General features: G+C 41.8%; 3 protein-coding genes across 8 annotated transcripts; 1 reads left to right on the forward strand and 2 right to left on the reverse strand.

The window, feature by feature from the left end:
- Nucleotides 1-13,115: 13,115 nt before the first annotated feature.
- LOC148335513 (alpha-parvin) lies at nucleotides 13,116-33,519 on the reverse strand. The gene is made up of 13 exons (XM_088299394.1): nucleotides 33,170-33,519; nucleotides 20,892-20,981; nucleotides 20,319-20,389; nucleotides 19,852-19,954; nucleotides 19,574-19,714; nucleotides 17,603-17,718; nucleotides 17,402-17,460; nucleotides 15,691-15,710; nucleotides 15,524-15,585; nucleotides 15,063-15,131; nucleotides 14,806-14,907; nucleotides 13,810-13,882; nucleotides 13,116-13,493 (listed from the first exon to the last, which is right to left on the reverse strand). Exons 1-13 carry the CDS (start codon nucleotides 33,306-33,308, stop codon nucleotides 13,417-13,419), a joined length of 1,122 nt encoding a protein of 373 aa, XP_088155520.1. The 5' UTR covers nucleotides 33,309-33,519; the 3' UTR covers nucleotides 13,116-13,416.
- A 2,271-nt stretch (nucleotides 33,520-35,790) lies between these two features.
- On the reverse strand, nucleotides 35,791-96,931 carry LOC148335514 (F-actin-monooxygenase mical2b-like). Of its 6 annotated transcripts, XM_088297892.1 has the most exons (38): nucleotides 96,725-96,931; nucleotides 91,338-91,465; nucleotides 74,128-74,483; nucleotides 70,449-70,656; nucleotides 69,739-69,855; nucleotides 69,405-69,506; nucleotides 63,740-63,895; nucleotides 63,009-63,109; nucleotides 61,691-61,948; nucleotides 61,459-61,574; nucleotides 56,758-56,884; nucleotides 55,737-55,818; nucleotides 54,138-54,285; nucleotides 52,545-52,744; nucleotides 51,996-52,075; nucleotides 51,596-51,664; nucleotides 51,338-51,463; nucleotides 50,886-51,056; nucleotides 50,544-50,765; nucleotides 50,261-50,395; nucleotides 49,240-49,659; nucleotides 48,989-49,090; nucleotides 48,759-48,851; nucleotides 47,396-47,582; nucleotides 47,215-47,279; nucleotides 47,035-47,116; nucleotides 43,286-43,432; nucleotides 42,868-42,918; nucleotides 42,484-42,605; nucleotides 42,152-42,370; nucleotides 41,829-42,007; nucleotides 41,306-41,637; nucleotides 38,249-38,316; nucleotides 38,057-38,146; nucleotides 37,832-37,925; nucleotides 37,415-37,517; nucleotides 37,235-37,308; nucleotides 35,791-37,147 (listed from the first exon to the last, which is right to left on the reverse strand). In XM_088297892.1, the coding sequence occupies exons 3-38, from the start codon at nucleotides 74,389-74,391 to the stop codon at nucleotides 36,912-36,914; spliced, it is 5,346 nt and encodes a 1,781-aa protein (XP_088154018.1). In that variant the 5' UTR covers nucleotides 74,392-74,483; nucleotides 91,338-91,465; nucleotides 96,725-96,931; the 3' UTR covers nucleotides 35,791-36,911. The 6 variants fall into 6 exon arrangements, with proteins under 6 accessions (XP_088154018.1, XP_088154019.1, XP_088154017.1 ...); XM_088297893.1 differs by lacking the exon at nucleotides 91,338-91,465 and having other exon boundaries at nucleotides 74,128-74,477; XM_088297891.1 differs by lacking the exon at nucleotides 91,338-91,465.
- A 3,108-nt stretch (nucleotides 96,932-100,039) lies between these two features.
- LOC148335515 (dual specificity tyrosine-phosphorylation-regulated kinase 4-like) lies at nucleotides 100,040-118,493 on the forward strand. The gene is made up of 13 exons (XM_088298699.1): nucleotides 100,040-100,183; nucleotides 100,953-101,126; nucleotides 101,216-101,279; nucleotides 101,364-101,527; nucleotides 106,721-106,857; nucleotides 107,567-107,707; nucleotides 107,798-107,936; nucleotides 108,835-108,914; nucleotides 110,479-110,647; nucleotides 110,732-110,792; nucleotides 112,997-113,099; nucleotides 113,191-113,291; nucleotides 118,411-118,493. Exons 1-13 carry the CDS (start codon nucleotides 100,052-100,054, stop codon nucleotides 118,479-118,481), a joined length of 1,536 nt encoding a protein of 511 aa, XP_088154825.1. The 5' UTR covers nucleotides 100,040-100,051; the 3' UTR covers nucleotides 118,482-118,493.
- Nucleotides 118,494-144,179: the final 25,686 nt, after the last annotated feature.

Below are 144,179 nucleotides of genomic sequence, written 5' to 3' on the forward strand. Positions count from 1 at the left end.
CCCTTTTGCAATAACTTTTGATTTGGTTAATTGGCGGTGCAGCATTTGAAGGATCTGGCCACGGCATGAAAGAAAGCTTACAGTTGAACAAAATGGAGGAGATGCAAACAGATCATCCTGGTTTGTGTCAATCACGTTACCTTCAACCGCTTTCGCTCAAAGAGGTTGCATTCAAAGACTTGACATTTTATAGCGAAATTGGATCGACTGACTTACTGATACAAACAATAATGGGGTGCTCCACGATTGCAGGGCATTTTATGTCCCGCCATTAATTAATTTTAAACTTTTAAAGAAATTAATTTTGGAATTGGAACCTATCACCCAGGAATAGTAAGCTGTAATGACATTTTATGTATTTTAATTTGCTGTTTAGATGCTTTTGCTAAGATGTTTCCTAAACCTTAAGAATGTCAGTAAACCGTATTATTTTGTCTCTGTTGATGCTTGTTGGAAATTGAAAATCTTGCAAATAAATTACATTTTTAAAAAAAACAAAGCTACTTTTTTCTTCTTATGCTACACTAATACACAGCCTGTCAATTATACAAGTGAATGCTTTTATTTCACATTTTGAAGCTCTTCCAGAAATAAAATGGGCACTTATTTTGTTGTGGCTTAATGAAACGTGGCCCCCCCACTAAAAGGACTGCGCAGCTCTTAGACAGCCACTGCCCGAACCAGAAAATCTTCTGTCTCTTTCACTCTGTCAGATCTGTGAATGCACCAAGCAGCCGCCTCATAAAGGAGTTGTTGTTTATTACTAAGCTCTGCCTATCTCAGGTTTCATCCCCTCAGGCGAAGCTGGACTGTCATCTCCCTACAGGGAGGGGCTGTGACATAAAACAAACAGAGATATGCCAGGGTCACCGCCTGGAACACCTACTGAAACCCTACACCATAGAGCAGAGCGTTAGCAGCCACGCTACTGCATTCCACTCTGCAGCGTGTTTAGAGGAAATATTCACGCATACACACATGCCCGTACACAGCTGAGCCACACGTGCGCCATGCACACACTGTCTGTGTGACATACATATGTGTCGCAACACGTGCCACTCCTTCCCCTTGCTCACAGCCTCACAAAGCAAGAGGCTCAAATATTCAGCCTGACCTCAAACATGACCTCACCTGGTTTCCTGATGTTCTATTAACACAATCGCTGCCTGGCGGCCTAAAAGCATGGCAAAAAGAGCAGGGGTCTGCAACCCACGGCTCCAGAGCCACATGTGGCTCTTTCACCCTTCGGCAGTGGCTTTCTGTGACTTTGGAACATAATGAGTCGGACATCGTTTAAATTCTTACTGCAGTACTTTGTTGCTTTTCTCAATGGATTTGTAAATGTGAAGATTATGGTGCTAAAACGTATTTAATGTTTTTTTTGTTGCTGAAAATAATCGCCAATGTGTAACACCTGATGCCAAAGAGAGAGTTTGTAAAGAAAACAGAATGATTAATGCGCACGCTACGTGAACTCTACTAAAAACAAACATCGCTCACATGACCTCACAGATGATAGCTTGCTATCATGTGCTAAAATGAAGTTGACACCTTAATGTGCCGACGCTACGTGCTGAGGTAAAGGAGCATTTTACAGTTGGAAAACGATCTTTGCTGAGCAAAGGTGCCGAATTTTTCATTACATAGAAATAAAACAAAATCAAAACTATTCGGAAATAATGATCTACTTCAAAGGATGGATTTCAATTATTTTTACACTAAAGTCATCACCACATCATTGTTCGCAGAACCAATGCCGGTAAACAAACAATGAAACAGTGTAAAAAGAGCACCGTAGAGGTCTGTGAGCTGATGCATGGTTGTCATTAATGCTACAGGGCTTTTATCAATGCTCCTATACACACTGCTGCGGCTCACGAATAAATGAGAAATAAAAGTTGCGTGCAAACCAGTGGGGCACTCATTATGCGAACCAAACTGTTGAAATGAGTTTCAAAAACCCTTCCGCCTTTTTGTGTGCGCATGTGTGAATGCCAGTTCACAAAACCGTGAGCAGACTGACAAAAGAGAATGTTGTCGATGTTCATATGAAAACAAATCATTTATCAAGTCGGAAAAAACAATTGTGTCCATTTTCCTCATCGAGCCATAAGTCAATATATTATTGTGACAGGCCTGTGGGCCCATAAATGACGTGATGTGAAAAAGTAAGTGCAAGAGCCCTTCTGTGATGGTGTAGTGGTACACTCGCCTGACGGGTGCGAGCAGTGTGGGATCAGTTCACACTCAGTGACGGTGCGTTCCCTGTGACTCGCCGGCGACCAGTCCATGGTGTAGTCCGCCTTTAGACACCAGCACCCTCCCACAATCCTGTAGGACAGGGGTTGGCAAACTTTTTGATTGGCGGGCCACAATGGGTTCTAAAATTTGACAGAGGGGCCGGACCAGGAGCAGATGGATGCAGTGTTTTGGTAACCTCACCTCATCAGAAAAAAAAAAAAAACATTTAATTTTAAATGAAAGTGAACAATATATATGTCTTTGAAAAACCACAGTACAAGGTTTATTCATTTTTTTTTTTTTCAAGTTCGGCAGGCCAGATTAAAGCGCATGTGGCCCCCGGGCCGTAGTTTGCCCACACCTTCTGTAGGAGAAGCGCTGTTGAAGATGACACAAGAGCCCTCTTGTGGTTGGTCACAATGGATCAACTGATAAAAAAAAGTGAGGTTGGAAAAAAGAGTGAGTTCGGCAAATACATTCAAATAAAGTAATTGTGAACTAAGCGTCTATTGTACATGGAACAGTATGACTGCTGTGGATGTCATGTTTATGTGCATTTCAGGACTTGATAAAGTAAGAATATCAACCATTACGCCGTTCAAACTATAGGTGGTTGTTGTAACTTGCTGCTTGTCCTGCCGAGAGTCATCACAGCATGATTTGTTTGGCACAGTTTTTGCAGAGCATGCCCGTCTTCACACGATCCACCAATCTTTTTTATCGAGCCTGGGACGGACAGCGCCTGGGCATAATATAATTGTAGTTAATAAAAAAAAAAAACATTTTCAGTAAAATTGGCTAATTTCCTTCTGCATCTCCCGAGGATCTGGCACCCAGGTTGGTCATCACTGCTTTTGACAACAAACTAACAATCCATCCAATCTTTTACTCCACTTCTCCTCATTTGGGCCTCAGGTGGACTCTAAAAAATGCTGGGTTGTTTTAGCTGCCGAGGTTTTGGGTTATTTTTGAGCTGGGTCAAAAGACCTCAATCCATGATGGGTTAGTTGATCTACCCAACTGCTGGGTTAAGAAATGTTTTACCCTCTATGGGTTATTGATATCTGACAACGATTCAGCAGATCTGCGATTGGCTGGCAACCATTCAGGGTTTACCCCGCCTACTGCACAAAGACGGCTGGGATAGGCTCCAGCACCCCCGCGACCCTCGAGAGCAGAAGCGGATCAGACAACGGATGGATGCGTTGTTTTTCTTCCAATCACGTCGACAGACGTACAGCCGCCTAATCAATTTAGAGTAAAATCTCCACATCTGGCCAGGCCATGCTCCTTGAGGGCACCGATTACCATTAGGAGACCTTAACCTCTTGTCTTTGTATTTATTTTATTTTTTGAAAGTATACAGGGACAGTGCATATTAATCAAACAGTTTCCCGTAAATATGCCAGATTATAGCCAATGGCTAATTTGCAACCGTCATGTAAATGAATGATTCACATTGTCTATGTCGCATTACCTATTAAAATACTATCTTACTGTTAAGATTACTTTGTAAATTTGACTAACAACGTAGCTGGCCATTTAGCTGTTATCGTTGCATCTCACTAAGACAGTTTTAGTGTAATTTTTTTTCTTGGTCATTCACTGAATCAGTTAATGAAATTTGTCGCCAATGACTGTGTTTATATTTATTTTGAGCTTGCCAGCTTGTTAGGTCATTTGGAATGATAGCTTACCAGCTAATTTGTCAGCCAGTAAGTTTGCTAATTAGCCAGGAAATTTGCCACTTTAAGGAGAATTTTGGGCACATGATTAACTAATATAAAGTTAGCGGGATTTACATGTATATGTAATGGATACAAGCTCGCATAATGCTGATTGGTTGATTGATTGAATATTACACGCATAACAAGGAAAGAAAGAAAATCATCACTAGATGTCATATTTCAACTTGTTTAAAGAGAGTAGGAAGAAGTACAACACTTATCTAGTTGCACCCCTTTGCTTACATGTTAAATAATTATATTATTACACTGGTAGGTAATTTATATAAAAAAAGAATTATGCCATAGTATAAATATACTTCTGTACCAGGTCCATATAATAACTAAATGTATAAATGTTTATACTTGATTTAAATAATTTGGTTGCGCTATATTTTGTGTGCAAATGTATCTTAGTAAAACCACACTTAAGGTATGGTAGTTCTCAAATAAATATAAGTGTTTCAAATAAATTTGTTTCGCCCACCACAAATAGATGTTGATGCCATCGGTGTGCTCGTGCGGTGGCTTTTAGGTTATATTTGAGTTGGATACAGAATGGCAACATCGCAGGTATGCCATTCCATAAGGGCTTGATGACTTATTCTTTCTACAGATAAAGTTGAGGAACTCACGCTGAGACAAGTGCCTTGTTGCCACTTAAAGTCTATAAAGTTGGACGCAAAACAAATAAGACAAACTGTTCCGCAAAAAGCATGGAGATGCTCCAGCACACATTAGGGTGACTTGAGTCATTTTTATTCAAATATAGGCTATACCAGCTGTTATTCCTTGTCATAAGAATGTTTGCATCCAGGTTTGTTTTGCTACTATATATTTGTATTTTGCCCTGATTTACATGAGGTTGACTCAGAAGTCTAGAAAATCTACAAAATATTTTCAGCTCACCTACCCAACCTCCTAACCTAAGTGCCTTAGCCAGAAAGGAGATGGTGAGACAGGTGGGCCACATGCACATTTTGTTTGCAGCATGTTTATTGTAAGGACAAACCGTGATTTGTTTTGCTTTCTTTCTTTGTTTCTTTTTCAACCTGTTATGTATTTTGCAGAGATACTATCACTTATTAATTGCAATGACCGCAATTGGCTCTTGCAAATCCATCATCAGAAATGAAGTTACCGCAATCCTTGTGCCAGGTAATAAGCTTCAAAATCCTAAAAGTTTGGGTGCAAGCACTTCAACTGTACTGTTTTGTTGATCTGATTGATCGGTTACCTGTGACACATGCATTCAATGTCAAGCATATACAATAACATAATAAATAATATTGTGCAACATGCTCAAAATTCTTCCACACACAAAAAAGGGGACTCATCTCTTGCATCTTTAATATACCAGAGCACCAATATTGTTGCATTGTTGTGCCAAAAGGATGTTTTGCTCACAAGTCAGTCAAATGTAAAAATTGAGCTTGTTAAAAGGTCACCAATAAAAGGAAGTCTTTGCTTTTCAAGCCGCGTCAATTTGGCCAAGCTGCCTTAAATACAAGCGCACAAACTCATTGCAAATGTAAACAACGATATGACTTTCTCTTTGCCGATACTTCAAGATGAATAAATCTGCTAATGAAGTAAGTAATTAAAATAACACTTGAGGAAAAAAATTAGTCAAACCTTTATTAAATGGAATGTGTTGTGTTGTAAATTCAAAACTCTGAGAAAAAAAGGCAAGTATGGCATTCGTGAATCCTTTTGCGTCTGCCAAACCTTGAGCTGTACAGCCCTTTTTCAACCAATCAAGGAGAGTTTTATTATGTACAGTACGTTTTTTAACCTTCGCTGAAGCACCGGCATGTGTGTGTTCGTGTATTTTATACAAAGTCGAAATCATTTTTTTTTGTCTTTATGCAGTTTGGATCCCATAGGTAATGAAACATTCTTTTTTATACTCATGTAGTTATTTTCTGAAAAAAATGTCATCACTTGCATCAGATTGCTCGTCAAATCTTGGATCGATTATCGTCAATGATTACCTGAACAGGTAAACATTTGTGCATCAAAAACTTAACAAGCTAAATTTTTAATGGTGGCTTATGGATTATGGTAAAGGAAAGAATATTGGTAAAAAAATGCAAATGCAAATGTGTGTGTCTGTGTGTGTGTGGGGGGGGGGGGGGCTGCGGGGGGTGTATTAATATTAATATGATACAGATTGATGTTTTGGCATGATTTGAACTCCATAGTTTAGCATGAGACCAATGATGTTGGCAAATATTTCACAAATTAAATAAATAAATACCTATTATTCACACATAAATACTGAATGTTTTTATTTTATTTGTCACCTGCTGCAGGAATTATGAACAGCACTGTTTACATACCTGGAGTAATAACAAGCTGATACCAAAGCGAAGGCTCTAACTTGCCTGCGCAACAAAATTCTACTCACCACCTACATAGACCCAAGTAGAGTACTCATAAAGACAGAGAATTTATCCATGAAATAGAGTCGTCTATATTATTGGTAATCATAGTAATAATAATAGAATTATACTTATACTACAATTCTATTATCAATTGATAATAATTTAATATCTCTCTGGAAATAAAAAAGTGAACAAGGGACCTAGGATTCAATCACAAAAATGGAAATCGCACGCCAGGAGTTCACTAGGGCAGAAATTGATGTGTGGCCAGACAAACGCTCCTCCAAGTTGTGGACAATGCCGAGTTGGCCCTCGGAACTGAGAAATTCAGCCCAGCTTCTGGCTGTGTTTGTTTGTGTTTGTCTCAACTTCCCCAAATAAAAAGCCGTACTGTACTATTTGTTCTTTTTTTCCCTTTCTTTTTTAACCTGCCATGCAAACATTTACAAACAGCAAATACTTCACACTGGTGTCTTTCATATACACATATATATATATATATATATATATATATACAGTGAAACCCCGCTACTTCGCGGTTCACCTTTCGCGGGTTCAGTACTTCGCGGGTCTAAAAAATATTCGGGGGCATAGTAGTTTCGCCGAGCGGCACGAGGGGGCGCTGGAGCGGTTAGACGGCCGGCGTGCGCCGAAGAGGAGAGTGGACGAAGAAGAGAGTGGACGAAGAAGAGCAAGTTCCCCCGGGCACGATTTGGGGGCGACATTTCGCGCGGTTCGGACCGTACCAGAGCTCCGGCCGGCGTGCGTGGCAGTTAAGCCGTAGAGGAGCGCCTTCCCCGGGCACGGGCGGTGTCAAGCGGCCCCTAAGTTTAACCGAATGGAAGCTCTGGGGGAGGAGGGCGGGCGTGTGTCACAGTTAAGCCGAATAGGAGCACCTCTTCCGCCCGGGCACGAGCGGAGCGTGAGGCTGTCAGTTATGAATGAATAAATAAATAAATGAAGAATGCCACCTTTCATTTCACTGTCATGATCCGTGCCTGTCATGCCGCGTGTGTTTTTGTTTTTTCAGCTGTGTGGGCGTTCCTCCAGCGATCGTCTCGCGCCATGCCGTCAGCTGCTGCGAGACGCGCTGATTACACTGACTATATTGTGATTATAATAAATATCTTTGTATCACCACCTTTTTTCCCGTGTCTGCGTTTGGAGAGTCCTGCTCAATCCTCCAGCTCTGCTGGAGGATCATAACATTCACAGGGCACACCGGACGGCGTACCAGCAGGTAAAAGTCGAAGTAATTAAATAAATACAAAAAGAAGTAATTGAATAAATACGAAAATAATGGCTGGGGAATAAAAAAATAAGTTTTAATAATAATTTGGTTTTTTTTTTGTTATAAGATGAATTTCACTCTCTCTACCCATACATATATATATATATATATATATATATATATATATATATATATTTTTTTTTTTTTTTTTTTTTAAGCATTTTTGAAGGTGCGCCGCTACTTCGCGGATTTTCAGTTTTCGCGGGTGGTCTCGGTCCCCATTAACCGCGATAACCGGGGGTTTACTGTATATATATATATATATATATATATATATATATATATATATAAGCTTGAGCTTTTTTTCCAATACTCCACCCGTTGAAAGAAAATACGTTTTGATTTTGTTGGTCTATAGTTGTCCACAAAGTACATCAAGTTTCCTCTTGCTTTTGTGCTCAGAACTGCTGCTGCTTTCCAGCCAGTTGAGAGCTGCATCGCCTGCCTCAGATTCCTGACATTCATTGGATGATAGAGCACCATGCAGATGTGAAAGATAGCATTTACAGGATTGGCCTTACGGGTTTATTTTCATGATGGGTATTGATCAAACTGCTCAGAGGAATGAATGAACTTGTCAGAAGAGGTCAGAACCTCCGTCACTCTTGTGCTGCATCTCAGAGCGGAGCCTGCTGATCTAATCAGTGTTACCTTTCATGTCTTTATGTTCATGACTGGTGATCTGGGGACACATTTGAAAGAGGGATCACACTGCACAGGGGCGTTTCTAGAACCCCTGGGGGCGCCAGGCAAGACGGGCCATGGAACCCATAATTTTTTTTTTTAAATGTAAAAAAATAAAATGTGAAAGTGCCATCAGGTCATGATTATATTTTCAAGGTCTTGCTCGTGACTTAATTTTAAGTGTTAAAGTGAGAGGAAACCAGAGTACCCGGAGAAAACCCACGCAGGCACGGGGAGAACCTGCAAACTCCACACAGGAAGGCCAGAATCAAACTCACGACCTCTGCACTGTGAGGCCATCGTGCTAACCAGTCGTTCATCGTGCCGCCCAGACCAGTAAATTAAATAATACTTTATATGATATATTTACATTTCAAACATGCTAATCATTTGGACAAACGAAGCTCAGAGCAGAATTGAGATTGGTATAATTTTTTTACAAATGCATTATTTTGTGAATAAGAGAAATCTTCATTTGCACTAGAGGGTAAGGACTTGACTAACTTTTTGCAACATGACTAACAATGATACAAATTCAAGCAGACATATATTTTTTTCAACTTTCTAATAAGCAGTAGGCTACATGTTTCTGATCATTACTTGGTAGTACTCAGGCATCACTTCTTGTCTCATCTGATACACATGCATTTGCACGTATATTTATCTTTCTTCCTTATTAATCTTCATTTTGCCATGTATAAACAATTTATTTGAGGTTCTGGCCTTTCCATGAATACAATGTGCTTTCCATAATCAGTATTTATTTATTTATTTATTTATGTTGGGGGCAAGAGTATCCATTTTTTCTTATCAATTTAACTCAACAGGTAATAAGTTGTACTTGGTGTACTGATGGTAAAAATTCACTTGGTATGTTGTTGTATGGAGCCTTAACATTTATTTGACATTCGGTACAAAGTATCTATATTCATATAGAGCTAATAGCTACCTAGTTACAATACAATATGGTGAAATGCTAGGACAGGTCTTGATTGAGTGACCTGAGAATATGAACCAAAGCCAAACCAACCAACCCAATTTTTTTTTTAACATCCTGCAAATTATTATTCTGTTTTGACTGCTGTTAACTCCTCAAGCGCTGACATATTTGAAGAAATTTGACTTTGATTTAGTTTTTACTTAATCAACCACTTAGCTACAGTATTTATTATTATATTATTATATTATTTTGTATAAAATAGACTATTGACTTAGATATAAATCATTGTATAAATAAACTCTCAAACAACGCTCCGTCTGTTTGAAAAATTACGCTGAAATCAGAAGTGATTCTATAAAATGATCAAATTAATTCACCAACAACTTTGTGAGCAGCTGAGCAAAAACAAGCAGCATGAAAGTCAGACAAAAGCAAATCAATGTATTTCTCTCTTAAAAATTACAACTGAAGTAAATTGGGTAAAGTGTGGCAACAGATACAGTTCGCATATTCCTGCCATTGAAGAGAAAGGCAATAATTCATTGCCACATTACGATGTCCTCTCAGGTTGAAATATTTAGCTCACAGTCCCCAAAGAGCACTAATGTTACAATAATGTAATAGAATTAACCTAACAAAGTCCAAACTAGCACTGTGGAACCGTCCCCTTGGGCGACGGAGCACCGAGGAAATGATGGTCACGTGGTTTTCGGATCCCTCAGGATTGGTTGCATTTGACATGGAAGCATCTGAGAAAGCTTTAAGCAGCAGATACGGTTACTCGGGCAAAGCGCTTCTCGGTTGCAGGCATCTGGTTGACACACACGTAAGTCACACACTGTCCACATGCCATCCCACCATTTTCTACACCGCTGGTCTGAATTAGTGTCAAAGATGAGTTGGGTGAGAGGGTGGCTACACATAAGACTGTCCGCCAAGCAATCTCAGAGCACATAAAGACAAACAACCATTCAGACGACAGCCAATTTAGAGTCTCCAATTGACATAACATACATGTTGTCATGTTGCTGTAATGGAGGAAGCTGGAGAGTCAAACTCCAAAACTGTGTGGCAGGCAGGCTACCATGTCCACATACTAGTCAGTATAATTTGACAAACTCTGCTTATTATCTCAGTAGGCAAATGTCTCTCTATCCTGTTTTTTATTGCTGCTGAGATGTTTTTTTTAGGAAAAAAAACTGCTTGATTCAGATAATGGGCTATTTATTAAATGAATTAAATTAAACCGAAATGAACACTAGCGGTAGCAGAATTGATGAGGAAGATTTTTTGCTCAACAAAAATGTCATCTATAGTAAGATTTTGTCAGTTATTTTCTAAACCAACTCTTATTTTTGTACTTTAATTTCAAACTTTTTAAAAGTTTTAGATGAATGTGTTTGTTTTCACTTCTTTAACATGTACTAACATGTACTGCGAAGTGCTGAAGAGGATTCACGTGTAAAGATCAAAGATCTCCGTCTGTATGCAAGATCCAGTTCATCATAGGTCGTACTGTCTATTTTGGGGAAGATTTGGGACTTTAATGTGCGCCTTATGGTCGTGAAAATTTGGTAAACAAAAACAGACATATTGGGGAAAGCTTCTTTGCAATGAGAAAAGGCCCATGGATAAGAGTGCTGGTTGATATGGGAAAAAAAATCCATCACAATATAGGCCAGTTTATATCACGATAGCGATGTACCTAATACCACGAGTTATTCTACCAAAAATTAGACAAAAAATTATGACTGCTTACCTTTTCTTACTTTTTGAAGTGACATAAAACAGACATAAAATGAGAATTGCATCCAGTAGTGCTGCTATAAAATTATGAAATGTATAAAGACACAAAGTAACATACATATTTCTGCACAAATATTCATACCAATACAAATAAGAGAGATAATGTTTCTGACAGGAATGGATAAGAACAAAATAAAATGATGAGCTCTACTGGAATGTAATTTTGAGAATATTTGTTGTGCAGATTTCAAAAGTCAAAATGAAAACTCTGAACTGTATTGTGAAAAATTATCCATTCTCTAATCATTTGTAATATCATACGCATTCAGTATATGCCTCTATTTTCTTAATTGCTTATCCACAATACTAATTCTAAACTTTGAGGCCACCCTCCAGGTTGTCGTATGGGACGCCGTAACACTTGCGTAGCATTATTTTGTATTAATTTATAAATGTAATCTCTCATTATTTTCATTAACAAACAATTTTCATTGAATGTTAATTTAAATTTTACATAGCATGTTTGTAATGGCGGCATGAAAGCCTTTTACAGTGCAGAGGTTGTGGGTTCAATTCCGGCTCCGGCCTGCCTGTGTGGAGTTTGCATGTTCTCCCCGTGCCTGCGTGGGTTTTCTCCGGGTTCTCCGGTATCCCCCCACATTCCAAAAACATGCATGGCAGGTCGATTGGAGACATGTGAGTGAGGATTATTTTTCATCTTTGCGTGACCTGCGATTGGCTCGCAACCAGTTGAGGGTGTACCCCGCCGACTGCCCGGGGACGACTGGAATAGGCTCCAGCACGCCCGCAACCCTTGTGAGGAGAAGCGGAACAGATAATGGATGGATGTTTGTAATGTGGGACTATGTACTGCATTTTACTTACTTCCCTATATTGTTGTTCAGTCTGCCACCTGGTGGCAGCTGTGTAGCATAAGATGGATACGTAAAAGCTCAGACCTTAATACAGAGGTGTCAAAAATCATTTTTGTGAACGGGCCACATCGTGGTTCTGGTTTCCCTCAGAGGGCCGTTATGACTGCGAACTCATATATATCATCTTACATTATCACTTACACACAACACATTGATACAAAGCTAGTTTTGAAAGCAAAAGCCAGTCATAAATGGCAATATCTCATATCTCAATGTTGTTAAAAGTGAAGAAAATGTGCTAGAAGCAGCAAGTTGAAGCACATGATTTTCCCTTCGCGGGCCACATAAAATGAGGTTGCGGGCCACATCTGGCCCCCGGGCCTTGAGTTTGACACGTGCCTTAATACATGCAGCTTGCTGTAGATGGCAAACAACGATGGATGGAATCCACCTACTGGAGTTCTTATGTAGATATTTGTTCTACAGCATTTTAGACTTTAATGCCAGTCATCAGGCATTTCCACTTCAATTACAACCACTGCTTGATTATTTTTAACTGGTATTGTGAACAAACTGCACCAAATGGGAACATGGACCGGATTAAGGCTGCTCTTTGACTTCTGGATATGGTTCGGTCCAATTTTGCAGCCGGGTGTGGACCAAAACAAAAAACCCGCAGGTGGATCTGTGTGGCGGGATCATAATCCCTCCTCAGAGTGACAGACAGCCAATTCAGCATGTCTGAGCTCAACGGCTTCTTAGTTATTTTCACACCAAGATGCAATTCAGTTCACAACCTGTGGTCAGTTGCACTGTTGAAAAACAAGAAAATATATATATTTTTTCTTAGTTTTGAGCTGTATCTGCATAAGCAGGAGGATAGCGATCCATTGAGCACATCAGCCACTAAAAGTTCGTTATTACTTGATTGTGCACACAGTTGCAAGTGAAAGCTGATCCACAAAAAGGATGCAGCCATGATGCATTGTGGATGAAGCACAGCACAGGACAACGCATAAAATGAACTGCGCTGCAATTTCCCAGTTAGTTGATCCATTTTCACATCTGTGCAAAGACAAGTTTGTGCCGGTTTTTTCAATGGCAAAACCTTTAGAAAATCAGAGCCTACGTCTACAACAATATAGCCTGCATCATATAAGAGCTAAGTAACATTGGAAGCAACAATTTATTTTCTTAAGACATCTGGGACATGGAGTAGTCAGCCTGTTATCAAGTAGTGGAAGTTTATTCAAAGGCACTTAAAGAGGAGTCGAAAAAAGCTGAATTAGTGTATTAAATTTACAATAAATACAATGAAGACGTTTCACTAGAAATGTGAAACATTTGAACAAATGTGTCCAAAGGTGTCACACAAAGACATGCTGCAAGGATTAACACGAGTGGTCATTTGTAAAATAGTACATGTGGATTCAAATAAAAGCATGTTTCAATATCAAATTGATGGCTTTATAAGATATAGTATGTGGTCCATTGATAGAAAAAGTCTCCTTCTCTGTTGCTTGGGTCCTCAGTCGACATTCCTGTACCTGGTGAAGAGGTTGTAGAGGACACGGAGGGTTGACTTAAGGTCACAGTTCACTATATCTAAAAAGAGAAAAAGAAAAGGCATCATAAGAGAATCTTGTGGCCTTTTTAACAGTGTTAACAATCAGTGTTATCCAGGTAACTGAGTTGCCATAGGGTGGATTTTCACTTAAAAAAAATAAATCTAATAAATATGAACAACAATGTGCAAAAACAGAATACACAAGTGTTACAGACTTTACCTCTAGTAGAGAAAATATGCATTTGACTAAACAAAATCACAAAATTCTAAACCTTATTCTTATATTATTAAACAGATAAAAGTTTTATGAATGTGTCCCTCTGCCAACGAGATCATTGTGTAACAATATGGTACCCTCTGGCCTCGGCTTTGGTCGCTCCAGACCTCCATCCTGCATCAGCTCGAATGAGAAGGACACGTTATGCACCTATGGCGAGAGTGAGCATCCATTTCACATTACTCAATCTGGTCACCACTTTGCAACTAAATGAAAATCTAATGCCACAATGCACCTTGTGTTGATTCAATGTCGTGACCACCACACACAATATACCTCTGATCTCACACACAACTTTATCCTTATGCAGCTGCAGAAACAAATTGCTTCATTAGTTATTAATATAGTACATTTTTACTTCTTTTGTCATTGTAGACTTCAGCAGTACATGAAAAATGTAAAAATAATAAGACAATATACATTAACCAAGCCAACTATAGAAGAAAATCATGATCTAGGTTAAGCTGCAGCTACTTACTACTACTAGAAGTGAAGGGATTTAAATATGTTCCATTGTGGGTGGCAGTCTCGTGCAGTAAAATAAGATGAGCTAAGTAAAAAATGAGCAGGTGCTCTGCACACACACACACACACACACACACAAACACAAAACAGAGCCCCTAAGCCATCACTCCAGTCTTTCCCTGCGTAGAAGAGATTACAGATGCTATGGGCTCCTGCCGGTTCTACCAGGCCAGAAGTGTGTGTGTGTCTGTGTGCGTGTGTGTGTGCGCTTGGAGTCATGCACATTGTATCAGGGATTGCCATTCTGCTTCACAGCTTGGCAGGGGTGGCTGGCCAAGACTGTTACAAAAGGCTACTGTGGTGTCTCCGTAGATTGCCTGTTTAGAATACCGTGGAATGAGAGAGGCCAATCGAGAGAAGAGATGGCTGAGCACTGAATGGGCTCGGAGGGAAACAGATGGTATGAAACCGAGCTTTTGAGGGCAGACTCTGGCTATGCGTGCCTGATGCTCCTCAGAAAAATGGAGGATCAACTTAAAAGCATTTCTCTAACGATGCCACAGCGTCAAAGATTATTTCCAAATGATTAGAAAATCAGCACACTCAACCTTTTGGTCAAAATTTTCTGGCGTGAGGAAGAAGTTGTAGAGTGGCACAAAGTATCCCTCCAGCAGACCCATCAGCAACACCAGGTAAACACCATCTGCAAACTGACACACGGCACGGGCAGCTAAATACAGCAGCTGTCTCGAAGAAGACAATGTAGACATTATGGTGGCATCATGGTTTAGGAAAAAAGAAACAAGTAATGCAAAATAAACCGCAAGATTTATATACATATGTGTCATGTGTGAGAGTGTCATACCTGCGTTTCCAATTCAGACACCTCTAAGTTGAGCTTGTTCAGGTGTTTATTCACAAATGTAATCAGTGTCTGAGAAAACACAAAGTCATTCATTGATTAGGAGACAAATGTAGAATACTAAATAATATTTAAGGAATTGTGCTTGGACAACGGTGGGCTGTACTGTACTGTACCGCCCCTAGTGGTGCCTCTCAAAGCACCCGCTCGTGCAGACCCGGTCAATGTTTGCTTCATTTGGAACCAGACTCAAGTCGCTCATGATAATTTGCTTCAAAGAGTTTAGCCTATGGTGTTGAATGTGTGTTTGATGCAAAGTCTGGGATTTGTGTACTTTGAAGGAGTTCATTTAAAAAATGTATTCAATGTTGACGTATTTACTTGTGGTTAAATGCCTGCTTAAGTGATTTAAGAGTTTGTTTTGCAGACACAGGGTCCCAAATACATGAATCCGCAGTGCCTACCTTTTTGACAACATTTAATTTATCGGGAGCATGGTCGAACAGGGTGTCAAAAGCATCACGCTCTGTGGGAAAACAAGGAATAAATGATTAAACACAAACAGAAAATCAAGATATGGACATAACTGGAAAAAGACAGAATATTGGTTGATCCCTTCCCAACAACATACCATGTCTTCCAGAGAATGCCCTGTTAAAATTAGAACGAGGGGAAAAAATAAATCATGTCAAAAAATAAATAAATAAATCACAGGTCATTTCATATTATTCACAATTTCACACTTGAATCTCTATAGAAAATAAGAGAATAAAAGCCAAATGCTTCCAATTCAATCACTGAGGAATGTGGCGAATGGGGGGATTAGAAATGGATCAACAATAGACGTAGCTATGGCATCATAATTAGATTAAGGAGAAACACAGGTACATTTGGGGTATTGAAAGAAACTGGGCATCAGTGAGGGGTCCACAGTGACAGCATCTACTCAACAGCAAAACAACAATGCGGGGTATTGATACAAATGACTGACGTTATATAGCTTGTCTATGTATCATCGATCATCATCATGTTTGGAGAACATCATTTCTTGTTGGTGAAGAACAATGACTGCAGTTCAAATGAGGAGGAGCCACCAAAGCAGGGCAGGTCAGAAAGAAATCACACATTTCATAGCACATACATACGTTAAGTGTGTGATCAAGGGAAGGCAAGTCTGGGCAATCTTCCAGCTGCTGTGCTAATAAGCATAGTTTCACTGTGACCATGAGTGCTCGTGAGCCTTTGTCCGTTTGCTGTTATCTGTTATTGCTGCTCTCAGGTTGTAGTCTCCTGCTCCACAGAAACCCAGACGTCCGACTTACACGTGACTATGTGTGTGTGTGAGACATTGAGGCACTTTTGTTGTTACACGACATCACTTCCTCTCTTCCAATACTTGACTGATTTACACAGTACAAATATTTCTGTCGATTGATCATTTCATTAAACGTACACAGTAAAGGGATGACAGAAAACCATACAAATCCACAGCCAGCAGCTATCAAACTTCTGAACACTACCACAGAGAGGCAATGAAAGGTTGTAGTGTTAATCGGTCAAATTACATGTAAAAGGAAACCAAGGCATCCTTTGATGTGTGACATGGCATTGATTTATGGTTTTCTGTTTATGTATTTTGGCAAAAAAATAAATAAACTAACCAAAAGTAATATACTGGTTATATCGGATATATGTATTAGTGAATCACAGGTCAAGAACTCTGTTTTACCTAACTTGCCTTGGTGTGGAGACAATGTTTGAATTTAAGAACCAATAGTTTTGTTTTCTATTTGACTCCATGTCACAACCAAATCTTGCATCCTGTCATTCCTGCAATGGCAGAAAAACAGAGTGACCCTTGAAGTCTTGGAGTCTCAAACTTCCCATCTTAAGTAGCAGACAAAGCTCAGTCTCTAGCACTTGTGGTAACCACCTGGATGAAATCGATAGTAATCCTTAAAAAAAGTCTATATTTAGCCAAATAAATGTTTTTTATTTACACTATGAAATGGTCATCTGATGCTTCGAATTAATAATCGCAACACATTGGGAAAAATAATTTCAATGAACACAACCCTGTTTTACGTGCAACGCTTTTGTGACCATCAGCTAAATCGCTTCAATTTGGGCAGTCACTGTGGCTCACTCTTAACGGGTCTCGTGTTCTCCTTCTCAAAACATAGGGTCATCTGTGAAACGCCTTTTTGCTCCGCATGCATATTTTCTGTGTGGGAAGCCAAGGCTGAAAGGATATTTCCTTGGTGGGGATGCAACATTTGGAGGACTTATCCACATTTGGATGGACATAAATAGTCTCTAATTTGTTCAGTTCTATTACTTACTCAGTGTTACCAGTGATTTCTTCTTGAATTTGTCTGGATTGGAGGATGCCTTCTCTTTTCTGAAAGCCAGAGAAAATCAACATCAGTCTGACTGGAAAATGGTGCAGAATGTTTGCAAAAAAAAGAAAAAGAAAGAACAAAGACACATACAACAAAAAAATAGTACAAAAATGCAAACACGAGCAGAGTGTTGACACTCACCTGGACCACAACCACTTGAATAGAAACATGGTCTGGCAATCTGATTGGTGCTCTGAAGTGTTGTGACAGTGCTACCAGCAGATGAAGGATGGCAACTACACTCTTTGCGTGAACCGCTTTATGTTGTAAAAGACAGAGAAGTTGTACAGTATTAGGAATTCATCAAATCAATATTTGTCTGGCATAATGTGAATTAGCACTAGCTAGCAGCTACAGCTGTTAATATGTGTCTTTGTTATTCTTAATTAAAACAAATATTCAATTTCACGCCTATAAATGTGTTTCCGGCTTTTATTACATTTAGGAATTTTTTAGTTTTGTGCAGCATTTTTTTTAAAGGGAAAGTCAACCCAAAACATCTCTTAACAAGAATATATTCTATGCAGGCCTACTAGTCGAAACATTCTGAGTAATTGTGAGTTTGCGGAATGAGTTAAGGAGTAAAATCCACTCATTTTTGTCAAGCTCATGGGGCGGCCATTTTGTTACTTGCTGTTGACTAAAAATGACATTGTAGTCGCTCAGGACTCAGGTAATGATCAATCATGGCTCAGTTTAAAAAAATAGGTTAGCCATGATTGGTTGTTACCTGAGCCCTGAGTAACTATGATGTCATCTACAGTGGACAGAAAGTGACATAATGGCCACGTTTTGACTAGTGTAGTCAAACAACATATTATTGCAAAGTATTTATTGGGATTGACTTCCCCTTTACTATTTTAATGGAGAAATAATACTAATGAAACAATGAAAAAAAAACTGGAAATTATATTTTGAAGAAAACGAAAAAAAAACACAAAAACAAAAACAAAGAACAAACAAAAATGGTATGAAGTTCATTAAAACTTTACAATCGTTTTTGCAAAGGAATTTCTTGGCACAATTTATATTCAAACTAAGAAAAAAAATCAATGTTGCTCTGAAGAAGACACAATAATCTGACATTTTCCACAACAAAATTGAAGTAACTAAGGGTGCAATTCTCAGATTCCGTCATGTTTCTTCGGACAAATGTTATTGGTTGTAAAAAGGATCACTTTTATGAAAATTATCTGGAGCGATCATGTGTCCAACGGTTGAAACAGTTGTAGGTCAGACTTGATGGCCCAAGAATGGATTAAGCCGACAAAGATGCAGATTCCCAAAATGGCTTCAAAACAGGGGCTTCAAGCAAGTGAGGATGACAAGTAAAAGTGAGAATTGATTAAAATAAAAGTCAACATAAAAGGGACAGCAGAATCAATTGGCTTTGTTGGTATTCATTCACGTGTTTGTGATTTTTTTATTTGATTTTTTTCAAGAAATCTTTTTCACACCTCCAAGGACAACATTTTCATCACTAGTTTGGCTTCCCAAAAGCTACATTGCCTCTATTACGCCTTATCTATATATCCACATGCACACAAGATAAAATGACGCTTCATTCCAACAACAATAAGAGAAGCGTACAGAGGAGTGAGGGTGTCGTGACACATGACTGCTATTATTGTTAAACTCGTTGGTTCATTCATCTCAGACAGTTTTTTTAGGTTGTTATTTACATCAGCTGTTGGGCTCTCTGAGCAGAAAAGAATGCAGGGTTTGAAATCAGATAGGTATATGGTTATATACGCTCTAGTCCAGGTCAGCTGAGAAAAAGTAACAGTTCCTTTTCAGATTATGAGGTATGAAAGAAATTATAAATTGACAAGATTACGGTGCCACAAACATTTTTCTAAAGTTGACAATTCTGGTTGAAATCACCTGTAAGTTTTCCGTTCATGAGCATCACGGTTTTAACCATGTGGCGCTCTAATTCCAATTACAAACCAAATGACATTGAAAGATGGATTTGTAAATTGTTGGGGAAAAGACGGAATCATTCCTTTACTTCTGCATTACTTTACCTAATAATGCTGATGTTGATGACAAAATTGTATGAAATTGTGAGGGCAACTGAATAGGTTGTATTAAAATTAAAGTATCACTTACAGTCAACATTCCAGCGAATGTTCCTGGTGGAGAGTTTGAGGGAATCGTTGATTCGTTCTAAAACAGTCTGCAGCTTCTGCTTCTGTGCAATCTCTGATTGCGTCACTTCTGCCACATTGAGTTTCTCACCTTCCAGCTTTTCTGAAACCCATCACAAGCGTGAGAAATAACCCCCACAAGCAATTCCATCTGAGATACAGTGATACTACTGCTTCAGATTTTTGTGTAAATGTTTCAAACTTTCATAGCCTATGAAAATGTTTAAATCATGAGCTCACCAAATAGTTTCTGCAGGACCTGTCCATCATAGAGATCTTCAGCCAGATCCTTCACAATGATTCTTTCGCCAACAAGCACATCATTTATCCAGTCGATCAACACCTATGTGAGCACATGACAAAATGCGTTCCGTGTAATGATGTGCTGCCTGCTGAACACTTGCAAGTTGTTTCTTGCTCTTCATTTTTTTTTTCTGTCTACATAGTGATGTCTTCATTAATCTCTTTAATTTTTGTATTCTAAATGTTCCAAGGACTCTTTCTTTATGTTTCCGCTTCTTTATGTTTTTTATTTTTTTTAATCAGCAAACAATTATATCACGCTACTACTGCTGGAGAAAATTTGTGATTCTATTTTATTGCGATTCTTGCACCTCGTGTTTCACTTTTACTTCCAGCTTCTCTCGTCATACGTTAGACGGACACTCAAGTAAGATGTCGGAATGCTTGTTCCAGGCACCACTGACCTTCATAAGTTCTTGCAGTTTGCGGTCGTTCTTGGAGTTTGGATCCACCATGGTACGCACCTCGTTCTCCTCTGGAAGATGAACATGATGTCAGCTACGATCCAAATTTTCTCAAGGCAGGCCATCAGTGCGGACGATAACATTGTCTAGTTATATTCATTGGTGAGCTGATTGACTTGTCAGCCCAACAAGTGACTGACACACGTTGGGCAATACGGTGAATGGCATGGGTTTAGTTACTATCCTTCATTTGTGCTCGAGAAAAAAAAAATGAGCTTCACATCATACTGAATCGAATTGCACTTCCCAGTGGAAATGGGGGTCAATTTCCTGCTTCGATATTTTCCCCACTTGGAGGCAAGCGTGAGATTTACGCATGTCAAAACCAAACAAAAGTTCATATTTGCATATTCTTCAGGGCACCCCAAATCATTTAGTGTGTGCGCAGCATAATAGTTCAAAACCTTTTATGTAATCTTAGTTAAACCTGTGTTATTGTGATGATACATTTGTCAAACAGTCTATAAGTACTAAAGCTCTTCATGTGCATTTGAGGGACTGTGTTGCAAATACCGAGCATGGTGTCCTCGGGGTCAAGCTCATAGTGGGTGGGGCTGAGAGGAAGGTTGATGGCATTTATCCCTTCTTCTTGAAGCTCAGACACTGGAGTGATGAAAAAACAGATAAGCATTACATACAACAATACCATTTTGATGTCAATGATAAACTGGGTAATTCAAACACTTCTATTTATGTGCAACATGTATTGTGCAGAAGATTTTCTTTTCACAACCGACGCACATAAATTTGCCAGGCCAGCATTGCAAATAGGAATATGTTGTCAATTACCTTACCTGTATCAATAAAGTTTTTAAAAAAATGAAGAATAGATCCACAGAATGCAGGCAAGTGGCCAATGAACTAGAGGGCTCAGGAGACAGACAGTCTAGATTTCCATTTTTGCCCTTATCGAAGAGTCTTGGAGCAACACCAGCCCATGCCCAAGTTAAAACTTTCCAGGCTGAGTGAATGCCATCCCAATTCAAAATATGACTTCTTGCAAACAATATGGTCAGTGTGCTATAGATCTGTTTTCACTGCTGCCATGTTAAGTTCCATAAACAAACTACATACACATTAGATATACAACACTATAGATGGTATGCTGAAGTGAGCACAGAACCAGAATTGAAAGTTCACAACTACAGGAAATGAAAGAAATGGCCAAGTAATGGATCAAGTTTACTGTACCATTACTATGCCCTATTGACTCCAGCAAAACAGAACCATGGCCATGCTAAGAATCCAATCAACAGTATTGCAGCAAAAAAAAAAAACACCTCCGTTCTCCAGTGACTTCATTAATTACCAGAAAAGCTCTTGTGAACACACTAAATGCTATTATTATTTTTTTTTAATCAATAAGAGATGAATGGTGAAGGCCATTGCAGGCCTGGTTTCAGAAAGGTTTTGTTGAGAGTCAGGGTGAGCAAAAATTCAAGCAGTGATGCTTCCTGCTTCTCAACAGGCCTCCCCGCATGCCCAGCATGCCTTTCTTCTCAATTTGTCAGATAGCTCAGGAGGCTCATCATGTGTTGGGAGCATGGAGCGAACATCCTGTGAATTTCTTTGCCTTCACTGGAATGGCATCTGCATAATCAACACCATCCGCAAACATCCCATGCATCAGTAACACACTGACACACACCTTGTTAAAAAAAACCAGCAATTAAAACTAAACTTGAATAAATGTTTTCTGTTCTTTTACTTTTTTTTTTTTTTTAACTCTATGGGCCTGATTTACGAAGATCCGCCATAATGCGGGACTATTGCATGTATTCGCGTTTAAAACAGGGGACAGCACACCAGCAAACTGCTCTGACAGAAACAACCCAGACAAAAGGAAAGGCAGTTGAAAGGAGTACGGCAGAGTATTACGCCTTTGCAATTACTTAAGTAACTTTTTGCATAAATTGTACAAAGCACTCGTCAGAGTTGTTTCAATGCAACATACTTTTTGCTTTGACTCACTAGTTAGTTAATCAGAACTTGAATATTTATTTTCACGATGTACCTACTCAAGTAATTATTTGGAAGATTAATTTTTAATGTTGCTTAAGTTATATTGTTCCAAAGTAACAGTGCTCTTGCTTGTATACAATATGGCTACTGAACACACTTCCGGTCATACGTTAAGGCATGACTCCTTCTTGTGACTGGCTTTAAGTCAGCCCTTTGATTAGGTGACATGAGCGGTCCACTGTCAGTTTCCTATCGAGTTAAATCATTGCTGATCATTTTGTCATTAATTGCAAGTCAATTAGACAAGCAATGTCTCCACAAAGATTGAAATCTTTAATGAATGACAAGAACATATAATTGAAGGAATATAGGAAAATGTGTTATTTCAGGTGTGCTGGTAGCAATTTGTGATAACCAGTTGCTCTCAATTTCAAAAGGTTTGGCGAACCCTGCCTTACAAACTTCCAGAACATGCAAAATTGCATTGTTGAATCAACCAAATTTTTGTGTCCTATAATTTCAAAACTGTTTCCACAAGCGAAAAAGATCCGTTCACCCCGTCACATCTTATTTTGCCTGCACCTTTGAGTCATGGTTACGCCAGCCTTTCAGACACAGTACTAACAGTATTAATGCACTCCAGGATGCGCTTGGTGAAAAGATCAGCATCAACATTTTGTGTGAGAAAGCAAGTTTACATGATTTTCGACATACTAGCCTTTAGCAATGTAGGCCCATTGGCAAATTTGATTAAAGCGGTAAAACCAATAAGGCTCCAAATGGAAACACTTTCAGGCTTTTTCATATCAAGCATAAATCGGTGAAAATCAAGTGGCAACAGTGCCTTGTGCAAAGGCACCTCAGTGCACAAGAATCAGACTAGCATCCCAGCCTGTGTTGTATTCTGGCCTGCTGATTTTGTTTTAAAACGAGAACAGGGAGAACATATCTGGTTCTCTTTTCTTGTGTGCCATTGCGCTGTAATGCAATTGCAGCAGTGAATGAATTGATGAAGAGGACTATGACCGAATGACCACTGCATTGATCCCGAAACCTGTTTATACTGCATTTTCATGTCTGCTATGAAATGTGTGTCTGGCTCCTGGCAACAATAAACATTTGTGCTGCTTTAGGAATACCGTTTACAGTACACGCCCAGCCCAAATTTGATTTGCTGCCTGAGCAAGTGAACCAGAATCTCACATGTCATCAGTGCCCACATTGTAGTTCGTCAAGCACATCACTTCCCTCCCCTTTTGTGTCAGCCTTGTAAAAGCAGAAATGCATTTATGGTCAAGTAATAACATCAGTGAATATGCATCACATGCATCAGAATTAGACTTCTCTATGTGAGGACGTATTTTAATCGCCTACCTGGTGGACAAAGCGCTCCATAGCCCATGTCTGTAATCCTTCCCTGGGCTAGCAGGACAAGCGCCCTCCCTTCGACTCCATCCTCTTAAAGCTGAGCTAACTCAAACTCTAAAAAAACTCGGCCACAGGACGCATTTGTTCTAGTTTCCCTCAGCATGTAACAGTTGTGTATTGCTTTGCCCCGTCTTCTGTTCAATACTGTCTCCATCATGCACAGTTGAGATCTGTCTATATACAGAAAACATCCTTACTCATGTTGTCTATTACACCTTCTGACCCTCTCCTCTATCTATTTGATTCATCCCATCCTGTCCCAATTACTATAGCACTTTAATGCCCTCATCCTGTCTTTGCTTTAGATCCATCTGGCTATTACTCCACTTTACTATGGCAACTGCCATGGCGACTGACCATAAGCGTCACAGTGACTTGAAATTGAATCAATGATGGGCAAAAAAAAAGCCAGTCGCCAAGGCCTTCCATCAAATCATAAAACACACACAAACCCACGCACGCTGTGAGCGTGTGTGTGTGTGCACGTCTCTCGTTCAGCCAGCATGAATTTGATGCGATTTCATACAACAGCAGAAAATGAGGCTCAGCTGTGGAACAGTAAACCGAGCAGCACCAAGTAATCGTCCATTTAAAAGGAGACCTTCCTACATTAATGTAAAAACACTTGACTATCATGCTCACAGAGGAAAGGATGATTAGATGACGCTATACAATGATCCCATTATCGATTGCCAGTTGATGACCTCACCAATGACAATCATGTCTAATATGTTGCTGTTAAGGACATATTCACTTATACTGAATGACTTATATTTTCCGGTTTGATTGTGTTGTGAACGTTGCAAAAATGTCAATGCTGAAAAATGCTATTATGACCTAAAGCGGTGCATATGAATATTGAGATGCCATTGCAAAGCTCACATGTCAAAGAATTTAAACACTGTATATGAAAAATAAAAAATAAAAATTGGAGGAAACTGTAATCCACTGTAATTTGTGCACAGTTTGAACAATAACACTGAAATTAATACATGTATTTCTGTAGTGGCCTTCCGTTGTCTCAAAATAAGCCACTCGTGCGGGGTTAAAGACGCAGTCACAATTGAACGAGTGGCGATCCAAGTTGTCAATTTACTGTAAACAAGATTAACGTGCATTTGTTTGTCACGTGCGCTTGACTCAAAATTATTCGTCCTCGTCCTCCATTCCAAACTACAAAGAAATTAATCAGTATAATAGTTTGTTTTAGTTGTGACCTGGTCAAACACTGTTCCGCTGTCCTCCAAGCCCCACACTTCCCCCCCACAGGTGCAATAATCATGAAACTTAAAGGTTCACAGGTCACACCACCATCCCTCGTCTACAGAGGGCACCCTCCATACTGCGGTGCCCCGTAAGGCAACAGTGGTGTCAAATAATATATTCATTCTGGCCTCAACATTCCGGCCCCTAATTGGTGATGCCATAGCAAATCAATTACCAGAATTAATAATTCAAGGGGCCAACAATTGATAGTTTCTGCAAAGAATCAAACACAAAACAATAATTTACAGCGTGAATATATCCATTTCAAATTCATTACTCGTCTTTGGGTATTAGTCCATGAAGTTCAGAGTTCATGAAAGGAACGTGCGTAGTCTATGATTTGTTAAATAAACGTGCTTAGTCCATAATTCATGAAGCAAATGTTTGCAGTTCGTGCTTATTTGTGTGTATCAAGTGTGTCCAGCAGCCCGTGTTATCTTTCGGTCAGTCCTAGGTGTATATAATATGTAAAATGTGTATATGTGCATGCATGTGTCGAGGCTGTCGACGAGGCTGCAAGCGCAGTCCGCTGCTGGCAAAAGAAGACAGAGCTTGTCCACCGGTCTCTGTAGAGTGCTGGTCTTGGTTCTCACGAGTACACTTCGAACAAGCCCCTTCGATCCAGGAAAGGTCTTCACCACACGGCCCATGAGCCATGAATTCCTTGGTGCTGTGTCATCCACGATGACAACTAGATCGTCTGGACTGAGGTTTTGTTTTGGATGATTCCACTTGCTTCTTGGTTGCATGAGGGGCACATATTCTCTTATCCACCTCTTCCAGAAAAGGTCCGCAACATACTGTACCCCATCATCAAGAGGTCAAGTTCTTGTCCAAAGTGTTGTCTCTGTTCAAATTGGATAATGGCCTTTTCGGCCTCTTTTATATCCTCTGCTGCCAGACAATTTTCTTCTTGTGTCAATCCTGGATTGGCCCTCGCGAGGTCCTTTCTCCTCTCACCAAGCACAAGAAGCCGTGTTTTCAACTTTAAAAGCCAGGCCACAGCCCTCTTTAGACGATCCCAAGAGGAGTAATACTCCACTAGTCTGGTTACTGGATTTTTTTCTTTTACATGTGTGATGTTCAGAGTGATGTCATTTTTCACCTCCTGGTCATCAGAGGCGATTTGCCCCAGGTCATCTGGGATCTTCGGCCAATCTGTGTCCCTTTTCTTCAGGAATTCCGGCCCCATTAGCCACCTTGATGATTTTAGGAATGCATTTACATGCAGCCCACGTGAAGCATCATCTGCCGGGTTGGCTTGCGAGCTTACATGTCGCCACTGCTTCTCTTGAGAAAGATCACGAATAATTGCCACTCTGTTGGCTATGTACGTGTGGAATCTCTTGGTTTGGTTACGAATATATTTCAGTACAGATGTACTATCTGTCCAGAAATTAGAGTCCGTGAGTGCAAGCTGTAGCTCCTTCTTCAGCATTCTGTCCACCCTCACGGCAAGTGTAGCAGCTGTCAACTCCAGCCTGGGAATAGTCATCTGTTTTAGTGGTGCTACTCTTGACTTTCCCAGGACAAATGCCACGTTTTCCCATGCTATCAGTATATCTTAAGTAGCTCGCAGTGCCATAACCCAACACACTAGCATCACAAAAGTGGTGTAGTTCCACATCTATTACCTCCCCAAAGTATTTTGGCTTCATACATCGGTCAACTTGAAATGAACCCAGACTCTCCAATTCAGTGACCCATCTCTGCCATGCCTTGGAGAAGTCCACTGGGATGGCTTCGTCCCAGCCCAGTTTTGCTCTACAGAGCTCTTGGAGGATTTGTTTGGCTTTCAGGATGAATGGGCAAAGGAATCCAAATGGGTCATAGACCGAGCTAACCGCAGAGAGGATACCTCTCCGAGTGGGCGGTCTGGTTCTGGTGGTGGTTTTGAAGGTGAATACATCACTTTCGATGTTCCATTGGATTTGAGTCTTTCGTCCTCTAGCCTTCAGTTGGTTCATTAGGTTCTCCGTGCAGAACGTTGCTGTGCTGCCGGGATCGAGGAATGCGTAGGTGGTGACGAACTCATTTCCCTTCACCATCTTAACTCTAACTGGCACTATTGCCAGAGCATAATCCTTTCCGATTGCACCTCCAGTTGCAACAAGATTGGCACTAATCACAGAAGTCTCCTCCGCCTCTTCTGTTTCTCTTTTATCCTTTTTATCCGCGGTTGTGGTCTTTGGTTGAAATTGCTCAGTTTCCACAACAGTATTCTTGTCACTCAATATATGAAGAAGTGTTGGATGCCTCTTTTGACATTTCTCACATGTCATCTTACGTCTACAGTCACGGCTCAAATGTCCTTTGGTTAGGCATCCAAAGCAGAGACGGTTTTCCTTTAGAAAGTTCACTTTTGACATATGCGTTTGCGACTTAAACCTTCTGCAGTCATTAAGTCCATGTTTTCCTTGACAGAATCCACATGTGACAATGCTTGCCAGCTTGGTTGGTTGGCCTGTAGCTTTTGCCTCCACCACTGCTGTTACAAAGCTACTTCCTTTATGCCTTTTTTGGCTAGGGAGCAAATCATTTAAATCCCCAAACAACGGATCCAACAAGATATCAGCTTGTTTCTCTATAAATTCCACGAGATGCTGAAATCGAGCTCGCCTGTTCGTTCTTTGAAAGGTTTCATAAGCTGCTCCCCTCCATTTTTCACGCAGCTTGTATGGAAGCTTAGCCACAAAGATCCTGAGATTGGAGGGAACATCAAGCTCATCCATATCTAAATCTTGCATGGCGTTATGGCATCCTCTTAGATATAGTCCATAGGCTTGCAGTCCTTTTCCATCATCCCCTTTGATAGGTGTCCATTTCAGTGCCTTCTCGAGGTATGCGCTAGTGACTTTAACTTCATTTCCAAATTGCTTCTCCAATAGTCGCTTGGCTTCAGCATAACCTCGTTGTGCATCCATGTGCAGGCAACTGCGTACAAGATCCCTGGCTTGCCCAGAGGTGTATTGCTCAAGAAAGTAGAGCCTGTCTACGCTGCTACTAGTCTTGTCCTCAATTAAATATTCAAATGCATGGATGAAAGAATGATATGCCAATGGATCACCATTATACACAGTGACCTCCCTGGCTGGTAGTGAGGCCAGCTTATGTTGCATTAAGATCAGGTCAGTGATATCGCCGCCCGCTCCAGTAGTGACACCACCACCACACGCCCCAGTAGTGACACCACCACCGCTACTGCTAGAATGAGCATGGATTTGATTTAGAGGAGGTGTGTGAGCTCTGGATTGACCTCGCCCACTGGATCGGCTTTGAGGCGTGGTTTGACTGTGCGCTCTTTGGGGGCTATGGGCTCTAGGCTGAGTGGAAACACTAGTCTGTCTAGCTGCCCTGGATTCACTTATCCCATTTTCCTGTCCATTCGGCTGAGGGTGTTGAATTTCCAAGATCCTCTGCAATGGCGTTTTAGGCAAATTCCTTATCTCATTAAACTCCACTTCTGGACTTGGATTGAAACATTGTTTGGAGGCCTCATCATCAAGATAGGCATTCATGCCATCCGTAGGTTCCACCATCTCATCAGGTTCAAAACATTTTTCTTCCTCAAAACTTTGAAGGACTCTTATTTTGGCATATGAAGCCGCAATATCCGTTTCCAACTCCATCTTTTCCATTTCCATCTTAAGTTTCGTCTCCTCAAGTTTCAGAGCCTGCATCCTTTTCAATGCAGCAGCACGGGCCTGAAGAGCTGCCTTCTCAGCCTCTGCCTTCCTGCATGCAGAAGAAACTGATGAGGAGGTCGATATGGTGGATATGGAGTCCAGTGGTTTCATCAGGTCCGGTGCCGTGTCCTGTAGCTGTTTGCGTAGTGTATGAGCTACCTTTTGGTGCTGTAACCTTTTGTCCTGTGTCCATGCATTGACTTCCTTCAAGAAGTAATTAAGATTTGTCATTCTGGGCTCATACCATTCACTTAGGTCGGACTCCTGTTCCCCCTCTGTTAGGAGATCATGCACAGATTGATGCACCTCCTTGAATTCCTGTATGACAATCCTATAAGATTCTAGGTCCTGTTCAAATCTCTCCATATCGAAATCATCATTAGAAATATTCATCCATTCCTTTAAGCAATTCATTTTGCGAGTACAAAATCCCATTTTTGCTTTACGGGAGGCAATTCTTGACTGAAGCAGTTTTTCAGTTTCTGAGGCGCTCATGGTAAAGTTAGGTATGACAGTTATTGCTTCTCAATTGGAACCACTCTGTCTTCTTGCACACTGCAATTTGTTTTAAATGTTGATTATTTCAATTAATCTGGTGCTCACGTGGCTCCTTAGCTTGTCCTTTAATTACGGTGCTATTTTAAATCCTTTAATCCATCCTTTCCATCCTCGATTTAATTCATTTAATTCATATATTTAGTCCTTAAATTGACAGCTATCTAAATATATTTAAATGATCCAATTTTGATGCGCACCGTAATTATTTCAACCTTCAATCAGTTGATCTTTGTTTTGAATCAAAAGTCATCCATCCACAGAGTGAAAGAGTGCAGCGCAGCCGTCACAGAGTGAGAGAGAGTACAGCGCCGCTTTTCCAAAGTGCAATTCAGCGACCTTGCTAGGCTCTTGCAACAGTTGCGACCTTGATCCAATTGTTTAACGTGTGTCGCATTCCGTTCACATTTCAATCATCGGAGCGTCAGATGGCCAATATTTCAAAGCGTTTCCAAATGCGATCAACACAACATCAGCAGTCCATTCATTAATTATTTTTTTGTGATTTTTTTATGAATTAGTAATTAACCCAAAAGTGATGTTTTTATTTATTTTTTTATTTATTTATATTTATTTTTTTATTTTTAATTCCAGCGATCTTTTCAAAATAAACATATTTTAAGTTTTTTTCCCGTGATTTTTGTACCGAAAATGAAACGAACCAAAGCCTCCAAGAACCTTACCAACATATGATTTTAACGTGCCGTTACACCCTAGTATCAGAAATATTTGGTCAAGCTCTTCCAGCAACATGTGGTGGGTTCATGGTCAGATTTACATTAGTGCTGTCACAACTGAATATTTTTAGAATCAATTATTATATTTTTTATTTTTTATTGTTTTAAAAATTATTTGGATTAAAATAAATTGCAAAATCATTTATTACATTTTCCATGACAGTAGTTAGTATTGTTTAATGATGAAACAAAACCAAATAATTAAGTGCTATCACATGAGAAGGATAGAGGTTGATTCTTGGATGCTGATAAATGCGTAGGGCTACTGGTTTGAATACACTTCAGTGGTTACGTCTAGTTTTATTACATGCCATTCACAGGTTATTCATAATATGACTTTAAATTATTTTTGGAATCGACTTAACTGACTTTTTCGAAATTTTAGCATGCACACTGAGCAGACAAAAGATGTGCATTCTTTTTCTTTTATAGATTAAGCATTCTGATGTGTTTTTAAGAGTGAACTAGATTAAAATAATAATTGCTTTAAATAAAAGAAAACTATATTAATAATATGTTTTTATGAGACAAAACCCCCTGGAAACCACTGACCAGAAGAAGCCTGCGTTTGCCTAATGTTAACTCCACCTTTGTGAATCACAATACTGTCTGGTACACCTTGCACACGTTTTACGTATTTTATGCGATCAGCAAAATTAAATATTTAACACACAAACTTGAAATAAATGTGTCATTTTGTAAAATTAGAGTGCATATAAAAAGTGACTTCAAATATGATGAGACATGAAGGGACGGAAACAGGCAATCACCAATGGCTGCTCACTACCGCACTTTAAGTCTGGCGCACGTACGTGAATGGGAAATATGCAAATCCAGATATTTTGAAGAAATCACTATTAGATTAAAAAATAAAATTATTTTAGGGAGAAGAGTGAACTAAATTTGAAAATAATTTGATTTAATCATTTTTCTCTACAATGCAGGGGACGCTGCTTTGATGATCTAGTTTTAAGGTTTAATCTCCTAGCTAATCCACTTTTTTTTTACAGGTCAAGTTTCACCAGGTAGTCTATTGAGAAATGCCGATCAGACAAACAGCTGCTGAATGGTCCGTCGCTCGATTGAGGTGGCCACTCATCGCGCCGCTTTCCCGAATAAGATAGTCGGGCATCCCACTGGCTGTTTGAGAAAGTCCATGTGCGTTTAGTCTGCTGGGGTGGTATGTGGGTGGCTCCGGTCCTCACTTTGTGACACAGAAAATTGAGGACACGGTAATTTTCATGCTCCAAGATAGGTGTATGGAGGAAAGCACCACCTTGGGGATATTTTTGGTTGAATTTGTACTATAATTTGGCTAAAAACTCAAAATAGTTTATTTAGCATGATTTATTTTCTGTTCCATCGCTTGATATTTTCCTTCTTCTGTTTATGTCTTTGTGGAGAAACTATGCAACATGCTTAATGTGGGCCGATTAGTTGTTTACATGCAGCAAAATCTTGACTTATAATTGTATTAACCAGCTGTGTTTGCTCAAATAAGGTGTTTACCTGGACCATAAAAGTCCTCTTCAAGTCAGACTAATCAAATTATTTCAGACCTGAAACAAATATGCTGCACCATGATCTTCTGACAGAAATAGCTACTAGTAATAACGAACACATTTTATTACTCAGAAGTTCCTATAGACACACGTTTTACTTACATTGTTCATAATTATTTTATTTTAAGAATATCTTGCCGCTATTTCCATATTGCACTACCTATTGCTAAAATAGCGATATTGCTGCTCATCGTTTGTCACTGCTTTTAAACAATATATTATTTTATCTTTTTCTTTGTTTCACTACCGTTCATTTAGAATGTACACTCACGCTGGACTTAAAGATAAAGATGTCTTTTATTAGTCCCACAATGGGGAAATTTGAGCAGCAAAGATATAGATCACACAGAGTCGGCGGCGTAATGTAGCCATTAATGTATAACATTAGCAGCAGACATTCATAAAAAGCATGCAAATATCCACAGTATAAATGTATCTAAGTGTAAGGAAACACTCCTAATGCCTGTCCATTATACAGAGGGGGAAACGCTGTAAAGGTAAAAATTAAATAAAACAGGGTAAAGGGAAAAAAAAACACACAAAAAAGGCTCAATAGTGAGCCACGCTGCTGTAAACAGGCAGCCACTCGCGCGGCGCCGGAACCGGAAAGGAAAGGATTTGCGGCTCTCTTTGCACTTTTGATTCGATGCTAAACTGCATTTTGTTTACTCAATACTGGACTTGTACTATGTGCAGGGTTAACATTGAATTTGAACTACTGTACAGTACATCTGACTAGTCCTGTGGTGATACAATTCTGAAACCGACCCCAATTTTTGGGAGAAATGCAGTGTACCTGTAAAGTCGCACCGAAACATTATCGTGCATGGGGTCATACAAGACTCCTCATAAGGCTTTAGAGGGTCGGCTTATCCTGAGAACTCAGTTCAGTGAGCACTTACGTTTTAACTCTGGCCATGTGAAAAGGTAAGAACATACACATCAGTTATGTGATGCCATCGAAGCATTAAGATTCTTAGTTCAGCGTTCTTATGTTTCAAAGTGATATGCATGAGCCACTTCAAAATTACACCATCATTCGTTTTAAGAGCTACTGTTTTGTGTTGTGTTTTCATGACAGTTGATTACAGTTACAGGGTGATTGTGGAATGTACAATTTTTGTAAATGATTGTATGGCAATTTATGACATAACGATATTGTTGTAATTATGAATACCTAATGGGGAAGTATTTCCACATGAGAACATAAACAGAGGGTAAGCAGATTCTTTCTTTTTCTCTCTGATTGTGGAAAATCAGAGTTAGTGTTTAAAGTGGGGGGGGGGGCTTGTCAGAGAAACCAGAGGACGTCACAAGTGAATTCTTTACCTTACATGGATAAAGACTCGGAACTCGTTCACACAATAGACACGGCGTTTGCTCGCTATTGTAACTACATTTAAAGAAACAATACCGATGCGTCAGAGTCAAAAGTATTGTCATTAACGTTCGTAATGCTTTTTGGATTTGACCTAGATTGCTCTCATTAGGACTGTCCATGTTCAAACTAGACTTCGCATTTCGTCCCAATTTCCAACACTAGTCACTATAAAACACATGCCGATTCACGGCACACGACTTCGCGAGTTGTTTACCTTCTTTCGCTTTCTTCCTCCTCGCCAGAGTGCCACCAAGTTTTCCAAGGAAAGAGTCGTCTTTCTTTCGAGAAGAAGGAGATTTCGGCGTTGTCGGCGATTTAGGGGAGGACGGCGACTTCTGAGGAGACGAAGCCATTGTCGGAACAATATTTGAGTCACACGTTGATTCGGTGTTGACGTAAAAATTTAAATTTGTTGGAAGGGTGGAGTAGTGAGGGGGGAAAAATCCCGGTCGACTCCCAAAAGCGGAAATGGAATTCCACACTTTTCGTCCCCAAGTTGGCTGGAGTGAGAGGACGAGGCCCCGCCTCTCCGGAGGAACATCAGGGGAGGAAGAAGCGACTGAACGAACTGCAGGAGGTTGACGTTCCATCAGAACCTCAAACATGTATTTTAATTATTTAATTGTTATTTTTTTTGTAGATGAATCACTCGCTCATTCAGGGGAATGTGACGTTTGCAGTGCAGCTCTGTAAATTATATCAGTGCCCGATTTGTCCCAAAGTCAAACTTGCTCGTCTCCCTAAATTTCTTCGGCACCTGCAAGTACACATTAAAAATGCAATTACGTTTCAAGGTAATGCCTGTTTGTGTGCTAAAATGCATCCATGATATATGTGACCCCTTTTCAAGATTTCTCACTTTCCCCAGGTGAGTTTTGGTTGTTGTTTTTCCTTGCACTCCTTGAGGTTAAAATAAGGGGGTGTTGTTGTGGACTTCGAGACTTTTTTGAATTATTAAATTTGGCTTGACTAAATATTTTGAGTGTCTTTTTGAACACGGGGTTGAGTACAAACATAATTCAGTCTTTGCAATAATTAATCATGGCGAATGATGATGGCCTTCTCAGGTAAAGTATCAAAGACAAAAACATATCTTAAATGACTGTGTCGCGAATTTCTTTAAAAAGCAGGTCGTCTCCGCATTCTTCCGGTGGGGCCGCCAAGCAAGACTGGATTGGTGATGGAAATCAACTTCTTTGACACAGCCATTTGGTTAGATAAAGATTTCATTCTGGTACATGATGAAGAAATATCTCAAATTGCAGCACGTGTGCCCTCCTCTCTGGTGTGTTTATTTGTTCCAGATGCATTACCTTCACCTAAAACATCTTAGTCTTTTAATCTCCTCCAAAACCCTTACGATGGGAGTCCGTGTCACCTGTTTTTGAGAGCCAACTGGTGACCTCTGAATACAATAAATTCCCCCTCCTTTTCCGAGAATAATCTGATCACAATGAGAGGGATCCCAAGTTATTGACAGTACTCATTTGAATGTTTGCTATCTTACAAAGACCTACAGACACCATGATTTGATCAAAGCCTACTCCTTACACTACAGTTAAGTAAAGAGAACTAACGCAAAATCAAAATTAGTCGAAAATATACCTCAACTGTGGCCGTCTCACCTTTCATATTCAGTCATTTAATACCCATCATTATTTTGGAAGGTTGTTGGAATTAGTCGTAAAATAGATGCAAATTACTAGGTAATAAATCCTTAGTTAACTAAATGTACTCAATGCGTGTTTGTTTTTTTATATTCAAGAAAGAAGATGTCAAATAAAGACTCAACAACTGATCCAAATTTGGGTCCGATAGTTTCTTAAATTCAACGGAAATGTAGGTTGAAATCGGTCGTCCTCGCTCCCTCCCACGGCACGGGGTCACGTCCAAGGGGAGGTCCTCTCCAGGTTGGTTATCGCCTGGAAGGTTTATTCCCGTCTGGTTCCCAAAACTGACCTTCCACGGCTGGACTTCTCCGGCGGGCAGTGTCTCCTGCTGGCATTCTCCCATAATCTTGTCTGTGTGTGCTCCGAAATCAAATTGTTATGTCTTTTGGAATGTGTTTTTTGCAATAGCGTCCCTGTGACCCCTCCAGTGACCAATTTGGTATGTTTTTATCTCTACGGCCTATGTGGAAAATGTGCTGTCCATGAAGTGCTGATTGGTTTGTAATCAGTTTGTAATGTGCAGACTGAATGTTTGCTGTGAATGTGAGTGTATGTCATGAAAATACTGTGCGTGTTACCAGTTTAAGGTTTAGGACTGAAAATGACACCAGAGTTCAGACATTTAAACTAGGTCATATAAATTTAGCATATTAGAATAATATGATAATCAGAAAACAATAACTACAATTCCAGTCATTACATAACATTATTTGATAAATGTTCCTTGTCTAATCAATGCTTAACATTTTCAGTAAATATGAACCTGCTTAATTTAATAATTGACATTTTGTCCCATAAGTGTTTAAAATAATGCCACTAATCGTAATACAATCCTTCAAGGTACCACCTGATATTTTCTTTTCCTGATATGCAACTACAGCATGCAGTTGCGCACGGAATGATTTTGCAGTTTTTATGCGATGGGAATCTCAGCATTACCTTTGTTCTGCCAAAACCATTTATCTAAATGACAAGTGAAAACACTTTAAATCATATTTACAAACTATATGCAAATTATTCATGTCAGAAGCATGCTTTATAAATGACTTCAGTATTTACAAATGTTTAGCTATTGTAGTGTGTTTTAGTTAGTGTAAAGCTAATGTGGAGTATGCCAAATATACTCACAAAATGAATCAACCATATTGTTATTCAACAACAGGAAAACATTTAAATCCATTTTTATTATAGACTGTGCTTATCTTAAAACAAACCAAATGGTATAAAACTAACACAAAATAATATAATCTAAATACCAAATTAAATCTGGTTTAACACATGCAGCTCAGCAATCAACATGGGTTACTACTCTGGGAGCAAGTCATTCGATTGAGCAGTATTGGACAGGCACACTCTGTGTCGCAATTTATCTTGGCACTGCAGCACTGATTATTGGCTGGATATACTGAACATGAAATAGTGAATTACTTAACTGTACAACTATTTCTCACATTGCATCACAATTAAATGAGGAGTGCAAACATGGGAAAAAAACAAACACCTTATGAGGCTACAGCCGCTTTCATACTGGCCATCTTTCACAGCCTTTGCTCGCTCTCTTTGAGTAAAGTCCCGATGCTGATGGGTAAATTCGACCTGCAAATTTGCTGCTTTCTGAGGTAGAACCAGAGACAAAACGCCGCCAGTGTAAAGCGGAATGAGAAGTTTAAGACTCAAGACTCACTGTGTTGAAAGCAAATGTAACTATTGCACTCTCCTTGCATATATGTAAAGTGCAAAGCTACAAGAGCTCCATGTGAGTTCGAAAGGGACCAGCTATTAAATTCCAGCTGTACCGTTACGCCTGTGATACAGCAATTTGTCAGGATGGTAGTGTGAAAGCGGCTTTACACACACACACAAAAGACAAACTTATATAAGTGAACATATACCTGTGTGGATTCATTATACAGTTACAAAAGCTAGCTGTGCAAAAGTGAAACTCCAGGTGTCTGGTTAGTCCATGTGATAAAAAGTGATCATATACAACAAGAGACATGTCCTTAATCCAGCTAATGTAAAAAGAACAACAGTTGTTCCCACAGGCCAGTTGCATTATGAAGTGTGCAAAAAGGAAGTCAGTCATAATCAGGAGCAGTAACACCTGATATTTGTCTTTTCATTTGCATCATTAGTTCTATTTTGATTCTTCCTCTCAAGTCTTTTCACTTATATTTATCTAAAAAAATAGCTTGATAAAAATGATAAAAGTCAAGACTTTTAATGCAATGAATGACTTCAATCGAAAGGTAATCAGTAAACTTTTCTTCTTTAAGTGATCTTTCTTTAATAGTCAGCCACCAGCTCCGCCTCATCTGACCCCCAGCTATCGTTAGCCTGGGCCCAGTGGAACTCGTAGCCTTTCGACAGCACAAGGCTCTCCAAATCCTGGTCTTCAGCTTTCTCCACCAGCCTCTGCTCCTCAAGTTGAGACACCAGCATGTCCCTTTTCTCCACTGTTCTCATTATCTCAGATAGGATCTCCTGCTCCTTCTGGAGCTCAGAGGCGCTCTTCTTTGTGTCTGTGGAAGAGGAAAAAGTGAGCAGTTACAAATGATGAGCTCAATAAAGCCCCGCTGCATATGTGTGTGAGTGTATGGCAGATGAACCTTCTTTAGTCATCCTGCGTCGAAGTTCTTGCTGTAGTCGGCCCTGTGTGTCTTCCAATTCAAGCTCCTGAGCACTGAAACGGAAAGAAATTAATGACCTCTACTGGTCAAATATAGAAAGTGCATCACTAGTGACAAAATGGATGTTTTCCTGTTTCACAATCAAATGTGGTCACTTACAAGATCATGAGGTCAGACTCATATCGTACAAGTCTGTTCTTCTCCAAAACCAGTTCAAACCAGGATTGATAAAGTTGGCCATCATTTGTCTGATTGTCAGTTCCTTGGAGTGAGGATAAGGAAATATATTGAAGGGATTCAAAGAAGGTCGACAAAAGGATTTCAGATGACGCGTGCAGATAAGACGACATATTTTAGAAAACAGAGTGCTGACAGAATGTCAAATTAGATATTATTGTATGTCATTCAAAAAAATACTTTTTATTGTAATCAAATTTCAAACATACTAATGCAAGAACGCCCACACGACCATCACATTTCTACTTATTCTTCAGGGTATCTATTTTGGTTTGACTTTTCTATTCTTGCATATCTATTTAGCCGACTCTATGGGCATGTTTATGCATTTGACTGTACCTGTTTCTCCTCTTATAACCTTTTCTATAGCCACTCCTCTTTCCTCAAGGTCTCTTTGTTTTTCTCCAACCTCCTCCAGTTGTCGCTGAATTGCCTAAACGAATCAAAACCACACACAATGCATTCCCAGTAAAAAGGCGGCGATTAACATTCAGAATTGCTCAGACATTCCACACTCGCTAAGGACAAGTAGGTACAATTGGCAGCATTAAGAATCAATAGTACCTGAGCTCTATGCAACCTCTTTAATTGTTCTCGTTTGGCCTGCAGGGCCACAGTCTTTTCTTGCTTCTTTAGTCGTCTTTCTGCTGACACCTGTAATCAGAAGTATTAATTACTTCATAAAATGTACACAACTATAAAGAACACCAACACAGAGATGCGCAGTACAGAAAGTCTGCATACAAGTGTACGTACGCTTAAATTACTTGATTCACATTCCTCATCAGTTGAGCAGGGCTCCTCCAGACTCTGCTGACTGGAAGCTAAATAAAAGGAAAATGCTGACAATGTTGACATGAAAATCCAGTCTTCTATGTGTCACGAAAACATTTATATAAAGAAAGGACAACCAAAGGCAATTTAAAAATTGCTATACAATAAATGCGATACACTTTTCATCAATTTTTAAATGCACATTCTCACCTACAACATACACTCGCTAATAAGGTCCAGAGGTGAATCCTGAATGATTCAAATCATTATCTGTACCTAAACAACAGCTTAAAAAAACAGCACCACTCTTTGATTTAACCAACAATATGTACCGCAGTATCGTCAAAAATATATGCCATATATTCCAGACTAGAAGTAACACTTTTTTTTTCCATCGATTGGGTGGTCCTGGGATTTATACATGAAAAAGAAACGTAATTTCATAGACAGCCACGAGAGGGCACTATTCTCTTGCACCTATGTCTCCTACCCCTGACTAAGACAACTGAGAACGACTGAATACAAATGCCCCTCAAGAGAATCATATTCTGCGGACTACAAAGCTGCAAAGTAGTGAAATTTGCAGATGTAAGTGGTAATAGATGGCCACAGTTAGCCACTTTCTTGGTGCTTCCGTTTCTTGCAACGCAACTGCCTCTTTTTCAGAGCCCGGACAGCTGTGTCCCAAAAAAACACTCAAATGAATAATGAACACTTTTTTTGTTCATATTATTTTTCGTGGAACTAAATAATCTTCATTGTGTTAGCAACTTATACCAATTCAGCCCGTTCTTTATTCTATTATTAACCTTATAACTTGCCTACCAAGATGAAATGCCTGTTTTTGATCAAGTATATTATAAATGAAAAATAAAATGCAACCTATACTACAGTGTGACTTATGTATGTTTTTTTTCCACTTTTTGGGCTGGTTTGACTTTGACTCATTTTGTATTGTGTATATTCGCAGCACTTTACTTTTTCCATAATTTATGTTACAGGCTTCCTACAATTTGTCCTAAACGAATGTGTGTGTTTTTTTTTTTTAATAACTTCACACATCATCCCATATGACCAATAAAATTAAATAAAACAATGAAACTCATGTGCATAAGGTAATTCCACAGGCCTTTCTTTGAATCACTACATTTTGTTGAGTTTCATCTGGTTTCCACTGATCATTGTTGACTGGAAATGCAATAAAAGTACCAAATCAAAGAAACTGGCTCTCGCCCTCTGAAACAGACAGATGACCCATCAGGACTCTTCCTCGAGCTAGCCACCCGTCTAAACTGAGCAGTCAGGCCTGTATGGTGGTGGCATGGCCAGACAGAAGCCAATCCTCAGAAAAATACACATGGAGGCCTGCCCTGAGTTTATCCAAACTCATCCAAAGGACTCTTGGACCAGCAGAAACACAAATCTCTCATCCATTGTGAAAGATTGAACTCTTTGGTATGAATGCCAGACAACGTGTGTGGAGAAAACCAGATACAGCTCATCGCCTGGCTGAAATTGTTCAGACACCTGAAGTATGGTGGTGCGGGGATGTTTCTCACTGGCAGGAACCAGGAAACGATTCAGGATCGAGGGAAAGATAAATACTGAATGTACAGTATATTCTGGAAGAAAACAATCTCCAGTGTTCGTTCTCGGGACCTCAGATTGGTGTGATTGTTCATCTTTCAGCTAGACAACAACCCCAAGCACAAAGCCAAAATAGAGGCATGAACGAGACAAAGGCTATTCTGAATACGATTGAACATTGTTTAGAGAGATCTAAGAATTGCTGTGCATCAACAGGGCTCACTATTGGATGGAATTGCTGCCAAGTGCATCAACAACGTACTGTGCAAAGGATGTGAAAACTTGTAGCTTACATACATGTGATTTCTTAGCTCTTAATTTTTTTTAAATAAATCCGCAAAATCCACCCCACTCCAATTTCCATAATTATATGGTGTTGAGTAAAATTTTGAAGAACAATTAATTTATTAAATTCTGAAATGCAGCTATAATAAATTAGGACCGTGTAATTAAATGAAATTTAATTACGATTATTGCACTCAACAATTGCAAAATAGGTAGAATCGTAAAAAAAATCATACGTTCAATGTTAATACTGTAGTGAGTATACTTGAGCTCAATATTTGAGCGTTCTATTGAAATAGGTTATTTCAATGGGAATTTATAAGTGGATAGCAAGTAAACTCCAATGGACGGTTTCTTTATATTAGGAAACCGTACTCAAATTTATACGTATGCACCTTTTTATTTTAAGATAAAATAAATTGGTTTTAATATTGTTCCTTTTATATTTAATTTTTTCCTTTGTAAAAAAATGTTTGAATAATAGTGCTGCCAATTCTTAGTAAAATAACCATGATTATCTTTTTTATCCTTGATAAACTTTTGCTTTCTTAAAGGGACCTAGTGTTGGGAGGAGAATTTGTTTCTTTGTGTTTGTGAAAAAGGTTTTACTTCAAGGCTAGAAAGCAAGCAAGCAGGTTCCCATGGCAATTTGTGAGTCAAAATGCTCTTTTCACGCTCACACAAATACAATGAAAAGCAAAACTGCAAAATGGGTGTTTAAGAGGCAAACAACTCACTCACATCACCGACGTGCAGGAAGCAGATATTTGGTTTACAGCATGGGAAGATGAAGAAAAATGGCAGAACATGGCAGAAGCCTGGGTGCATTTCAGATTGAAATGTAAAGTGAGCATCATGATGGAATCGCTAAAACAGGGACCTTGCTCCCGCTAAACATGCCCAGTAGGTGGACCCAAAACAAGGGAAAATCAACACTTTTGGTAAAGAATATATGTAAAAAAACAAAACTAAAAAACAAACCTCAACTTTGAGACTGTTTGTCATTTTAGTGTTGCAAATATCTCCAAAATGTTGAAAGGCCAAAACAATTAAAAGTAAAAACACAGTGAAAAGAACCACCCCAGTCACACATTTTTAGCTCAACACAAGTTTCGCATCCAGACAGATTCCTTAATTATCTCAGGTTTGACAAATCACTAGACTGACCTTTGTTTCTCAGGTTGGTAAGGATCATCCTGATTTCCTTTTGGAGCTCATGGTCCTTCCTGTCAGTCTCTGAAGACTGCCTCTTCCTGAGCCTCAAGGAGGAGAAAAGGGTAACCTTCCTGTTGGGCAGTGACGAAACGTCGTCATAGAAGACCCTTCCAGAGTCTCTGCGGCCCTTCAAGGAGACTTGCTCCAGCAGAGACGGCAGGTCTGCAACGGCCTCGTGGTTTCTAGATTTCTTCTCTTTGGATAACTCCGGTTCAGCAGAGTTCAAATTCAACTCTCCCTCCGACATAGGCCTGCGTCTGCGTTGGCCGTCATGTCTGGGCCTCCTGACCAAATGGAAAGGTAAAATCAAACACAGTGTGAAACACAGTGTATCTGATATTCATCTCCGAAATAATACGGATAATCACGTCATCAAACATTTGAAGGAGAGACTTGACAAGAAGGGTTCCAGTACAATCTGCATTAAATACAAGAGCAGCACTGAAGTGGGGCATATAATTCTGTCTTTACAAACATTATGGGGGCTGTGTTGGAGCTGCTGGAAGAATTGGTCACACTAAATGTCCTCCTGAAGGCGTTGGCAATAAGCTGGAATGCTGAGAGGGAAGAGGCAGAAGCAAATTGGCTTTCAGTTAGTTCTCCATGCTGGCCGGAGACTGCCTGAGGCTTATCTGCTTCTCGCTCTGCTTGGACCTGATAAAACATCAGAGGGGAACGGGTAAACACAGGTCATAATGAGGTGAAATTAATTTCTCTTTATTATTGCTTGACTATTAGCATTATAAAAGGAGATAGAGATAGAGCGAGAGCGAGAGAGAGAGATAGTGATGTCTCAACCTGGCGACGCTTTTCGGTCTTGGCATCTGTAGTAATTGAAGTTTCCTCTGGTGTGCCCACCATATCCCAGCTCAAAAGTCTCTCTTTGTCACCAAGAGATAAAATCAAGCGTTTCTTTGGGCTGGTCAAATTGCACGTTGTGTGCTTTGAATGCTCCCTGCTCTTCTCACCTCCCTTTGTGGAATGTCTCGGATCACCACATGTCTCGACTTTAGACATCTGAGTGAAGAAAACCAAATTACTATTTCTTAATAAAATACCTAACACATTTGACAACATGGAGGGGAGGGGGGGGGGGGGTTGGGGTAGAAAAAAATAATCCGTAAATGTACCGTTTCTTTTTCAGTCGACTCGATCTCCTCAAAGTCCGAGTCTGCTTCAGGAACAGTCTCCGGACCTTCTTTGTCCCGTGGCCAGCTTCGTTTGAAGTTTTTGACAAATATCAAGGGGAACGCTGGAAGGGGGAGGATGATGATGAGAAAATAATGTTTACGAACAAAGTGATTGCTTAATGGGAAAACTATCATCAGTAACAAAATGCATAGATTATGGGGATTCAGTTCTCTGGTTGGATTGACCAATAATTATACTTTTTTTTCTCAATTCGGGCATTTGTTGATTTTCATTTATCCATTTCAATTTGACCATAGTTAAAGACGAACACGAAAGATGCATTTAAAAGCCAGGAAAGTTGAGCTACGGAGAAGTATACTCACATGCTCTGATTCTTTTTTTCCAGCAATTATTGTGTTTGGTCTTACAGTGATCTGCACAAATTTGGGGGAAAACAAGAGACAAAAAGACAACATCGCGTACTGACTTTTGAAAGGTATGGCGAGACAGCCCTGCTTGATCCATTCATCATTAAGAAAAAAAATAAAGACACCTTTTCAAAGACAATAAACCTGAGTAAAATGTTACCACTTAACCATTGTTGGGTGGAAAAAAGAGAGCTGGTTAGCCATATGGAGATCACAATACTGATCCAAGCACAAAAGAAGACAATTTACTCCAACACCTCAGGCAGTAAGAAGCAAAATGGATTGTTATCCTGGTGAAGACCGTGTTCTAACAGCTGTTCACTCTCATTAGATTGTGCAAGCGTTCATGTATTGGACTGAAAAGCATCCTGACCTTCAGCACCCTTTGCCTCTGTGACATCTTGCGCAGCAGGCTTTTCTATGCTGGGCGCATCAAAGGTTTCCACAGCCATGTCTGTTTCTCCAGGATCATCTATCAGACATGTATCGGCATGCTGTGAATGCATGTTAGATGCCCTGTCTGGAAATTAAAAACAACAACAACATTAATTGGGTATGGTGTATGAACTGACATTCAAGTTTAAATAGTACAGTAACGAACAAACGTACATCAAATAACGTGTACTGTTTTAGGCTTGACAACAAAAAGTCTTAATAAAAGGTGGGAAAAGAAAATACATTTCTACAAGTCTAATGTTGACTAAAGCTCTTTGCCAACTTCTCTGACACGATCACGGCACACCATGGTTACAACACAACACATTGCAATAGAGTACCATACTCACATTAGACGATGTCAACATTATATAGGATTTTTCCAAAGACGTGTCCTTTTAATCATTGAGAAAACAAATAAAGAAAAGCAAAACCAAGAATGGAAAGGATGAGGCCAATTGCTTTATTTTTGGTATACGGTATGCTTGAGTAGATGGAAACATTTGAGTTTGACATGGAAATGTGATGGGGGGGAAAAAGTAACTTTCATTTTAAGGTTCTTACATCTGCATTTGAAACGCAACTTGTAGAATAATATAAGCAGTCATTGCAACAAAGGACCCAAGTTTAAGGTGATCTTAAGTTCTGGAACAAATGAGACTGCACAAACTCAAAAGCTCGGGTTGCCAATATTTTGTGTGTAATAACTGCATTAAGCTTGAGACAGTTAAAAGTGATGCAATTTCTCTTTTGTGACACAGTGAGAGGCTTTCAAACTCAAATGTTTTCAGTCTACATGGTTAATAAAATGGCCCAGTAATTTTGGAGGGGAGTGGACTTACTGTTCGAGTTTGGTGTTCCCATTTCGATTGGCTACAGGTTTGTAAGATGCAACTGATAAGAGTCAGATGTGAAGTGTTGAGAGAATGTGAAGGGACATCACCACCCAAAGAAAAAGAAAAGTCCAGTAGAGGTTGATGGGCGACGGGGTTCACTTCAGCTTTGCTCAGGTATCAAATTAAATCGGGTTCAGTCCAATTGATGGCCTTTCACTGTACTGCGCTCATTTTCTTTTCTGTCTTTTCAGAGCTCGGACTGACAACAAAAACTATGTCAAGTAGGTGATGTTAGGTCAGCTACAGGAAGCATAAAGGCACACAGAGGATTTTCTTGACAAATGAGTATGAATGCAATTGTTAATTGTGTGGTTAATAGATATGGAAATGATTGGGTTTTTCTTCATATAAATGGAATAAAATTTATTTTCTACTCCAATTTCAAGTTACGTAATGCAAACCAATTTAGCTGACAATAAAGCACAGAACAATTAGGTTATCAATCGGATTTATTTTTAGTTATATTTACATTGCATAAATATAATGGATTATGCATTCTTTACAGTGATTCTGAATGAGGAAATGGAAAAAAAAGGCTGGTAGACTTTATCGAGATCTATACCGACAGAAACGCAGCAATTAATATTAATGGGATATAGAAAGTGAACACACCTTGTTAAGAAAAAATGTGTTGTTTTTCTTCAATTAAAAAAAATAGATGCAGATACTTTTGAAACCAGAACTTGTAAAAATTCAACTGAAAAAGAGCACAAATATAAGACTTGAAATGTACACTCAGATAAGCGCATAAAACAGCCTAAAACAAATCCTCACCCTTTGCTTTAATTACAGCAATTTTCTGAAGTACACGTCCGTCAATATCTGCTCATTAACCCTCGTAAGACTAAATACTGCGATTATAGAAAAAGTGATTTAAAATATGAGTTTCTGCATGGAATATTTACTTTTCACTAACTAACACGTTTGTGGGCCAAATATATTTTTAAAAAAGCTAAACAAGTGTGTGTTCATTTTGTATATTCATTGTCCACAGAGCATCTTAAACGTCTCATGCTGTGTGTGTGTGTGGGGGGGGGGCAGCTATTGGGCAGCTTATCTCTTGTGCAAATTCTAGCAGGTACATGAGAGAGATCTGCAGAGGGATTCTGAAGGGGGGAGGTCTTCTTCTGTAACAGAGGGAACCACACACAGATGTGGACACACCTGTTACTGTCAAACTAGCCTTAAGAGAAGGACGGTTGACAATGATGCATCAACTGAGGCAGGCGGATAGTGTGCCAGGATTAGGAAGTTAGTGAGGAACTGCCAAGCGCAAGGGTTACAAGGGTCACATTGATGTTATGACTGCCATGGAACACAAACAGTGACAATGCCATGGATATGTGCTATAAAATGTTTTGTCTGCGAATTACAATTATTAGAGTAGAAAGAATTGAAGCAGTCCGCATATTGCATCATGGCCAGTAGTGTATTAGAAGAAATTCTAACAGACAATGGCCAATTGTCAACCTCAAACGCAGGTTGGGCTGTGTTGCAAATGTTAAACAGAACAAAATGAAGTGAATAAATGAAGGAAAACCATAAGAAAAATAGTTCAGAAAAGAGTGTTGGGGGCAGAGAAGATTGAAGTGCAGAGAAACAGATGAAAAAACAATTGGATTTCAACAAAGACAAACCAGAAGAATTGAATCAAACTGTCGAAATTTTCAAGGGGAAAATATATAAATATTTGGAGTTACAAAAGAACATTTTTGTTGGCCTTGGGCAAAATAATAAAAAGTAAAAACAAAAAACGAAGCGCAAAATATATATACATATTGCGGTTTCACAAAGTTTCTTATCAGATAGATGAATATCTGTGGTGTCCCGGTGCAAATGTAGCAGATTTATATTTTGTAAGGAGTACATTGGTTTGAAACTCAAACGAAAAAGTGAAGTCAAACAACAAAACAATAAACAAATCAAACTAGTAAGGAAAACAAAACATTGGTTTGGCATTTCCATTGCAGTCATAGTGCAGCAAGCAAAGTGCCGCATCAACAGCCATGAGGAATTCCTGTGTATTCAACTCCTACAGGTTATTCAAAAGCATCCAACATATTCTGAAAGTTAGATTCAGGAGCACGTTCCAGGTTATTCGCGAGATGGAATTCAATGCTGCATTAACGAAAGTTAGACTCCTTTCAAACAGTTCCACTCAGTTGCACATTGTGCTCATTTGTGATTCAAGATCAACAGTGCTAGGCAATCATCCACACTTGTATAGCTACGTTTATAGTCGAAGCAGCCTTGAGCGAGCAAACTTGCATTCAGCTCTTTTACAACAACCATGCAGAATAACTGTGGCGTATCACAGTAGGCTTCAAACGGCATCAAGTTGCATAAAACTAAGAAAAAGAATAGAAACTAGTCAGGTGATGTATACTACTGTATACTGTGACTACGGAAATCCCCTTGGCATTCAAAAACATATCCAATAGGGCACTTTGGAATGCAGATATTAAAGATAGTTTTAGACGACGGGGAGTAAATGGAGCACGCTTATGTGAGATAGAGCCCCTGACAACTTCCTCAGCTCAGTGTATGTGAGCTAGCTGAGTCTCCTGGCAGATCTGTCCAAGCACCTCGTGCATAGCGCAGAGTAGAGAACAGCCCATGCTCAGCAACTCATAAAGGAACACATAGTCATGTGAGTAGCTTGTGACATGGGTACCCACGGCTCCGAAAGACTCACACACACGACTCAAAAGATGTCCAGGAATCACACACACAGCCTGGCCGGCATGCCTCGGCCAACTGAGGCCTCGCCAAAGCAAGGAAACCAGGGTACCTGCTGGTTGCGTGTGGATGCCGCTTGTCACTGGGTTTCTCCCCTTCTCTAGCACCAAGGCTGTGACGCGGCTGTGGTTCTCCTGCACAAATCAATCACACGGGAAGAAGAATAACATGTGTACACTCCGAGCAATTGATTGAAATTATTGTGGATGTTTAATGTTACAGTAGTATTTACCTTTCTTTTCCTGAAGTGTGTACTAGACTGGTATTGGGTATAATGCATTTTACAGTAGAACTTTGCTGGAAGAAGAATAAAAATAATTACAACTGGAAGTATTTCACAACAAAGGCAATCATTTCAATTAAATGGTTAAAGTGATTAAATGGCACACACATTGATTGTGACTCAAGCATACCCTCATAAGAGTTGAAAGTGTGGCCGCCCAGTCGGAGGGTGCAGTTGCAGACGTCACAGCGGAAACATTCTCGGTGGAAGAAGTAACCTTCAGCACTCAGTCGCTCCATTACGTATACCCGCTTAGAGCAGAAGTGACAGATATCGCTGCCACCAAGTCCACAGTGGAATTCCTTACGTCCCACACACTGAGAAAAGACATGGGCAAGGTTAAAGTGACTTTTTGGACATGACTTTTGTTTTATTCCAACAAACACCTAATAAGAATATTGCAGAAATTAACACAAATAATAGGAACATCCACTTTTTTCATGAACTTTCCACCAGTGGAACAAAAATACCTTCCTATATGTATGGATATCCCTGGAAAAATCTGAATCTGTAAAGCAACGGTTGAGTCAAAACTCAATTCGTTAAAAGAAAAGGGTTGTTAACTTCAAATTAACCAACAGAACATGGTTGATCACGCCACAACAACAAAGCCAGCATTCAAGTTGCACCAAACTGTCATAATCGTGAAATGAATGGCAATAGCTGAAAGATGGGTTAATTGGAAGGAAGCAAGGAAGGAAGGACACCTTCAAGACAAGGACTCCAGCAGTCAATTTCCAAATTTCTATTTGCATGTGATGTACAGCATTGTCCTAGTATACTATGACATCCAGTACAAAAAATGTTAACATTCTGCCTTTCCAAAGATAATAATGCTCAGTTTTGATTAACACTGCCATATTCATTTCACAATTGTTAATTATTGTGGTTGAAGTTTGCAGCCATGCAGACCTGCACAGCATAATATTGGCAGCTGTTATATTTTGAGCATCTTAAGAAGTTAAATGATTTATGCAAAGTATCAGTGCAAACTACAAATGGGTCATTTTTAATTCTAACGCTAGAAAAGGAACTCTGGCATGTCATTTGAGCTATCAGGGATTGCGCTCAATGATGCCTTAAAGTGTACTCGTGTTAAGTGTCATTCTACTGTCCTGTTTTTATCACAATGCATCAAAATGTTATCCAATTCGCACCTGACCAGTAGACAAATGAAAAAAAAAGGAAACAAGTATTGTATGGAAGTATTGTAAGACTTGACTTGACAGGATATCCGTGGATGAGGAGGTGTTGGGAATTTTTTTCTCAAGCCCAGCTGCAAAACCAAGACACCGTCACCCATGTTAAGCGAGCAGGAAGCTGGCATCAGAGCTAAACACTGCATAGAAGATGCCAATTTTATTTAGTTATATATGACAGCATGCACAATCTTTTGTATTTTGCTAATTTAGTAGCTTTTCCAACAAACGGCAGAAAAGGCCATGAAGTAGACTGTTCGATTCGGTGCTGCAATATCAAAACACACATCTCACCATATTGGCACTGGGCCTGTGATCTGTCTCATAGAGGATGGCTAGTATTTGGGCTTTAGCATCTATGGTTGATGACACCTTTCCAACAGTACGCTAATACCGACACCAACAGAAAGGAAAGGACAACAGAGGGAAGCAGAACATTCACACACAAAAGTCAGAAAGTGAAGAGATGGCAAATGTCCTTTCCCTTAACAAACCTGGATTTAGGCGAGGTTATTAACTAGTACCTCTTTAATGTAGCTTGGAGGTCCCATTGGACAACTCTCTGAGCGAATGACTGATTTTCGAACCATTCCTTTAGGGTCGTCAAGACCATAACTTCCATCGCACTAAGACATACAGCAAAGGGAAAAGCACCCTGTTAAAAACAGTGTCATTGTGCTGAACCCAAGTAAATGTTTGTCATTTAAGCATGCATAAGGTTGCTCCATGCCATGCGTGCTGCTATCATGTCAGGCTATTGGCACACATCTGTTACCTTTGCATTTACATATTTGTGGCTCTCTGATGTTTCATGAGAAGTGTTGTGGATTTGTTCGGTTTCAAGACTGCCCTTAGGCCTGTAATCTGTCCCTGTGTTTTCCTTTGAGAGTGCAAAAACTGGACCTGAAGAGAAGCTGATTTCAGGTAGCACAGATGTGGCATCCTGGCTTCCGTCAGGAGCAGATATTTCAGCGGGGACATTGTTGTTACTAGACAAGGAATCCACGTGACAAGATTGCTGTGTACTTTCAGAATCAGCACAAAACGAGGGAAAGGGGGATTCTTTCTTGTCCTTGTGGTGAAGAGGGTCACAGAAACCAGCCTGGGCAGTGGGGTCAGGGAGAGGGTGGACCACAGGGTAGATTTTATTGCCTTGAGGCGGAGAAATAGGAGGGATAGAGGTAGATAGTTCAACCTAGAGAAGAGTCAAAAATTAAAGCGGGAGCAGGATAAGGACAACAAGAAACCAAGATATCGCTAGCGTCAGACAGAATCCTAAAAACTAAAATCATCACTTTTCAGGAGTCCAGAAAAACACAACACTTTTTAAACAATTAACATTGCATTGCCAGAGAGAGCAAGTTATTTTCAACAAAGATTTGGGTAAAAATTCATAAACACCCATGTGTAATAATAATACTAATAATACTACTACACCTACTACTACTAATAATAAATGATTTGGAAGCGCCTTTCAGGACACTCAAGGACGCTGCACAGAGTAAAATACAAAGTAAAAACACAAATATCTGGATTTAGAGAGAGTAGTTAAGGTGGATGGGTTTTGAGTTTAGTTTTTAAAAAAAAATGACCAATGACTAATATATATATATATATATATATATATATATATATATATATATATATATATATATATATATATATATATATATATATATATATATATATATATATATATATATATATATATATATAAAACATGAAATTTACCCTGCTGAAATATAAGTGGTTTCTGCCCAACGCCAGCGATAAATAAACTCAATAATGAGCAGAACCTGAGCTTGAGGGACAGTTGAAAAGTGAACGGGAGGTGGTTTGTTGGAGCCAGTAAATAAGGATGAAAGGAGGATGGCTCTTTCCTTTATAGTCTTTTGTGCAAACTGTCTAGTAGACAGCCTCTCAGTTTTATTCTGCAGGGTGGACCAACAAGAGGCAGGAATGATTGAGAAAAATGGAACTACACCAATATATTTAATATGAAGAAGCAAACAATATGGAATGCAATTATTAAATGCAGCTGTGTGCTTTCATTAAATGCCAATATACCCATGTGTTCACCTGATGCATTTCCTCCTCTGACCTTGGTGAGGAAAGATCAGTGTCCAACAGAGAAGAGGCAGAATAATGGCTGACTTGAGCAACTGGAGAAGGGCATTCTGTGTCGTGCAGTTCAGGACTTGGCGAGCTCAATGGGCTATTGGTGTGTGAGGGTGAAGGAGAGCGACTGCCGGTTATAGAGTAAGAAGCACGATTGTCCAGTAAACGAAGGTAGATGGAAGGCTGAGGAGATTGAAACAAAGATGCAGGGAGCCACAGGAAATACGTAGAGAGTGATAACTACACCTCTGTGGTAAGAATAGCAAGTGGTGAGCAGCAAGAGATACAATTTGTGGAGCATACCTGCCACTTGGGTTGTGGGGGGCGCAGAGAAGGAGGAGGGGGAGCATCCTTTGGCTTTGCAAAGCGGGGATTTTCACCCTCCTCCTCCTCCACCTCATTTGAGAGAGGAACTGGGGTGGAGGAAGGTAAATGAGGTGAAGAAAAAGGTGGGATAGGAACATCATCCTCAAGCTGATTATAGAAGGAATGGAAAAAGCAAGTACAAATAAATTGAAATGAAAAAGGTGTCTGGAAATATCACTTGATAAAACCATCTGTGTGTATATATGACGAGGCGAGCCCATACAAACATAAGTCTATATAAAAACAGCAATCCCTCATTCATCGTGGTTAACGGGGACAATTCAACTTCACAAAAATAAATAAAGTTAAAAAAAAAAAAAAAAGATGAATGTATAATCCATGGGAAATGTCTCAGATGTCAATACAATTAATATTCATTTATATCCTACCTTGCCATGCATTTTCTCTGCCGAGTTCTCCTCGAATTTGGCCAGCAGCTGCGTTGCCATGGATCTGACCTTGTTCTCCCGCAGTTTCGACTCGTCACCAGCTGAGGGCGCACTGTGACAGGACAACTAACGCCCATTGCAGGACCCAAGGACCATGAGCCAGCAAGAGTGGAGTAGAGTTATAAATTAGACCAAATAACAGAAATGTATGATGGCTCATATTTCAGTCTTTTAATTATGATGAAATAATCTACCTACCTCTGTGAGGTAGTTGTTACCCTTACGTCGCCTCTTGAGAACAGAATCGTCGTCCATTTTTTTGTCATCCTGTGAGTGCAAGCACAAGACTCCTTCAAATTAAAAATGAATGAATTATCAATTTGTATTTTTCTTCCAATGTTCAGCCGGCAGACATCAGTAATCCATACAAATCAGAGATGGAAAATTTATTACATGGACACTCTTGACCATTGTGCTGGCTTTAGAGAATCTAATAAAATTCTGAGTACAAGAAGAGCAATGATGGGGCGCTGATTAATGAAAGGGCAAAGAGCCATTGAGGGGTAAGTAAAATAAAGCTCTTCACCCTCAGAGAAATGCATAAATTAATTCCATGAATATCAAGTCACAACGTTCACTTAGGAGAGTGTTACACAACCTTTGGTATCCTCTTCCTGGGCTGGCCAAGGTTGCTTTTTGCCGATTGTCTCTCACTATTTTTGTCTCTTTCTTTTGCTCCTGAAAAGGAGAAGCAAAGTTGGTTCATATTGCATTTACAATAGCTAAAGGTAAAGTGATTCAAATAGTAGGAACTACGTATACAATGAAGGTATGGGATGAAGAAAACGCACACACCCACACCTCCAACCAGTGGCGCATCTCTGTTTCATCTTCATCAGCAACCATATTTTCAATTAACTGTTATTTTAGGCCATTATCTCACTTACTTTGGTTGCATCAAACTCGGCTGGATTTACACAAGTCAATCAAGTTGAACAAAGTTAACTTGAACATTAGTAACATCAGCACCGACCAACAAATGATGCGTTAAAAATAAGTAAATAAAAAGAGATCATCTAATCCTAATAATCAACTCTTACTCTTCATTATAAAATAAAAATGCATTTTCATTGGAAACCAAAGTGAAGCAATTTGGTATTAATTGAGAAAATGTCACAAAACTAGTGAATGTTTTTTTTAATCTGACCTTTTTTATTTCCAGGCAAGATCTTGAAGGCTTCGTAAAATTTGGACAGATATAAAACCATTAGCAGCTTGTCTGGTTCAGCCCCGTCAACCACCTCCTTTCCAGTCGTCACTGGCTGAATGCCGAGGTGATGTTCAGCCACATCGAAGGCCAATTGATTGTTTGCTTCCACTTCATCCTCATGAAGTGACTCATAGTCACTGCGATAGACAAGACAAGACAATCACAGACATGAACTGAAACAACTAATTCCTGCTATTACTTATTTGTACATTTGAACATCACTACAGTCAGACATTTTAAAGTGCTAACGAGGCAACTACAGTACGCCTAAATGAATGTTAGAATTGCTGAATCTGATAAAAATCTTAGCCGTGGAAGAACACACCTTTTAGTTAAATCCACCACTTATCATGAGAGAAAGAGTAGTGGAACTTCTGACTGAGCGAACAGATGTGTTTTGGTGCCCAGTTGTGTTGTTACTGTACATTTATAATCAATACTCAGTTTCATAATATTAAAGAGTTTTGCCTCAGAAGATCACAAGTTAGTTGTAAAACTAACAGAAATACCACACCATTTTGGTGAAAAACACGCTGTTGTGAAAGAAAGCAAAAACGGAAAATCAATGATCAATGTATCAATTTTCGATACACATTGGACTGTTCACAATCCAATGGCCAGACGGAGACACGTCATGAAAAAGTATTTTTGCCACTTTCTTGAATATTTTGATATATTTCACATGCTAAAATATTTCATTCAGAAAAAAATAAAATAAAATGAGTATTATCGGTCAATAAGATACTTATATCCTGATGCACTTTTCAGCCATGTCGCCCAGACCTACACCCAACTGTTGTAAGAATTTTGCACAAGTTTGAGCTTTACTCTTTCATATGACATGTTGATGTGCAAAACTCGTCTGGAGCATTTCTGTGGTCAAATGTTGACCCCCTAGCTCAGAAGATATAGTTCTGATGAATGCAAGACACGCACTTTCATGCACATATACAGTTTCAAACTGTTTGTCATAATTGCAAGCGCCCCATCCAATACTATCTATTACCTACTACTGGATTTTCACTGCCATGTCAGGTCACTGCGATCTGCTGACTGCTTGCTATTGGGTGAAGCTCGTACAAAATTAAAAACTAAAGGTTGCACTCAAATGATGAAATTCACTTCCATTTGAGCTGAGAGATGCGCCTTCTTTGGATATTCTTATAAGGCAATTAAAAACATTTTTCAGTGGGCATTCCAGTAATCACTAACTGCATTTTTTTTATTGTATTGTATAGTTTTATTTTAACTATGTGTAGTACTTGGTGAGCCCTCCATATCAAATAGTGCTATATAAATAAATATTTATTTTTAAGTTGATCGGTTCCAGTACTTCAACACGTCTAAGATTGACATTCTTTTAAAAACACCATTTTCTGTTTGAAAATGTATTTATCCATTCTTGATATATATACTGGAAACTAGAACCTAACAGTGTTTATTTTGTCTCATATTCAACTTTTAACGTCAAAACTAAATGTCTTCAGTCCCAGGAATAATAAAGGAAATGGTGAGTGAATGCATTCTCACATGAGTTCAGGCCTCTGCTTATGTATGAGGGCACAAAGGGCGAGCCCACTCCTCCAGGAAGAAGTCAGGTTGGTGATGTTGACTCCTCTATAGCCACTAATCTGCCTCTGACACCATGTCAGAAGCCTGTCGGGGCGCACCTCAGACTCTGCATGAGAAGGAACATTATACACATTACTGAGCTTATAACATCAAGGCTCAAAATAAGCATGAACATTTTGCACCCCATCGGACACATTGAATAGCAGAAGAGAGAAACACAGAATCTCACAACTGTATTCCGTTTAATATACTGATCCTGAAACCCCAGTTGCTCCTGATGCTGTTTCATCTGTATGTATCAAAAGTAGAAAAGCACTAAACAAATGACCACCCATTTACTATGAAAATGCAAGAAAAGAAAAGTCATTGAACACCTGGTTCTTCAGTTACAAATAATATATTTCTTTTAAAAATAGCAACATTCCATTAATCAAATCAAAGGAATTCCAATGACCAGCAGGTTCTAATCGCATGTCTTCTACATTCTGACAAGAAAACACATTGAAAATGATTCTCCCCTGATATCACAAGCTATTGGTGTAATGTTTTGTCCATTACTACACATTCATAATCACAACATCACTTCAAAAAGACTCGAGATTTGACCCGTAAATATTTACGAGGTCTTTTACTCATTTCAAACATGGCAGCAAGTAGAAGTCTTCAGGTCATTAAACTAAGTAAATGAAAGCCGTTGAATATAAATAGTTGATATCAGCCTTCTCAGGATCACAGTGAAGCAGATCAGCACATACTGTATCTGTGGCGTGGGGTATCAATTTTACAATTATATGGTAATGTCATCAGGTTGTATAATCTGTGATGAGGTGTGTCATCCAGTAAAAAGGGAGCTAAAGTTTTACAACGATGTCCAGGCTCCAGAGAACTTCTAACTTGTAATGTGTTCAAAATTTATAGTTAGATGCTGTGTTTGTTTAGTTTCAAAATTGCCAAAATAGATTTGTGGCTTGAATTAATACTGAGAAGTGTTAGGAAAACACTTTTTTCCCCCAAGAATGCCGCACACATATAATTTTATTGACAGGCTTATTAAATGACTTGAGAATATTTACTTATCTTGGGAATAAAATACTAATTGTTTCCACGTACTTCTTGCAATGTGCTTGTGTATCCTTGGTGGGGAAACACTGATCTAAAACAACAGAAGCAGGGCCAACCCTAAATGCAGAACACGCACTGTGCGGAGGGCCCCCCATTTTGCTTGAGGGTACACATTGCGATAACGATGAGAAATGACACCTGACCATGTGTTAGATCCCCAAGTTGGGTGCATTCGCAAAAATAAGAAGTAAGGACACGTCCATATAAGGAAATCCACATCTACCCCCCCCCAAAAAGAAATCATACCACCACCACAAGGAGGAAGAGAACTCTGTTTAAATTGAAAAGTCATCAATCTCCCTCCGTAAGCAAGAACAATTATCAAAGCAACTTCCTCATGCAAAAAAAAAACATGATCTAAAACAGCAAACAATCGTAAGAACAAAACAACAACAAATCGGAAAAAAACATCCACAAAGATTCAGAGAGCCTCACCTCCTCTGGAACAGTTGACAGGTCTACCTATGCGACCAAGGTGAGAAGAGTCCTGTTTGCCATCCATGAACAGGAGTCGCACCTTGGAGGTAAAAAGTAATATGAGGTTCCTTTTTTTTAATGTCACATGACAAACCTTGCACTTTTATCCTTCAACAAACAGTAACACCATCCATCCACCCACCCAATGATATCTCAATTACGCGGGGTCAGCAATTTTAGCAGGGAAACCGAGACTTCCCTCTCCCCAGCCACTTCGTCCAACACTTCCATGGGCCACACACACCCCAGGCCCCCTCATATAAAGGAAGATCACCATCGCGGTCTGTCAATTCAGAGGCACGGTCGCCATGATGTTGCAGAGGCATGATAACCAGGACAGTCCCACATCATCCAGAGCCTTTAGAAATGAGCAATAACGATGCCCATGCCTACTTGGTGCCTCTCTCCGTGGGCAACACCAGAATGGAAGAGAGTTCAGTGCCTCTCAAGGTAACTGGTACCACAGCCCAAACATTTGGTAGTCTGAACTCCTCAACCTCGCGCATCAGTTTGGGCTCCGTCCTTCAGAGAGATAACATTCCACATCACAAGAGCCAGCTTCTGTAGCGCCTTTGATCGCTGCACAGCTCACATTATACCCGGCCCATATGTGCCCTCTCACAGGTGGTGAGCGCATGGCTACAAAGGTGGGCCCCGGTGACCCATGGGTGGGCAAGAGAAAACAAAACATCTTCCATTATTTGTTATCAGGTGTCTTTTGAGCCATGCTTTGTCTGTTCCCTCATCGAGTACCTTTTTACCAGGGGAACTAAAGCCTCAGACAACTCAGATTCTAGGATCATTGGGACTCCAGCACGATAAAGCGACGGCTCATGGAGGGGTAGTCAAGACTAATTTGATTTGATAGCCACATAAGATTAAACATAAAACATTTCAAACTACCTCAAAAATTTAATTGCTCTTCTTTAGTTAATAATGTTTATGGATTAAGTTTAACTAAGATTAGGATCAGACTAACCTGGTGGGTGCGTACATGGCTGGAATTTAGGTTGGGATAGCGAGTTGCAGGGTCAATGGTATACTGATCAAAGTTTTTACTGATGTTCTCTGTTGTGGTCTGAGGAAGTAGCCGGTAGATACTCTCCCTATGGAAAGAGAGAACAAACAACTGAGGAACCAATTGAAGTATAACATTATTGACATTAGTAGGCATTTTAAAGATACAATTCAAAAGGCAGGCATAAGTTCTATTTGATTTGATCTTTATCTCAGACAAACAAAACAAAACCACAGAAATAAACAGAGATACCATAGAAATTATTAAATTGGAGACGGGGCAGAAGGAAGCACAGGGTTTATTTACCCTGCATTCTCCAACACAATTCAAATCATAAATCATCTACAAACAACTTGTGTATTAATGTGTCTCGCTGACCCAATGTTTTCACGGTACATCTTAACTTCTCTCAGAAACCTAAAAATAATAGATAACCTTTTAAAATACAACAAACACAATTATAGTATATGATTGAAAGAATATAAATCACATCTAAGCTAAATCAGCTTTTAAGACCAATGCACATGTCCATGAATGATTTATGGCTGTATTTGAATTCATTATTATTTTTTTCTTTTTCATCTCATAGACTGAGATGCACCCTCTTTTAAGACTGGTGCGAAAAAGTAGGATGCTTCACAATGCACGTCCATGAACATTTTTGGAATATTTAATGGAATGGCATTAATACAATCTTTAAACAATCAGTTTTAAATTTCATCAAGCCCATGATTTTCATTGTATGTGACTTAAAAAAATGTACATTTAATTGGCCTTCCCTCAGGATTCAACACAATAAGAGATATGGAACAATACATACACAATCACGAGTGTGTAATTTATTCAGATTCAGGATGTTCCAGGTTATACACACTGGAATACTTCGAGCAATCTCAGAGCACAAATTTTACGTGAGGTCTCCAGCAGAGCTTGTGGTCACCCAGAAACAATTTCATAAACCCTTTCTACTTCAACATTGCCAATTTTTAACTTGAGTTCAGTGCTTATTTTATGATTTTCAAATATTGTGCACTTTGTTGAGTTAAACTTTAGACATGGCTTATTTATGTCAAACTAATGTTTTCATTTTTACATTTTATTTATGACCACCCCAAAAAGCTTCTACAAGACCTGCTCCGAGCACAAGATTTGTTTTACAGAGTTCCCTTGCTACTTTGCAGTTTGGTTACTGCGGATTCACTCTATCACAAATTTTCATTTGGGAGCACAATTTCATTTATTTGTCTCCCTTCTGAGTGGGACCAGTTTAAAAAAAAAAATAAAGAAAACAAAGAAAAACAAATTGGGGAGATTTGTTTTCCAAAAACCAAGACCATGCAAATTAGACAGTTTGTCACCTATAATCCACAGCTCAATAATTCAACATTTTGCATTTCAAAAGTTACATTTAATAACTGAAAAAAGTGTTTAGGTTAGGAATTGCATGTTTTATTAATCACTGTAAGAAAGTTTACATTAATCAATTATGTATAGAAGAAAGTTTGGGTCTAAAGACTGACTTGATGACGAGCTTCATATAAATGTTAACGATACAAATATGTTCCCTCTTTTCCCTCAGTTATATTCATTATCATGGCCATATCACTTCCATTCCCATCAGTAGAAGTTTAATTCATCGTGTCAAAAAAAAAAAAGACATCTGTTGATTTTAGTTTGTATGGATTCAACAAATCAATGTACAAAGCTAAATCTTGGATGGCTTGCTCTCTTGTGATGTCACGCTAACGGTTGAACAAACGTGCCATTTTTCTCTTTTCTGGTCTGTAAAGTGCTGATTTTGTCGGTACAGAGATTCCACAGAATGTCAGCAACGTAATCTTTGCATTAAAATGTTGCATAGTCATTACAGTTTGCATTGAGTTTATTGAAAAAAAAAGAAGAGAGATTATGACTCGTTTAAATTCTTGCATGAGAAATATAATTATTGTAACACAAAGAATATGTGTTCGTAGGAAGACAGCAACGCTGGACACACCACAGACGAGCCTACCATTCTCTCGAGCTCTCAGGTTGTTCAATGCTCCTGATGTATATTCCCTTGGCATTCTCCCTTTGGATGGATAAAAACTCGGCAGCTACAGTCCAAGTGGTCTGAATTTTGCCTCGTCTAGTTTTCCGTGCGATACAGTATCTGTATTTAGTTGATTTTTTCATTTCTTCAGACAATTTTTACCTCTAAAAAAGAACCTTCGTTTATGTGCAGAAATGAAAAATAAAAATCAACTAATTAACATAGAGAAGATGAATGATGAATTTCGTGACTATCTACATTTTTCTTGGTGAGGTGATCAATATGACTGTTGGTGCCTTTCAAATTTCTTCCCTTCTTATGCAAATCAGTGTTGTTTCCTGTTGGCAAAATATATGACGGCTGACAGTACATAATAGTCCTCGATATTGTCCTTTTCGCTTTGATTAATGTTTTTGTCGGAACGGAATGCCATTAACTGCTCTTTCGTTGTCTCAATCTTGTAAGCGGCAGTCTGACACGGAAATCATTTATCTGAAAGTAGTGCTCCAGACGAGACTGTTTGCCAATTTTCTTTTCTTGTTCCATATTTTGTCTTTTATGTTTCTTGATTTCACTCAAAAGTTCCATTATGATGGCTTGCTGCTTCGTCAAAGCCGCCATTTAATTGCCATTATGTTCACTGAGGTCTGTAAATCATCCATGTCCTTCTGAAGTAGTTTGCTCAGGTAATCAGGCTGCAGCACATCTAGACTGCATTATAGTCACCATTTCATGGAACTTTGGGTGTTCAGCAACTTACTAGCAGCGAGCAGTGCTAGCTGGAAGAGATGCAAGCCAACCACTAAACAAGTCTGTCCCCCAGCGCTGGATGAAAGTGTCAGTTGCCCTTGAGTAGGCCACTATCATTCTTGACACACGTGCAGTAATGTGATTCCCAGTCCAATGATGGTCACTTTTTGCAGGCCAAGCATCTGCAGCTCTCCACCTGTCAAGTTGACAAGTGACGACGAGCACCGGAGCTGATGTGATGAATGAGAGCAAGGCAGCCCTAGCAGCCATGTGATGCCTAGCACACAGCCAAAAGTTTGTCGCCACTTCCCAGTGCGTGTGATGAGCGCTGACGGGCGGATATGAGCGATGTGGAGGGTCAGGAAAGGAGGGCACAGCAACAGCCAAGTGGCCAGTAATGGTGCCCATGCGGGTATGACGGCAGCAGTCGGCAGCGTCTAGCCGATGGAGGAGTCCCCTCGATCTCTCCCTTTCTTCCCACTGTTTCAGTTCAGGAAAGTAAGGATGGACGTCCTGTATTGTGTCGGGACTTTCAGAATATTCAGCAAAAATTCCAGAAGAATTGATTATTGAAGCATTTGTGCGTTACACAAATAGTACACAGAAGCTGTCACGTGGTATTAATATTTGTTCCATACTGATGAGCAAAGGGCAGCACGGTTGGCGACTGGTGAGCACAATTGGTGAGCACGATGGCCTCACAAGCGCTGAGGTCGTGGGTTCGATTCCGGCTGCGGCCTTCCTGTGTGGAGTTTGCATGTTCTCCCCGTGCCTGCGTGGGTTTCCTCCCAAATTCCAAAAACATGCTTGGCAGGTTGATTGGACACTCTAAATTGCCCCTCGGTATGAGTGTGAGCGCGGATGGTTGTTTGTATCTGTGTGCCCTGCGATTGACTGGCAACCAGTTCACGGTGTACCCCGCCTGCTGCCCGAAGATAGCTGGGATAGGCTCCAGCACCCCCCGCTATCCTTGTGAGGACAAGCAGTACAGAAAATGGATGGATGATGAGCTAAGAGGAGTTGAGACACTCAATATTTAGTATTTACTCATACTTCAATATCTATAAGTAAAAGTCAGATTACTCTAAATCAGGGGTGTCAAGATCCAGTCCAGGTGGGCCGCTTTCTTGCATGCTTTCAATCTCTCCCGCAACCCACCTGATTCAAATGATCAGCTCATCAGCAAGCTCTGAAGAAGCCTGATAAGTATCCTGCTCATTTGAATCAGGTGTGTTGCAGCCGGGAGAGATGGTAAACATGTAGGAAAGCGGCCCTCCAGGACTGGAGTTTGACACCCCATCTCTTAGTGCATTTAAACGTTTTATGATTGTGGAAGGTTTGTTATTTGTCATGTATCATTATTAATGCTAATTTCTAGGGATGTCAAGCGATAAAATCTTTTACTAATCGCAAAAAATTACTTGCAATGAATGAAATTTTTCGACTATTTTTCATGAAGCTTGTTTCCTAGGAATATATCTTGTAATTAATGTAAAATCACGAAATATGAAGTGTATTTTAAATCAAAGACTGTCCTAGTAGCTTTCTTTGATCCATGAATATGATCTAAACGGAGTCTACATTTTTCTCAAAAGCAATTCTCAAAATTTACACAGTACATTTAGTTATATGGACCACTCTCCTCCACTCTTGGTTAGCAATAATAAAGGACATCAGAACTTAAGAGATTATCCTTTTTCCCTTGATAAAACCCTCAAAGGAAGATTACAGGCAATTTATTTCATCTGCGAGAAAGTAGGGGGGCGGAATTTATCGTGCATTAATCGTTAGAGGTAAAATTGCTCAATTTCTCGCGATATTGATTCGAGGTCATATCGCCCAGCCCTACGAGAAAGTAAAACAAACAATGTCACACAAACCTTTCTGCTAATATCTCCAGCGGGTTCTTGCCTTGTGCAAAGGCCTTCACCATCCAAGCTGTGTCAAAAGCTGCCAGAAAACCCCGTGCGCAACCTGTACCCATTGGCCAGAAAGGCTGTGAAGAGAATCATAATCAACATCCTCGTCATCTTGGGCAAGGACAGTAATTTATGTATTTATTTATTTTGACCAAAGATTCATCTAGCACTAATTCCCATTGATGATACATACTTCAAGCAGACTATCTCCCACCAGTGCAACCAGTAGCTGATGTCCATGTTTCTCCCTGATCAAAGCAGCATTTTCTGAGGCATACATGCTGGTGAAGTCAAACATTGCCACATCTGGCTGACCGTAGTGGTTGATAGCATAGTCCAGTGATGGTAGCTGGTAATTTGTGCCAAAGTCAGCTGCCTCACGGGCATAAGAGAGCAATGCTTCCTGGTTTACATTGTCAGTGCTTAGTAAACGCTCCGTTTCCACACAGTCCTAGATGAAAAGCAAAAAGCTCAAGTAAACAATATAGACCAAGTTGTATAGTCATAAACACATGCAGAGTTTTTTTGCATTCCTTACTGATCATTTACTCTTGGAAAAAAATGTAAAGTAACATATGCACCTGCATCGAGTGTGGATCAGTCAAAATTCAAGCGAAACTAGACCAAGAAGTTACAGCCAGTTGAAAATTTTAATTCCTCTTTCTGATTGAATGAAGCTCAACCAATCGACAGTAACTACAAATACAAGGTCTTATTGTCAAGGTATATTGACAAGAACACACATATTAAGTCAACATTTTTGTAATGATAATGAATTTAAAATAGTTCATGAGGCAGAAGGTGTTTATTTGCAGTATATATCAAATGCAAATTAAGAATGGTGTTGTACAAATATTTACTTTTTATGTGGATGTGAATTGATTAATTGATTAAGCAACAAACAATCGATTATCAAATTGATTGATCATTTTGATAGCGATGAATCGTTTGGAAACCTTTTCCTCATTATTTCAGTTTCTCAGGCGCAAATATGATCAGATGTCTGTTGTTCTCCATGTGAGTATAGTGATCATTTTTGTTTTGAAACAAAATTCCTCATACTTGGGAAAACAATTCACATTTTCCCTATTTTCTGACATGCTACAGAGCAAAACAGTAACTGAATTATAATTACAGGGCTATAGACAGACATAATTGGCACAACGACCCTGAATTATTTCGACAAAATAAAACAGTCATGTTTTTTACTAAAAGCATATAAATAAAAGCCTTAAAATAATCTGATCATTTAATTACGTAATTGTCAAAATAATTGACTGATTACTCAATTACCAAACAAATTACTAGTGCAGCCCAACTTGTGTGCACAAAACTGAATTATAATACAGCTGTCATATTAAAATGGGCTGTCATGGTTTCACTACCAGTCAACAGTATAATGTAATCAAAGAATTGGGCCAACCAGCAGTTTCACAGAAAGACTTAAAACACTAAGTGCCCAAATAAAGAGGGATGTGTCTATAATAATGCATATGGACGTGTGAACTTACATTAATAATTACCCCTTTGTCCAACAAACTCTGCTTCTTTGCAGTCATGACAAAGTAATGAGTGTTGTCTCTGTAATAAACAATGTTCTCCAAGTCAATTCCTGAAAATTAAAGGACAGACAAGGACCGATTTGAGCTTTAAAACTGACATTTCACTTATACCACTTTTTCTTAAATTTATTGTTAATATATAATATATATGTTATATATGTACAGTGGAACCTCAGTTCTCGACCATAATCCGTTCCAGAACCCTGTTCGAAAAGCGATTTGTTCGAATACCGAAATCATTCCTTTGCTGCTTGCACTGACTTTCTTTGGAGGCATGATTAGGGGCTAAAACACTTCGTACACCTATATAAAACGCGAGAGCAAAACGCAGCACGTCCGCACGCGACAACAGTTGGTCACGAAGAGAGCGATTTACAACCGTACGCCGCTCAGCATCCCACCCTCGCGTACGCACTCACGCGTCGTACCGGCGTTCGAACTCCGATTTTTGTTCGAACTACGAAGCAAGAATTTCTCGAATTTTTTGTTTGGACTCCGATTTGTTCGAACTGTGAGTCATTCGAAAACCGAGGTTCCACTATATATATATATATATATATATATATATACACACACACACACACACACCTACACACATAGATAAGCATACATAGATACATACACATACATATATACACGTGCACGCGCACACGCATACTTTAGGGGTGCCATATATTGACCTGTTTCCTCTTTGAGTTCAAGGAAGAACTTTTGGTTGAAGATAAAGGCGACTCCACTAATCTCTTCCACTTTGGCCTCTGCTGTGGTGTTTCTGTTGACAAAGTTGGCCGTGATAGCAATTGCCAGCTTTCCTCGAAACTCCTTGCGGCGGAAGCCTATCGAAAGTAAAGTAAAGTAAGAAATGTGATGAATAACAGGAGAAGGGAGTTAGAAATTGTTTAACATTAGAGCATGTCTGGGCAACAAACGGGCCTGATAATAATTAGAACATGTCTTTTGCAAAAAAAAAAAAAAAAAAAACGATGCTCTTGGCAAGACTTGCAATAAAATAAAGTAGTTTGGTATTCAAAATCTGTGGCTATTGGGCTGTGAAGCTAGGTGACATTTGGCTGTAAAATCTTTAGGCAAATACAGTGGATATATTTTACGAACTCCCTAGCAGGGATCCAGACACTATTAATATTCTAATAGATGACTGCAGTGTTCGAGAGTAACAGTGAGTGAACATTAGTTTCCACGCACAACACCTCTCAGTAAAAATGGTCTGCTTGTAAAAAATAATTAAAAAAATAATAATACAAACTCAAACATTTTGATTTCAATAGAAATTGAGTTACTTTACAATATTGTCAGTTAATTACCTTATTAGATAATGTCCTATTTGGAAGGAACATGCATTTGTGGGATAGCAGTTGAAAAACTGCCAAATTTCTGAAGTTTGACTAAACAAGACATACTGGCAATTCAACAACTGATTCATTAAACAGTCAGGAGCCTGACCACAACCCTGTGGCATCTCATTGTTATGCTGGTCACACACTGCTGTGGAATGGCATCCTATACTGCACTTCAACCGGCATTTCTCGCACGCCAACCAATGTAACTCTGGCATGAACAGCATGCTCAAGCTGATGCCACAAGTGTTCACTTGACCTCAAGACTGTTGTAGGTCACGCCATCCTCTCCACACTGAAAGTCTCTGATAACCACACACGAAGGGGATGAGCACTGCCATCTTGGTGGAGAGTTTGGTCCCAGACTGAAAATATGGGCTTGACACTGGCTGTCAAATCTCATCATCTTAATACATCTCATTAAGATTGCCTCTAATGATGATAAGCCTCTTTTTACAGTAAGGGAGATGCCACCTCACACCATCTTCACCAAAAGATGATCAGTACAGCAATTAGAATTACATTTCCTGCATCTTCACCACACTTAGACTCTACGATCCAACTGCTGTAGGCAGAATCTGGTCAATCTTCAGTGAACTCAACATTCCCTTTCACGTGTTACCAACACCAGCACTTTCTGGCCTCATGGTGAAGTGCAATCATGGCAGGCCTTGTGGCAGCACTGTGAGACCAGAGATTACCAGCATGCACTCTGGACCAGATTGGCAAGGAAGGGAGCCTTTGTCTATATCGTCCTGCAAATCTCAACTGTGAATCTGTGGAAGACAGCCAATGGTACCTAAGTGCTGCCAAAGTGAGGAACTTATTGGGCCACCTATTTCTTGGCTTGTTTCTGAAATCCCGCTATGAGGAACTTGCCTCAACTTGGTTTTGCGGAACCCTGGCATGGAGTTGCCCGATCGCATTTGCCCAATCAAGATTACTTAAATGTAGCATGACTATCCTTCAAGCTGACAACTACAGTCTCATGTTCATGTTGGAGGGACCAGAAGCTCAAAACAAGAAACGATGGCAAGAGCAAATAAGCTGTGAGGCATTGGTCGAAAGATTTGGAAACTTTTTTCATGGGCGAAACACATACTCAGCTCTGCAACGCATCCCATACATGCATGTGCTTTTCAAATAGCACAATTTAAAAAGGAAACAAACTTTCTAATGGTTTAAGAATTGTTAAAACAAAGAAATAATTTCCTAAACATCCTTACTAATGCACAAAAACATGATGGGTTTGTATATTCAGCAGTTTCTTCCTTCAGTCCAAGGTTAATTAAGGATTTAGGGTCTATTTTTGTGTTCATGCGTGTGCGTGCGAGTGTGTGCGTGTGTACGTTTACATGTATGTGGGTGAAAATGGCGGAGTATGCCACCATCTGACCGAAATCAGCTGTCCCCCACTGCAGCACAGGCCGAGTATACAGAAGGGTACGCAAATAGAATTAATGAGAATAAGTAATCAATGCAAGAGTATTTTTTTAGATTTACTACACTCAGGCGGCAAAGGACAATGGTCATCAAAGGAAGTGTCAAGAAGAGTAAAATAATTGCAAATCAACTTCCTAGTGTTAAAAATAAAAAGTATTTTATTTAGCATTTTATGTATTCTTTTTACATTAAAATGACAATTTTCATCTCCTTGTTCATGTGCAAATGAAATATATTAAATATATTTATTTATATATATTATATATTTATATTTATTTTTTTTGCTGACAAAACTCCTTCTCCATATTTCAGCCCATTTATCAGTAAAATAACAAACATGAGTGTGAATGTTAAGATTTACACCAGAGGTATTCAATTAAAAGTCACAGAGATCCACGACCAAAATTTCTTCCAATTAAAAGGTCCGAACTAAAGTCCAACTTCCCTTAATGTCTAGCCTATGTTGACATTTTTATATAGTTTCAATATTTAGTCATTTTCAACAGAGCGCACTTATATGCTAAATATTTAGCAATGTTCCCATTAAACACCTTTGCCAGTCAAACAAATATAAGGCGTTTATTTCACATTCAAGAAAATGTGGCTCCAGGAACTTAAGGGTGCCACTTCCAGAAAAAACAGTAAATTATCTCCTGCAGAAATATATCAAGTGCTAAGCATTGAGTCAACATGTTTTACCTTTTTTTTTTCTTAAATCAAAGAGTTATCAGCCTAAAAAAAACGGAAAGCCTAATTATCCAAGTAAAACAGGTCAACATGTTCAGTACACAATCAATAAAAATGGCTGTCCTCATGAAAAACTAATTCGAATGAGCTTTGACACCACCTTTTCTTTTGAATATTTTTTTAACATCTCTGAATGAGAAAAATGAGTTTGTGACTGCCCTGCCAGTGACTTAAATCTGGGTTGGAACGGAGTCAGGGCCATTGGGATTTGGTAGATTATTTCACACATCTGGGCTTTGTGTTTTCCTTGAAATAATGTTTGCGCAACCGCATTTAAGATAAGATAAGATTCCCTTTATTAGTCCCAAAATGGGGAAATTCGAGATTCGAACCCAGGCCTCCTGGGGAGACTGGGACCGAAACGCGGCGCCTTAGACCACTCGGCCATCCTTAAGCACTCCTTCACAACTTCCCCATCACTGAATGTTTTTTTATGTTTCCTCAAAATCCATGATACTTTTACTGAATATTCGTTTGCATGCCGCTGGGATGTAAACGAAAATGTAAAAATCTGTTGTACTGCACTCGAAGTTTGATGTTTTTGCCTGCGCTCACCTCAAACGTCAGCGGATAACTGTGCACAAAAGGGCGGTGCTTTGTTTCGTAGTGGCGCTTCGAAATGTTGCGACGGGTTCTGAGCATATGATGCACACTGGTTTTGAATCGGCTGCAGCTAGAACCAAACTAAATTTCTCCATCCATTCATTTAAAACAAGACGCATCAACCTTGCTAACCTTTTAGCAAGGCATACAGTCAACAGCACTCTCTTCCGGTCTGCTGCGCAATTGGCAGTGGATCGTAAACAAAGGATTTGATTGACTCAAATCAGTGACGCCTTTTCCGTATTAACTAGAATTGCAGCGTCATCGTTTGCGAATGCGCCCTGAAAAAAAATCATCATAGATTGGACATGGGTCCGGTCCGCCATTTGGTGATGCCTGATTTACACAGTCTATTTGCAGTATATGCCCCTATATTTTCTACTTCTGTCCTTAAAATTTTAGCGAAGGGGCCACTGTGCTCAAGTCGAAAAAGGTTATGGTAGTCAGGAGTTTTGAACGGCTATTGCAAACAAAGCAAGTTGCACGTCATTAGTTTCTTCGTCATTGACACATACAATCCAACATTTTTTTTTTTATATGCTACACATGCTATTGACTGAGTCAACCTTTGTACCCAGTAAGGTAAGTCACAGCGACATCACTACCCAAGAATAGGAAACCTGAACTGGACCACTCAAACAAAACTTCTGAAAACAAAAAAGTAATAAATGATTAAGGCATCTATATAATAGAGATCAACATGTGACAATTAATGACTTTTGGGCTTCATTTTCAGGTTGCATGTGCATTGCTGGCATTGAGACAAGTCCCAATATACCTGTGCTGACCCAACCAAAACACAGTGAAGGGAAAAAAAAAATGTCAATTATGGGTGCGCCTACCACACACCCTCATGTACCTGCAACCAAACATATCCATTGAATAGGCTGGTCAACTGTGCACGACTGCTCCTTGCTGAAAAGCAAGGTGTGGCTTACAGCCATACTACTACTCTGATCTTGGAAAGGGCCCTTAACAGTTCTGGGGCCACAAAAATGCGGCCTGTGCGCTGGATGCAGCTTGGAGGCCACCTATGGAGTGCCCCTGGCATAGAATATGAATGGATCGATGGAAAATGTAATATATTAAATATATATTTCAAAGAATGTCTAGCTTTTGCTAGATGCTCCTCAATTTTAAATTAACCTATATTGGGCTGCATGGTGGCCGACTGTTTAGCACGATAGCCTCACAGTGCAGAGTTGGGATCGATTCCGGCTCTGGCCTCCCTGTGTGGAGTTTGCATGTTTTCCCCGTGCCTGCATGGCTTTTCTCTGGTGACTCCAGTTTCCTTCCACATTCCAAAGATATGCATGCTAGGTTGATTGAACACTCTAAATTGCCCCAAGGTATGAGTGTGAGGGCGGATGGTTGTTTGTATCTGTGTGCCCTGCGATTGGCTGGCAACCCATTCATGGAGTACCCCGCCTACTGCCCGAAGACAGCTGGGATAAGCTTGAGCAGCCCCGCGACACTTGTGAGGAGAAGCGGTTTAGAAAATGGATGGATGATACTATAAAATACTTAGACAAGAAAGAACTACAGTACAGAAAGAAAATGTACAAACTCACACAGTAAAACTGAGGTCAAACTGGTGGAATTAATACATTATGTGATAAAAAGTCTAGATTTTAGGTCAATAATGGAATTGATATTACAGACTGCTGTATGGCAGTTAAGAAAAAAAAGGGAGTACATAAAATGAGAATATAAAGTACAATACCAATGTACTTGCACTCAGATGATTCTGAACTGTGTCTCATCTTTACTTGGGTCATCTTTGTTATTTGCATCAGTTTGATGATCTTATTTTTAGATGTCAGGAATCTGAACAAAGAGCTTAAGTTAAAAAAAAAAAAAAAAGAATATACTGAATATGACCTTGCGCACACACTAATCTAAACATTTTACAACACACAGCTTCCACTTAATAATGTCAACAGGAAATGCTTTAGTCAGTGATAGTGGGTAGCTTTGCAACTATTCTCCTCATTTCCACTTAAAATAAACAGTACTTTAACTACAGGGTGTATGGCAGATACATTTGGGTCAGCACTCAGGAAAATACTTTTGGGTGGGAAAAAATATTGCTAAGGCTGATTTGGGCTGACAGCGTGAACAATAAAACAATATTTAACTACAATCACAAAATACAATAGTTCACAATATTATTCCGGCTGATCATCTTTCACTTTACCATCCAATGTATTTTTGCGTCCATCAGCTCCAATCACCACATCAAAGTCAAAATCTGAGATGGAGTGGCTTGAGGGCTGGATATCTGCTCTCCAACTTGGACCTAAGGAGGGGCATAGCAAACCAATTCTGATTATCTTCTGTTACATATCTGGAAAAAAGTAATATACAGAAAAAAGATGACGCGCAGTTGGATGTTACACAGAAATGACGTTCACTTGAGTGCGGCGTGTGGAGCAGGGGATCAAATATGGAAACACTTTCAAATGATACTGTTTGAGTGACAAATGTATGTATATATATTTGACAGAAACATTCGATTACACACAACTTACAGTCGTCAGTCTGTTCTTCTGGTGGCTCCACAAGTTTGATGAATTCAACGTTGACATGAACCTCAATCCCCAAAATGAGACAAATTTTAAGGAGCATCAACTGGAGCTGACGGATACCTGAAAGAGATAGAAGCGCTTACGGAGATTGTATTGCACATTAGTGGTGAAGTGCAAATCACAAAAAAGTTGAACAATAAATGAAAAAAAAATATGAAATTTGCTATTATCAGTTATTTGTTTTGGCTTTTTTTTCCATTTGCTATATCGTGTTTTTTATTCTGTGTGTTTTTGTCTTTAGTTTTTGTTTTTTTGTTTTGTTTTTGCATTTAGTACTTCAGGGCCACCGTAGTATTGCATGTAAACAACAGTAACAAAAACAAAAAACTAAAATGTAACAATTAATTATACATTGGCATAACGCAAATCATCCACTCATAAAATAAAGACGTATAAATGAGCAGGCAGCCTGTAACAGCTCCACAAATGTTCTTCTTGATTAGAACTTTTCCACTTCATTTTGTCATTTAATGTTTGTTGCACATCGTGCCAACTTGTCTTGGAATATTTTCAGCGCTTTTGGTTGTAACATTTTTGGCACATTGAATCGTCAGTTGTTGTGTGCAACCAAAGAGTGGTAAATAAATTAAGAGTAAACTCCCTTGTCTGCTGGTCAAATATTCAGCAACAGTGTGTTGTGTAAATGTACTCACTGATATGGTCGATGGAGCCAGCGCAGAACTTTCCGTAGAACTTCTTGGCCCCTAGGCCTCTGAGGTCGTCAATGGTGAAGGGCCACAAATGAAGCACGTTGTTCCTGGAGAAGGTGTCCCTTTTCTCAATCACCACCACCTTACAACCCAGCATAGCCAGTTCGATGGCAGTCCGCAGACCACAAGGTCCACCACCAATGATCAGACACTAAATAGGGATTGAGAGAAGAACATGAACTGCTAACAGTGGGGAAAATTGTGCCAGTGATATCATCTGTGTATACTTGGACTGTGGAACTACTTGGAAATGCTAAGAAATATTTTATACAAATGTATTTGTTTGTTGGCTCTGTGTAACATCCTCTACTGTAAATTATAGCTCCACCAAAATAGAACAAAAAAAACAAAAAAAAAAAACACATTAGCTGCAGTTCACCAATGACGACTGAAACAAATGTATTACTCCCCAAAAAAGTTGCTAACACATAATTGAAAAAAGAAAAATGTGTGAATTTAACATCTGGAATTATGCAAATCACTGTGAAACAAATAAATAGCTAGACAGACAATTTACAACTTCACAATGTGGGCGTGTCAATAGATTTTGCCGGTCCGTCAGTCGTCATTAGCCAGCGGCCAGGGCAACCGTCAGTCATTGTGAGTTCATCATTATTACAAGCCGAACTAAAGCGGTAACTGTCTGCCGGTCACTCTGCCATTATTTAAACCATGCTGCGATCATCGTTAAATTACATTTCATCGCCACTATTTTGGCACAGTCATAGCTTCCTCTTCAGCGGTGTAGTGTCGGCCACAAACAATGGGCATCGAGACCCGCGTGTTGGCCAGGCCTGCAATATTTGGGGACTTTTTTTATCCACAGAAAGATAGTGGTAGTCAAAAAAGATGCACATTGCTGCAGAAATAGGTCATGAGTCATAATCATAAGTCAAGTGTGGATGTTTGGAAAGGCGAGACTCATTCCCATTCAATTGAATGAAGTGGTGAGGCTTGCATTGTACATTACAACAAGCTCTACTATTTTAGCCACTGGTACATGTCAAATTATAAATATGGTTATGCAATGTTGTAAAATACAATATGTGCATGGCACGAATGCAAACGGCTGTCTCGCAACTCTTGCAGACGAGGTGGTGTGTTTCTCGCGTGTATGCTGTTCGGCTGCAGCTGCGTTAGTCTCACTCTCGTCTTGCCCTTTGCAAAATGATTGTTATTGGCTGAAATAAGATGTTGATCAATGAGTTATTTGAGAGGAGGCGTGTGATTGGGTGGACTTAGCATTTTTGCAACAAGCGTGGCAAGGTCATGTCACTGATATGGTTCTCATTTCGTTCATATCCCGATGTCGATACAGTAACGATGTATCGCCCAGCTCTACTTGTGTGTACATCACAGATGAGCCAGATTACCACTATTGCATAGGTGCATCACAGAGAGGCGTACAGCCAGCAGAAGCTGGAGACGAGACACCTTCGAGAGGAAACTGAAGACGTAAATGAATAAATACAGAAATGACTGGATTTAAAATAATTGTCGATAATTTTGATCGCTAATGTTGTTGACTAATCTTGACAGACCCAATTCTGGGCGTTTGTATTTTATTTAATTTCCAGTGACAAATTTAACACACTATATTGGTATTATGGCGTTTAAATAGCAAAGCTGTGGGCAATTGGAAGCGGGACTTAGGAAAGTATTCACTTACACGTTGCGAGCGTAGTACTAGCATGCTTGCGGTTCGCAATCCTCCACAATAACAAGCAGTCTGGATGATTTTGACAGTTGAGACATTTCATTGTAAATTTTATTTAAAATTAATAAATCTTGCAGTGAATGCGATCCAAAAAAGTCACCATCCATCTATCCTTCTTGTTTAGTCAGCAAGTTTCAAGCACGGCAAGCACTCGACTGTGTGATCTCTCACCCCCACAAAAAATGTCGTTCTGAAAAAAAGAATCCCCATTTTTATTAAATGCATATGTAATCTGCTACATGAACGGAATAGAGGTTTTCTTTTTATATCATGATTACATAACACCAATATATGCATTTCTTTATTTCTTCTCAGCCAGCAAAGGTGTAAATACAGTTAAAAAGGCCATTTGTGGCCACGCTCCTTCATCTGACCAGATCCGACCTAATCCGACGAGCGGCGGGCTGGGTGACTACAGACGCAAACCTGTGCTGCGAATCTCATTCAAGTTATTGACAGCAGTGCATGCGAGCATGATTTTTTTTTTTTTTTTTTTTAAACACAAACTTCAATATGTTTTAATAATATGGTGACTCCCAGACAGTCTTCACTAGCGCCTTGACAGCAATGGTTGTTTTGATCACATGCGCTATGCACGCTTGCTCACAACGCTGCTGGAGAGGACAGGAGGACACAAGAGCGGATTTTCGAATGGACTGCTTTTCTATGAGAGCTAATATAAGACATTTTGGATGTAGTCTGATAAAATGCAATACTGATTTTTTTTGGCTGATATCGGAATCCGATACACATTATCTGATCGGTATACCCCTAAAAAAATAATTACCCACTTCTGACAGGCAGTATGGGACTCAGTGATCCAATCGCTAGCTTAGCGCAGTTCTCTTGTGACAGCGCCCGCTATCCACTCAGTTTTTGCACCACGGACCGATTTCATGTAAGGCAGCCAAGTAGGAGGCGGCTGCCTAGAGGGTGCGTGGCAATACCAGCAGGGTGTGAAGATTTTTTTTTTTTTGCTGCAATGGAATAAAGTGCAATAGCACATCCACTACAGTAGGTGGCAGTGGTGCTATTAGCTCTAAATTGTAGAGATTTGTTCTCACCGAGCATGAGCGCGCGCAAATAGCACAGCGCAGGAGATATGAAGTGCAGTGAACAAACCCTTTAGCGACATCATGAGAAATGTAAGAACATTTCAGAATGGTAATAAAATGCAACCAAAGAGGGGTACCACCAAAAATGACATGAGGCCTCTCAACGGGATATCCTTTAAAGTAATAAACAAACGTGTTATGGATAGTTGCACTTAAAAGAATTTTATAGAAAAATTATACTATTTATAGTCGCGGCGGAGCGTAAGGTGCGGGGGCGCGAAATATTTTCTTCTCCCTAGTGGGGGTGTAAGAGAAAATAATTGAGAAGCACTGCCGCAATGACAATGACATATTTTGACGGACTGTCAAAGCTGCGGCGCAGATACACAGGGATTAACGGCTCTCCGGCGAGGTGTTTGGCCACTGTCTCTCGAATGTAGCACGTTAACGGAGAGCTTGCCTCGTCAAGCCAGCTGCCACAACAGCCATTCATGGGCTAACTTGCAACATGTCACAGGGATCATCTTCACAATAAAAGCAAATCAAGTAATACTGGACATGGATATCAAAGTCTTACTAATCTTTTATTTTGAAGTTGGCCCTTGGAATCAATCACTGTGACTGCTGACTTGACTTCAAACCGAGGCTGACCCAATATTCTTAGTGAACTAAAGTGCGGTGACGAACTAAGACAGGGGTGCAATATTCAATTTCTAGGGATCACTCGCACCAGCGCACTGCTTACACGCACCCCTGTATATCGTATCACATTCGGCATTTGTACCTAACGCTGTGGCTAAATGCTGAAGACACTGCCAGATATAGTTTTGTGAGCAATTCTGTCTCTTACCCTAGTTCCTTGACAGGCTTTATTCTGACGGTACACTTTTTGCTGTGCCCGCTTGTCCAATTTGGTCCACAGAGCTTTGACCTTCCAGGAGTTGACTGCTGTTTTCAGTGAGCTGTAGAAGTTGCTGTAGTCCATTGGATCCAGCTCCAACTGCCTACAGAGGATACTGAAGGCCTGCAGAGTCCCTTTACATGTGGACATCTGGACAAAGTTCTCAAAGAGCTGGCTGGCTTTAGCTGTGCGCTCATCCTCCGTCTCACCCATCCTATCCGATTGTTACCAATGCTCCCTTCTCCTTTTGGCTTCTTGCACACTGTGAGAACTTCGTCCTAGAATGTTGCCATGCATGTCTGGTTCTGGCACGGAACAAAGGAAGGAAAGAAAGAGTAAAAGATTATTCACTGAGGGATAGTAATATATATATATATATATATATATTAAATTACAACTTGAATATAATTGTTCTTTTAAGTGTTTAGTGAAGTTAAGGCATTAAGGCATCAAATTCAGGCATAAAGTATTCCTATTCTTGGCATCAGGACAATTAGAACAAATCAGAACAAACTGAGCAGCGAGTATTACCAGTTTCCAGAGAGCAATTTTTGTGAATGAGAAGAGCAATTGCATAATTCACAACTCTCGTCATAAAAACAATTAAAAAGTATGTAAGTACATTGCATCAGAGGTTTCCATGATGGCAATGCCAAAATATCTGGGGTGAGCATATTGACTGCAATTGTGTACAAAAAAAAAAAAATTGTACAGCATGCATGAAACCAATTTAAGCGCAAGCACACTTTCGCCACTAGTGTCATTTACTGTGCTGCGTTCTGCACGGGGAGCAGAATGCGTGCCGGGAACATGCCAGTGGGGTTATTAAACTAATCCTGAAAGGGTCACATTACAACTTGAGACATGTAAACCAATGATGAAGAGGAAGTCTCTGATCAAACCCCCATCTTGACACGGGTTGGTTGGCCCAATCTCATTCAACTGAGTAGTCATGAAGAATAGTCCAAGGACTTATACGAGTTGAAAGGCCATTCTCCCCACAGTAAGTCTAGGGAATGAATCCAGGATGTTGCTGAGTTAAACAACTAAAGAGAGTGGCACCGCTGATTACAAGATAACCTCTCATTGAGGAAAGAAAAAAACTGTAAATCCATACGGAGCATGTTCTTACCAGCAAATTGTATCATATAGTATGGGGCCATAAATAACACATACCAAAGTCACACTCTAAATGGCTTACATCTTTGAGGCGATGGCAATATGCATGGCTTATGATTGTAAAATAATAGGATACAAAATACTTGGAAGAAGTTTTTGGTGCACAATGTGCACCATGATTGTGGATTGTACTGTAAAGTTTGCGGAACTTTCCAAGCGATTCTTGCAAAATTAAGAATGAAATAATGTTATTAAATCGTTACAGCAAAAAATATTTAAAAACAGACTACATATGGATGCATAACTTCCAATAAGGTCAAACATTTACATAACACTGAAAATGTGAAGACGTGACAAGAGAAATGATGGTTAAAACTGGATCATTTGGGCTTTCAAATTGAAATAGAAAACAGTGAACTTGGGTAAAGGAAAGGCTACATTCCAAAGGCAGTAACTGCTTATAACTGGTACTGAAAATAGCCTTCACACGTCAATGTGTGCGGCCTTGATTAACGTCTGTCATATATGTCTGGAGCATCCATCGCTACATGCATGTACACTTAACAGCCAACGCCATTCAAACATGATTAACTGGATAATTTTTTTAACAACACATTTCTCTCTCCTGCACCACTGAATGCCTGATGGGATTATGTTTGTGTGTGCGCGTGACTGGATAGGTTCAGCTCAACAATCAGGGAATGTAACATGGACTCTCAAAATCACGCATGCAAGCTGAGTTTCAGATAGGAGTTCAGGTCAATCCATCACACGCAAGCTTTTTTAGGATATATCCTAAAAAAGCTTGCGTGTGATGGATTGACCTGAACTCATATATATATATGTATATATATACACACACACCCCCACACACATATACAGTGAACCCTCGCTACTTCGCGGTTCACCTTTCGCGGGTCGAAAAAATATTCGGGGGCATTGTAGTTTCGCCGAGCGGCACGACGCGGCGCTGGAGCGGTTAGACGGCCGGCGTGCGCCGAAGAGGGGAGTGGACGAAAAAGAGCACGTTCCCCCGGGCACCATTTGGGGCGACGTTTCGCGCGGTTCGGACCGTACCAGAGCTCCGGCCAGCGTGCGTGGCAGTTAAGCCGAAGAGGAACAACTTCCGCCCGGGCACTAGCGGGGCGACATTTCGCTCCGTTCGTGACCGTGCGAGAGCTCCGGAGGAGACCGGCCGGCGTGTGTGGCAGTTAAGCCGAAGAGGAACAACTTCCGCCCGGGCACTAGCGGGGCGACATTTCGCTCCGTTCGGGACCGTGCGAGAGCTCCGGAGGAGACCGGCCGGCGTGCGTGGCAGTTAAGCCGAAGAGGAACAACTTCCGCCCGGGCACTAGCGGGGCGACATTTCGCTCCGTTCGGGACCGTGCGAGAGCTCCGGAGGAGACCGGCCGGTGTGCGTGGCAGTTAAGCCGAAGAGGAACAACTTCCGCCCGGGCACTAGCGGGGCGACATTTCGCTCCGTTCGGGACCGTGCGAGAGCTCCGGAGGAGACCGGCCGGCGTGCGTGGCAGTTAAGCCGAAGAGGAACAACTTCCGCCCGGGCACTAGCGGGGCGACATTTCGCTCCGTTCGGGACCGTGCGAGAGCTCCGGAGGAGACCGGCCGGCGTGTGTGGTAGTTAAGCCGAAGAGGAACACCTTCCGCCCGGGCATGAGCGGAGCGCGAGGCTGTCAGTTATGAATGAATAAATGAATAAATAAATAAATGAAGAATGCCACCTTTCATTTCACAGGGCACACCGGACGGCGTACCAGCAGGTAAAAGTCGGAGTAATTAAATAAATACAAAAAGAAGTAATTGAATAAATACAAAAATAATGGCTGGGGAATAAAAAAATAATAAGTTTTAATAATATTTTTTTTTTTTTTTGTTATAACATGAATTTCACTCTCTCTCTCTCTCTACCCGTATATATATATTTTTTTTAAGCATTTTTGAAGGTGCGCCGCTACTTCGCACATTTTTTTTTAAGCATTTTTGATGGTGCGCCGCTACTTTGCGGATTTTCAGTTTTCGCGGGTGGTCTCTGTCCCCATTAACCGCCATAACCGAGGGTTATGGTTATATATATATATATACATGTCCCCTCGGGACAAAGGAAAACCTAATCTCTGTCAGTCACTATTCGTGAACTTCTCATTCTGAGAAAATCTTAATTGACAATGCAAACAATGAAGATTGTTAGCTCTAATTACTCCTTACAGGGATCCTCGCGCAACTCACTGAAAATAAACTAATAAGTGTTTTCAGAAAAAAAAAAAAGAATAATGGAAGTTGTCAGTAACAAAGGCAGCGTGAGATGGTTGAAGAGCAACAGCCACCCCCATCCAGTGTACTGCACGGTGAATGAAAGGGGCAATTTCCCCTGATAACATTTTTGAACCCAAATTAGGAATGCAAGTTCGCAGTTAGTGCCAATGTCAGCACACATTAAAAAGCCAACACTAATAACTTGCTGGTCTAAAGATTACATTACATTCACATTTTTGTTCAAACACAGGAAAATACTAATTTAGAGATGAAATGTTAATGTGTAGTGTAGACGACGGTACACCCGAGAAAACTACTTTACTTTTAAAGGTTTTCAAATGTGTTTCCCTGTAATTCCTTTAATAATTATTTCATAACTACAGTATGTGAAACATACTGAGTTACCATGCGTATGAAATGCACTAAAATGAAGCTGCCTCACCACCCAACAGTATATGTAACGTAAAGCTGACTGTTTATAATTCAAAAGATGTTTTCATTTGTAAATGGTTATAGTTACTAATTCATACAGCAGCACAAATTGCAGATTAGAAAAGCTGACATGCTTGTGGCTACTGAATCTAAAGATTAACTACTTATAGCCGTAGTGCTCAGAGGCTTTAGTTGAAACTGAGTGACTATCTATGAGCCACATCCAAAAGGGCCACCGCCGTGGAGGATGACACACCCATGCCTAACATTTAGATAAAAGACTGTAACCAAATGCATGCCCTTTATCAGCGACAGCTTTGTAAGGTGGGAGGGGTTTGCACAGTGGAGGGGGTGATTCATTTTGAAATACAGATAACGTGTGTACGAGCCATTTCCAGTTCCCAATTGTTTTTCTCGTTTCTTTTTTTTTTTTTTTTTAATCTCACACAAAAAACAAGCTAAAAAAAAAAATCTAACATTTAAAAGTTTTGATGGTACGGTCTAGGAAAATCATGCTTTACACTGGTTGTTTTTACACTATTTGTCTACATCTGGTTGACGGTGGTTTTAGCTGATTGATATAATTTTTTGCACTTCACGTTTGAACATGCCAAGTTCTTTGCACCTTTTCAGGATTTGTTATTGAGACTTGTGCCCCTTAGATCATTGCAACTTTCTTTGATTTTGAACAACTTCTGAGTTTTGTGGCAGAGCAGGTCATTGGGGACTTTTTACATTATTGGTGCCATTTTAAACTCGCCCAGGTTTTAAAATAAAGTGTTTAATTTGATAAATAGAGGATTTGTTGGTTCAGTTATATTTCTATTGGCGCGTTTTCGTAGTTTGAAAACATGCTTGAGTAATTGTTTTATAGGCATTTCCTCATATTTCCAATCATTATGTCGGGTATGGTAATAATGACGAAAACTATAATCCTTCCTTGGTATTTTGACTTCCAACATAATTTTGTATCAAGCACTACCCCAAGAAATTTATTTTCATACACTTTCTATTTCAATTGAATTTACCGTAATTTTGACTTGGTGTTTAGTTGGTCTACTGCAAAATATATATATATATATATATATATATATGTTAATTTATGTCATACCATTTTTTTAACATGTTCAATTCATTTTGGGATTAAATATGACTTTAGTAGAGAAGTTCAAGTATGAACTCCAGTGTTTTACTTAAGTATAATTAAAAAAATAATAAAGTACTGGTTTTAAAACTACTTAAAGTATAAAAGTAATGCAAGGAGACATTAAGTTGCACTGAAACAGACGTCGAGTCAAACATTTTCTTTTCATTATGTTCTATGTGCCCTGCCAGTGTGAACACAAACCTAGATCTACGAAAATGTGATGGCATATGTAACAAAAAAATAAATAAATACACCTTTTGGAGCCATATCCTCAACCTAACATGAAGGCCGCCATTATGAATTTACTTTAAAATTTAGTCCAGTTTTGGGCCCTTTATAGAGGTATCATTTTTAAAAAATCCTCAGATTTTTTTTCAACTGTCTTGAAAATTACACAGATTTTGATGTTCTAAACATTTGGGAAACATATGGAACTTAGCTCACACAAGGACTGACAAAATATAATTTTTTTTTATTAGTTTATTCTGTTTGTTTTTTGGTTGTTGTTTTAATGGCTCAGTGGTCGCCCACCACGAATGTTTTAACATTGACACTACGAGGGCAGTCATTTTGACGGTTTTCAAACTTTGATGTGTTATTACTCTGCGATTGATAGCTATATGTGGGTGACAAAACTCCTGATCTTGTGTTTATTTTATTAAACACCTTACCTGAGTGTTTGAAAAATCAAATCTAATTTTAACCTCTATACAACATATTAAGTATGTTAAATCCACATAATTCAGTTGTGATGTACCCCAACTTCATTGAACAAATTGAGTTTTGAAGGCCATGTTTCAAGTACTGAGGCCAGCATTGACTGTTTGACTTGCTGCATGCAAGTCCTTAAATCAAACTCCTAATCCCCATAGCATTAACGCCTCACACACTACGGTTGGCGGAGGCTAGATTAAGCCCACAAACGTGTCAGCAGTTGTTGTGACGCAATACCCCGCACTACCATTTTACTCCATAAAAGGATAACCATTATACCAGTAAAACCAAAGGAAAGAGAGTTTCGACATTTATCTGTCTATATTACAATCAATATTCCCTTGCAGAATGTATTTATCATTCAAGTTTGATATTTGTTTGGACAAAAACAAGTTTTGGAGGATAAAAAAAAAGAAAAGAAAAATAATTAATAAACAGAAAACATGGGGACATTTTTTACATAAAGTTGTATTGTATTATATTTTAAGTCTTTAAACTGTAAAATGTCTAGAATTCAGTGCCATCTAGTGCTGAAGCATGTGCATTTTGAAGCACTCGCACTATGTTGCCTCAGAGACAACACTTTGCAAACCCATCACCAATTTCTTCAGCAGAGGTGTAAGCAAAATGTAATCACAACCGACTTCTAGTATTCCTTCGAGTGACGAAACACTGGAGTCATAATGTTGAGCTTCGACGCTCGCCAAGATTGTCTCCTTCGGTTATCCATAACAGAAAGATGGCAGCAAAATATGGCCGCCACCTGTAAGGGGAGGCATGCCCTATGTAATATAACTACTGATTACTTCACTTATGATTAGATTAAAAAAAAAGGTTAATGCATTTTATTTGCATATTAATGAAATTAAGCGGGTTTTTTAAATAATGAACATTGAAAAAAAAAAATCTAATTATTACACTCTCCGTTTAAGCATGACTTTTTTCCCCATCCAATGATCAACGAAATGTATTGAAATTGTGTCTTAGTGGGAGGCAAGTGCGAGTTCATAAATATAACAAAAAATTATTTAATAATTCATACGTCCATCAATTATCCGAACCGCTACTCTTCACAAGGGTCGCAGGCATGCTGAAGCCTATCCCAGTTGTCTTTGGGGCAGTAGGTGGGGAACACCCACAACTGGTTACCATCCAATGGCAAATAATTCAGTGAAACAAGTTTAAATAAATTATTGGTTAATTATAGAATAAATCAATAATTCATCATAGGGCTGTGACGATAATTCGATATCGATATGTATCGTGATAGTTGGGTGAGTGCTATCAATAGAAACTGGTAGAGATAAATTATCGATCCAAAATAAAAACAAAACAACGGAGCAGATTCGACCTATCACTCCCCAACTTGTCATAAACTCCCTCCCAGTGAGGAAATACAACCTGAGGCTTACGCATGTGCCGCTGAGCTAGTGTGACTCAAAACAAACAAAAAAAAAAAAATTAGTGGAGTAATGTGGATTTACCGGCCGACTTGAGGAATCGTCCCTCATTTCCATCACACAGGAGCACTGGAGGAGAGAAGCAGGCTTGCTTAGTACGCACGGGACGAAGCGGCCCGAAGCTCTAGCACACGAGAGCTCCGTCACAAGCGAGGCGGGGGTACCTAGCAGTGAAGCCGCTAACAAGCACCCTCCGTGGACACGCACTGGACGAAAGGGCACGTAGCTCCAGCACACTAGAGCGCCGTTGCAAGGGAGGCCGGCGTGCGTTGTACATTTTAAAATAAAACAAATCGTAATTTAGCCAATTTCCCTTTTTTATATTCAATAATAATAATAATTTGACATATATTGATATCGACCGATATGACATACATGCGTCACAATATAGTTTTCAGCCATATCGCCCAGCCCTCATTCATCAGGAGATTTGAGTATAGAACGTAATCTTGACATACTTGCTTTAATGGTTGCTTGACTATCCATCCATCCATTATCTGTACCGCTTCTCCTCACTAGGGTCGCAGGGGTGCTGGAGCCTATCCCAGTTGGCTTTGGGCAGAGGGCGGGAGACACCCTGAACTGGTTGCCAGCCAATCGCAGGGCACACATAGACGAACAACCAACCGCGCACACACTGATACCTAGGGGCAATTTAGAGTGTTCAATCGACCTGCCATGCATGTTTTTGGAATGTCGGAGGAAACCGGAGTACCCGGAGGAAACCCACGCAGGCAGGAAGGCCGCAGCCGGGATCAAACCCACGTCAGCTGCTGTCTCTCACTGTGAGGCCATTGTGCTAACCAGTCGGGCCAACCGTGCCGCCCTGGTTACTTGACTAAAACAACCAAAATGATTAAATCAAACAAAAAACAGGACCTATGTAAGTAACACTATACTTTTGACACTGAACAGGTAACCTTCTCAGATGCTACAACTAATAAAAAGATACCAAAAAAAAATCTAAAACACAGATTAACAAACATATGACGACTTTAATTTCTTGTTTTGTATTTTGGCATTGAACCAAGTATAGTTGAAAACAAAGATATTTCCTTTCACTGTCTGGCACTCACGTCAAGCAATGAAAAGATTTTCTGGCATACTGGAGCTCAACTTGGCCTTTCTCATCTGACAGCAGCCAGCAACACTTAGCTCCCTGGTGTATTTTTGTCGCATGGTCTCTCTCCCAAAGCTGATATGTGCAGTGTCACCCCCATATAAGTCAACCACTCATTCCAGGAACTAACAGCATGTGCCCAATACACTGAATGACAGAAAGATAAATGAGAAAGGACTCAGAGGAAATGTGATATTAACATATTTGGTGTCAACTGCAACAACCGGATAATAAAAACATAATTTTTAATTCCAGTAATTCCTAACACTACTCTCATATTAACCCAAAGTTGTCATAGATTTGTAACGCAAAGCATGGTGGGAAAAACAAACAGAACAGGAATGCAACTCCAGCAAATACTGTAGACAGAATATGGATCGTACATTAATGTACTTCCCCAATACTATGCACATACATTTGATGAGTACACCACACTCAATAAATTACAGTTTGGCCAGTACAATAGCACAAATTACAAATTGTATGCATTTCAGGTCTCTCTAACTCTCTCTCCCTCTTTTTTGCTGAAGTTAAAGATAAAGACGGCCTTTATTAGTCCCACAATGGGGAAATTTGTCGTGTTACAGCAACAAAGATGTAGGTCACAAAGAGACGCTGGCATAACGTAATGTAGCCATGAATGTATGACATTAGCAGTAAACATATGGAAAACAAACCTATGCAGATGTACACAGTGTATAATTTTATACACAAATACTCATGTATATACACACTTAAATCCCTCAACATATCGAAGTGGAAGGAAACACTCCTATGCTCTGTCAATAGTACAGAGGGAAGTCTTTCCACGGTACAGAGGGGAAATGAAAATGCTGCAAAGATAAAACATGCTCCAATGATAAAATTACGGCAACAATCAAAGAATATGGCATTTGGGTCAATATATTAAAAATGGTTTGATGAAATGAAACCATTATGAGTGATAAATATACAAAAAAAAACAACACAGAAATCAGCAAAGTGGAAAATACCTTTTCATAGCACTGTATACACCATATATTATTTTTAATTGCTGCCATGCTTGTCGCGGTCACAGGTTAGCACTTATGCCGCCATAATCCACAGTAGACAATACAATATGTTAGCGTGCCACAACAGGACTTCGCATGTGGAGCGGCATTCCATCAGATCCACACAATAGCCTGTGTGTGCTAACTACAGCTAGCCTCCGGACTCGACTGTGCCTATGTCAGAAATTAAATCGGGCATCAACTGCAACATGTTTTCTTTTTAGGTTTAGTTTGTTTATCACCATCATGCTGCTATGTAAGGTAGGTTTACATTAGGGCTGTGACGGCCATTCGATATCGATATGTATCATGATAGTTGGGTGAGTGATCTCAATAGAAACTTGGTATCGATAAATTATCGATCCCCCCCCCCCCAAAAAAAAATGAACGGCGCAGATTCGACCCAACACTGCCCGACTCGTCACAAATGCCCTCGCATTGGGAAATACAACCCGAGGCTTACGCATGCGGCGCTGAGCTAGCGTGACTCAAAAAAAAAAAAAAAAAAAAAAAACGTGCGGTTAAAGTGGACTTACCGACCGACTTGAGAAAACGCTTGCTGAATAGTTAAGCCGAAAACAAGCACCCCCTCCCGGACACGCATATATATATATATATATATATATATATATATATATATATATATATATATATATATATATATATATATATATATATATATATATATATATGCACATATACTAAGATATGAACTAGCGTAGCAACATCAGAATAGGTTGCCTCACAACATGAGCGGGTGCGCTCACTTGCTTCCTTTAATTGATTAGTTTTATATTAACGGCCTAGAAGTGTTTTTTATACAAAAATTTCCAGTAATTTGATAGATGATTGATAGCCAATGGTACCCTCCAACTCGGGCTGCACAATATATTGAAAAAAATAGTATCACAAAGTGCAATAAGTTTTATATGGAATTCTATGTTTTTAATCAAACTTCTACCAATCAAATGCAACCTTAAATGAGTATCACTATCCAATCGGTGAACCGTATGTAGGAGCCTTGCTAACACAAAATAACTAAGTTGTGAGAATTATTTAGCTCTGAATACATTGAGCCTGCTTAGTGTGCTGCATTTTTTTTTATCAAATAAGAATGTCATTTCTTTGAGTACATGTGCAATATCACAATGACAGCGATATCATAATGTTCAACACCCATATTGCATGTTTTTCCAATATCGTGCAATACCACAATGATACCAATATTACAATGTTCAACACCCATATTGCATGTTTTTCCAATATTGTGCAGGCCTAGTTCCAACTGCTGTACAAATTTCGCTTTCGCTGTGTGCTTAAAGGTGAAATCAAGTAAAAGATTTTTGTTAGAAAGGTTCCGAAGTTGAGTGTCGTCATTGTTTGTGTGCTTGAATGACTGGAGTCGCGTCGGTGCCGAGCTCTCGCGAGAAGCGCCCGCATACGGGTTACTGGCAAATGCCTGTTGCGCAGCAGTTGTTAGCCGACCACCACTAGCATGTGACGTGTTCGATGCCTCAGTGTCCGTCTGCGTTCCTGACCTCAAGTGAGTACACTAGTGTATTTATTTGTTTACATCGTTTATTCATCGCGCCGCTGTGCATCGTCATGTCTACTCCTGTCTAGTCTGTTTGTCGTCGTGCGTCCCCGCCATGTTTCTTGCCGTGCGCCGTCGCCGAGCTGCCTTTGAAGTTCGCCGCGTCATTGAATATGTGCCTTTCGCTCGGTGTGTGAATGCCTAAATGTTCCCCGCGGTGTGCTAGTTATATACAAGGAGGTTGTGCTCCACTAAAGCGCGCTCCTTTGTATAGTTATATAGTTTATACACCTAGGTGCATCAGGTCTGCTGTAACCTAGGTAGTACGTCTGCTGTAACCTAGGTAGTACGCAATCCCTATTGCCGCCGCCATTGTGCGCCGTCCACGGCTGTAGTTGGCAACTGTTTGATGCAGTCGATGTGTCTCATTTGCATTTATGTAATTTGCGCATGCAGGTGCATTTTACAGCTTATGTTTGTTGAGTTGACTTATGTGCTGTTTCTTTCTGTTGCAGTACCACACGCGCTCACTGTTTGCCACACACGCTCACTGCTTCCCACCCGCTCATTGCTTAACGAGCTCACTGCCACAAGCTCACTACCCATGTGCACTTGCACATTAGCCCCCTCTCTCACTAGTTCACATGCATCCCAGCATGCATGAGTCCATCACCTCCCTTTCATCTGTGCCCATGTTTTGTCCGCCTGTTGCCTGTGCTGTTACATGTTATGTGAAGATACACTATTAAAGCTGCCAACCCACATCTTGGACTCATCCTTGTGTTCTGACCGACACCCAGGGGTGAAAAGAGCATACCCCCATTGCACCAAATCACCTATACAGTCCACCCCCCAGGCTCTCCAACATTGTGGTCCTTCGAACCGGATGCTCTCTTTACCCTTGATCAACATGGAGTTTGAAGATTGTGGAGCACGACCGACGCGTCAGACACGCCCCCCCACCCACTTAGACAACTACCATGTCCAATATATCGGGCACAGGCAGCGAGACAGGCATGGGTACGAAGAGGAGTGGCTATCTCACGAAGAGAGAGCAGCCAAGATGACACCCCCTCACTTCTCCCCCACTCCCTATACGGATCACCACAGGCGGGATGCTGACCTCCATGACGCGGACCTGTACCACCCAGTGCGGAGGATATACAGTCCGGATTCCCAGCTAGCCCACCTGCAGTATCCAGAGGGAGCTCTCAGGGAGGAAGTCCGAGAACCACACTCCCCCTATCCTGTGCCGCACAAACGCGCCTTGAGAGACGACACACAGGACATCCATAAAGGGAAGGTCGTGCTACATCAACCACAGCAACCCCTTCATTCCGATGTTGCTGCACTCCAAGAACTTCAGGATGAAATGAGGAGGCTCACCAACACAGTACTCAGTCTTCAGCAAGCTATGTCACACTCCTTCAGCAGTCATGACCTCCGTTCCGTCCACTCGGTAGATGAAGAGGACTGGCCTGAACCCCCGCCATGGCCTGACACAGCAGACTGTGACAACCTGCCGACTCCAACGATGACTGAGCAAATAGAAGAGCCGATTTCGGAGTTACATCGGATGAAGAGACAAGCATCTAGCCACTGCGAAGTGTCGCCAGTCAAGCACCTCCCGACAATCAAGTGGGCGTTACCCCAGAGGCCAAAGCATCCAGCTGCTACGGCACCACCGCCACAACTCCAGCACCAGCCTGCGTACCAACCCTCACCGTTTAGGGCTACACCTTATGCCGCAGCTTATGCACCTCAGCAGCCTCCAAACCTCCACCCGCCTGCGCACTCACAGCATCTACCTCCTAGATGTCCATCCTATGCTGCGACCTGTACTCCTCAACAGTCAACGTACTTGCCAGCACCCACACAGCAAAGCTACGGGACGCCAGGACAAGGCTGGGAGAGTCCAGCTCCACGGCACCAGGATTCACCCGCCACCACTGAACAGAGCTACAAAGGGCCACACCCCTCCATACCCTACTTCTGCCACCGTGATCCATGTGAGTTTGCACGCTTGAAGATGGCTTTGGAGACAGAGCTCTTCAATTACCAAATCCTGGTTGATCATCTGAAATTAGAAGAGGCCAAGTTGATTGCCGATTCCAACATCAACTCACCTTCGCCTTACACAGACACCATATTAGCCCTCAACGAGAAGTTTGGTCAGCCCCACCAAATAGCCCTCAAGAAAATTGCAAGTGTCCTCGACTCACCCGATGTTCGTCGTGGTGACACCGCAGCCTTCGAACGGTTCGCCCTTCATGTCCAAGCATTGGTCGGTCTCCTGAGGACGTTGGGCACCGCCGGCGACGTCGAACTCCGCTGCGCCTCTCATGTGGTGAGACTGCTCAGCAAACTACCTCCAGAGCAGCGAGCAGACTTCCGTCGGTGCACCTTCCGACAAGCAGGCAACGTTCCCACTCTGCTTGATCTGGCCCAGTGGCTCAAATATGAATCGTGGTGCCTGGACTTCAATGGGCCAACAGCATCCAAAGGGGCAAAGGAGAAGCAAGCATCCAAGTCCGAGAGCCGTCAAGGACAGCGGAAAGTTGCCGTTCTCCACGGCGCCAAGAGCACAGAGAACAGCGCACCGGTGAAGGACTCACCGAGGAAGAAGGGGAGGCCCAAGCCCTACTGCCCTTTCTGCGAGAATTAAGAGCACTTTCTTAGTCAATGCGCCAAAGTAACCAACCTGAGCAGAGAAGAACTCACAGATTGGATAAAGAACAACAAGAGGTGCTGGCGCTGTGCAAGGCATCACCAAGCAGCCCAGTGTGATCTGAAGAAGCCATGCAGCCTGTGTCAAGGAAAGCACCCACAGGTCCTTCATGAAGTCAACGACAGACAACACAGACCTTTGAACAGCGAAACCAGTCAGCAAGTGAGCCCCACTACTGAAGTCCTGTACCTCGACTGCCCCCGAGAGGGAAACGGGGTCTTACTGAAGGTCGCTCGAGTGCTTCTTCATCACGGCAACCGCACCATAACTACCTATGCCATCCTGGACGACGGGTCAGAGAGGACAATGCTCCTGTCAGCAGCTGCCCGGGACCTGGGCATCCGAGGCACAAGGGAGGACCTCCCACTGCGAACCATTCGACAGGATGTTCAGACTCTCCGGGGCTCGACTGTGTCTTTCCGCATCTCTCCCGCTGCTGACCCCAAGACCAGTTTCAAAGTCTCCAAAGCCTTCACTGCAATGCGCCTTGGTCTGGCAGACCAGTCCTACCCGATGGATCGACTCCAACGGAGGTACCCTCATTTGGTTGGGTTACCAATCAAGCCCTTTCACAATGCCAGCCCAGAGCTGCTTATTGGGTCCGACCACCCACACCTGATTACCGCTGTCGAGCCAATCAGACGGGGCACTCCGGGCGGACCTGTAGCTCTCCGTACCAGACTAGGCTGGGTCCTCCAGGGTCCAGGGAAGGTCATCCAGGACCCCTTACGTCCACAAGAGTGTTTGTTGACATCAATATCCCCAGTCGATACAGAACTGTTTAGACACATCGAAAGACTCTGGCAACTCGACACTCTTCCCTACAGAAGTGAGAAGATCGTGACGAGGTCAAAGCAGGATCAAGCAGCCGTGGCCCTGCTCGAAGAAAGGACCATCCGCTTAGAGGTGCACGGGATCCTTCGCTATGCCACCCCCCTTCTGCGTAAACGAGACATGCCTATTCTCCACGCCCCGAAAGAGGCCGTCATCCCGAGTCTGCGGAGCACAGAACGTCGACTGGCTAAAGATCCAGAGCGTGCCAAGGTCTATGGCCTCGAGATCCAGAAGCTGGTGGATGCAGGCTCCGTCTCCAAGTTAAGCCATCAAGAAGTTAACCAAGAGGGAGAAGAGTGGTATATTCCGCACCACATGGTGAGCCATCGCGGCAAGAACAGAATCGTCTTCAACTGCTCTTATCAGTATAGAGGCCAGAGCCTGAACGGTTCACTGCTGCCTGGACCCACTCTCGGAGCATCGCTTTTGGGAGTGCTGCTGCGCTTCAGGGAACACGCTGTCGCCCTTACTGCAGACATTAAGGGGATGTTCCATCAAGTCCGCCTACTCCCTGCTGACCGTTCCCTTCTTCGGTTCGTCTGGCGTGACATGACCAAAGGTGACCCTCCAGAAGTTCTTCCCTTTGGCACCACTTGTAGCCCCTGCTGCGCTACGTTCGCCCTGCAACGCCATGTAGCCGAACATAGCCAACCAGAAGATGACGTGAGGTTCTCCATTGAGAGATGTTTTTATGTGGACAACCTCCTGCAGAGTCTTCCTACTCCTCAGGAAGCCAGTCGTCTGGTGGACATACTCCGGACGCTCCTAGCTGCTGGCGGATTCGACCTACGGCAGTGGGCAAGTAACATGCCGAGCGTTGTCGAACACCTACCCAAGCAGGCAAGATCAGACAGCTTTGAGCTCCATCTTCCCCACGACCAGGCAGACTCCCCTGAATCCACGCTAGGACTCAGCTGGCACTGTCATACGGACACTATGAGTTACCAACACCGACATATCGAGTATAGCGCGCCAACGCTCCGGAACATCTACCGCGTCTTAGCCAGTCAGTACGACCCCTTAGGGTTCCTGATCCCATACACCACTAGAGCCAAGATGCTTGTCCGACGCCTCTGGGAGAAGCACAGAGGCTGGGATGATCCTCTTCTCCCCCAAGACCTCCTACAAGCATGGAACAGCTGGGAAGAAGAGTTAAGGTTCCTCCCTCAAGTCACCCTACCAAGAGCCTACCTACCTGCCAAGGTAGATTCATCAAGTGTCACCCATGAAGTTCACGTGTTCTCGGATGCTTCCGAACAAGCATATGGATCAGTGGCGTACCTGAGAACAAGCGACAAGCAAGGGCAAGTCCACCTGTCTTTCCTTCTTGCACGCAAGAGAGTGGCACCCAAGAGTCTCCTCTCTATGCCCAGACTGGAGCTGTGCGGAGCTGTCACAGGAGCCCAACTCGCCAAGCTCGTCAGGAGGGAGCTCACGCTGAAGATTACACAGACAATCCTGTGGACTGATTCCACCACGGTTCTGACATGGCTGCAGTCGGAGTCCTGCCGTTTCAAGGTCTTTGTTGGCACTAGAGTGGCAGAGATCCAGGAACTCACCAGCCCTGATGCCTGGCGATATGTAGACTCAGAGAGGAATCCTGCGGATGATATCACAAGGGGCAAGAAACTGCTAGACCTTGTGAAGCCCAACCGATGGAGTCAATTTTGTTTACATTTTTCTTTACAATATGCTCTATTAGGGCTGGGCGAAAAACCGAAAATTTACCGTGACCGAAATTTATTACAATGACCGAAATCATTTTGCCCATGTCGGTAAATTCGGTGTTTAAAAAAAAAAGAAAAGCCTTTTCTGTCTGCGGCAATGTTCATGCCCCTTTAAGACCGCTACAGCGCCTCTAGTCACGTGACTCCACCCGTCTGATCGAGAAAGAAAACAGACGTCGCTGTCGTAGCTGGCGATTCAAATCCAGAAGCTTTTTCACCACCCACAACACAACCCTGCTGTGCTGAAAGTTCAAAGTGAGAAGCAAGGTTCGACAAGTGACAACAGCCCATTAACGGAAGCGACACCATACGAGAGAACGTCTCAGAGGTGGACGCGATAGCCTAGCACAGAGCTAAAGATAAAGCTCCTCTAGTTACAGTGGCGCGCACAGGATTTAAACACTTCATGAAAGCCGTATTTCCCGATATGGACTAAATCGGGCCGGGAGCTTAGACATGTCAAGCATTTTGCATCTACATTCGACTTGTGGTCGGGTCGCAACATGGATCCCTGATTGAGCCTGACTGTGCATTACATAGATGACAAGTGGCGACTGCGCACCAGAGTACTCGAGACGGCACATTTTCCCCGATGATGCACACTTGTTTATTTGGCTTGCATTGACATTTTCTTTCATTTTATTTCGCATTTTTTTATTTGCCATTATTTACATCATGAGAGCATCTTGGCGCAATCTATTTGCAGAAAAAGATTTTGCAAGAGTTACCCTTTTTCTTTGTGACATTGTTCAAGTCATGCAAAGCAAGCTATTTGGAATGTTTATACAAATGATTTTTGTACTTTTATTTTTCATTGAAAGTAATGTGTACCAGTTGGTCAATAATAAAAACAGTCAATATGCATTTCCTGCATTTATTTTGATTTTAGTCCACGGGGGTATTTATCGTGCATTTATCGTTATCGAGGTAAAATTGCTCAATTTCTCGCGATATTGATTTGAGGTCATATCGCCCAGCCCTATGCTCTATGAAGCTCACTAGACTGTAGTTTGTCGAATATGAATAAAGAAGTAAAACAGACCTTTTATCCATCTCAGGGGGCGGCCTTTTGCCACAGGTAACGCCCAATCATGGCTAACCTGTTATCTGGGTTTGGTCAGCACCGTGATGTCATTTTTCGTCAACAGCTCATGGCAAAACGGCTGCGCTCTGAGATGGATAAAAACAGGTGTGTAAGTTCGTAATAAGTAAAGCTTTGAGCTTTTGGCTGAGTTTTACTGACAATTACTTAGTTCAAAATCAGTCCCAAAAAGTGACAAAACCAAGAATGACATGTTATAAATAAAGATAAAGATAAAGAAATGGGAATAAAAAAAGCATAGTAGTATTAAAGCATGGTGAGTGAGAGCGAGAGGTCACCTGACTGCATTACTGCCCCCAACATACAGGTCCTTCCGCCTAATACAGGATTAAACAGGTGCATATTCAAATAATGTAAATAGTCTCCTTTTATCAGAACAAAGATAAATCACTTTTTTAATCCCAATAGAAATTAACCTAAATCAAATTTCGGCTCCTACATTGCCTACTAATAGTTAAACAGTCTTGAAACAATTACTTGAAAAAAAGTGCACTTAAAATAAGTGTGCCTAAATAATATTACTACAACATATTAAAGAAGCTGGGCGGCACGGTGGACGACTGGTTAGGACGATGGCCTCACAGTGAGAGACAGCATCGGTCGTGGGTTTAATCCCGGCTCCGGCCATCCTGTGTGGAGTTTGCATGTTCTCCCTGTGCTTGCGTGGGTTTCCTCCGGGTACTCCGGTTTCCTCCGACATTCCAAAAACATGCATGGCAGGCCGATCGAACACTCTAAATTGCCCCTAGGTATGAGTGTGAGCGCGGATGGTTGTTTGTATCTGTGTGCCCTGCGATTGACTGGCAACCAGTTCACGGTGTACCCCGCCTACTGCCCGAAGATAGCTGGGATAGGCTCCAGCACCCCCGCGACCCTAGTGAGGAGAAGCGGTACAGAAGATGTATGGATGGATTAAAGAAACTGGTAGTTCTCTACATTGCAATCGCAATCTCAGTTTCACATTTGTCCATCAGAAAGCCTCTGATTCTTGTCGAAGACACAGCTTTGTAATAGGACGACAAAGCTTGTAGGACTTTGTTTTTACTTTAACTTGGTGAACAAGACCGTCTCCACCAGGAAAAGTCTTCTCAATTCATCCAAGTGGCCAAGAATGTTTGGTTGACATGTCGTCCATGATCAGCACGACGTCTCCAACACTGAAGTTCCTTCCAGGGGTGGACCATCGTTGACGTTCTTGAAGCTGCATGAGGTATTCCTTGCACCAGGGTATCCATAAGATACCCACGAGGTACTGCACCTGTTTCCATCTGCGATTGGCATATTGGTCATCGTCACAGAAGACTCCAGGAGGTAACTCAGGTTTGACCTTCAGCAACAACAGATGGTTGGTTGTGAGTGCCTCCATTTCGTTGAGGTCTGAAGATGCCTTTGTGATAGGCCTGCTTTTTACAACTGTTTCAGGCGCACAAAGGTACCTTATTCCTCCATAATTTGTTCCTTTACAGTGACGTATAGGGTTTTTCAAGCAGAATGAATAAATCACTCCCAGCTTCCACCGTGGGGGGATCCTGACGGAGGATTGAAGTGCCACTGAACCTCTTTGTAGCAAGTGCTTCTCAATTTTCTTAGTGTTCCATTCTTTGACTGATTTCCTCATTTGACGGTCTAAAGTTGGTTCCGTTATCAAAATTCATCTAACTGTTCTTCTGGCAACAAATCTTCGGATTACGTTGCGACAAGCCTCTTTGTCGGGGTTCAAGCTTGACTAAATTATAAATAAAGTTGTATTGTATTTTAATTTCTTCTTTCAGCGGTCCAAAGTCAAATATGCTTTGCCTTTTCTTTCACTTCGACATTTGAGATGCGATGTTGACATGGGGTGCAGAACATTCAGTGGCTCTGTAGAACTCACTACCACCCCAACGCAGAAACAGATTCTTTCACCCACTTCAAATCACGACTAAAAACACACCTGTTGAAAACAGCCTACCTTACAAGCCTCTAACGTTTGGCTCTAACGGTCCCTTTTGTTTTGAATTCACTTCCTTCCTTGTACTTTTTAATAAAACGTAATGTACCATGTCCTTGAGTGTAAAGTAAAGTGCCTCTAATGAAATGAGCTATCCATCCACCACCCGGCCACTCCGCCTCACAAGGGTCGCGGGCATACTGGAGCCTATGCCAGCTGTCTTTGGGCAATAAGAGGGGTACACCTTGAATTGGTTTTCAACCAATGGCAGGACACAGAAATACAAAATAACATCCACACTAACATTCACACCTGCGGACAATTTGGAGTGTTCAAACAAGCTACCAAGAATGTTTTTGGAATGTGGGAGGAAACCAGAGTACCCGGCAAAAACCCACGCAGGCACGGGGAGAACATGCAAACTCCACGCAGGAAGGCCGGCGCCTGGGATAAAACTATGCACCTTTGAACTATGAGGCGGACGTGCTAACCGGTCTGCTACCGCCCAAACTGTATTATTATTATTTATTATTATTATTTTAAACAAATATGTGTTAAGTTCCAAATCCACACAGAAGCATGTATTTTTGAAGGCGCTTAAACTTATTTGGAGATTTGATCCACACCCAACCTGCATTCAAAATCATTAAAACAGACTTAAAAGAAAATTTAAGTCACAAATGCCTGTCAAGGAAAAGTGGCATAGCCAGTATCTCATTCAATTAATTAGCGTGGGTGATAATTAAATATCAACATGCACACAGGACTACAATAAATTGTTCGGTAGGAAGAAAATAAATCAGGAAGTAAACCTGACCTGTTATGTGGTGTTAGATTTGTTCCCCCAACTACGAGCACAAACAAGGAGATTTTGAGCACAAAAGCAGTGTTGAGAGCAGCCGACTCCAGACACAAAGATGAACACACACGCAGTAAGCCAGTGTGGTGTAACTTCATTCAAATAAATAACCAGTTCAACTCCTGCAATAAGATTATACTGTGTATACTAATGAGGGCTTCACAATATTGGAACAACATGATACACAATACACGTGTTGAATATAACTATATGGATATTATTGTGATATTTAACATATGCCTAAATAAATTATATTTTTATTTTCTAATGAAATGGTTATACTCTTTTAATGCAACAAAATGTGCAAGCTCAATGTGTTCTTAGCAGATCAATCGTAATTCCTCAAGATAATGTCCAACAATTGGGTGGCGATAGGCATTTAAGTTTGCAGCTGACAGGTGAAATTCAGATAAAAGCAAACAATTCCACAAGAAAATTATTTTCTCTGCAATATGCATATTGAATAGCCAATATTGCGACATCAATATTTTTCCGATAGATTTTGCAGCAATAATAATGACCCAATGAAACACCTGCGGATGAAGAGTTGTAGAAGTAAGAGTTCCCAGGCATTAACATGCTTTCGCTCCAGTGTTAGGCAGCTCCCAGCCTCAGTATCACACTCAGATCACAATCAGGCAAGTAAAACATGAACGGACTATGGCTATAATGAGCTAAAAAGACCATTGGTCAACTGCAGAGATGCCAACCTATCAAAATTCATTTCCAGAACAAGGATAAAAAATAAAAAAAAAATGCAACCTGCTCAATCACACAATCATTTACAATAATCATATTTTTTTTATTTCATGGATGTAATGCATTAGAATGTCCATCCATCCATTTTCTGTACCACTTCTCCTCACTAGGATCGAGGGGGGTGCTGGTGCATATCCCAGTTATCATGAGAATGTCATCATATAAAATTAAATACATAATTATTTTTCCTTCACATAGAATTCATTGTGCTCCAACAGCAATACATCCAAAATAATGAGATTTTTTTTAATTGAAGGTGGGCTGCTGGAGCACAAGCATCTGTTTGCCTAACCTAAATCCGAAGAGAAAAGCTACCACACAAACTAAAAGCAAGTATGGGTTTAGTTCCCACTCTGTGATGGTTGTCTCTATCGATACAGAATGTCCCCTGTGATGTACTGCCAACCAGTCCGGGGTAGCTGTTCACCATGTCAGTTGAGAAAGGCTCCACCTCCCAGCTACCCTGAACTGGGAGGTGGAGCGCACAGGGTGTCAAACTCAAGGCCCGGGGACACATCTGGCCCACCACATTATTTTAGGTGGCCGGCAAAAGCCAATTATGTCGATCAACTTCAAGTTTTTTATAATACCGAAACTACAAATTGACTTTACATTTAAACGTGTTGAGATATTGCAAGCATTTCTGTTACCATGCAATCACCTTTAAAATAAATGTAATATTATTGCAACAAAGAGTTTTTACTAATTTCAAAACTAGTAATCCATCAATTTATTGTGTATATGTAATATGAGGGGATAATATTGTCTATTTATTTGGGATCACAGTAATTACAGCCTTTTGAAGGAGATCATAACTCCGATGTGGCCCATAACAAAAATGAGTGAGACACCCCTGGTGAAAGGATGGATGAATGGATGGATGGATGGACCATCAAATTGGGATTTTAACCAACATTTGGAAGAAACCTGATCTATACCGAAAATATCCAGTCCGAGGAGTGTTTGGTTGTTGTTGTTGTTGTTTTGTTTTTTTTACGCATAATCGAAGTTTGATATTTTAGAACAAAATTAATTTGTAATTTTGTCACATAAACATTTAGGTGTTTTAGCACCACCTATTGTTTTGACATGTAGTTAACTTCCTGATATCGGTTTTGACGTGAAAAGAAATTTTAAGTTAGTGGATGGCTCCCACCTTGAGAATTTTAAAACAAAAGAATTTCCAACGAGGTGGCTTTTGACAAGGGGCAATTATAAGCAGCAAAAGCATTTGTTTAAAGCAGAACCTTATCCTCGGGGAATAAAAATCCCCAAATGGCTGAAATCTTTGTGAAAACGATTCGATTTTTCAGACGTGTAATGGGAAACTTGCAGCAAAGGGAAATTCAGCTCATACTTTCCCCATTTACCGACAACGTTCTCTATTTCCATTTCGTATTTCATTTGCGAATCTAAGCTATTGAATTTAGAATTTTAGGATCTTGATCGTCATTGCAGTGTTGTTCTCGACATTGGTTGTGCTTACGGCCTCTTTTCGGCAACTTGTCATGACATTACAGCTTTCCTGAATTAAGTCCATGAACATTACACCTTAGCCCTTGGCCTGCTCACATTCACCTGTTGTGCTTCTTCAAGCGAGAAATCGAGTCAATAAAGCTGGAGTGCGTTCAGAAAAAACGTTCACGATTAAACAAGCTTGTTCGAAAGAGTAGAATTGACTGAGAAAATTGCAGTCAGGTGTGAAATTCAAAGTAACAGTCTTGATGGGCATTAGTCGTTCTCTCACTCGCAGCGTGCGACTGTCTGTCAGCTACTCACCGCGGAGCTCATTTCAGTAAGTCACCGACCTGGCGCAGTCTTCAGAATTTATTCCACGCTGCCTCACAAATAATTTCCCCCAAGTATTGGCACAGGTTGGCTTCAGTGGTGATTACGGTTATTGAGTGACCTGCCTGCTCCTCACATGACCGCTGCCCGAGTGCGACTTGACTACACTGCTTCGCTGAATTGAATAGCGGGCAGAATGTCATTTGTTCTCAGTAACCGCACGCTTCCGCCCCGCCTTTCAAAATAAAACACATAACCATGATGAACTACTTTATCAGTAGTTCTAAATACCGATTATTATTATTCATTTTAGACACAATAAATAGCGTTAAAAATATCACCCATTGTTGTTTGCGTAACTGCGAAAATAGGCTTCACAATAAATTTAGGTTTAACTGGTCTTTTTTGGGTAGTCTGATACGCGACAAAAATATGCCACTCACATTGCACACCGCATCATTCAACAGCTAAAACGTTCAGTGCAGATTAATCAGATTTCTCTCTTTAGAAGCATGCATCATCATGGGATTAGACCTTCAAATGACTGTATATGTCATGATATTATTCCGTTCATGACATGATGTCATGAAGATCCCACCTCATTACAATTTTAAAACCAAATTACAATTGGCGGCATTTCGACAGGAAGCCCATTAATCAAGCAAGCATAGATTAAGTTATATTTTTATTTAGTTATAGGCATTTTTGTATTCATCAATATCAATACCAACCTTTTCACATGCAGCCACGTTTGCTTCAAATTGACATCAGCTATTATGCAAAATATTAAGTGATGAAAACTAACCAGTCAAAAGGAAAATAGGATAGCGTCCAACAGAACTGGATTAATAGGTCAGTAATAAGTATGAATGCAAAGGTGTCCCTTGTAGCACAGATCAATTATACTATTAACAATACTATCATGTCTCATCCCGCCATTCACACCAGCTTTAATGTGGCCGTTAACTATGGGTCTGTCACATTTTATTTTGAGAACTGCCACTATACCAACAGCCAAAAGGTGAGGTTGCCAAGGGCGCCACCAAGGATTTGGGGCCCCCAGTCATCCATTTTCTATATAGCTTGTCCTCATTTGGGTCACAGGGAATTTTAGCCTATCCCAGATGATTTTTGGGTAGTCTCTGGAGTGGTCACCATTCTATCAAAGGCCATGTTTACAAATCCCAGATTTAAATTGATGCTGAAAAAGCAACAACAACAACAAAATCAGCAGCAGTAAAATCCAAATAATACAGCCAAGATTCAAACCTTCGCAACTGGACAACCCTACTGAGTAACAATCGCCCAGCAGGACCAGCATGTTGCTGTGGGCCAGCCAGGAGTTGGTCACCACTGGTGAGCAGCTGAAGTCCTGTTGGTGTCACAAGCTTCCAGCAGGGCATCAACAACATGGTGAACATGATGGTGCTGCTGGAGGCTTTGGCTCAGTTGGTAGAGAAGCTTGCCTAGTGATTGACTGTTTCAATATTGACTGTTTTGTCTTGTTTTTGCTGCTGCTGTTTTGCCTGTTTGTGTCACCAGCAAGATTATCACACAAACATAACAAAACCAGGCTGGTCTACGCCTTTATTTTCAATTATTAATATTGTTAGCAGAAATTCCAATCTTTTTTTCATCTCCACTTTATTTACAATATATATATACATTATCCAGCTTGCCCTGTGACTGGCTGGCGACCAGTTCATGGGCTAGTGCGCCTTTCGCCCGTAGTCAGCTGGGATAGGCTCCAGCACCCTCCCGCGACCCTGTACAGGATAAGCGGTGTGGATAATGACATGACAATGACATGACATACATTATCTCGTACCTGTAGACTTTTTGTAAACACCTTCAAACTATATACTATTTCTTTATTTCTTTATTTTGTTTGCTTGTATATTTGTTGGTTCATTTATTTAATGAATTATTCATTAATTTCATTATAAATGTATTTTTCTTACATTGTCTATAAATACTGAAATCACCCAGATAGTAACACGCAAGAAATCAATTCCTAAATATAAAATTGTTATTTAAATCAAAATAAATATTAGATTCTTTAAAGTAGGCACTTTTTTCTCCGATTACAATTTTTGCACACTGTTGGCATTTACTTTTTCATAAGGTAATTTGCAGTCTTGAAGAAGTTGCCAGAGGTTTTCTCTGCAATCCAAAACTCATTCTAAACCAATTCAACTGGGTCCTGATGAGAACCAGTTTCATCATAACATCATATGGTCTTTGTGAGTGTACCTGGAGACCCATCGGCTGTCAATTCAACATTAATATGACATCAAAATCATATTGTAGGGTAAGTAATGATGGATTGTCTTTTTTTTTTTTTTTGCTCAAGTAGTTTTTGCCTTTACATGGGTTAGATCAGTATTGAAATAAGGCCATTCACTGAATCCCAATTCAATCCTAAAACCTTTCACAACACAACTATCAACTGATGGTCTCAAACACATTGAGTCCAGAAATCAGAGAAAGAGACAGGGAGAGAGACACAGGGAGAGAGAGACACAGAGTGTGTGCCTGTGAGAGCGAGGTTGAGAGAGAGAGAGAGAAAGAGAGAGAGCGAGAAAGAGAGAGAGAGAGAGAGAGAGAGAAAGAGAGAGAGCAAAACTCCTCATCCTGGACCTTATGGCCCTGAGAAGAAATGCCCTCCATACACATTCGTGTGTGTCTGTGTGTTGTGCACTATTTACAGCTTTTTTTGCAGTGATGTTGGTGAAAAAAGATGTAATTGTTTTCATTTAATACGTGCTTTGGGAGCAATGGAGCGCGTAGTAATGCGGTATGAACAGTGTTTGTCTATGCCTGACATCCTTTGTCCTCTTCTGCCCTCAGGTGGTAAATAGCAGCTGTGACAGCCTGTCAACGTTTGCCTTATAATTTTACAATTGGAGATTTCGTAGAATGACGCATGAGCCGCACATTACACCGCGACACCATCGTAACCATCGTAAAGGAATTGCAGATTAAACAGACATAAACCTATTTTTGAGGATGAAGAAAGCCCATCGAGTAAAATATTTACCGTGTGACGTTGAAATTGTGTTTAATTTAATTTAGAAACTCGCTGCGCTATGGACGGAGTTTGGAACTTAGCAGCGCCAAATTGTTCTTTAACACAAATTGTGACGCCGCTTTTCTACTGACGCGCGCAAGAGTTCTTGCCTGGTTTACTAAACGAGTCTTTAGATAACCCATGACGATGTCAAGTTGCCTTTAAATCAAAGAACAGCTCTGTGGCAATACGAGGTTTTCTGAAAAAATCGTATTACACCACCAACGTATGTTCAACTACCTCATAAAATGTTTACTTTCAACCATCTTGACATTGGTCAAGTCTTCAAGCAGAGGTGCTTGGGACTTGAAAAGATGGCACACGGGAGGAGGTTCCCAAAACGACAATGTATTTACAGAGCAATGTTGCAACCCAACAAGGTAAGTTTCATTTTAAGATGTTTTATTTCAATGTGAGATGTTTTATGATTATTATACCCATACATGAATAAATTGGCTACAACGACTTGCCACTGGAATTAAGGAGATGACGTCATACACACTGTAACGCCACAAGGTTGTTAACTTTACATTGGCGAATGTGGATTGTTTTTCTGGTATGGTTTTTAGCAGGATTAAACCATTATGCTAACAGTTTTTGCTTCATGATACCTGTTTTTAGGCACTTTTCTATTTCTAGTTTCCACAAAACAGTTGGTATATTTGCACAATATCTCCATACAAGATCTCTATTAAATTTTAATCTTTACTTGTACGCACTTATTACCCCTACATTTGGCATAACATTGTAAGAGATGTGATTTTGTTCATATTTTGTCCCTCTAATGTAGCTATATAAAGTTATCAATACACTACACGCACATGCACACACACGTATACACTCAATTCAGTTTGAATTTCTTTAACACTGCAGGAAACAACTGCATTTATAGTATCGTACTATTTTTACAATCATACTGGTTAACCTGTCAGATGACAAGCCTTTTCAAAGATGAAACTAGGTGAGCATAATGAATTGTTTTTACTTAAATGAACTACATATTTTAGAATGCGTACATGGAGCCCATAAACGACCCAAATGTTTCAACAGTGCTTCCATGCGTGATGATATAATCTGGGTGGTCAATATGAATGCAGATGATTTCGTTCACAGCAGACTGAATACTAACATTACGTTTTAAATTTATAGATTAGTCCAACTTCAAAAAACAAGGACCACCGAAAGTCAACAAAATGTGCTGAAACTAAACAGACAACACCACCATCAAATCCTCCTCCTCAGATGACTGATTTTGGATTAATATATCAAAAGATCAGCTACCCACAAAACCACATGCATCATCAACGCACCAAACCTATTCAGGTCTGTTCGAATGGATTGTTGCAATTTTATCAGTATCTCTAAGTTTGTCAAGTTTTATTGACATGTTCTCAGTTTCTCTTTCTACTCAGGCATACAGAACAACCATCAAGAACAAAATCTTCACTTTCAATTTACCAAGTATGACATATGAAAGTAAGAGCTTCAGGGCAACAACCTTTAACTTGTTTGAATTCTGATGACAAATATGTGAAACGTAATATTTTAATCTGTGCACAGGTATTCTTAGAGATAATAAACGATATTTGACACCATATGAGCAGCTTGAAATTAAAGAATATAGAAAGGTTTGGTACGTAGGAAAAAAGGATAGTAAAATTCGGACACAGACCACATCTGAAGAGGTCAAGTCATTTGATGATGACCAAGGATTCTACAAATCAGTAAGTACAGAATTACTTATTGTTTTTTCCACAAAATGTACCCAAAGCTCAGCACTTGACCTTTTTTTCCCGGTCAGCCCTCGGCCCTCCAGCCGTGATCTTGTTACCGTTGCTCCCTCGACCATCCGGCCTTTTTTATAAAAATTGTCGGACCCCGACCGCGGGAGAGATGCTAATGGCAGAGGTTTATTTAAAGATCATTGTTTGTGTAAGAAGAGATGTGAGAGCTGCGTACGTTCAAGTATGCCTGTATTTCCTTATTCTGACAACATGTAACCCACGCCTCCCATCTGCTACTGGGGCATTCCATTACGAGAGGGGGAGCAATACCAAAACCCCTATGAAACTCATTAGCTGGCTAATTTACTATTTAAATCCGCTTACTTATTATGGGCCTATTATGGTAGTGTTTCTTGAAACCGGAGTGGGTTAACGGTTTGACGCCCCGCTCCTCCCCTTGTAATGGTATGTCATCTTAGAGGTATAAAAATTAAAGATGGGGGGGTCAAGATGAGTGATCCCCCCCCCCAAAAAGTAAATTTCTGTCATTGACTTTATTTTTTTACATAGCTTTCAAATGACTTGCCATTTAGTCAAATTTGCAATATCCTTAAAATGTTGACACTAATAAACCATTAGCTAGGTACAGAAAAAAAAGCATTCAAATAATTTGGGCAACTTTGATGCTAGAGCACCAATATGCCATACAGTGACACAAACAATTGTGAAGAAAATGGCACAACAAAAGATATTTGAAACATGTTATGATTTTATTTGTATTACACCTCAAATAATTTAACATTCATGTGTTATATTAAAATGTAAGCTGGGTCAAATTTCTACAATACATGGATTTTATCTCTAGGGGTGGGACAATACGGCTAACTCACGATTCGATACTGTGACGATATGTGGCCCACGATAACGATAATATCACAATACACAATGTCTGCGATATTCAATATATTGTTAGAAATTTCTTCAACGATATATCATGAGATATGTGACTGAAAAAGAAAAAAAATGCCCATTAAAATGAAAACATCTGTAATTCTGCATTTATTCAACGCCAATACGTGTCTTAACACTGTAGCTACGGCTGGACAAATTAAAGTGCATGGACATTTATAACAGGTCCCTGTCCAGCTGAACACATTAAAGTGCACAAACATTAATAACATGTTTTATGTAAACCAAGACACTGCACTGCTTTCTGAACCTAAAATGTCAGTAGCAACTGTCAATAAAGTGCTTTACGTTAAACCGCACAGTGGACACGTCAAGGCATATTCTTGAGGAACACTAACTGATCAACATGCACAGACGTAAGAGCACACCGAAGGGAAACTGCTTTAAAGCAGTAGTGAATGTCTGCTGTCTTGGTTCACCTTTTTTATCACCTGCGAGTAGTTCATTGTGATAGTGAACGAGGTGGCTTTGCAGATTCGTAGTGTTGATGTTATATTTTACCTTTGCAAAGCAGTTCTTGCAGATTGCATACTCTTTATCCAGTGTTATCCCGTCACCTGTCTCGTAAAAAGCCGAAGCGTCTCGACACTTTCAAGTGGAAACTCGCTGGTGGGTTTCTGGGTTTTCCGCCATTTTTGCATTAGTTCTTCTATGGTAAATTCTTCATACTCTTCACCGGCTGCTGATTCCGGCAAGTTTAGAACCATTTGCGGCATTAGCGCCCCCACAGACAGGACAGGAGAGATTAAATACGGATCGTGACGACGAGGTAAATCCATTATGTGTGTTGTTTTAAAATATCGATACTTGCCGCCAGGCTATCGATTATTTATTGCGACAGAGTTTGCAACAATTTATTGCAATATCGATTTTTTCCCACCCCTATTTATCACACAACAAGCACATTTTCATTCATGACCCACAGCTTTTAACCATAGGTGAGGGTAGGAATGTAGATCGACTGGTGAATCCTTTTGGCCCAGCTCCTTCTTCACCAAGACAGACCGATACAGGGCCCACATCACAGCAGACACTCCACCGATCCATCTGTCTCTCTCACGCTCCCTTACTCGTGAACAAGACCCAAGATACTTGCTCTCCTTTACTTGGTAAAGGATTTCATTTGACCTCAAGAGGGCACTCCACCCTTTTCTGCCTGAGGACCATGTTCTCAGATGTGGAGGTGTTGATTTTTATCCTTCCGCTTCACAATCGGCTGCGAACCGCTCCAGTGAGAGTTGGAGGTCACGGCTTGAAGAAGCCAAGAGTAACACATCATGTGCAAAAAGGATGGATGCAATACTGAGGCCACCAAATTGGACCCCCTGCTTGCCTCGGCTGCGTCTAGAAATTCTGCTCATAAAAGTTGGAAACGGAATTGATGATAAAAGGCAGTCTTCATTGGAAACGAATCTGACTTACTGTCGGCAATGAGGACCAAACTCTGACATCGGTGGTACAGGAACCGAACTGCCCGTATTAGGGGGCTCGGTAACCCGTACTCCCAAAGCACACCCCACAGAACTCCCCGCGGAACCCGGTTGAATGCCTTCCGCAAGTCCACATAACGGATTTAGTCTGGTTGGGCAAACTCCTTGAGGACCCTGCCGAGAGTGTATAGCTGGTCCACTGTTCTGACTGGATGAAAACCAAACTGCTCCTCCTTAATCTGAGATTTGACCTCGAGACGGACCCTCCTTTCCAGCAATCCTGAATTGACCTTACCAGGGAGGCTGACGAGTGTTGAGTCCTCTGTAATTGGAACACACATTGCTGTCGGGGGCCCACGACCTTGGTCTGCCATTCCAGAGGCACTGTCCCCGACAAACACGCAATGTTTTAGAGGTGTGTCAACCATAACAGCCCCACGATATCCAAAGCCTTTTGTAACCAAATCCACTCCCCACCCCCATAGCTTTGCCACAGAAGAGCTTGTTAACTACCTTGGTTACTTAACACCAGAGATAGGCGAGTCCACCTCGGAGTGCTCAGGCTCTGTTTCCTCAATGCAAGGCATGTCGGTGGAATTGAGGAGGTCTTTGAAGTATTCTCCCCAATGACTCACAATGTCCCGAGTTGAGGTTAGCAGCACCCCATTTCCACTATAAAACAGTGTTTAATTGTATACTGCTTCCCTCTCGCCGCATGGTGGACCAGAACTTCCTCGAAGCTATCCAGAAGTCGTTTTCCATGGTCTCACCGAACTCCCCCAACGTCTGAGTTTTTTCTTCGGCAACCACCAAAGCTACATTCCGCTTTGCCAGTATCTGTTAACCGCCTTCGGAGTCCCACAGACCAAAAAGGCCTAATAGGACTCTTTCTTCAGCCTGATAGTATCCCTTATCAATGGTGTCCACCAGCGGGTTCGGAGATTGCCGCCACGCCAGGCACCGAACACCTTACGGCCACAACTCTGATTGGCTTCCTCAACAATGGAGGCATGAAACATGTCCCCTACCTCCCTCCGGGACGTGGGCAAAGTTCTTACGGAACTCATTATGACAGGGGATTTTGCTGGACGTTGCCAGCAAACCCTCACCATATGTTTGGGTCTTCCAGGTCGGACCGGCATCCTTCCCTACCATCGGGGCCAATACAATACCAGGTGGTTATCAGTTGACAGCTCTGCCCCTCTCTTTGCTACAGTGTCCAAAACACGTGGCCGCAAATCCACGATACGACGACAAAGTTGATCATGGAACTGTGGCCTAGGATGTCCTGGTGCCATGTGCACAAATGGACACCCTTATGTTTGAACATGCTGTTTGTTATGGACGATCCATGATGAGCACAGAAGTCTACCAACAGAACCGACTCCGGTTTAGATTGGAGGGGCGTTCCTCTCAATCACGCCTTTGCAGGTCTCACTGTCATTGCCCTCATGAGCATTGAAGTCCTCCAGCAGAAAAAATAAGTCCAGAGGGTGAGCGCTCTCCAGAAAAATCTCCAAGGACTCCAACCCCTCTCACGAGGACTGGTACAGGAGCCCAAGCTATGTGTGGAGGTAAGCCAGACTATATCTAGTCAGAACACTCTGCCTCACACATCAGCTCGGGCTCCTTCCCTGCCAGAGAGGTGACATTCCATGTCCCAAGAGCTAAGGGATCTGAGCAGCAAGGTCCCTCCCTGCCTCTTGCCGCCGCCTGGCTCACAGGGCACCCAAACCCTCCCGGAGGTGGTGAGCCAATGGGATGACCCACATTGCTTTTTATATTAAAAAACTCAAGCTAATAGAGCTAATAAAACAATCTTTGAATTAATTATACTTCATATTTGGTGATTAAGCATTAATTCCAAGCTATTATTTAGGTAAAATTCCTGTTACCAACTTCACAAAATATAGTAGTTGGAAAATGTGATTAATCGCAACTAATCATGGATTTCTTTTTTCTTTGGTGATTAATTAGTTTAAAAAAATGTAATGCGGCTACTTGCTTTATGTAAGTCCGTGACAGCAGAGCAGCAGCAATGAGTTGCGTGATGCAGATCCTCTCATCCGTGGTTAAAAATCAACGACTCCACAAACAAGTAGTATTTTCACTGAGGAGGCGAACGAGCGGGCACTAAGCGTGTTAATCGCTAAAGCGAAATGCAGTTATGAAAGACTCAAAAAAAGTTTGACAAGACTCACATTATCGCGGCGAGCCAACAGCTATATTGTATTACAATCAATACGTATTTAGATAAAATAAGGCAACAGCTACATTAGCAGTTTAGCAGGGGCTCAAATACTGCAACACGTAAACGGTTAACGTCAGCCATGACGAAGAGCACAATGTCAAACGTGTATTAGATATGTAGAATCTCATCAATATCATCGAAATAGTGCATGATTTTCCACCACAGTGTGGTGTAATAGTACTGAGTTTTGAGAGCTACACAATAATATGTCTCAAAATTACATTAGTTTAGGCTTAGTTAATCTTTAAACAAGTGGTCTTTGACCTGCTCCATGTCTAAAGAGCCCTGAAACAACTTTTGTTGTGATTTGGCACTTTGCAATTCAAATTGAATTGATTTGAATTCTACCGCTAGATATTTTTTCTTTTGCGTCCCCAAAATATCTACATTGGAATGACCGTCATCTTCATCCTACTTCTGTTCGCTACTTCACTGGTACTCTTCATGAATGTCTTTTCTGCGTATATATGCTGTGTATTGTGAATCTCTGCCGGACATATAAATAATAAATTCATTGATCAATGACTTTTTTTTAATCAACAGAGGATTGGCGACCATCTGGCTTACCGCTTTGAAATATTGAGGGTGATAGGATCGGGATTTGCTGGAAAAGTTCTGAAGTGTAAGGACCACAAGACAACAATGCTGGTGGCGGTCAAGGTCTTTCGGAACACAACCGAGTAAGATGTTTTGTCAAAAAAACGATTAAATAATACTAATAATAATAATACATCTCCTGGTTTAAGCATGGAATTCAAATTATATGGGAAAGTAAGAAAAACTTTGGTAAATTGTCAAGACATGTAACATTTTGGGTTTGCTCATGGTGTAGTGCAGGGGTCTTGAATCCTGTTGCTCGAGGGCCAGTGTCCTGCCCGTTTTCCATCTCTCCCTGGTGCAACATACATAAGCGATTGTTATCTAGCTTTTGTAGAACTTGCTGATTATCTGATCATTTGAATCAGCTGCGTTGCTGCATTGAGAGTTGGAAAACCTGCAGAACACCGGCCCCAGGAACAGGACTGAGGACTCCCGTGTCCTTGTACAGCATAAGCAGTATTGAAAATGACATTTAACATTTTGAGGTTACAAATGGTGCGCAATGAGTTACCACGGTTACCTACTTAATGTTTTCTATTTCATTGTCTTACGAATATTAACTATAGATATGACTTGCCTGCTTTGTTCGCATGGAGTAATAATAATGGCAAGTTTCGACTTGCATGCAAATTTCTGCTGCCTAAGAAAAGAACCGCACACCTCTGCCATGGACAAAAACACGAGCTCCATAAGTTTGTTAAAAGCTGCGCTGAGAACTGTACATTTGATAAGAAATTCATCACACATACACATTAAAAAGAATCACCCTGGACATGCTTTTGCTTCTAGGGGTTATGGATTTGCGGAGGAAGAACTAAAAGTCTTGAAGACCCTGCAAAAGTTAGACAAGAGCAACAAAGCCAATATAGTTCACATGAAGGAGTATTTCTACTTCCGTAGCCATCTGTGCATCACATTTGACCTCTTTGAGTAAGTAAGACATCTTTTTCATTCATTCTGTAGTCGAACGAGAGCTTCTGATTCACGCATAAAGAGAACTTCAATTAGATTTGTTTTCAGAAAGGACCTCTTTAAAGCCTTAATGCAGAGCAAGATGCGAAGGCTTCACGACGGGGACATTCGAAAATATGCCACAGATGTGCTAAAGTGTCTTCAAGTACTCAAAGGCATGAAGATTGTTCATGGTGACCTGAAACCGGTAAGGAACGTTATGTTTGTTGATCCATCTTTTTTGTACTGCAACTTTTTGTCCTTATCGTAACAACTCTATACGGTCGGTTTTGACCTGTGCCACCACAGATGTCACTATTACTAATCATTTAAAAAAAAAAAACTTTTTTTGAGGGGGTGTATGTGATGGTAAACTCTAATATTATTTGATAAGACATGGATAGCATAATTACTAATTTTATCACTATAGGGAATATGAATTGTGAATTTAAACAAGTGTTTATCGTAGTAAGATAAAAGGTCTGTGTGGGAAAAAAATACATTTAAACAGGATATTAATGACATACTTGGTCAAATTTGCTAACACAAAAAATGTGGGCAGTTTTACTAACAAAAGTCAAATTAGTCAAAAACAGGAATGTATTGATGATACTTTATTGTTCACATTAGTTCTTAACAGGTTATATCAGACAAATTCCTTATTTGCTCGTGTAAAAGTGCACTTTAGTTAGATTAGTTAATTAGTAGATATTTCTGTTATGTAATGAGGAAAAACACAAAATCGGAATTAGAATGAATAATATCGTACAAGGAGTAGCTTGATGCATATTGTGTCATGCCCGACGCGGATCATGACATATTGGGCCCGATTTTGGAAGACTGGCATCCATGTATGCGGCGTAAGAGCGGGTTTGCTCCAGAATTGCTTCCGGCACAAAAATGGGGCCCATTTTGCATCAATATTCTTTACAACTTGTTTACGCCATTGCATACATTATAGCAGCATGCATCTTTGCAGCTCTGAGTGAATGATTTTTTCACAGAGATGTCATCCTTATGTGATTCTTTTCAAAATATGAAAAAAAAAACAATTGTAACTAAGTCCTTGGAATTAGTAAAATTCTATCTAATCTTTCTTTTTGCAGGAAAACATTCTATTGGACAAGGAAAACAATGCTGCTGTGAGCGATTTTGGAGGGTGCATATTTTTGAAAGACAATGGCAAGTGTACCTTTTTCAACTAAATGTCACAGGGGAACATTTAATGTTCCTCCAAATAAATTTGCACGTCTACTCATGTGTGTCTACTCACGTGTGTGTGTGTGTGTATATATATATATATATGTATGTATATATATATACGGGTAGAGAGAGAGTGAAATTCATGTTATAACAAAAAAACAAATTATTATTAAAACGTATTATTTTTTTATTCCCCAGCCATTCTTTTTGTATTTATTTAATTACTCCGACTTTTACCTGCTGGTACGCCGTCCGGTGTGCCCTGTGAAATGAAAGGTGGCATTCTTTATTTATTTATTTATTTATTCATTTATTCATTCATAACTGACAGCCTCGCGCTCCGCTCGTGCCCGGGCGGAAGAGGTGCTCCAATTCGGCTTAACTGTGACGCACGCCCGCCCTCCTCCTCCGGAGCTTCCATTCGGTTAAACTTAGGGGCCGCTTGGCACCGCCCGTGCCCGGGGAAGGTGCTCCTCTACGGCTTAACTGCCACGCACGCCCGCCGGAGCTCTGGTACGGTCCGAACCGCGCGAAACGTCGCCCCAAATCGTGCCCGGGGGAACGTGCTCTTTTTCGTCCACTCTCCTCTTCGGCGCACGCCGGCCGTCTAACCGCTCCAGCGCCCCGTCGTGCCGCTCGGCGAAACTACAATGCCCCCGAATATTTTTTAGACCCGCGAAGCACTGAACTCGCGAAAGGTGAACCGCGAAGTAGCGAGGGTTCACTGTATATATATAAACGTGTGTGTGTGTGTGTGTGTATGTTTGCTTACTTTCAATAATATGCAAAATAGAAAAGCTATCTTGTCAATGTTTCCTGAGGGAATACTAGAAGTTGTTTGGAATGACATTTTGCTTGCTCCTCTGCTGTAGAAATCGGTGGTAGGCTTGCTAAGTGTGGTCTCTCTGAGGCACCAACATGCCAAGAGCATCGGTCGTTGCATTCTGTTAGCTCACCACTAGATAGCACTAAATTCTACACACTTTTAAATCAAATAGTTTCCGATGCCCTTTGATTTCAAGAGATGGTTGAATGTCGTGGTCGTCTCTATGATGTCACATTGAAGCACTTGCTACATGGATACGAAGTACTAAGTACTGAGATAAAATATCATTGTATGACATGGCACAAGTCTACACCATTTGCGGCCAGCAGCAAGCAACGAGTGTTAAAGTTCTTTCGCAGCCAATTGCTTTTTCACACAGGGCCTTGAGGGTTTGGATTTTTTAAAATAATAATACTTGATAATACAAACCTTAATTCAGAAACTGGACTTTGTGTTGACTTGTGCTGTCTTAGACTAATATTATTTAATTTTGTTTGCTGATAGGAAATATTTATGTGTGACAAACATGAAAAAAAATAGGAAGGGGGCAACATTGCAGTATTAGTGTGTATGTATGTTTGTTTTTTGAACAGAATAGCGCGAATATGGAATAAAACTACAGAGACTGAAAATCCTGTCATACTTGACAACTAAAGGAAATTAAACACTGCAGACATTGCAGTAGCTTATGTATCTCTTCTATATGATCTACCACAGATAGACCAACGATTTACACTCTACCGTACATGTCTCCAGAGCTGCTCCTTGGCAAAATCTCTACCCCAGCGACTGATATGTGGAGCCTAGGCTGTATGCTTGCCGAACTGGACATAGGCTATGCTCTCTTTGGTGGCCATACCAAAGGAGACATGTTCTACTCCATCACAAGAGTAAGACCGATTCTTAAAAAATTTAAAGCTTCTCCTGTTACACACTTGTCTTAGCTAAGGTTTTGAATATAAATTTCATTTCAGGTGCTTGGCCTCCCACCAATGGAAATGCAGGTTGAAGCAAATGAAAAGAAATTCCGCATTGGTAAGCAAAATAAAATTAGAATACTTAATTTCATGACACTCACCCCGGCAATAATCGGCCTTTGCTCCCTTTACCGAACAGACCGGTTAAAATTCATTTAATTTGTCAATGTGTGTATAAGGAATAAAAGTGCAAACATCAATGGAATCTGATTTCCTGAAAGGTGCAAAATGTTTCCATGCATAACTGAGGAAATGCTTCAGACGTTACTATCTTCCAAAATACTGCGAATTTTGTTCTAATATTTGCAGACTATGATTAACCGATCATATTCTCATATATGCATACATACATTGGTGACAATTGGTTATGTTTTACAGATGTAGAGTTGTGATATAATTCACATTGGAGGCTAGCAGGCTTACTGCATTGTCAACCATTGCGCTGTTAATGTTGCCCCGCCCCCTTTCTCCTAGGATGAACATGAAACCTGATGGTAGGAGTTATATCGAAATCATGGCAATACTTGACAACATCATTCTGCATTTTTCTAGCACAATAGACAGTAAACAAGTCCAAAATCAACAGTCTCGTGTATGGCATGCACGGCGCCACAGAGATTACAAACGTGGTCAACAATGTCCACTTTGTGTTTTGATACTTAATCGGTTTAAATCTTTTTTCATGAAATCAGATGCCATTGATGTTTGCACTTTTACTCCTTATACAGACTAATTGAAAGGTGGAAAATGTATTGTAACCGCTCTTTTCCTTGAAAGGGGAAGGCAAGTCAAATATTTTCTTGACAATACGTTCTATGAGGCCCCACTAGTCTAAATGCGGTATTCTGATTAATATTGTGTTTACAGAATATAAATTAAGCAGCAAAATCCACTCATTTTTTTTTCCAAATTTGCCGCTTGCTGTCGATTGAAAATGACATTGCAGTTGCGCAGGGCTCTGTAATGACCAATCACTGCTCAGCTTTGCAAACTCAGAAAACTGGTGAGCCACAATAAGAGGTGTCAAGTAAGAATAAGTGAAAACAAGTAAAAATACTCTGTTATCCATCCATCCATCTTCTGTACCGCTTCTCCTCACTAGGGTCGCAGGGGTTGCTGGAGCCTATCCCAGCTATCTTCGGGCAGTAGGCGGGGGACACCCTGAACTGGTTGCCAGCCAATTGCAGGGCACACAGAGACGAACAACCATCCGCGCTCACACTCACACCTAGGTGTAATTTAGAGTAAACATTCAAAAATGTTTTTGGAATGTGGGAGGAAACCGGAGTACCCGGAGGAAACCCACGCAAGCACGGGGAGAACATGCAAACTCCACACAGGTTGGCCAGATGCTGTCTCTCACTGTGAGGCCATCGTGCAAACCAGTTGGCCACCGTGCATCTGTTACTTAACTTAAATTAATTTTTGGCGATTTTGATCGGCGACGTCATTGTGAACCATGCCCGCCTGCATGCTGCCAGCCGCCGTCTGCCTCCTGAGAGTTGACACGACTTTAGTTTAGCTAGAATATAACCAATCAGGCTTTGTGTGCGCATTCTTACTCTTGTTCACTTCAGCCTGTGTAAGTGGAAGAGATATGATTTTGTGTTGGTGATCACATGAGCTCACATTTGATGTCAATAAATCCAAACTATTGTGCAAAACACTTTTATAGTTTCACAGGTTGAAGTGGATTAGAGTAGTAAGAAGGCCTCTGCGAGGCGGCCCAAGCTTTTGTCCTTAAAGTCAAGTCAAAGAATTGGGGGCTGAGTTGATTAATTACTATCCCATGAAGCAAGATTAATCTTAAATATGTCTTTAAACTACTACGGAACACAGACCATAATGAAAAATTTTTTGACTTGACTTCCACTTCAATTAATTTTTTTCCACATTGTCTTACTTTTACGTTGTGTGTTTTTGGAATCATTATTTTTATACCTTCCTTCAGTATAAAGCTTGAAATGACGCTTCAACTTTTACCAAAGTCTTTTTAAATCTCAATATCTATACTTACCTAAGTAATGACCGTGAATACTTTTGACGTCTCTGGCCGTCATTGGTCGTTACCTGAGCCCTGACCCGGTGGGTCTCGAATGTATCAACCATGATTAACTGCAGTTCGCTATAAAAACCACCTTTTTGCACACACAATTTGGAGTAATCGGTTACATTGCTGACTAAGATTAAGTCAATTGGACCCAATATTACCATGCCTTAAATTACTTTTTGTTACTTTTTCACTTCTTTATTTTTATGCAGGTAGCCCAAACATTGAATCCACTAAACATAAAAAAAATACACTGGCCACGAGGATAAGATCAAGCAATCCAAAGTTTCTGGATTTCATTTCATACTGTTTAGAGTAAGACTCCAAATAATGACATACTTATATCATCCAACAGAAGATCTTTATGAATGTCCATTAAGTGCATGTATATTGTTTATACAATCAGATATGATACAAAGAAGCGCCTAACACCAGAACTGGCTTTGCGTCATCCATGGATCCTAAACACAGAAGCGCCCAAACCAATGAAGACAGCAATTAAAATGAGTGAGTCAACACTAACTGTACACTTAAATTGTATATGACAATATTTACAATTTCTTATTAATTACAATTTTGGTGCTCACTGAAATATCTCGATGACCCTTGGGTTATGTGACATGGCAGTATTTGGTGTAGTTTTCGGTTGCCAAAAAATTTATTGGAATTAACTGCATTTCATGATCTAATCTTCATCTACATTGCAACTGCAGAAAAAAAGGTTTCTTAGAATTATGTTTTTACTGAACACAGCATTCCCTGTTTTCATTCTCAAAACAAGTCTAGTGTGAAGCACAGTCTAAAACTTTAGGGGTGGAGTTTTCTTTCTTTTGGTATTTTGCCAGACTTGGCACAGGTAAAATTGGGCGTAACGGAGCGATTGTGTGCCGTTGCGGAAATCAACAGAGCCTTTTTTCTGACCAATTGTAGCACCACTCCTCAACAAAATCAGGGTGGTCAGAGTGCAGTACGCCTGAGTACACCGTACATGACATTTTTTTTAAATAGACTCGCTGGGGCTGGTGCATGACAGGTAAACTGCAATATCTCCCCGTACAGATTACTGTATTTTAAATTTGGTGCATAAATAAATGTTAATATTGACCTCGATGTTCATTACGGCCTTAATTTCTACAAGTCAATGATAAGAGAGGATACTGACTGGGTGTTTACTAATTTGGTTTCAGCAGTACAGGATTATAAAAGCCTCACGAGGGTAGTGCAGTCAGCTGAAAAGAAATCATTAGGACTACCCTGCCCAAGATTCAGGACATTCATAACACTTGTATGAGGAAAGGTCTTAATATTTTACAGGACTTCAGCCATCCGGCGGGTATTCACTTTGGGTACTTACCATTGGGCAGGTGCTTACAAAGCATTCCGGCATATCATTTAAACTTGATATACTGTGTATTTATTTATTATTTATATTGTGTGTGGTATGTGGTTTTCGGGTCATTTGCATTTGGCATTTTTTTTTTAGTTGTGACATTGGGTTGAGAGAGTTGCTGGCCGCATTTTGTTTCATTTCATTGTACTTTTTAGATGAATTTAACAATGAACTGAAACAGAACCAAACTTGTCCTGGCATGAAAATGGAGATGTCCTTATTTTTACACTTTTGTCAGGTGTGTTTGGGCCGCAGCTCTGTGGGCCGGAACACCCAGTGAGGTGCAATGTGCTTCCAAACTAGCTAGACTAAAATTGCCATGGCACCAATGTGAAGTTGTGCCTGCTTTTACACCGACCGCATGGGCGCCAGTCTACCAAAATAAGCTCAACATGGATTGATGACTGGTTGAACCTCCTTTGGCAGCAATAACCGTGAAGTTGAAGCTCAGACCTGTACAATAGTCAGGAGGAATTTTGGGACTGTTCCTCACAAATTATTCGGCATTATTCCTGAGATGTCTGGTTTGAACCACTCTCTTATAGTCAAGCCACAGCAATTTGATTGATTCTAGAAAAGAATTATGACTGAGCCACTTCCTCTGTTTAAGCCTCTTGATTTACTTGTTTCCTTTTGGTCTGTCATATCATATTACCCATCTTGTGTTAAACTTCAGTTAGTCGATAGATGATCTTGAGTTCCTCATCAAAATGTCTTATTGAACCTGTGAATTTTTCCATTGATAACAGTAAGGGTTCTAGTCCCTGAGGCAGGGAAGCAGTATTAAGCCATGATGTCCCCTTCACCATGCTACCAAGTGGATTATCCATCTATCCGTTCTCTTCCGCTTATCTAATATTGGATTGTGGTGTCAGCAGCTTTAGCAGTGAAGCTCAGACTTCTCTCTCCCCAGCTACTTTGTCCAGCTCTTCCAAGGAGTCCTGAGGTATTCACGGACCAGCTAGGAAACATAGTCTCTTTAGCGTGGACTGGGTCTTCTTCATGGCCTCCTTTCAAAGGATGTGCCTGGAACACCTCTGCTATCAGGAAGGCATCCTAATGAGATGCCCAAACCACCTCACCTGCTCCTCGTGATGTGGAGGAGCAGTGTTTCTAGTTCAAGCCCCTTCCCTATGTCTAAGGCAGTGCTTCTCAAATAGTAGGGCGGGCCCCCCTTTGGGGGCGCGGTGCAATACTGAGGGGGCGCATGTGACCCTATGGAACATGCTTTTTTTCTGCCGTACTACAGCAAAGTGTAATTGCACATCCACTCCAGTAGTTGGCAGTGGCGCTCTCATTGCCCATTGTGCGCAGCGAGTATTGACGGTGTAGGTTTGTTTTGCAACAAAAACGCGATTATTTTTAGTTGCGGCAGAGAGTGGGTGGTGGGGTGGGGTCGCAAATTGTTTTCTTCTTGCTTGGGGGACGTAACAGAAAATAATTGAAAAGCACTAGTCTAAGGGAGAGGACGGACACTGGGGAGGAAACTCATTTCAGCCGCTTATTAGCGATCTTGTTCCTTCAGTCAGGACCCAGTTTTTGTTGAAAGCTTCACCTTTCGGCTCAGAGTCTGCATCACAGCAGACGCTGCACCACCTGTGGATCTCCCATTCCATCCTTTGTTGGTGGGTGCTGGCTACATCAGAGTTGCTTCCATTGGCTATATATGGAAATGCATTACGCTGCCTGTGCAGTAGATGGCGGTATGCAACAGAGAGCTGCAAGCTGCCTAAGAAGAACTAAGAAGAAGAAGAAGAATGGAAAAGATGACAACTCACATTAATAAACAGGAGGAGTGACTTTGACTTAGATTACCTACTGCCCGAAGACAGCTGGAAATAAGCTCCAGCTCGCCCGCAACCCTTGTGAGGATAAGTGGCTCAGATAATGGATGGATGGGTGGCTTTTACCCTTGGCTAAAATGTGTAGAAGTGTTCTGGTTAAGGTAGGCAAAACTGTAAAGTAAAACGTGTTAGTGTTTTAGGAGTTAAAACAGCAGCTGGCAGCCACCAACGTTCCCCTGCTGTCTAGATCAGTAGATTGGCAAATAAGTACAAAGTTTGTGAAATGTATTTTCGTTCGTGTAAAGCTCTTTGGGCAGCCAGCGTCTGATGCGGGTTCTCTGATGTATAGCGCACTATATTTACCATTTTAATCAAATTGGATTTTTCAACTGTTGCACTATGACATGTTAAGTATTTTAAACACTCTTAAAAAATATAAAAAATCCTAATTACACTAAATGATGGGCCCTCAAAGAGGAGAGCAAGACAATTTTTTTTCAATCTGCATTATATGTGCGTGCAGTTAAAAATGTGTTCAAGGGATTAGAAGATGCTCCTTTGAAATGTTGGTTGACAGATTATAAAGTGATGGATTTAGCAAGTGCTCTACTATTGGTCTATTCCCGTGTTATCATTACATAAGATTTACCACTTTAAAGTGTTGAAAATAGCTTGAGAAGAAAACGTATGCCCTTGACCGCCGCACTATCTTGTGAAGTGTTGCATACCTTAGGGTCTTAACTCACTCTACGGAGTGGTGTGTGGTTGCCTCAAAATTGAGAATCTAGGTGTTTTGTTTTTCGACAATAACAAGTGAAAATAGGGTCGATTTTTTTTTAACAAGACTGTTATGATTATGATTAATTTCTTTCTTTTAGACTGCTTGATGAGATCATATTTAGTGCATCACTCATGGCTGTAAAACCTATGAAGAACCGTTTGGGGTAGATGTCATGACCACAGTTTACGTTTTGAGAATTATCTTTGGTCGGCAGGGATATATTGCACCATTATAATTAATCCTTTGCAGTTTTATTATGATATTAAACATTTTTGGGAACTTGCTTTTGGGATGGTGTTGTGTTGATGTTGGTGCACAACAGTATATGATACATACATAAGGTACAAGACAAAAGAATGTAGTGTTTACGACTTCTTATGATTTTCTAAAAAGTAGTGATTTAGTATAAGGTGATGTGTCGATTCTACAGCGATGATATGTAGATTGTGATTGCTGAATATTTACTAACTGTGCATTTTTTTGTAGTAAATAATGCTACGTAATATGCCGTAACTGGCGAATACACATCACATTCTTGAGAATTTGCTCCACTGGGAGAGTAAGAAAGACATGGTTGCCCCTACAAGCGAGTACTCAAAAGGCAGATGCAAAGTTTTAAATTATTATCATTTTTTTTAATAAACAGTAGATTTCAGAAAACGGCATCTGATAAAGAAATAAGCACATTTTTTTCAAGTTTTAAAAGCTTAGGTTTACTTTCTCTTTAATATTGAGCATGAGCTTTTGAGGCATCACTGCAGTCCTGTCTTACGAATTGTGAGCAAATGGTGCCTGCAATTGACTGCGTGTTTCGGATCGTTTGTCAGCGATTCACATCAGTTTTGTTCTGAGCCAATTTTGGGTATTTTTTATCTGTGTTTTGTTTCAGTATCCTGGTGGAGGACCCAAAGACCTGTGGGTGAGACTTGGCTTTCTGACACTGGAAAGCACATTTTGCTCAAAAACTCCTTGGTAGCCTTCAGATTATCAAGAAAAGAACACTGAGCCTTAACATGTAGGAGGCCCGTTTGCGTTTTAGGGCTTCTTTGCTACACCCAGCATAAGTTGTCTAAATTCTGTTTTTGAATTTTTTATTTAACCTTTATTTAACCAGTACATATGCCATTGAGATTAAAACTGCTTTTTCAACGGCGTCCTGGCCAAGTGGCAGCAGCAAACAAAAAATGTTGAATTTTGCAAAAACATGAAAAACAAGTGAATATTGTGGAAATTGTCTCAACTCATTTGCATGGGAATTTGGGGAGTGATTGAAGAAATTCAATACGTTAGTGTGCTGCCTTTTCATAGCATTCCACTTATCAGGAGCATAAGAATGTAAGTAAGAGTAAATTTAGTTTTGTTTTCAGCCATTAGATTGTCAGATGTGCAGGGGGGCATGTAAAAGAAAATTCCCTCAGTCCATTGCAACACCCATCTTGGAAGTGCTCGCACCAGCCCGAAAAACAAGATGCGCTAGTTTTTATGGCCGAGTTCATTTGCGCTGCCTACAAGAATCGAGCCCTAGTGTGAAACCATTTCAAGTTAACACCACTCTTTCTTTAAATGATTATTTGGACTGGGTGGGTTTGTTTGTTATACACTGCCTGCTATTTAACATTTAAAAAGACTGAAAATAATTTTTTGTCTACTCCCACGCAGGTGTCAAAGCAGCCAAAACCAGCTTGCTAAAGAGAGACAAAATTGCTCCACCATTGTTGCAGCCATTGGTACCACATAAATAGTGACACCTGAACTCTTGGACACGGGGATGACACATGAAATGTGAAATGCACATACATATAAACATTTAGTATATCACAAAAGCAAAGTTGGTTGAGAGTCAGTAGTAGAGTTTAGAGAGGAGGCAAGCAAAGCCATGACTCCCAAGACTCTTAAGGCTCTACAGACCTGCAAAAGCAATCCCTGAAGAGAATGCCTTCAACTCAGTGCCACACAAATGGATACTAGAGAACCTGGCAACATACGGCAAAACAGCCTGCGAATCTCCATCAACAACTCAATGCTGAAACAACAGGAAGTCCGCTCCAAGACCAGTCACTTTCAAGTGGGGTATATACCGAGAGTGCACACTTAATTTACAGTATTCTAGGCACCAAATGATGGTGCGTACAGACATAGCACCGAGAATAATTTTGACAAATGAGACGGTTCTGAGCCAAGGCACCCTCTGCACCCTGAAGTCCTCAACAGATGGTGGCCATGAGGATATGGATGCACATCCAATGGGACGCTTAGGCAGGTACTGAGAAGCCACCTCAGTGATAAGAACTTGAAATGTACGTGCTAACAGTCATCAAATATCCAGCTTGTATTGTCACTGGAATTGATGGAAGCTGCTTACGACAAGAAATGTTACAATCTACTGAAGGTTCCGCGACTCATTGTTAACAGTAGACAATATGAGGAGCATCGATAAATAATGGGAAAGATCATCCACAGGATTAGCTGCAGTGGTAGTTTTCCTGCTGGAGTTTTGTTTGTAGGTGATTAGTAATCCCTGTTTATAATGTTTTACTATGAGGTTATTTTTTTGTTTGAATATTTTCTTTGTTTGAATATTTTTTTTGTTTGAATATCTTTTGTTTGTCAAGATTGATGTAAATTTCAAAATCAAATGGACAAATTACATTTTATTTTTTCACGTATGGCATTGTTCCAATGTCTCCACCACATGCACTTTCTTCTACTTGCATCTTTCCAGCAGAATATCCAGATATGTTTCAGTATGAAACAGTGCATGTTCTAAAGCACTGCCAATTTAGTTTTTATAGGAGTCAGGTTACTAGTCTATCCCCGATTCATAGCAGAAAGCCCTTTTACATTGGGAACAATGTTCCGTAGACGTGAAAATGTTACGATCCGTCTGTGTTTACGTTTCAGCGAGTGGGCGTTTCCCCCCCGGCACGCGCTGCACCAGCTGGGAGAGGCGCGCTGACGAGCTTCGCACCTGATCGCGATCATGCACTAATGACAGGACTACTTAAGCCGCCGCAGAGAAACAGGCGGCGTCGGATTATTATCCCGCGACACTCATGCTCATGGTTCACGTTTTTGACTCTGCCCTTCTTGTTCCGTGTATTGTTGATCGTTTGTTTCTCAACCTCAGCTGTTTGCCGGCTCGCTTTATGTTTGTTTTTTCGCTCATTGGACTTTGCTTTCCCTTTCGCGGTAAGCCATTTTCGTCTTTGTATTATCCTTGCATTGCAAGCGCTTTAAGTTTAACCATCGTTTTCTTTTCCTGGTGTGGCTGTGCCCACCAGCGCTTTTCGTTGTCTATTCCCGTCTCGGGTGTAAGTTACGATATCTGCCTCAATTTAGTTCCCCTGCCGATTCATGCGGTAGGTTCTGCATGGATTAATTGCTTGTTGTCGGACACAATAAACATCTTGTCGAAACCTCCTTTCCTGGTCAGCGTTTCTAGAGTCCACCAAACGCTGTCGGCTTCGGCCGAACAGCAACCTTGTCAGAATAATCCGACCATGGACTCTGCTGACCGCGATCGGATCGTGACAGCTGTGGCCAATCAAGGACGCTTAGTCGGTCAACAGGGCAATGAGCTCGCGGCCCTGCGCGAAGCCATCGAGCGCATGGCACTACGCCTAGAGACTTACGATGCTCGTTTAGGTCCCTCGTTCGCCCCCGGCTCAGACCCGGGCGCCGCGGCGTCCGGCGCGCCCCCACCGGGACTGCCGATTAGAGAACCCAGCCTGCCCCACCCCAGCCGCTATGGTGGCGAGCCCGGCCTTTGCGCCGTGTTTGTCCACCACTGCCGGTTGATTTTTGACCAGCAACCCCTCACGTACGCCCACGATAGCTCTAAGATTGCGTTCATGATGAGCCTCCTGACTGGCCAAGCGAGTGCGTGGGCCATGGCCGTGAGTGTCGCTCGTCCGGAAATTCGGTCGTCACTCCCCGCCTTCCTGGAGGAGTTCCAGCGGGTTTTCCACCACCCGATCAGGGGAAAGGAGGCGGGTGCCGAACTATTGGACTACACCCAGGGGTCCCGATCGGTCGCGGAGTACTCCATTGGCTTCCGCATTAAGGCTGCGGAGAGCGGCTTCGACGACTGCGCCCTGCGGACGATCTTCCGGCGTGGATTGACCTCCGTACTCAAAGACGAGCTGGCCGTGCGAGAGGACTCGTCGTCGCTGGAGGAGCTCATCTCCCTGGCGATCCGGCTGGACAACCGCCTCCGAGAGCGCCGCCGCGAGAGGGTGGCCGAACAGCGCTGGCCCGACCCAGCCGCCTTCCGGGTTCCTGAGCCAGCAGCCGCCGAGGAGCCGATGCAGCTGGGCGCGGGACGCCTGGTCCCACTCGAGCGGGAGCGCCGCCGGAGGACGGGGGCGTGCTTCTACTGCGGTCTCCAGGGTCATCGCGTGGCTTCATGCCCCAAGAGAGCTACTCGCCGTGACTCGTCAGCCGACAGCGTCGCCCACTGTGAGTGCGGGGCCGATCTTCCCCCGGTAGTCCGTCCCGGACAGGAGCCGCCCGGCGTCGGGGCTCCAGGACGGGGGGACGGTAACTCCCGGGGCGCGTTGAGAATGGAGGTCGAGGGGGAGATCTCAGGCGCGAGCGCAACCATCCGCGTGCGGGCGCTGATTGACTCAGGAGCAGATGACTGTTTCATCGATGCCGGCCTGGTGGCCGAACTCGGGTGCGCAGTGACAGAACTGGAGCAGGCCGAACCCTTGTATGACCTCGACGGTCGCGTCCTGGCGGCGATCCGCCGATTGACTGAACCCTTGTCGCTTAAAGTCTCGGGCAACCACATCGAGCGGCGTTCGTTTTTTGTCATGCCCTCCAGATCAGCTCCGCTCGTTCTCGGCATTCCGTGGCTAAGGGCGCACAATCCGGTCATTGACTGGGAGCGATTGTCGATCCAGAACTGGGGAACCTTCTGCTACGCCCACTGCTTGCGGTCCGCCGAGGAGGGGTTAAAGGTTAGGGCCAACCCCGTAAAGAAAGCGAACATTGAAAACGTTCCCCAGATTTACCACGACCTTAGCGCAGTTTTTTGTAAGGAGCGCGCCAAATGCCTGCCTCCTCACCGCCCCTACGATTGCGCGATTGACTTGATCCCGGACTCGGTTCTCCCGTCGGCCCGTCTATATAAGGTCTCCCAGCCCGAGCAGGCGGCTATGAAGGAATACATCACAGAGTGTTTGGCCGCGGGGTTAATTAGACCTTCCAAGTCGCCGGTGGGCGCTGGATTATTTTTCGTGGAAAAGAAGGACAAGTCGCCCGGCCCTGCGTCGATTACAAGGGCTTGAATGAGATTACAGTAAAGAACCGCTACCCGCTACCCCTGTTAGATTCTGCTTTCGCTCCCCTGCAATCGGCCACCATCTTCACCAAACTAGACCTCCGCAGCGCTTATCACTTGGTTCGCATTCGGGAGGGGGATGAGTGGAAAACCGCTTTCAAGACTCCATTAGGCCATTTCGAGTACCTAGTCATGCCCTTTGGCTTGTCGAATGCACCCGCGGTTTTTCAGGCGCTAATCAATGATGTGCTAAGAGACCTGCTCAATGTTTGCTGCTTCGTCTATCTTGACGACATCCTCATTTTCTCTCGCTCCGCTCACGAGCATCAGCAACACGTCAGAACCGTACTACAACGCCTGCTCGAGAACAGGCTCTACGTGAAGGCCGAGAAATGTGAATTTCACCAAACCTCAGTCCAGTTCCTCGGGTTCGTAGTAGAGGACGGGCAGCTCCGAGCTGACCCGGCCAAGACGCGCGCGGTAGTGGATTGGCCGACGCCAACGACGCGTAAACAGCTCCAGCGCTTCCTCGGTTTCGCGAATTTCTACCGGCGCTTTATCAAGGATTATAGCCGTCAGGCTCTGCCACTAACCCGTCTTACGTCCACTAAGATCCGTTTCGCGTGGGATAGTCTAGCCGAGGCCGCGTTCACCAAGCTTAAGAGGGCTTTCACCAACCCACCGGTTCTGCACCACCCTAACCCTGAATTACCTTTCGTTGTAGAGGTGGACGCGTCCGACTCAGGAGTGGGGGCCGTCTTATCCCAGCGTTCCCCGGTCGACCAGAAGCTCCATCCCTGCGCCTTTTTCTCCCGCCGTCTCTCCCCGGCTGAAGCTAACTATGACGTGGGAAACCGGGAGTTGCTGGCCGTGGTCCTGGCGCTTCAGGAGTGGCGCCACTGGTTGGAGGGGACCCCGGAGCCCTTCACTGTCTACACCGACCACAAAAACCTCTCCTTCATCCGGGCCATGAAAAGACTCAACCCTCGGCAGGCGCGCTGGTCACTCCTCTTGAGCAGGTTCAACTACACCCTCACCTTCCGCCCCGGCTCCCGGAACACCAAGCCCGACGCCCTGTCCCGTATCCATGACTCCTGGGAGGAGGAGGAGGAGGGGGCCCCGGCCAGCGTGGTCCCGAGTCATCGCCTGGTGGGGGGCCTACAATGGAAGTTCGAGCAGCAGATCCGGGAGGCGCAGGAGGAGACCGGCGCTCCGGCCGGATGCCCCGCGGGTCGCCTCTACGTTCCAGCGCAGTTCAGAGGGGAAGTGATCACGTGGGGGCACGCGTCCAAGCTGGCCTGCCACCCGGGCATTCGCCGCACCCTGGGCCTAATCGGGCAACGCTTCTGGTGGCCATCGTTAAAGGCAGACGTCACAGACTATATTCGGGCATGCCCCGCCTGCGCCGCCAACAAGTCTTCCCACCAACCACCGGCGGGACTACTGCACCCCCTGCCCGTTCCTGCTCACCCCTGGTCCAACCTCGCATTAGACTTCGTCACAGGTCTTCCCGTGTCCAGAGGGAAGACGGTCATCTTGACAGTGGTGGACCGTTTCTCCAAGTCGGCCCACTTCATCGCCCTGCCCAAGCTTCCCTCCGCCCTGGAGACGGCCAACCTCCTCGTCCAGCATGTGGTGAGACTGCACGGGGTTCCGGACGACCTGGTGTCCGACCGCGGCCCGCAATTTGTCTCCAGGGTCTGGAAGCTGTTTTGCCGGTCGCTGGGGGCCACACCGAGCCTGTCTTCCGGCTACCACCCACAGTCCAATGGCCAATCAGAGAGGGCCAACCAGGACCTCGAGGCAGCCCTCCGATGCGTTTGCCACAGCCAGCCCTCGACCTGGGTCGACCACCTACCCTGGGTAGAGTACGCCCATAACACCCTGGTCTCGTCGGCCACCGGGCGGTCACCATTCATGACCGCCTACGGCTATCAGCCGCCGCTGTTCCCCACCCAGGCTGGCAAGGAGGAGATTCCCTCGGTCCAGCGCCACCTCAAGCGGGCCCACCAGATGTGGAAGGAGACCAGGGCGGCCCTCTCCCGAACAGCCGAGCGCAATCGGCGCATTGCGGACCGTCGTCGGCGACCGGCCCCTGCTTACCAACCCGGGGACCAAGTATGGCTGTCCACCCGGGACCTCAACTTGCCGGCATCTTCCCGGAAGCTGGGTCCGAGGTTTGTGGGGCCGCTTGAAGTGGAGGCCATCGTCAATCCCGTCTCCGTCCGACTGAGATTGCCCCCCACCATGAAGATTCACCCGGTTTTCCACGTCTCACTGATCAAGCCGGCTACTACTTGCGACATGGTTCCTCCTTCCGCCCCACCACCGCCCCCAGAGATCATCGACGGGGCACCGGCATACAAGGTTCGGGAGATCCTGGACTCCAGGCGCAGGGGGAGGGGCTTCCAATACCTGGTCGACTGGGAAGGATATGGCCCGGAGGATCGTCAGTGGGTTCCCCGCTCCTGGGTCCTGTGTCCCGACCTCATCCGCGACTATCACCGCGCTCACCCCTCCAAACCAGGTGGTCCGCCAAGGGGCGTCCGTTAAGGGGGGGGTACTGTTACGATCCGTCTGTGTTTACGTTTCAGCGAGTGGGCGTTTCCCCCCCGGCACGCGCTGCACCAGCTGGGAGAGGCGCGCTGACGAGCTTCGCACCTGATCGCGATCATGCACTAATGACAGGACTACTTAAGCCGCCGCAGAGAAACAGGCGGCGTCGGATTATTATCCCGCGACACTCATGCTCATGGTTCACGTTTTTGACTCTGCCCTTCTTGTTCCGTGTATTGTTGATCGTTTGTTTCTCAACCTCAGCTGTTTGCCGGCTCGCTTTATGTTTGTTTTTTCGCTCATTGGACTTTGCTTTCCCTTTCGCGGTAAGCCATTTTCGTCTTTGTATTATCCTTGCATTGCAAGCGCTTTAAGTTTAACCATCGTTTTCTTTTCCTGGTGTGGCTGTGCCCACCAGCGCTTTTCGTTGTCTATTCCCGTCTCGGGTGTAAGTTACGATATCTGCCTCAATTTAGTTCCCCTGCCGATTCATGCGGTAGGTTCTGCATGGATTAATTGCTTGTTGTCGGACACAATAAACATCTTGTCGAAACCTCCTTTCCTGGTCAGCGTTTCTAGAGTCCACCAAACGCTGTCGGCTTCGGCCGAACAGCAACCTTGTCAGAAAATAATCAAACTCCATATAAGCAGGCAAAGGCAAAGGATCACTCTAAGGAAAGAAGCCTCAAACTGAACCGTGACTCAGGACGCAGCAGCCATCTGTTGGATTGAGGTGGAGAGACAGGAGGCGGCAGTGAGAAAATGATTGGAGTGATGAGAAAACAATGTAAAGTGATATTTATAGCTATACTTATAGATAAATGTGTGTTCACTGAGAAATTAATTCAGAAAATACTTTTCAAATGAAATGTGCTAAGTAATGTTGAACTCTTGGACCAATATTTGGAGCAATGCATCCATGTGTTCAGCGTAAAAATGATCATATCTTCATTTTCATGCAGGGGGAAGTCTAGTTTGCTGTGTTTGGGACCACATTCTTACACAATATTCCTGAATAGTGTATAACGTGTCCATATATTCCGATACTACGAATGGGTCTCTCTGTATGTGCCTTGTGATTGACTAGTGACCAATGCTGGGTGTAGGCTGCCTATCGCTCAATGTCAGTTGCAATGGGCTCTAGTTCCATGAACACGACAAGTAATGGTAGGAAATGGGTAAGTGTGTATCGCGTGTGATAAACCTCTCAAATGAAGCAGCTTCTGACATCTGTGAAAGTCAGTCTGCCTTATAATGGATGAAATGTGTTTATACACCATCAGAAAATAAGAATGAAACTGTCGGGCATGATAACCCCATCCACAAATCTAAGCAGCTGATATGTATTCAAACCTTGTCTAGACTGCATCAAGAAACCTCCCTCTCTCCCTCCTCATTTTTCCCTGCGTCATCGCTTTGGGACATCCAGCATCCAGCAAGGGGAAATCCCAATCACCGCTGTTTGATGTAAAGAATAAGGCAAGTAAAAGGTTTCAATATTGTTTTCTCCCTTTTTCATTTTCATGAATTAACTAACGTTCAAACGTTTTTCTAAATTTCAGCAAAAATGTAATTGCTAAGTATAAGCTGCTTTAAGGATGATGTGCATGTAAAAAATTTAACTGTATAAAATGTTGTTTCTAACTGCCACACCAAAGTAATTAAAACAAACAAAAATCATGGTTTTATTTTTTGGAGTAGGTGGGGGGCTTTTAACCTGATGGTTCCAGCTGATACATGATGATTCCTGGCACATTGACCTAGAATACTAAACAATTCCCCTGTACAATATTCACTCGTTGTATTATTTTTTTGAGAACAAATGAGCTTCACTCAGATTTTTATGAATTGGTTAAAGTGTATTCATGGAATCGCAGTGAAAATAATCAAATCTGGGCAGCACAGTGGACGACTGGTTAACACATACACCTTACATTTCTTTGGTTGTGGATTATATGCGGGATCCAGCCTTCCTATTTGGAGTTTGTGTTGGAGTTTGTGTATTTACCTGCCTTTCAATGTACTTATTCCAAAAGTCACATGATCATTATATGTCAAAGAATGCGCCGTTATTTGGCTGGGATAGGGGCTAACTAACTTCATAAACCGATAAGTCATTTCTCCACTACACATCCATGGTCACTTGGGTTTTTTTTCAATTAATCCAAATGGTATTGAAAAGGAAAAACATTTTAGTTCTCTATGGAAATCCAAATTTATGTACAATATTGTGGCATTTATTCAGTTAAGATTTTTTTTTTTTGCTTTTTCTTTAAGCATTTGCTTGAGTCAGCCTCAGTAGTGAAAGAGAAAAGCATTGCCATTTGGCACACGACTCATCCAATCCATAACTGCATCACTGCAGTGAGCCAGACAATACATCAAGCTTAGAAAAGCACTCCTTCTGGATTCTTGTCAAATAATCTTTTGCAGATGAGAAGTTTTTTCCCCCTCAAAGATGGCTGACCATTGAATGATTTAAATCAATGTACTCTGTGAACCACAGTCCTGGTGCTGAAGCAAAAACCAAACAGTGCAGTAAACCTAATGTTGGTCAAATCAGTCAGAGCAAGATTTTCACTCTTGCATTAGCTGATTACTATTGACTTTTATGTTTTAGTTGTAAATCACTGGCTCATTTGCGACTTGTGAGGTTTTTTGCAGAATTATTGTTTAGACAATGACTGCAGGTATTCATGGTTGCCACTTTTCGTTATTTACCGAACACTCAATTTCTATGACCATTTAGGCATTAAGCAGTGGCGGGTGGTAAAGGCCTTCAAGGCCTTCTCTGCTGGCCTCACAATCAAGAAATAATGATCATATTTATTATATATTTTCACATTCATGTCATATATCCCAGTGTTATATTTTTAGTTGAGAGTTTTTATCCAATTAGAAATCAGCTAGCTTGTGTTGCCCCGCAGATTTTATCGTAGGGCGTCTGTGCTGTGTGATTGACAGTTGCGATAGCCAATCCACAATGTAACACCACCACCACCAAAAGCTCGTCCACAGTATCTGATGCATGGCGCTCACCTTGACGTCTCCGACAACCCTTTGCATTTCTGCTCAATGTGAATTGACTTTCATCAGAGAACAGCACTGACACCCACCGGTCCCTCGTCCTGCGTAAAAGCAAGACGATGATGCCCAAACGGTTTCAATTGGTCTGACATGACACTTGGGTGCCTCTCACCTCCCTTAAAAGTGCCTGGAGTTGTGTGGCCTTCATTATCCGGTTTTTCAGGACATTGTTCGCAATGGAGTGCTCATAAGCATGGGATGTGGCCAAAGGTCTCCCATTTTTGCATCTTTCTTTCACTCGTCTTTATTTGTATCTGTGGGGTACCCCATGAACTGATTGCCAGCCAATCTCAGGGCACACAAAGACGAACCACCCGCGCTCACACTCATATCTAAGAACAATTTATAGTGTCCAATCAACCTGCCATGTTTTTGGAATGTGGGAGGAAACCGGAGTACCCGGAGAAAACCCACGCAGGCATGGGGAGAACATGCAAACTCCACGCAGGAAGGCCGGAGTCTGAATCGATCCCACAACTTCTGCACTGTGAGGCCATCGTGTTAACCAGTCGTCCACCACTGTGGTTTTATCTGTCTACAAAATAATTTTCCAGTAGCGCTGTGGAAGAATCAGTTGGGTTTTTGGTTTTCATTTGTATTTCATCTTCACATAGACTGACTGTTCGGTTGACTGGCAGACTGATGACACTGATTTAATCCTGTACCAGCAGCTTTATGCTGTTCTGCTAAAGTGTACCACTGGGATTAAAGATCCCTCCCCTCCTCTGCATGTGTGGGCTTGGCTTCATACAGAGCTTCTTGCTTCAAATGATTGACTGACTACACACATTGTGTCGTAGGGGTAGGATAGGAAGTGATTGAGCTTAGTATAATTTCACAAATATGGAATTCATCCTGTTTCATGGGTCATCAAATGATGCTTTCTTTTATTTGATGTGATTGAATCCAGAACCAAAATAAAATACGAATGGTTTGGATTCATGGATTGTTGTACAGATGGAAATAATTCAAAATTCAATCTGGTTCTACATATCGTACTTACTTATCTTGAGCCTTTTTGTGGCCTTTACCAGTGCTTGTTTAACATAAAAAAGGCACCAACTTCAACATGGGGTCTTTTTAAATGACTGAGAGAGAAAAGAAAAGGAACATTTTGTGAAGAAATAGACTCATTCAAAGCAGTGAGATTTAATGTGTCCTATTTTCCCCACTGTATGAATAAGAAATGCACCATTTTCAAAGAGCTCTTACTAGTTATCACAATAACACCACAGAACCAACAACTGGGGATGAAAGTAAAGCAGAGTTCATCTTTCTTTGTCTGTTTGGTCCCTGAGGGATAAAGGAAGTGTCTAATTCATTTTAATCAATAATAATCCTGGTCCCTACTGCAGGGTCTGACATTATTATCATGAAGACTGTGCTCACATCATCGATAATCCTTTCAGCTACTTCTGTCAGACAGGCACCATCTTCCTGTAATATTTATTTTCTGTCAATTTCATTTGAGGCACGTGGACTGTGTAAAAAATGTTTTATGGGATGAGGTTTATTTATATGTTGATAGTATACATTCTGTATGCTCAAAACAACCTTGTCAAATGTTAATATTTATCTATTTATTATCCATCTTTATACTGTTACAACATTTTTAATTTGATTTTAGTGGACTCTAACACATTTATACGAATATTTGCAAATTGCACCATTGAAAACAAAAAGACTCCATATGAAAGCAACGGTCTACATGTTCTGCTATTATTAAAACACTTTTGCATCCCAAAGGCAAAGTACGCACAGTCGCATCTGTGTGTGCATGCGTGTGTTTCACACCGGCGTGAAAATAGTTCTAATTAGCACACAATAATTCTTCCTCTGTGCTGATGACTGCTCAGCATTTCACACACATTCACACTTTGCTGGAGATGCTTTAGAAGCACAGATGCAACAACAATTCTGTGACCTTATTGTTTCCGCCGTGACATATTGTACTGGAATATGCCTTCACGATACCCTGAAGATGTCTGTTTTCACTGAAAAAACATTTTCAGCCTTTAAAAAATGTGATTCCAAAAGTGACACATTTTCAAAGGTTTCAAAGGCTTTTGAAAAGGCCAGCATGACACAGTTTTTATCTGTCTTAAAATTCGCCCCTTTGTAGTGAATGAAGTTTATTGATTCCAAAATAACATACCTTTTGACATTGTCTGTATGACAACACTGGAGAGCAATGTTTCACTTAAGATTGTAAAGAGATGCTGTGGCTGTTATTTTCAGGAAGGGACATTTGACAAGAAAATATTTCACCTTAGTACAGTATGCGGATAACAATGAACACTTAATTGATTGTTATTTTACATTTTTTATTTATTTTTTTTTTTAGGCGTATGAATATCTCTCACTGAATTTTCTTCCTACTGTGTTGCCATAATCCTGTTGTCCTGATTCTACTTCCCATAGTAGATGATAGAGTGTCGATCTTCTTCTAGCGATACGGTTGCAACTAACCCGCGCACGCCAGTGCACTCTAGCTAGTTTCCATTTTATTTGTATTAGAGAAATTAGTGAATAAATAACGATTTGAAAACCGCGCCCTAAAATAAGTGATATGGGCACACCCCCTCTGCTCCCTCCTCTCTCCATGTCTTGGTGGGAGTCACGTCAGAGACCGACTCTATTTGTCCATTCAAAGACATAAATACGTCGCTGATAATCCCATACGCACCCAAAATGTATGTGGAAATCTCTAATTAGGCCCACTTCAATCTCCGAAAATATCTCATAATGAATAGCCTTTCCATGGCTGACTGAACAAAATGAGGGAATGAGCACCTTACGTGCACTTTCTGACATCTCTAGTCTGTTTTCTTTAATAGGTCACCAAGATACGCAAACACAATACGTTCTGAGAGGCTTTTCATAAGGTTAACTGTTCATGATGTTTTACTTTACAATTTCTTTCATAAACGTTAACCTGACTTACATTTTCTCATCAAGGCCATTCAGGGACTATTCACACTCATCCAAAAATAATGTGTCCAGTATGGCCAGACTCAGCTGTGGAGTTGACCTCCTTGCTGGAGGTTTGGTCCTCTGAACTTTTTAAAGTCTATCCATCCATTTTTCTGCACGGCATAGCCTCCCTAGGGTCGTGTGCGAGGGTGCAAAATGTTTTCAAAGTCCAACTTATGACCAAGGAACAAAGACCTGGTTGTAGTGAAGCTCGCTATCTGACATTGATGCTCTCGATTCCTTGGCTAAAAGCACGTCGCGCCGTGACACAGAATGTTAAAAAAGAACACCTCCTGGCTTTCTCGATGAGGTGTTCATCTGAAATTGACACCCACGAGCACGCTGATGGCTTCAAGCGGTGGCCAATGTCTCCCTTGATGAAGTTATCTGGCAAAACCTTTCTTCTTTTGCCTTTATCTGCACAAACTCGCTTGTGCTCTGAATGAACAACAGATTTATTTACAGATCGATGATGAAGCATATTTTGGGGGGAAATATCCAATGTTGTCATAGTCTGAGCAAGGTAGTGTACTATCTTACACTTTTCTGCAGCAGAGAGATTGTTTTCTTCCCCACATCACTTGCAACCTGCTTAATAATGTGGAACATCACTTCTAAGCAGTTTTCCTTTATTTGGGCTCACCTGTGTCAGGCTTCGCCAGTAGGCGAGGTGGAGGAGGACCCAAAAATGCGGGGAAGCCGAAGAGGGTAGCTTGAAAGGGAATTTATTGGCAAAATAAACTGAAAAAGGCAAACGAGGGACTAGGACTAACAAAAACGTGGCAGGGTGCGAAAATAACCACGGAAAACAGAACGTGACTTAATCTAAACGTGACGGGGAACGAGGACAGCGACAACTAGCATGAACGGAAACGAGAACGAGCACGAGAGGAACGGACAATCGGGACATTGGAGACACCGGGAGAAAAACGCGCATAGAGGGTGCATTGTGGAGCAATGCAGCGACGCCCAGCAGTCGGCACGGGGTGTTTAAATAGTCCATGAATTAGCAGTAAGATGAGAGTCAAGTGTGAGGCTAACGGGGAACCGGTGTGTGGCTGGTGGGCGCATCTCTCCAGCCAGGTGACAAGGTAACGGGAGCGAGCGCTGGAGGAAACGCCCCCACTCAGCGGAGAATATAAACAGAACAAGGACATGGCATGGGAAGTGAAAATAATGAACCAAAAAACCTGGCGTGACCGGCACGGGTCATGACAGAACCCCCCCCCGAAGGGACGGATTCCAGACATCTCAAAGACAAAAACCCAAAAGAAAAAAAATGTCCAAAATTGAGGGTGGGCGGAAGGGGTCGGGAGGTGGGACCACGGCCCGCGATCGAGACCGAGCTGGCGGATGCCCGGGAGGACAGACCAGCGAGTCCCGACGTGGCCATTCAGGCGGCCGTCCGGGTGACCAGACCTGCAAGTCCAGCTCTGGCCATTCGGGCGGACGTCGGGAGGCCAAACCAGAGAGTCCCACTGTGGCCATTCAGGCGGACGTCCGGGAGGCCCAGATTGCCACATGGAGTGCGCCGCCGAGGCTGAGACGAGAAACGGCGGCGGGTCGCCGGGCGCAGCCGAGGCAGGAGCTTGGAGCGGCGGCGGGCCGGGCGCAGCCGAGACAGGAACTTGGAGCGGCGACGGACCAGACGCAGCCGAGACCGGAACTTGGAGCGGCGGCGGACCGTCGGGCGCAGCCGAGACAGGAAGTTGGAGCGGCGGCGGGCCAGACGCAGCCGAGACAGGAACTTGGGGCAGGAGCCGGACGGGCTCAGCCGAGACAGGATCTTGGCGCAGCAACGGACCGGGCGCAGCCGAGACAGGAACTCGGAGCGGCGGCGGGTCGTCGGCCACCACCGAGGCAGGAACCTGGAGCGACGACGGTTCGTCGGGCGCCACCGAGGCAGAGACGAGAGGCGGCGGTGGGTCGTCGACCGCCGTTGATGCAGGAACTGGGAGCGGCGGCGGGTCATCGAGCGACGCCGAGGCAGAGGCGAGACGCGGCGGCGGATCGTCGTCCATCGCCGAGGCAGGAACCTGGAGCGGCGGCGGGTCGTCCACCGCCGAGGCAGGAACCGGGAGTGACGGCGGGTCGTCAAACGCCGCCGAGGCTGAGGCCGAGACGAGAAGCGGCGGCGGGTCGTCGGGCGCCGCCGAGGCAGGAACGAGAAGCGGCGGCGTGTCGTCGTCAAGCCGCCGAGGCAGGAACCTGGAGCGGCGGCGGGTCGTCGTCCACCACCGAGGCAGAGACGAGAAGCGGCGGCGGTTCGTCGGGCGCCGACGAGGCAGAAGCGAGAAGCGGCGGCGCATCGTCGTCCACCGCCGAGGCAGGAACCTGGAGCGGCGGCGGGTCGTCGGGCGCCGCCGAGGCAGAGACGAGAAGCGGCGGAGGGTCGTCGGCCACCGCCGAGGCAGGAACTTGGGGCGGATGCAGGACGTGCGCCGTCGGAACATGGGTTTGGAGCGGATGCAAGGGCGTGCTCCGCTGGAACGTCGACTTGGGGCGGACGCAAGGCGGGCTCCGCTGGAACGTGGACTTGGGATGGACGCAGGGCTTTCTCCGCTGGAACGTGGACTTGGGGCGGACGCAGGGCGTGCTCCGCCTGAACGTGGACTTGGGGCGGACGCAAGGCGTGCTCCGCCGGAACGTGGACTTGGGACGGACGCAAAGCGTGCTCCGCCGGAACGTGAACTTGGGGCGGACGCAAGGCGTGCTCCGCCGGAACGTGAACTTGTGGCGGACGCAGGACGTGAGCCGCCGGAACGTGGACCTGGGACGGACGCAGGGCGTGCTCCGCCGGAACAGGGGCTTGAAGCGCTGGCGAGGAGCCGAAACGGGGCTCAGCAGCTGGCGAGGAACCGGGACAGGGCTCAGCCGCTGGCGAGGAGCCGGAACGGGGCTCAGCAGCTGGCGAGGTGCCGGAACGGGGCTCAGCAGCTGGCACGTGCCGGAACGGGGCTCAGCAGCTGGCGGGGAGCCGGGACGGGACTCCACAGCTGGCAAGGAGCCGAAACGGGGCTCAGCAGCTGGCGGGGAGCCGGAACGGGACTCAGCCGCGAGCGAGGAACCGGAACGGGGCTCAGCAGCTGGCGGGGAGCCAGAACGGGGCTCAGCAGCCGGCGGGGAGCCGGAACGGGGCTCAGCAGCTGACGGGGAGCCGGAACGGGGCTCCGCAGCCGGAGAGGAGCCGGAACGGGGCTCCGCAGCTGGCGAGGAGCCGGGATGGGGCTCAGCAGCTGGAGCCCTTTTCTGTGCAGCCGACGTGGAGACGGCGGCGGACCGGGCGCAGCAGGCGGCCTGGGCGCAGCCGAGACGGGGGACCTGATCCCTATCAGCCTGCCGCCATAGGGATTCAGAGGAACGGGAGGCACGAGGGACCGAGACTTCGGGTGCTGGTGAGCGTGGACTATGGAACGCCAAAGGAACGTGACCAGGTGCAGAAACCGACGGTGAACGAGGTGAGCGAAGTGGCCGTGACTTCCGTGATTTGGGGCGTGAAGCGCGCGTGGTAGAGTGGGAGGTGGACTCAAAAAACTCAAAAGAAAAGGATGTCAGGAATTGTTCGGGGGGAGGAAGGTGACTGGTCCTAACTGATTCCGGGTTGCGCTGGGCGTCTAAAAGGTTGTAGATGTATTCAAAGTCGTCCTCGTGATCCGAGTCGACCAAAACGTGGGGGGCATGGTGCTCAAAATCATCTGCTAAATCGGGAACAACCAAAAAGTGAGGGTGTGCAAGGGCATGGTGCTCAAAATCGTTTTCTAAATCGGAATCAACCAAAACGTGAGGGGGTGAATAGGCATGGTGCTCAAAATCATCTTCATAGTCGGAGTCTATAATAAGGTGGTGAGGTATGACAGGGGGGAGTCGTTAACATGACCAAGAGACAAAGGCGAAGAGACAGACGAGGTACAAGAGGCGGAACCTACGGGACGGGCACGGGGTTGGTCGGCAGGCTGATGAGGGTGGGAGTCCTGAGCTTCTCGCTGGGCCTTTTTTTGGTCGGTGCATTCTGTCAGGCTTCGCCGGTAGGCGAGGTGGAGGAGGACCCAAAAATGCGGGGAAGCCGAAGAGGGTAGCTTGAAAGGGAATTTATTGGCAAAATAAACTGAAAAGGCAAACGAGGGACTAGGACTAACAAAAACGTGGCAGGGTGCGAAAATAACCACGGTGACTTAATCTAAACGTGACGGGGAAAGAGGACAGCGACAACTAGCATGAACAGGAACGAGAACGAGCACGAGAGGAACGGACAATCGGGACATTGGAGCCACCGGGAGCAAAACGCGCATAGAGGGTGTATTGTGGAGCAATGCAGCGACGCCCAGCAGTCGGCACGGGGTGTTTAAATAGTCCATGAATTAGCAGTAAAATGAGAGTCAGATGTGAGGCTAACGGGGAACCGGTGTGTGGCTGGTGGGCGCGTCTCTCCAGCCAGGCGACAAGGTAACGGGAGCGAGCGCTGGAAGAAACGCATGGGAAGTGAAAATAATTAACCAAAAAACCTGGCATGACCGGCACGGGTCATGACAACCTGAGAGACTATTGATAACAATAATATAATAAAACTAATTTCCATTTTTGTTTGATGGATGTATGGATGGATAAGCATGAGCAGAATTGCAGGTCCTTATTTGGAAGGCTGTGCTCCCAGATTGTCATTTTTGTAAGTTGTGAAACTGTGAGCTTGGGTCAAGCAGTTTTGTACCCACAGACAGTGGAGTCAGAGACTTATATCTGTGCAAATCTGCAGGACCGTCCCATCAATGTGCAGAAAGCATCTCACACTAAGTCAACACATCTGTCACTGGGCAGCCCCAGTTGCTTACTCCACCTCGTCATCTATTCATCCCTCCCCCCTCCCACAAGCTACCCATCTGCTTCTCTCAAACCATCACCTCCCCCTTACACGCCCTCCCTCCTCTCATCACTCCTGGGCTCCCTCTGCAGCAAGACAAATGGAATGGTCTTGCACATAATACAGGAGAGAGGTAGACTGTACCAATGTGATTCAGATAGGAAGGATGCAGCAGAGGGGACTGCTGCAAAGAGAGAGAGAGAGAGAGAGAGCGAGAGAGAGTGAGAGAGAGAGAGAGTGACCGACATTCAGATAGAGAAAGAGAGGCTAGATCTATCCTTTCTTTTTCTAATCCCTCATCACTGTCTGCGTGCTGCCTGTAGTCAGACTGATGCTCTCTATATATATAGTATTCATGCTCCAGATTCAGATTTGACGCTGATTACTGAACTATGAGACAGATTTATTGCGAGATCGTGACACCACTGAACACTCGTAAACTTCAGTTTGACTCCTTCCTGGTAAGTCAACTATTTGTCATGTATTTGAAATGTAGGAGGAGACTCGTTTTTATTGAGGCATTATTCGATTTCAAAGGTGTATGTTATGGCTGTCAAATGCAAAACAAACATTTAAAGTATTTTGTCCTATCCAATGGCTGAAATGTTTGTCAATATTATTTATGTGACTATCTATGCAATATACTTATTTCATTGAATGATGGAAACAAATCCAGCACATCATTTCATAGAGTGCTGAAATAAGACTATAACTCAAATGTGTTCAAAGTTGTCAGAAAGCACGGAGCCAAAGGTTGTGTGCCAGTGGTATAAACGCAATGTACATATTAAAAACACTCACACATTTGCAGTGTTTTTTTTCAATGGAACTTGATGGCGTATTGTCAGTGTCAACATATCTTCACTCTACTTCCATCAAAAGGTACATTTGAAATGGACCACTAAGCCGGTTGTATAAACTGTTTGAAGTATTTTGATGAAAGCCTCTACTCTCTGAAACATTTTCCTTGAGAGAAGAACACGATCATTTGAAGCCCCTCTCAAAAGTTTCAAGATGGAATTTAATTTCATGCAAGCACAATCCCAAATGGAATCCTTTGTAAGACACTCATTTCAATATCTAAATGTAACCCCAAAACATTATTATTTGAATTTCTTTATTTGGCTACTTTAATAAAAAAAATTGTTATGATTCAGCAAGATTTAAAGTCTCTAAATTGTCAAGGTGAATTTGAGTGTGAATGGTTGTCTACAGTATATGCCGTGGGACTGACTGGCGACAAGTCCGGAGCTCGCTTAGGCTCCAGCTCACGCATGACCCAAATGAGAACAAGCTCTATAGAAAATGTATGGATGATTCAACCTTTTATGACTCCCCTTCATTGTTGTTTGAGAGAAATCACATGCTTCTTTACCTTACGATGAGGCGTGACACTGACCTTATGTGTTTAAGTGATCAAAAGAGTGATACACATGGAATATAGACGAGAGGAGGTTTAGAGCGGCAGAAGGCTTTAGCTCCCATCCTGCTGAGTTGCGGGATGGGTGTGGACGCTGGAGAGTAGCGCAACAGTGAAGGCGCTTTACAAACGAGCATCACTAGAATTTTTGTGACGTTTTGACACCAAAAGCAATTGCACCTGAATAAATTTCCACTGTCTTTCAATCCAGCTGGCCTAACATCTGGTGGTGCTGCTATAACATCGAGCAGGTTACTTCAGCTCCAATTTGATTCTGTATTGCGAAAGGGGGTGTGGGTGTGTGTGTGTGTGTGTGTGTGTGAGAGAGACTGAGGGAACGAGAGAGGGAGAGAGTCTTCCTGCTGTAGATAGGAAGACGATGCATTATTAATTGTGTCTAAATGACTGAGCTGACTCTTCAGCTTCCCCTCCTCACATCCATCACAGCCCTAAGCAGTGCTGTTTTTGTCTCTGATCACATCACTTACAATATTCAAAACTAAAAGCCCGTTGAGAAAAAATTTTCCATTCAAAACAAACCATCATCTTGGAAGTGTTGTTGTGTTTAAAATGTTGCAGTATGGCTTTGAGCTGTATGCAGTCAAAGTATTATACAAACAGCAGCCTCCTCAACCAACCTCATCCCGCTGTTGTTCAGTTCGGCCTCACGCAGGCTGCTGAGTGAAAGCTGCATGACAGTAGAACAGCCGCAGTCCTGTTTTGGGACATCCTCCGCTTTTTTAATGAGCCCAAGTGGTCCAATTCTGCAAAGTCCTTTTTAATTGTGCTGGTCCTTGCTGAGTTTGTACAGCGCTGTATAAATACCATTTTTGCATTCATCAGTACCATGTTGACCGCAGTAAAATAAGTTTGATGATATAACCGGGACCTAAACGTAATGAGGGGAAATACAGTATCTATTCTACTCAACATTGTTCTTTGTTGTCCATTACTTACTCTCATTGAAGTGGAAAGGCAGCCATTTTTGAATATTTACAAAGCCAAACTTCCCATGGGAAGGTTTTTCCACGACTGCTTTGCATCTCAAGCAGCAAATCAGAACATGGCAGTTGCCTGCCATGTTCCCGTCATCTTGTTGTTGTTTTGCAGTGCTGGGCACTTGACCCTTTTTTTGCCAGCCAGTCCCCCACCCTTTGTACCGTTCCGGCCTCGACCCTCCGGCCGTATTTATAAAAATTGACGGCCCCCACGCCCCTACCAAAAAAGAAAAGAAAAGAAAAACAAAGCATCTGTGCATGATGCCGACGTGGGAGAGATGCTGACGGCGGAGGTTTATTTAAACATCATTAGCTGGCTAATTTACTATTCTAAACTGCTTACCTTATTATGGGCTCATTATGGTCTTATTTGTCTCCTTCTTCTGAATTAGTCACCTTCTTCTTCTTTCTTCTTCTCCATGAACATGCCCAATGCAAGTAAGTGCCCACAATTGGTATTATGGGGATTGCGGTATATCCCCCCTTCTTGTAATGGTATGCCCCAGTCGCAGGTGGGAGGCATGAGTTACGTGATGTCAGAATAAGGAAATACAGGCACACACACTGCTGTCTGACTTGTTTTCATACACAAACAGTTGGTAGTCGCGCTTTTGACGCGTTTGGAGGCAATTTTTGTCGTTTGCCCATTTCGTGAGTAGTTTGATCACATGCACGAGGGCCGATATGTGTGCCGAACTAAAATCAACCTCTGGGCTCTGTTAATCAAACCCTTTTTTTAAAATGTGTCACCCTGCACCCCAAAAATGGGTGCACAAGTAATATTGGACATTTCATCTTAACTGTAAATTAAGGAGTTGTGTCACCATAGGCTTTGACATAACTTAGTTTGTGCCCGTATTTTGGACTTAATAATTATTTCATTCACAAGTTATTCAAATTTGTATTTCAGTTCGGATTTAAAAATCCTTGGTGCAAGAGGCCTGAGTGTGAAGATTCTGCCCTCCATATATCATTGATTTAACTTTACTCTTATATGGTGCATACGTATGGATGATGTTTGAGCGTAATTGAACATTTTTGGTCGCGGCAGTGTGTGGGCACGTTCAAGATTGTTTGCAATCGTTGCTTGCCTGCTGTCACATGCGTATGTGGTGGGACGATTGAAACAACAAGCCTCTGCAATCAGTAAAAATGCTCCCAAGTTAAAAAAAAAAGAACAAAAAAATTCTGCAATTCTCTTTGGCAAAATGTGGCTCGCAAATGAGCTTTGTTGAGCTTTGAAACATTACAACAGTTATAATATGAATGATTGATAGATCATCATGCTTCATGCTTCACAGGAAGCCTGGAAAGCTGTCTTCTCTACAGTCTAATGACACTAAACGTGTGTTTGCTGTGCTCACTTCTGTGATGGTTGAGGTCAAATTCCATGTATGCAGGTACATGCCGAGCTTACTCTCAACTCTAAGCTATTTCCTCAGCTCGCTTGTTGGGTCTTACCATTTTTTTTAACGTTCTCCTGACAAGGCAACAGGTGGTTTAAAGCAAGTGGGAGCTCATTGTTCTGTGTTCTGAAGTTTGCAAATGAAAAAAAGTGTGAATATATTTCAGTATGTGAGCTGAGGGGTTAAGACATTCTGGTATAACTGTTTTTTGTTCTTCAAAACTCTTGGCGCAAATCCACAAGGAAGCCCAAAACCTTAGATCCTATTTCCATAATACTTTATATGTTAATAATGGTCGTTAAGGGTTGAGAGCGATGTGAAACCAAAGTGAATGCAGCATTGGTTGAACAACAAGCCTGGGAGGGGACCAAATGTTCATTTAATATACATGAAGGCACAAGCCGCACCTGCAACATTTATAACCAGTGAGGGTGGAAGGAAATAGAATTGGGGGAGGGGTCTATTTACACTTTTTGTGGAATATCGTCCTGGCTGTTAGTGACCAAAACACGTCTTGTAGTTGAATGCAATGGGGATGAACATGCAACACTCGCAGAAATGTCAGAGCCTGTGTTCAAACGCACAAGCTTGAAATGTGAGGCAGACGCATCTCCACCCTTCTACCCAGAATTCATTCAGCAGAATTAATTATTCACAAGTGAATCTTTCCTCTTCTTTGCAAGACATTCGACAATTGTATGCTTTCAACTTAGTGGGAACGGTTGAAGACCCGTTTGTGTTCCAGCTTGACTTTAACCCAGTACACAAAGAAAGGAACTTCAAAGCTTTGGTGTGTTGAGTTTGGCGTGAAAAGAAATTGAGTGGATCAAACAAAGCTCGAACATCAAACTCCTGTCAATCATTGTCGAGATTAACTACAACTGATTGTGAAGAAGGAAGGCCTCAGAGGTGAAACGTCATTTTTTTTCTTTAAAGAGGGAGTGGGGTGGGATTAAATTCTAAAATGTTCATTAAAACTTTTAGATGAACTATGGAAACAATATCACAATGAATCAAAATAAAATTTTGAATGTAGTCACTTATCAACCCGCAGCCATGGAATATTTTATCTTTATATTTTGCTTGGTGAAAGCGCATTTCTAAATACACCAAAGGAAACGAGTCATTTTACTTAATAATGATGGATGAATTGGTTTCCTTTTTTAGACAATTAATTGTTTACATTTCCTAAAACATTCAGCATTTTTATTGGGGCAAGCACAAATAAAAATAAAAGAAAAATGTTTTTTTTTTTTAAATCACCTTAAACTAAAGTATTGATATTGATAAAAATGGATTAGCAATATTTATGAGGTTCAACTTCACTTGCATTTATGAGTTCCCGCCAGACTAACTTAAATAAAATGAAGACCTTGAGCGACAAAACAAACAAGCATTTAGTTTGGGTACATGAACCACTTCACCCTTAAGTGCTCTCTGGCCAACTTTGCCACGTTTCACAAGTTCATCTTAAAGGGGAAGTCAACCCCAAAATGTCCTATTCAGCCCCACTAGTCTTAATAACGTTGATATAATAAGATAATAATACGATTAATATTGCGTTTGTGGAATATGAATGAAGCAGCAAAATCCACCCGTTTTTTATCTACCTCACCTATTTACTTACTTTGGTCATGTGACATTCATAAGCTAAGCCATGATTGGTCATTACCTAAGCCCTGAGCAACAATGATGTCATTTTCAGTTGACAGAAAAAGCAAAATGGCCGCCCTCTGCGATGGCTGAAAACAGGTATGGAGCACTTTGCCGGGGGTAAATGGAAAACATTTGATCGGGGCGGCGTGGTGGTCGAGCTTTTAGCACATCGGCCTTACAGTACAGAGATACAGGGTTTGATTCCGGGTTCCGGCCTCCCTGTTCAGAGTTTCCATGTTGTCCCCAAGCAACCATGGAATATTGATTGAACACTCCAAATTGTCCCCAGTTTGTAGGTTTGTTTGTCTTTGTATGTCCTGCGATTGGCTGGCAACCGGTTCAGGGTGTAGCCGACCTCCTGCCCGAGGACAGCTGGAATAGGCTCCAGCACCCCTGCAACCTTTGTGAGGATAAAGCAGTTCAGATAATGGCCGGATTTCCCAGATCAATAAATAAATAAAATAAATGTGGCACAGCCATGTCCAAAATCACAACGGCAACGTGTCAACTCAAGTGTCTCATTCAAGCTCAGATGACAAATGAAAAGAAATTTAAAACTGTGTTTCTCTGAATTTTATCCCTGTTAAGTGTTTAGTTCCTGAAAGGTTGAATGCCTCTTTAGAGGTTTATAGAAAGGAGCTAGACTTTTATAAGCTTTATAGAAAAGACAGAGTTAATCTTTATTTTGATTTGTATTTTTTATCCATTTGTTAATTATTATTTGTATCTGTTTTTCATGTATTTTCAAGGCAATATATTTCCATGCTTTATTTGAGGTCAAAAGGAGATAATACCCCCAAATTAAATGTTCAAATTAAGGAAACATTCATTTAATCATCAGTTGTGTTACGTGTCCTTTTGTAGAATCAACACATATGAGTGAGGGGATACACATGGTATGAGAAAAGGTTTTGGTGGTACACAAGACCAATAGGTTGGCAACTACTGGCGTAGATGACAGAAACAAATTGTGCTTGTGCATCCCTTAAGCTTCACAATAAAATAATCATGGCAAATCCCTTGATCATTTTTTGTACCTGAGTCTCGGGTAACGGAAATGTAAATCCAAAGGTTTTTCTCATCATAGCGGGTTCTTGAGTTGTACTTTGTCTGGTCCCTAACCTAGTACCCGTTTGTCATGGGTGATTGTGACAGGGGCATAAAGCCAACTAGTTCCTCTGATCAGCGGGACAAACGAAACCCTCCTCCACCACGATAAGGTGACAGCTCATGGAGGGGTAATCAAGGACATTTGTAAAAATCCTTACCTCGTCAAACTTAGGGGTAAAAGTTGGCATTCCAGCCAGCACCATTTACTGCTGCAGATTTCTAAGAAGCATCCAAACTAGATCCTGGAGATACTGTAGACCTTGCAACCCCACGTGATAATTGGTGGCCAATGCATGTGGTACTTGGACCTAGAGTTGGGACTTACCTGACTTAATCAATCTCTTATTACAATCGGTTGTGTAATTATCAAAACCATCAATACTATGCAAAACCCAAGAAACTGCACACCAAGTATGTGATCTGGAAAAGAAATGACATTTTTCTAAAACTTGACGACATAGCTACCAGAAAGGATGCTTTTCAAATGTATTAATCTGTACAAATTGGTAGAGGCCTGTTTTGCTAGTCAAAACAATTTTTGCCCTGATCAACCAATCACAGGATAGAAAAATTGCCGACATCATTGAGGGGCAGTGCTCTAACCCAGTGAGAATGAATCTGAAGTCCGATAGACATACAAAATGGTCCTGTTGCTAATAACTGACGTTACATCGGCCAGAACTAATGATTCTGAAGGTCACACAACACACAAAATGAACTGGATGGCAATTTAGAGTTTGTGCCAGATGCAATCATGGCTGCTCCCAGTGAGTAAATGAGCTTCCACATCTGTTTGCATGAGCAATCAAATTTGCGCCCGTTGTTGCGCTCGCAAACCTTCGGCAGATCAGGTTCATTGAGTCCTTATTAGTTTTGACAGTGAATGTGAGAGCATGCGTGCATGTGCGTTTTGCATGTGTTCTTGTGTGCTGTCCTTAACCAAGTTAAAAACTAATTAGCCATCAGATTCCAACCTGTCCGAGCATCTGTTCCAGACAAAACAGATCTCCCGAGCCACTAATTAAAGGATGAAGCAGAAATACAGATGAAAAATAAAAAATGGACTTCTGCCGATACACTACATAACCATACAGTAAATGTTTGACTCACAAAATTGTTTAACGAAAAGAGTCTCTTTATCCAACATAGGTGGACCATTTTCATCTCACTTTTACAGTACATGGCCGGGGGGTTATTTTTCACAAATCATATTCTTTCAGTAGGAAGTGAGGAACAGCTTCTGGCTGCTCAACATGAGCAGAGGCAGTGCTTGTTTATGTTCCCACACATGAATCTTTGTTCTTTTGAGAGCCCTTGCATTTTCAGTTCGGAACGTTTTGTTATTCCAGTGCACTAACTTGGATTATGCCGCTTAAATTCACATTGTTAACCGTTTTAATTCTATTTCAGCTTTTGTATTCGTCTTAAGCGTGTCGGACACTTTTACCAATAAGGTGGCGCCTACATTTTGCCTGTTTAAGCAATATATTTTTCATGAGAAAAGAATGGAATTTAACGAATCATTTCCAGGGTCAAGAACCGTACAAGCAAGTTTTAGTAGCATTTTATCAAATCCAAGCTAACCATGAATTAAAAGGAGAAAAGGACTGTGAATCAAGTCAAGTCACTGAACATAAAGAAAAAGAACACATGGATGGCTGCATGTAGGTTGTCGACATTTTCATGCAATTGCCAATGTATGAAAACATACATTTGGGAAGGTGACATTTTTGGAATCAGAAAATGATCTGATCACACTTTGACTTGTTGTTGAAACCCGCAGTGCATGCTGCTGAGTCTATCAGATTAATTCTGTGCATTATTCAAAGATGGAGGGCAGATAAAGCCTGGCTGCGCAACAATGGGCAACTGATGAAGCAGCAGGAATTTAATTTCCTGCTGCCCATCTGTCAGTTGCCTGTACATGTTGTTGGAAGGTTGGATCAATGCTGGTCAATTGTCACTTAGATAAGTCATTATTGTGTTTATTTTCTGTCCTTTCTATTATTGGTTTGCTGTGGGAGAAAGAATGAGCAAAATGAGCAAGGAAACAACAAACAAATAATGTGAATTATAAACTACATCAGGTACAGAA

Source organism: Idiotropiscis lumnitzeri, chromosome 6 (genome assembly GCF_059441095.1).
Source record: "Idiotropiscis lumnitzeri isolate Australia: NSW breed Sydney's pygmy pipehorse chromosome 6, RoL_Ilum_1.0, whole genome shotgun sequence".
Classification (NCBI taxonomy): Eukaryota; Metazoa; Chordata; class Actinopteri; order Syngnathiformes; family Syngnathidae; genus Idiotropiscis; species Idiotropiscis lumnitzeri.

Bases quoted from the DNA above. Each gene is read 5' to 3' on its own strand.
- LOC148335513 (XM_088299394.1), bottom strand. From the start codon at position 33,308: ATGGCTTCGTCTCCTCAGAAGTCGCCGTCCTCCCCTAAATCGCCGACA. The intron at 15,132-15,523 runs GTAGGCACTGCG...GTGTTTTCTCAG, and splicing joins AATTAAATGTTGTCAAAAAG to ACACTGATTACATTTGTGAA. The intron at 14,908-15,062 runs GTATGACACTCT...GCCGTGTGTCAG, and splicing joins TGTCTGAATTGGAAACGCAG to TTTGCAGATGGTGTTTACCT.
- LOC148335514 (XM_088297893.1), bottom strand. From the start codon at position 74,391: ATGGGTGAGACGGAGGATGAGCGCACAGCTAAAGCCAGCCAGCTCTTT. The intron at 70,657-74,127 runs GTAAGAGACAGA...ATCCCTATTTAG, and splicing joins AAGCCTGTCAAGGAACTAGG to TGTCTGATCATTGGTGGTGG. The intron at 37,518-37,831 runs GTACAGTCAAAT...CCTCACTCCAAG, and splicing joins GGTTATAAGAGGAGAAACAG to GAACTGACAATCAGACAAAT.
- LOC148335515 (XM_088298699.1), top strand. From the start codon at position 100,052: ATGTTTACTTTCAACCATCTTGACATTGGTCAAGTCTTCAAGCAGAGG. The intron at 107,937-108,834 runs GTAAGGAACGTT...TTCTTTTTGCAG, and splicing joins TTCATGGTGACCTGAAACCG to GAAAACATTCTATTGGACAA. The intron at 113,100-113,190 runs GTAAGACTCCAA...TTATACAATCAG, and splicing joins TTCATTTCATACTGTTTAGA to ATATGATACAAAGAAGCGCC.